Source organism: Rhineura floridana, chromosome 12 (genome assembly GCF_030035675.1).
Source record: "Rhineura floridana isolate rRhiFlo1 chromosome 12, rRhiFlo1.hap2, whole genome shotgun sequence".
Lineage (NCBI taxonomy): Eukaryota > Metazoa > Chordata > Lepidosauria > Squamata > Rhineuridae > Rhineura > Rhineura floridana.
This window is the reverse complement of record NC_084491.1, coordinates 3406794-3531111: the sequence shown is the minus strand read 5'-3', so window position 1 is coordinate 3531111 and position 124318 is coordinate 3406794. Positions and strand designations below refer to the sequence as shown.

Here is a 124318-nt window from a genome sequence, read left to right as displayed (position 1 = left end):
ACCATGCAGGTGATTCCTTATGCAGATAGCCAACTTGGCTCACTTATTTCTTTAGATATTTATAGGCTGCCATTCTGGCATTAACCTTCCCACTCTGGGCATGCAAGATGGTAGACTTTGTTGGTGTTTGATCTCCCATTCATTGTGATGGGCATGCTGTTTCCACAATACTAGAGGGCTGGCAAATCTTCAGGTCTGGGATCCAAGAGAAAGCAAAGTAATACCGGCTAATTGTGTTTTTTGTCCCCCCCTTGCCCACACTCACTTAGGGCTTGTCCACATGTGAGCACTATGTCACTGCAAATACACTTGTTTACCTTCAGATTTGATCCACACAGCAGGCTCAAGTTGAGCTGCAAAGCTGGTATTTTCTGGCCATTCCCACTCTGTTTGCAAACTGAGCAAGTGCGAGGTTGTTTCACTTGTGTGCAAGCGTCCTTTAAAAAAAAAGTGTATCCTCTCAGGAAGGAAGCATGCAGGTGTGCACTTCTGGAGCACACACTCTCCAGTGTTCATTTTCTGGATATCTGGCAATCTGCACATCCTTAAAACGGATGTGTCAAATGTATGCATTTTTAATGTGGCTTGTTTGTGCAGTTGTATTTTCTGTGCAAATCTGAGTGATCAAAATAAATATATATGTAAGGCCACGCTCCTCCATGCAGGAGTGCACTGGAAATAGTTATGAACACAGCCAGATAAGAAATGGAAGCATGGAGGAAGCAGTGGGCCTGGAGTTTGTAGTAGAAAGTGACGATTGATTTGCCCTCCCCAAAACACCAACACAAATTGTCTGCAACTCTCAGTGGAGCGGTTTGGAGTCCGAATGTCCCCAACTTACCAGATTATCTCCTTTTTGGGTAAACCCCAATTTACAGGGGGAAAGCACTGAGACTGGTGTTGTTTGAGGATAACATTATGTGGATGACGCAAATTAAACAGGAACGCAAATAGCTGCAAGCACAGAGCTGATGAGCCGGAGCTAAATCCTGCTCAGGTGCACACAGCCAAGGCAAGCAGAAAAGTGCCTTTTGTAAGCATCAGCAGAGCCCAGGAGAAATCCTGCTTGCTGCCTTTGCTTGCAAAATGCACCTTTCTTCCCCCCCCCGTCACTTTTGTGATCCTAGCGTAAGGGATATAGACAGGTGGGCAGGACAGCCCTGTCCACCATATGACATGATGTCATGCGATTGACACATGGGTTGTCCCATCCACCTGTCCAAGTTGGCTTGCAGAGATCGTTATCTGGCCCCAGGAGCCAGTAAGGTTCCCCACCCCTGGTGGAGAGGACAATGTCCTAGGACAGCTTTTGCCAACCTGGTACCCGCTAGATGTTTTGGACTGCAACTCCCAAAAGCTTCAACCGGCACAGCTGGTCCCATAGTGAGGATGGAATGTGGGAAGAGTAGAAAGTCCTGGAGTTCTGCATCATGACTCCTGGACAAGTCCTGTAAGGATGGTGCCCTCATAGAGCCTGTGAGTCACCTGACTGATTCAGCAGGTGATCAGATGTCACTTCTGCTGGAAAGCTGTGCTGCCGCCAAAAGTATGTATTACTAGACCTTAACATTTTATATCCATATTACAATCGTCAAAGATCAAAAGTAAAGCTATTTGAGGTAGGATCTTCACTTCATAATGAGTAATTTTTAAAATTTCACTAAAAACTTCCAACCAAAAAGATCTTACAGATGTTCATTTTATTCTTTTTATTTCAAAAATATATAACCTCTTTCTACAACAAAGTGCTGCTTATTATTCCCCAGCAAATGTGTTAAGCGTCCAAGTAACAGAAGCAAACTCCGTTTGATTCCCCTTAATTACTTAATGGTGCTGTGATTTCAGAACATCAGTCCTGCCTTGGCATCAGGCCACTGGCCCATCTAGTCCAGCATCCAGTTCTCAGGGTGGCCTACCAGAGGCCCCAACAGGAAGCCTGCAAGCAGGGTCTGGGTGCAACAGCAGCACTCCCCACTTGCATTTCTCAACAACCGGTATTCAGAGGCCTACTGCTTCCTAGAGTGGAGGCAGAGGATAGCTGTTGTGGCTAGTAGCCATTGCTAGCCTTATCCTCCAAGAATCTTTCTAATCTTTTAAAGCTGTCCAAGCTGATAGCTGTCACAGCACAGTTTGACTATGTGCTCTGTGAAGTACTTTCGTTGGTCTGTCCTGAATTTGTTCAGCTTTATTGGATGGCACAGAGTTATAATATTTTTTAAGTGAGCTTAAAATGTGAAACTGCACATGCTCAGTTGTTTTATTTTATTAAATCAGTGTTGGCAAACTTTTTTTGATCAGGAATATAGAAGCAGTTATAAAGCATGGGATGACTGGGGGCCAGGATGGAGAAATGTTAATTGTGTTACCAACTAAAGAAACACACAGGCTGGCTAAGGCTCCCCTCTCCCCAAGACAATTAAGTCCAGGGCTTAAAGAGCCTACCCCAACCTGGTGGCCAGGGGCTTTGGGGTTTTTTAGTCCAAAGCATCCCTTTAACAAGAACCTCCAAAGGAATGTAAACACAGTGCCTGGGCCCATGTTTGGCCTGCAACCCCCCCCCATTGCTTTTCTATTTAAAAGACAAAAAGTTGGGAAATGTCAATAAAAACGCTATAGTCACATCCGCACCATAGAGTTAAAAGCACTTGTATTCCCTGGGAACCCCTCCCCCCTCCCTCCGAATCGCTTCCCCATTCCTAAGCCCCGTGACGCGTTCTTCCTTCGGAGTCGCCCTCTTCAGAGAGGCAAGAGGTGGGTGGGCTCTAGCTGTCAAGACTCGCCCCACCGACTCGGGTCGGCGCCTCAACCGGAGTCAGCGGCTGTAGCGCCTTCCCACGACCCGAGTCCCTGCGTCTCGGAGCTCTCCCGGATTGGCTCCCGCCCCGGGGCCATGGGCCAATGAGAAGCGCGCGGGGCGGGGCGTCGCCATCCTTCCGGGTTCCGGCTGCGGCTGGTGTCGGGAAGAGGCGAGTCACGTCTGGAGGCGGAGCAGGGGCCGCTGCGGCTCGTCCTTGGCGTCATGGCTTCCTACTTCGAGGAGCACGACTGCGAGCCGGGCTCGGGGCCTCGGGAACAGCTGCACCGCCAGGCCCTCCTGGAGCTGGCCAGGTAGGTAGGTAGGTAGGTAGGTGTCCCTGAAAGCGGGGCAGAGCAGAGCGCCCCCCTCCGTCCCTCCTGCGTCTTTTGGTGGGCGGGCTGGCTGGGGGGATTCTGGGTGCCCCACTAAGGGGCAGAGCAGAAGGACATCCCTAGGTGGGTGGCTCCGCCCCCCGTGGGTTGCATCCCGTGCTAGGCCTCCTCAGAGTGGACCCACTGGAATGAAGAGTCATGGCTTAACGTATTATTATTATTATATTATTATTATTATTATACTAGTTGATTTCTATCCCGTCCTTCCTCCCAGTTGGAGCCCAGAGAGGCTAACAAAAGCACCAAAACACTTTGTTATCTGTCTTCAAGTCGATTATGACTTATGGCGACCCTATGAATCAGCGACCTCCAAGAGCAACTGTCGTGAGCCACCCTGTTCACTTTAACACTTTAAAACATTGTAAAAACAGACTTTAAAATCTATTAAAACAAAACATCTTTAAAAACATTTTTAAAAGCTTAAAAATATATATTTACTTTTACTTTAAAAACATCTTAACTTAGGCCCATTAATTGCAGTGTGTCTACTCTGAGTAGAAATTAGTTGGGGGCGACCCAGGCTACATCCACCCTGGACATTTATTCCACCGTAGACAGCCATGGTTTACCCCGAAGAAGAGGGGGGGGGAGTGTAGTTTGTGAAGGAGACCCCTCTTTCCCTCCCAGAACTACAATTCCCAGAGCTCTCTAGGAAGAGGGACAGACAGTTAAACCCCTCTGGGAATTGTTGCTCCATGAGGGGAACAGGGGGTCTCCTAACATCTCTCAGCACCCTTCGCAAGCTACACTTCCCAGGATTCTTTGGGGGAAGCTGGGACTGCTTCAAGTGGTATCAAGGTCTGGTGTAGATGTGATCCCAGTATCATAGAATAGTGTTGGAAGGAAGGGGCCTGTAAGGCCATCGAGGCCAGTGCCTGGCAATTGCAGATAGACTGCCCGCTGAACCATCATGGCTAAACGCCCTTGGTAGCTGTGTGCCTGGTGCTTTGTGGCATAAAAGAGGACAGGTCCCCACCCGCAAGGAACTGACAGCCTTAAAATTCAACACAGGGACAGGGAAGGAACGGCTGCAGCTCAGTTGGCAGAACGTATGTTTTGAAGGCCCCAGATTCAACCCACGGCACAAGATAGGCGGGCCAACAGTCTGACGCAGTATAAGGCAACTTCCCATGCTCCCACGTTGGGAACAAAAGGCAGTGGGAGACAGGGAAGCAAGTCTGTGGTGGTTTCGGTTTCATGTGCTTTGGCTGGGTTACGTGGGGACCTGGGAGTTGTGGCAAAGGTTTTGCACATAAATGAGCCCAGGAGTGATGTTCAGGATAGAAAATGGAGAGGGTTGCATATTTTCCAGCATTTTGACTGGCCAGTTTTTAAAAAGGGATCCTGGAAATGACAGGCTTAACATTAGTTCCAGGAACAAGCATATGGAAGAATAAGCCTTGCTGAAGCAGAACCAGGACTTCTGCAAATATGCAATGTCAGCTGCTGTTATTGAGAGTTCTTTGAGAGTGTCAGCAAATCCAAATAGGCGATCCTGTTGACATTGTGTACTTAGATTGTTAAAAGCTTTTGGCAACTCCTGTGTAAGGTTAGCAGTTGTGGAATAAGAGAAGAGGTCCTCTTGTGGATCAGTAAGTGGTTAAGAAACAGTAAACGGAGAGTAGGAATAGGACACTTGGGAGTATGTAGACAGTGGAGACCTCCAAGGATCGGCATCTAGATGTGTGCTTTTTAACTTGTGTGTAAATGTTATAGGGTTGGAGATGAGGAATGACGTAGCCAGGCTTGCTGGTGGCACCAAATTGTTCAGGGTGATTAAAACAAAAAGGGATTGTGAAGAGCTCTAAAAGGATCTTTCCAAACTGGGAGAATGGGTGGTAAAATGGCAAATGCAATTCAGTGTAAGCAAGTGTAAAGCAATGCACATCAGCGCAAAAAATCTTAATTTTGCATATTCACATACGGGGTTTGAACTGGTGGTGACTGACCAGGAATGAGACCTTAGTGTTGTAGTGGATAGCTTGATGAAGATGTCCAGCCAGGGGTCATTAAGAAAGGGTCTGAAAATAAAACTGCTGATATTCTAATACAACTGTCCTTGGAATATTGCATACAGTTCTGGTTGCCTACCTCAAAAAGGATATTGTAGAGCTGGAAAAGGTTCAGAAAAGGTCAGTCAAAATGATCAAGGGGATGGAGTGACTCCCCTATGAGGAAAGGTTACCACATTTGGGGCTCTTTAGGAGACAAGGCAAGTAAGATGAGACATGATAGAGGTGTATAAAACTATACATGGTATGGAAGTGGATCTGGAGAAGTTTTTGTCACAAGAGGGCCAGGATCTCCCCTCGATCATCCCAGAGTGCAGAACACGAAATAACGGGCTCAAGTTGCAAGAAGACAGAGTTTGAGTAAACATCAGGAAAAACTTCCTAACTGTTAGAGCGGTATGACAATTGAACCAATAACCAAGGGTGGTGGTGGGTGACACTGGAGGCATTCAAGAGGCAGCTTGACAGCCACCTGTCAGGGATGCTTTAAGTTGGATTCCTGCATTGAGTAGGGGGTTGGACTCAATCGCCTTATTGGCCCAACTCTTTGATTCTATGATTCTCTTTTCTCTCTCCCTTCTAATATCAACAAATCAGGGCCATAAGATGAAGATGAATGTTGGGTGATTCAAAAGAAAATCCTTCTTCACACAGCAGATAGTTGAAACGATGGAATTTGATTCCTCAGGAGGTAGTGACAGCCACCAACTTGGATGACTTAAAAAAAGGATTAGACAGATTAATGGAGGATCAGTGAAGCAGAACATAGTCATGGTGGTAGCAGCCATTGAGTTTGCCTTGGAATACCAGTTGCTGGGAATCGCAAGAGGAGAGAGTGGTTGTTGCGCTTGGGTCCTGTTTGTAGGCTTCACTTAAGCCTCTGGCTGACCACAGTCTTTCCTTTCGGGAAAACGTGTGTCTTTTTTCCTTCAGGAAGAAAACAGCAACCCAGCCTCTTTTTTTTTTTGTCTGCTGCTCCCAGTGAGCAGAGGAGACCCCCAGTTGTTCAAACGGGCCCTTTCTTATCTTGTGGTTTCAGTTACAAGCTCTCTAATGGCTCAGAGAACCAAGGGAAAGGGAACCAAGGAAGTGCTGCTGACTCTTGTTTTTTCCAACACATGAAGGTCTCTCTTCAATGGCCTGGAGATAGATGTGGGCTTCCTGGAGAGTGAAGACTGGGACCACCGGCTCCCGCCACCGGCTGCCAAGCAAGCTGTAGAGAGCCTTCCTTCAGTACCCATTACCCCACAGCAGGCAGGTCAGAGAATGGGTTTTACACTGGATTGTGTTGTTGGTCTTGCATATCTCAGCGCTTCAAGAGTTCTGCCTAGAAAATAATCTGGACCAGCCTCCAGATGTTTTGAACTACAACTCCTGTCTGCTCCAGCCAGCATGGCCCTGTTAAGAAACCAGCGAGAATTTGGGTGTCTATGAAGTTAGTCCTAAGAGGGTTTTGAAGAGCACGCAACCTATTTCCATGGAAGAGATGGGCCAGATGTTGGGTGGGATGGGAGTTGCTGAGCTGCAGGCATGAAAGTGGCCTTCTGCTCTGGGGACGTCAGTTACAACATGCTGATGATCTCCACCCACAATGGTGCCAACTGTGCCGCTCTACCAAATCCAGCAGCAATAAGATGTATGTCCCTCATTGTCTGCCTGCCTCTTTTTCTGCTTCTGCTCAGTTAGCCAGCGGCAGCTTCTGCTCTTCCTGGCAGCCTGGGTCTTGTTTGTACACTCATGGCTCTTTTGTTGTTAAAATCATGACAAAATTCAACCCATCAACTTTTTATTTATTTACTTATTTTGTTATTCCATTTGTGTCCCGCCTTTCCTCCAGGGAGCTCAAGGTGGCATACATGGTTCTCTCCCCTCTCTGTATAATCCTCACAACCCTGTGAGGTAGGTTCACTCATGGCTGAGTGGGGATTTGAACCCTGGTCTTCCAAGTCCAGCACTGTAACCCCTACACCATGTCCCCAGTGTATTATTATTGTTGTTAATATTTATCATTATTATTATTAGGTTTGTTTCTGACTGGTGATACTTCAGGGCAGAATCTGGCACAAAATGTAATGACTCTCAGGTTAAAAACAATGAGGATTAAACTTTAGATGTTCTGCTGGTGTCTGTTGAACGCTTTGGTATCTGGAGGGTGGAGTATTTGTGCTGTGTGATCACCCATCATGTGTCCCCCACATTGTCAAAAAAATATTTTATTTTATTAGTATTATTATACCAAAATCTGCAGACATCATATTGTGAATAAAGCAAATCCATTGAGTAAAGTAAAATTGCTAGCGTGGGAGTTGAGTCTTCTTGGGGCCTAAATTGCAGGATTTTTGAGTTCAGGGTTTGAAAAGCATTGTTGTGGGAGGAGAGCCAGCCTGACGCAGTTGTTTGTTTTTTCTGTTCCCTTCTCCACCCCTTTGGTGGGTCAGATAAAGGCCTGAAGTGTCCGGTATGCCTGCTTGAATTCGAGGAGGAGGAGGTGGTGAGGAAGATGCCCTGTCAGCACCTCTTCCACAAAGGCTGCATTCTTCCCTGGCTTGGAAAGGTGGGCATTGGGAGATACCCTCCTTGGTCCTCTGACGATGGGGAGGTTTCACCATCTCTTTTTCAGGACATTGATGCTATCTCCTTTCTTCTTGCCCAGACCAACTCCTGCCCCCTCTGCCGTCACGAGCTGCCCACTGACAATGAGCAATATGAAGAGTACAAAAAGGACAAGGTGGGCGTCAAATGCGGTGGGCACCTGTAGGGACACGGTGTGTGCGGAGGAGCACATCTCATTGTTGGTGCACTCTGTGTAAGCCAGGGAGACCTTGTTATTATTATTATTATTTGGCTTGATTGGCCACATTATCCTGTGGACAACCTTCTGGAGGCCACATGTTGGGTGGGTGGGGCCAGAGGCATTAATACCATGTTGGCCTTTATTTTTAAGGTGCGGCGGGAGCAGCAAGCACACCGGCTGGAGTACCTCCATGGTGCAATGTACACGTGACAAAGGCAGGCCCTCTCCTCCTCCTCCACAAGGGCGTCAACGACAACCCCGTCCAAAGTTGTCAGGGACCAGAATGCCTCTGGGGCCAAGAAAGGCAGCAGCCACCCCCCACTTCCTAAAGTTTGTTACACTTCAGGAATAAATGTCCCCAGCCTTGATTAATGTTTCCTTTGCTATACAAGTAGGGTCATTGGGGTGCATTTTGGGATAGCCAAGTTTGTACATGGTGGCGTTTTCTCCTTTGGGGAATGGAGTAGCCCTGGAACCTGACTGACATGGCTTGGGTGGAGATGGCTGAGGGTTGGGGCCAGGATAGCTTAAAATGCTTCCTCAGAGTTTGTTTATATGCCCCTTTTACCCCTCTTTGTTTCTTGCCCTTTCCTTTCCTTTTACTAGGGGTGCGGAACCTCCAGCACGCCAACCACATTTGGCCTGCCCACCTGACTTCATATATGACATCAGGTGTGGGGCAGGTAAGGGCGGGGCTTGGCCAAAAGGCTCTTTGCAGGCACTGCCAATTACAGTACCTGCAAATCCCCTTGCCCAGCGCTTCCAAGTGTCCGGCAGCCAGGTGGTTGGCTGTTTGGGGAGCAGGAGGTCAGTCAGCTGCTGACAACATTCTCGTGGTTCTGGTTCGGTGGCCCCGAAAGGTTCCTCACCACGACATTCCACTGTGCAATTTCCTGCACAAGTCCCATATATAGTTTAGTGTAGCTGGAAATGGGAACATCATCAGCCATGCCTGAATATAACAGGGAGCTATTTATAGTAATGGCTCTCCTGTCAGCCAAAGTGGCCAGTGGTCAAGGATAATGGGAGTTGCAGCCCAGGAGTCTCTGGCCACTGGTCATGTGTGTCCCCCCCCCCTCCGAGGTCTCTGTGCTTAAGATGGAAGCAGAGATGTAGTTTGGATACTCCCATTTTGGATACCCTTGAATCCTGTTTGTGCAAATAATGATTGTGAAGCGCACAGGCCCTAGGATACAAGTCTGATATGGAGACAGGCTATTCCCAATCCACCCTATATATTTATCGCTGTGTGGGAAGAAAGGCAGCAGAATTGGACCGTCACTTTGGCAAGCAAATAACAGAATAAACCCAGGTGAAGAAAAGGTCATTTTAATACCTGCTTGAATCAAATCCCTTGGCATGGGTGATCATGGTCTAAGCTGGGAGAGGGCAACCTGTGGTTCTCCAGGTGTAGCTGGATCACATCTTCCATCATCCCCAGCCAGCAGCCTGACCACTGCTGTCCATGCGCTAGTAACCCCCAGGCTGGATTACTGTAATAGGCTGTATGTGGGGCTGCCCTTGAGGTTGGTCCAGAAGCTGCAGCTGGTGCAAAATGCGGCGGTGAGGCTGCTCACTGGGGCAGGGTATCATTAACATGCACCCCGCTGCTGAAAGAATTGCAATGGCTGCCCATTACCTACTGGGCTAAATTCAAGGTTCTGGTTTTGGTATACAAAGCCCTATACAGCTTAGGACCTGAAAGATTGTTTTACCCCTTATAATGTCCAGTTGATCATTGCACTCTGCAAGTGAGAGCTTCCTGCAGATAGCATCTTAGCAGGAGGTCTGTTCTACACAACATAGGAAGCGGACCTGTGGTGTCATGGCACCAACACTTTGGAATTCCCTCCCCTTAAATATTACACAGGTGCCACCTGTTATCTTTTTGGTGCTTGCTGAAGACCTTTTTCAGCTTTAGAGTGGGAACCTTATCCTAGTCTGTTGGAACCGCTTTTAAAGATGTGTTTAAATATTTTTTTCCTGTGATTTTTGATGTTTTTAGTGTTTTGTCTCTTGTTCTGTGCTTTTTTTCCTGGGAGGAAAGGCAGGATAGAAATTTAATAAATAGCAGCAGCAGCATAGGCAGATGGATCTGCCACTGGTGTGCGGGATTGTGCCACATCCCAATCCTCTGATTTCTCGAAGTATTTAATTGCTGTGACCAAAGTGGAGGAAATGTAAGCAGCTGCCTTCATCAGGATTTGTCTGTCTGGCTCAGTGCATCATCTACCAGGGCTGGAAGTAGCTCTATGGGGTATTGGCACAGAAAAAGCCTTCTGTCTTCTCCATCAGATAACCAAGTTAGTCTTAACCAGAGGTGACAGGGCATGAACCTGGGACCTTCTGCATGGAAACGTGGTAGTCCGTTCTTGAGCTATGACACCTCCCTGTATCTTCACCTCTAGGGAAACACTGGTGTTTAGGGTTGCCAGGTTCCTGGCCTGAGACTGATCCTGTATCTTTAGGAGAAGAGGAAGTCAGCCAAGTGCAGGTGTTCTTGCAATGCTGTAATGGGAAAAACCACAAGGTGGAATTCTCCCTTTCCACTGCACAACTTTTAAAGATACAGAAGACCTCTTTGTTGCCAGGCCCGGCCTCCCAGAGGTCTTCTGTATCTTTACAAGTTGTGCAGGGGGAAGGGAGAATTCCACCTTGTGGTTTTTCCATTTACGGGGTTGCAAGAACACCTGCACTTGGCTGACTTTCTCTTCTCCTAAAGATACAGGATCAGTCTCAGGCCAGGAACCTGGCAACCCTACTGGTGTTACTAGGAAATCGGGAGCCGCCTGAAGGCCCTACTTTTGATCATGACTGCCTCACCCCTGGGCAAGTGCTGACTGCACGCAACTGGTTTACAAAGGTGTCTAGGAATTAGCAAGTTGGGCAGAGGGGCCTGCATTGGTTCCTACAGGCTGCCTCATGGATCCTTATGATCTGCACCTCCTGTCCATCTTTAAGATTCTTTCAACAGTTGAGAAACATTTTTATTACATGCTGCAAATGTGGGTAACGTAGATGATGAAGCTGTGTATGTGGAGGAATGCAAAACTGCGCATTTCCTCTTAAAAAGTTCAGGTTCCAAGCAGCTGCTGGCTGCAGAAAAGTAGGCCCATTTTTCTTCCCCTGGTACACTTAAGATTACCTAGAGCAGCATTGCCCAAATGAGCGTCCTCCAGTTGGACTGCAGCTCCCCTTAGCCAATGGTCAAGAATTGATGGTGGTGTAGTCTAGCTGCTCTGGAAGCATACATGCCCATTCTCTGGCTGGTTGAGGCTGCTCTCTTACCCCCCCCCCAAAAAAACATGGGGTCTGGCAATCGTAATCTTTGTACTAGTACCCTGTGAACATACCTTCATCCAGGAAAGAGTGAGGCGGGGCACAATGGCACATGAGTTTAAGCTACGGAAAGGAGCAGAGGCAAGGTTGTTTCAGAGCAGGAACCTGCTTTAGCTATATTGCAGCTGAGGGACAGACTTCTGCCCGCAGGTGCTCCTAACCCTGCTGTTACTCCTGCCCTTGATCTCATAGAGCCAAGTGCCTGAAAGCACCTGGTGGTGCAAAGGGCTTAAAACAGGAGTGGGTAACCTTTGCCCCAAGGATTGCAAATTTGCAAGGGGGAAAGCAGCAAAATTAGACCACCAAACTAGGAGGCCTAGCCCTGGCTTAAAAGGGTTCACAAGCAGCATTCAGAGCGGAGATGACCGGTGTCAGGGGTCAGCCCACTAATAGTGAAAGGAACTGAAAACTGCTACAATTGTAACCAAATACAAACCTATGCCAATCTTTTTTCCTTTTGTCTTGGTGCCATTTCAAAGCAGTAACAGCATCTGCCCCCTGCTGCTGCCATCACCATGAAGCCTCTCTCCTTTCTCGAGGGCCTGCTTCCTCACTAAGTGACAAAAGTGGCCTGGGGTGGTGGACTGGCCACTTGCCTGCTCCTGGCAGCCCACTCCAGGCTGAGCTCGGGGTGCCCGAGATCATAGAAGCAGCCACTAAGGGAGGAAGCGGCAGCATATTGCTTGTGACTCGTTTGACACGGCTGCTGTACACAGACACCCACACATAGAATGTATATATCAGACAAGGCAGTCCTGGTCCAATACAACTCTCTTTATACACATTTCATATATAGAGATATATAAAAAAAGTCTAAAAAATACCAAAACCGTTTACCCAAAGAAAGCAGCTCAGACTTTGGGGGCTGCGCAACAGAAGCGGCTCCTTTTCCCTCCCAATGCAGCCCAGGTAACAAGAAGAGACCACGTCTTGGGGGATGTGCCAAGATGCCGGGATGGGGGCATTAGTCTTTTCTCCTACGACAGTCCCACTTTGTTGCTTCTCTCTTCCCCCCCCCCCTTTTCCATTGTTTTTGCGGACCACATTATTTCTTAGAGGTTAGGATATGGGGGGGGGGGTCTCCCGAAGGGTAGGGGCCATCCTTCATTAACTAAAGCCACTTGTTCCCTGCCCTCTTGCTAAAAAGCAGCTCTTGTAGGTCTATCACTCTAAAAGGAAAAGTAGGTGAGGAACGGCAGTGAGACGCAATCGTCTGCAGGCACCCAAACAGTCTCCCATGCATGTGTGGGACACTACAGTCAGTCTCCTTATGAATGAGTCTGGACACAGAGGTTTCCTTTGGCACTGAGTCGCTGGCCCCGAGGGGCGGCAAGAGTTCAGGCTCTATAGCAACCTTCCCCAAGTTGCTGCCTTGCAGGTGTTTTGGACTACAACCCATCTGCCTCAGCATCATACGGCCATACTGGTTAAGAGCAGTAGTGTAGTGGCAAATTCAGAAGTGCAGGGACCCTTCGTTCTAGTCACAGCAACACACCCTCCCCCCTTTTTCCTTTTTTGCTGCTGGGTTAAGAATGAGATCCTTGTTAACGCCTTCTCCCACAACAACAGACAGCCCCAGGAACCAAAAAGCATGAAAGGGGAGTATTGGCTACTGAAAAGAGTCTTACCAGTGGCTTACTCACCTCCTTTCCCTCTGACTGGCACTAATCAGCAAGGAAGCATGTTGGAAGCCTCCTCAGTGGCGAACACCCACCCACCCATCATGCTGATAGGCTCATAGGATGCTGGAGACACAGGGACCCTGCTCCCAAAAAAGTAAGGAGTCTTAGAAACACACACCCCGCCCCTACATCCCTGGCTGGAACTGGGAGCTGTTGTCCAAAACACCTGCAAGGCAGCAGCTTGGGGAAGGCTACTTTACAGCAAGCCTAGCTGTCAGCCGAGAGGCAGGGAAGGTCACCATGATGCAAGGTACAGGTGGGGGCTGTTTTGAGAGTTCTGCCCCCTCCCAGAACAATTTCTGTGCAGGGCTTTTAGAGAAGCAGGCACTGTCTCTTCCTCCTTAAATGGTGGCACTGAGCAAGGACGGTGTGGAGTGGTGATTATAGCCATAATACTTCCTTTTAAAAAAAAATCTTTTGGTACAAAATTAAAACCATCAGGAGGAAAAAAAGGCGCCCCTCTTCCCCCATTGGGGGAAAAAAAGGTAGCCTATTGAAGCTGCAGCATAGGATGGAAAAGCAAACCACCCCTTTCTGCCTCATATCATGGCAATGCTTTCAGGGTTACAGTTAAGATGAGTGGAGGTGCTGCTGCTGCCAGGAGACTTGCACCCCCTGCTGTTCGAATGCTGCAGCGCAGCCACCATGGTGTCATTGGAGACGGCACCAAACTCATAGGTGAAAGTGCCATAGAAGATAAGGATGTCGATGACAAAGACCCACTCGCAGATGGCGGCCAGGTGTTGCAGGAGGAAGCTCTCATGGATGAAGAAGATGCCACCTGCAGGAGCGTCAAGGAAAGACAGGAGACCTGTGCCGTTGCAGGCAGGAATGGATTGGTTTGGTTCTGCGGCTGGAAAGGGTGGCCTCTCTTAGGACTAGGACCTACTGGTAGATCTCTGGCTGATTGGCTCTCAGGTTGTCTAGCAACAAAGTGAGAGTTGTCATCTCAGGCTCCTGAAATGAAAAAAGCTCACCAGGAGTTTTTTTTGTTTTGTTTGAAAAGGACAATAAGCTCAGTGAGCTCAGTTCTGGTACTGAAACACTCCAAGGCTCAGCACCTGTATGCAAGTCTTTTGTACCTGGCACTTGGTTGGTAGAGTGGGGGGGGGGGGGTCTGGTAAAGAAAACTAGACCTGATGTCTGCCCTCCCAAGTCTCCTAGGTGCGACAGAAACTGATGACATAACCCATTTGGGCCCAAGTGGCTCTTAGGACTCTGCTCCCCAAGCCCAGGGTATGGTCTGAAGGCAGATACGCCTCCATTTTCCTGAAGCCACTAAGCAGGTATGGCTCCAGCTAGTCTCTGGCTGGGAGATCACCTGAGAACAACATGCAGACCATCTTGGCTTCCATGACAGAAGGTAGGGTGGAAATGTACATATTTATTTATACCCTGCCTTTCTTTTCATGCTAGAAACCCAAGGCGGCTTACATATGGTTCCCAGGCGGTCTTCCCATCCAGGCACTGACCAGACCTGAGCCTGCTTAGCTTCAGCAGGGTGCTGGCCTCAGGTGCCTTCAGACCACAGCCTGGGACGGGTAGGAAATGTAGCGAAATAAACAATTAAAATACTTGTGATATGAGAAACCAAGATCTGCTTACAGATGTATTCACTTTCCACCCAGGGTTTGGTCAAATGCTACAGGGAACTAAGATACCTGTGTAAAAGGGAATGGCTGCAATGTAAAACTACAGACCCCAAGTAGAACAAGATTAGGCCCACGAAGTATGTGGTAGGTTAGAGAATGTGCCCGCAACTATGCCTAGGCAGTTCTTTAAGCATGTAAACTATAAATGCCCCAAACCACAGACAGCAAACCTGTGGCCCTCCAGGTGATGTTAGATTCCAACTACCAACCTCTAGCCAGCATGGCCAACAGTCAGGGCAATGGCAGCTAGAGTCCAACAACATCTGGTGAGCCACAGGTTCCCCATCCCTGGCCAGAAGAGTAGCACAGGGGCAAGGTGGGGCACCCAGATAAGACAAGGGCAAGCTGAAGAGACATAAGACAACCCAGCCATGGCGAGGCCCTTCAAGTGATCCTCAGGAGAGGAAGTCCCTGCGAGAGGGAAGGGAATTCTCTGCACCGTGGGTCTCTCTCCCTGCCCTCCACCACCAAGAGGCCCAGCCTCCGCAGCCAGAAAAGGATACTCAGGACAAGGGAAATTAAGGCCACAGTAGTAAGGAAGACACGCAGATGCGCCATCCAGAAGTCCAGGGTGGAGATGGCAACGTGGTAGGAGAGGACACACTGGAGGCAGACAAAAAGCAGCCCTGCTGGGAAGGCAACACCGGCTCCGATGTAGTGAAGGGATTTGGCGTGGTCCACCTAAAGCACAGAGACAGCCCAAGCACAGGCACTGAAGCAATCGTGGTCCCCTGTGGAAGCCCTGCCTTTCCCAATAATTAAAAAGAGGGAACAGAGCAGGACTCCCTATTACATTTCTAGGCCATTAGGAAAGCCCGTCCCAAAATTCCTTGGGCCAATCGAGTCAAATGGCACCCTCACCTGCCTCTGCTGACAAACACAGGCCACAATCTACGAAGGAAATTCTTCTGCACAAAGTCTCGCTACAATAAGAATGGCTGTGCAAAGAGACTCTCGCCGTGCTTTGCAGGAAGGCCCCCTTGCCAGCAGCTCCAAGTCACCCCTTCCCCCTCTCCACAGCACACCTCGTGAATATGTTAGGTTGCCCTAACGCATCATTCATGGGGGGCTGCCTTGTAAAATGGTTCAGAAAATGAAGTTGGGGCAAAATTATTAACTGGGAGTGGATGTACGGAACAGATTCTGCCAGTTTTTGAATAGTTACACTAGCTTCCACTCCATCTTCAAGTACAATTCAAAGGGCTGGTCTTGACCTCCAAAGCTCAAAATGGCTTGGAACAAGTGCCTGTACCCACATAAATCTAGCTGGAGGCTGAGGTTAGTTTAGCAGTCTTTGTCACCTTCAGAAGGGAGGCGCGGTCTCTCTGTTGCAATACCATTCCTAATTCCACCTCTGGAATTCCCTTTCTTGTCAGGTTTGCCCGGCACTCTATTATTGGCCCAGGCTTTTTACATATTGGGGTGGCATTATAGTGGCACTTTATTCTACCACTCTGCTGTTACTTGCTGCAAAGAGGGCTAGAAATGCTCTGAATAAGTAACATCTCTATCCTGTGCTTCTCCCTTCTCTTGCCCTCAGGGTCTTCCACTCCTCCCCCAGGATGGCACTTCCAAATGGGACACAGCCCCTCCCCCATCTCAGCCAACCTGGAAATTGCCAACCATGACCAGGCCAGCAGCGTTGGTACAGCCTGTGATTAGCGCCGTTGTGTTCACCCAGGAACTGTGGCTGTGTTCTATCAGCAGTCCATAGCGCAGGAAACAGATCACCACCACTGTTGGGGGAAGCAAGAGATGGTTCAGGAGACGGCTCCATGGATTCTGCTCCAAGTTATGGTACAAACTCTGCTTGAAAGTGCAATGCAGCACAGCACACCAGCCCTTCAGATACGGCTATTTCCCCACAAGTTACAAGATACACTGTGTAGGCACTGAGACTCCGTAGAATTGCAAAAGACGTGCAGGATATGGCAATGGGTGCAGAATCCAGCTTCCTCATCATGTCAGCTTTTTTCCCAACAAAAAAAGCACACCTCACATTCTTGTTGCTGCAAAGATGTGGGAAATGCCAAATGGAATCTCAGGAGTCAGGGCTGAGAGTGAATATAGGTTTCAATGGAGATAAGTTTCAGTGCCCATGAACACCTTTCATGAATTGAAAAGCCAAAAATAAATTAAGCAAATTTACTATATTCGTATAATTTACACAGGCCAAAGAATTCAGTTTATTTGGCGCACACTAGATTGTCTGGGCACCATAAATGACATGGAGCCCTGCGTATAAGCTAAGGGCAGACCTAGAGCTCCCCGCATCTTAAAAGAAAAGTCTGCTAAGCAGGATTCATTTTATTTCAGAAATTTATATTGCACTTTGCTGGCCTGCTTCCACCTCCACATTTTTGATAGCACTATGCATGAAGAAAAAGGAAAGGAAAAAAAGCCACTGAGCTTTTTTGTCAGCATGAAAATGTGCAGAAAGGCTTTTAGCAGACATGGCTGTTTCCAGGAAGACATCTGTCAACCTCCAGGATGCCCCTCCCAGAGCAGCACTGTGCCTTGAGCAGCTAGGTGGGGTTTCCCCTCAGTCCCACAGGCTCTTCACAATACAACTTTTAGTGACATTTGGCAGGCACATGCCATTTCCTCTACAAATAGAACGACATTCTGTACACCTCCTGAAGGCCAGACACCCACTCTGGAAATCCCTGCTCTCTTTTGGGGCTTGTGTCCTGGGAAGATGATCCTTCAGGGAGGAATAGAGACACTGCCAACTGACACTAGGTGGCCCACCTTTGGGGGAAAAGGGCAAGCAGGACTTACCCATGAAAGCCCCAACATTCCCGATAAGACTGAAGAGACAACTTTCCGGAGGATATGTGCCACATTTACTGCAGGAAAGAAGACGAGAGTTAGCAAGGCTGAGAGAAACCAGCGAGGACGCACCCGACAGATTTGCTTCAGTGTTGCCCAACTTATGAACTGCTCGAGTCCTAGGAAGATACCACACCTGGAAAAGCAGCCATTTCTGCATAGCCTGTACCCACGCTGAACTCCAGCCAGAACTGGCTCTCCCGCCCCCATCCCAAGAAGGGATGCAGTGACAGCTGCTGCCCACAGAGCAGCTCCATTAGGTCTTCACAATCCCAAGCTTCTTTCTACTGCACCTGATCAAAGGGACATCCTCCAAGGTGCAACAGCTTTTGGGGTATCCATGCTTGGCAGGATCAGTAGAGCAGGACTCATTGTATGACCTGTAACAGTTTAGACAGGTTAGCTGGTATTGCAAGGGGCTCTGGGAAGGAATAAATACAGCAAACAAGACCAGTCTTACAGGGCTCAGAACTGTAGGAAGATCGCAAGATTAGGAACATACAAAGCTGCCTTATACAAAGTCAGATCACTGGGACATCTGATACAGTATTGTCTACACTGACTGGCAGCAGCTCTCTGGGGCCATTCCCAGCCCTACCTGGAGATGCCAAGGATTGAACCTGGGGCCTTCAGCTGTTTCGCCACTGAGCAGTATTCAATGCTACTCCAAGTAGACCCACTGAAGTTAACAGGTGTTTATTTCAATGGGTCTACTCTGAGTGGGATTTAACTGAATACAACCCCACAATTCTGTCCTCTTGTTTTTTGGAAGGACTTACCAGTTCTCAACGGGACACACGTGGTGGTTCATCACTGCCATGGCATACCTGCAAGAAGCAGAAGCGGGCTTTGCTGAGAGCGGTGTGTGGCACACCAGACTGGAAAAAGAGAGTTAAGGCTGGACTGGGCTGAACCAAAGATGTGTGAACAGAGCAGTAAAATGGGGTTCATCAACAAGAATATTACAATACAATCACAACCATATACTATCCTCCCCATCTGCACCTTCTCAAGTTGACATCCCCAAACAAGTTTTAAAAGCCTCGCATATGGCAGGATGCACCGGAAACACCTCCTGCACAGTTCCACTGAAATGAATGGGAACAGGGTTCTGTAAGATGTTCAAGGGCAGCCTTTTTGTGCAGAGAATTCAGGTCTACTGGCAGCAGGCATCTTTAAGCTGTTCCAAAGGCCAACACAGCTCATCCAGATGCCCCAAGTGGGACAAAGGTGAAGACAAACATTTCCCCTTCCCCAGGCTCCTTAGAGGGCTTGTGCAGTATTTTAAAAACCCCAGAAGGATTCCAAGGGTTTCATCTCTCCCTTCCCTTTTTCTCCCTCTCTCACAACACTAGAATATTGGAGGAATCAGGACGGACAAAAGGAAGGACTTCTTCATGCAGAGTATAGTTAAAACTATGGAATTCAAGAGGCAGCGATGGCCGTCAGCTTGGATGGCTTTCAAATGGAAGCAGGCAAATTCATGGAGGATAAGGCTTGCAATGGCTACTAGCCATGATGGCTCTGCTCTGCTTCCATGGTCAGAGGCAGCAAGCTTCTGAATTCCAGTTGCTGGGAACAGCAGGAGGGGAGAGTGCTATTGTGTGCAGGTCCTGCTTGCAGGCTTCCCATGAGCAACTGGTTACACACCCTGAGAACAGGATGCTGGACTACAGGGGCCATTGGCCTGATCCAGCAGGCTCTTCTTAAGATTCCCTAAACGCCAAGGGTGCTAGAGAGGCGCTGATGTTAAGCTGGGCCCATCGAGCTGTGTCTCAGAAATCCCCTTCAGTCCAGTCCGAGAATGATTGCCCCAGCTCTCTCCTCTGGATGAAAAGGACCTGGATCAAGATGTCCCTTGTGCCAAGCCCTGCTCACACACTCCCTGGCTGCGCTTCAGCTTCCCAGATGATGAAGAGTGAATCAGAGGATGGCACTGAAACTGCCTAGGCAAGATGAGGAATTCCTGGCCCATCACTTACCTCCCAGGGTAAGCAATCAAGCTGCAGTAAAATTCATCATCATCAAGACTGGAAGTTTCCACCACCATGACAAGGACTATGGAAAAATTCCAGCAATTCAAAAGAGCTTTGGGAACTGACATCTTAAACCTTTTCTCTGCTGTTGTGTTGTTTACCCAGAGAATAGCCCCTGCCGAGAAGAGATCCAGGCTAGGAGGGCTGTTCCGAAGAAGCCTCCAGGAGGCAAGATAAAAATGTGACCTTTGCCCTCTGCCGTGCCCACATGTTCAGCTTCAACAGCATCTCCAATTTTAGGCTGACAAATCGCTCTTGAGCTCTAGCCAGTTGGAGCTTGTGTCCCAACGAGCCTCTCGCCAAGAGCAGATTCCCATGTCTGCACCTAAATGTCTGAGGTGGCAATCCATTTCCCCTGGGAGAGCTCCCTTGGTGACAGAGTCACAACTAGACTAACCCAGAACATCACTGAGGATGGGGGTGGGGGTCATAGCAGCAGGGACCTGTGGGCAGTCTTTCCTCCCCCAAACAGCCACCTGTCTGAAATGCTGAGAACTCACCTTCCCCTCTCATGCCTGTAGGCTTCTGCCAATGCTGCTGTTGTATGTCAGTGCCAATTAGCCAATGCTAATTAGTCAGCCGATCACAGACTGCAGCGCTCGGCTCATTTGCCAAGGCTCTTCTATGTCAATGTTTCTTGAAGGACACCCCCAAAGCCAATGCCCTCCCTTCCCCAGTTGTTTATACAGAGCTGCAGTTGCCATAGAATATCATTTGTATTTGGGTTAGGACCCCATATCCTTCCTGACCCTCTTTCCTTGAATTCTGTTGGGTATTGGTGCTTGTGCTGCACCAGCACTTTGCACATGAGCTGGTGGACCCACATGGGAAAGGTGACTCTCATGTTCCCTCAGCTGCATGTAGTCCTGATCACAAGCAGCAATCATTAGTGGCAGTCGCATCCCTGTACAAAAGTGTACGCTATACAGCTGGGCCAAAGAGCCAGAGCAACTTTCCAAAGTGCTGTTACTGAGCTGGCAGTCCATGGCTGGGGGCGCAGACCGTTGGGAAAAATGAACACTGCATGGCATCACCCACGCTGATCCCCTGGAATGCAGGCAGGCTAAAGGTCTATTCCAACCTTCCCTGACTTGGCAACCCTCCAGATGTTTTGGGCTGATGGGAATTGTAGTCTAACAACCTACCACCTACTTCAGGGCCCCTGTCAGAGTTCTCAGCCGACGGGCTCCTGCAAAGTTTTGTTACAGCCCTCCTCCTTCCCCACGTTGATGAGGCTGGAGGGAAGTTCCTCAGTGGCTGCAGATGGGAACTGCAGGGTAAGCCAAGGACACAGACTATTTCTGGGTCTTTGCAGAGATGAAGACAAGATGTTATTGTGAAGTACCCTCTTCCACTGAGCAACATATGCCTGTCCCTCTGACACTGTGGCTGTACCACCACAGCTGTTGTCATTTCTCCAATGGAAAGCTTTCCCACCTTTCCGCTGTGAGGAAGAGCAGCTAAAAGCACTCGGTTACTCTTAATAATGCTGAAGATGGGAGGATTCAGCAGTTTGCCGACATGTCGCCCTGACAGCAATCAATATGCCTCTTGAGCAATATGCCTTTTGCTTGAGTACAAATCCTGCATTCTAAACAAGTGGTAGTTCTAATGCCTCACAGATATAAGGATCCTGAGCCAGAGAGATCAGACAGCTGATAAGGTTTAAACAACTGTGTTTCTGTGCTCTCTAAATATAAATCCTATCAGAGGTATGACCAAAACATCTGTAACTGTATTCAAACAGGTAAACCACACACATCAGGACACAAAACATTTGTTCCAATATGGAACCAAGAGATTAAATCCCACAAAGTAAAGTTTCTAGCCCTCACTGTTGCAGGTTTACAAGAAAAAAGGGCATGGGCCCCACCAATCTGGCTTTATGCTCTTGTGTGCCTTGGGCAAATTAAATTCAAAGTCCTTTGGTCACAAGGGCTTCTGTTCAAACAAGAAAGCAAAGCTCCTTCATGAATCTGTGGAGATATCACAGACGCCACCCTGCAAAACAACTCTAGCTGTAACCAGAGGGGCTGAGTAAATGGAGAAAGGGTGGTGCTCTAGTTTAAGCAATATAAACAGCAAAGCACACCCCCACACCCCAAAAACCCAATGAACTAGTTTTGACAGGCAACCTTGTCTTATGTGACGAAGACAGGGTCCACCTTGGCCAGAACACCCTGATCAATTGTGAAGAATAATCCGTAGATTCACCCAAGTACAGCTACCATCTTACTGGGGCAAAACCTTGTGGCAGCAAGACTGTGTAGCCCAGGGAAGCAAAATCAGCCTTCAGACCAGAGGTTGGGGACAGGTTTGCCAAGTAGCCTTTGGCAAGAAATTGTCCCAGCACAATCCCCTAAATACAGTTCAGAGTCCAGGGAGAGATAAAGAACCTGCCACTTATTTGCTGGAAGCCACAAAAAAGCCACACACTTTGAGCTAAACTTTCAAGTAGAACCCAGTCAAAAACGGAAGCCAGCTCTTACACAATCCATATTCCAGTGATTGAGAAGGCAGAGAGGCTGATGGGAAGGATGATCCACGCTGTCATTAGTGAGTGCAGGTACACAACGTGTGGTGGGGAGGGGGGGAGATTCAGATGAGGAGGGAGGGGAGGGGGGAAGGAGAGGAAAAGGGAGGGGACAAGTGGGCACTCGCTATAGCCGCAGGCCTCCAACCGGAACTATCAGAAAGCAACTCCTAGGAGAGAAGCAGAAAAAGGTGGATTAGTCTCAGCTGTACCATGATTGACAACAAAAGACAGGGTCAGTTTAGTAGCAGACTTTCTAGTATCGTGCCTCTCAAGTTTTGATCATCCCAAGCCACTGGCAATGGGTCCAAATAATACTTTCCTGCCCCAGCTCCACTCAGCAGCATTAATGCATACCAGCCGTCCCAGTTCACTCATCTGTTCATCCTTGATCTTAGTGCCATAGAAGAGAAGTAGCCAACATGGTGCCAACAGCATGTTACTGGATTTTAGTTCCCTTCAGTCCTGGCCCACATGGCCCGACAGGATGGGAGTTTTAGTCAAACAGCATCTGGAGGACACCATGCTGGCTTCCTTGCTATCTATGCAAGATTAGCATTTCAGGTAAGAGCACAAGTAACAGGGCATGTGCCACAAAGCAGAACACAGTCACTCTCAGCTTCCATGCAATATCAAGACGCCTGGCAAGGTAAGGAGCTCTAAAATCACCCTCATAATTCAACCTTTTCTCCCCTCCAGAAAGATCTGCACATATGAAGTTAATGATACTCTAATTACTTCATCAAATTTACTTCCTTGCCTGTTGCTGCCCTGCCCTCTTCCTATTTATACCACCGTGTCTGGATGGGTGCCTGCCTGCAGTAAACCATATATATGCTGCTTTGGGCTCCACGGAAGAAAAGTGGGAAATAATATGTAAGAAAATAAATTTGCATTTTTAGTGGATCCCGTCTCAAACCATGCAGTCCTGAGGCTCTAGAGCAGCCTTCCCCAACCTGACACCCCAAACATCTGGAGGGCCTCACTCTGGGAAAGGCTGCTCCAGCAAAGAGCAGGAAACACCTGTTGCAATTCCCAGCCCAGCATCAGTCTTGATAGTTTTGTGCCTGCACTTGAGGGGTGTTTGTGAACTGGAGGCTCCTCTTTCAGAGGATGCGACATCCAGGAGTGCTAAAGATGCCAGCAAATCAGGAGTGTATAGAGAACAAACTCAGCCCACAGCAATACAAGCTCCTCTGCTGCACGCACCAGCTTTCTTTGGAAGAATCTCCTTTACTGACACTTGGTCAGTCTCCCAACCAATGCAGGCCGTTTTGCCTCTGCTGACCAATCCTGGTTCACAGAAGCTCTCTCTCCATACACACAAAACAAGTATCATTTAAGACGTAATGCAACACTTTATTATGAACTGAAAAGGGGATTAGGCACACTCAGATAAATAAAATAAGCTTCCAGGATCAAAATAATCACACTCCATGTCCCATTAAATCACACCTAGTGGATTAGGTCCAAGGAGACTGGCTGAAGGAAGACCAAAACATGTTGCTGTGCATAGCTCTAAGGGACCAAGTCCTCAAGAACAGAATTCCTGTATTTTTCCAAGAATATCGCAACACACTCTTTTTTAATACTAGAATCCACTTTAGCTGGAACACACACATTATAAAGCTTGCAGTAGCAAACATCACAAATGTTACCAAAGGAGAGTTAAGTGTCAAATGCATTTTACACTATGGAACTCTCAGAGCTTTCTAAACGGCTGGTGTCCAAGGTTTCAATTCTCTGCTCATGTTTCCTAGAATTACTTCCCTCCATGTACCCACTTGCAGAACAGTTTGGTTCCTACTACTGTTACATCTCCCCATTATTTAGAAACTAAACTATGTATCCAGTACATTCTCTGTATCTTAATACTATGCTTTTCAGTCTAAGGCAGGCAAAATCCTATTCTTCTGCAAACATTCTGCACCTGGGGAGGGCACTGGCATTCACGCTCTCTTCTGATACCATGCCTTGCATATATCGATTTTTAGTGTCTGATTTACTAAAATTCACTTCCGAGATCCTCAAGTAGACTACTTCCAGATACTGTGAACAGAAATCAATCAACATGTGTCTCTTTTCTTTAAAAAACCAGTAAATCTATTCCCTGGCATCTGCCAAGGCCTTCTGGAGCTCCTTTTTGTTTTATTTTCTATTGACGGTTTCACATCTGGGACATGAATCCACCAAATCTTCACATCTTGCCCAGCCAACAAACAGCTTCTCAAGCTTACAGCTTAGTTCCCTGATGACTTTGGTGCAGTCATGTGGGTTTTCCAGAATATTTTCCTAGGCAATATTTTCCTAGGGCAACCTGCACAGAGTATTTTGTCTAGAGAGTGTTCCAATTTAGCGTTATTTTACTTGTATTTAGTAAACAAAGCTAAAAATGCTAGGTTGTATCCAGTGCAAGACCTACTCAGAGTAGACCCATTGAAATTAATGGATACAGCAAATTTAGGTTTATTAATTTCAGTGGGTCAACTCTGAGCAGGACTTGGTTGGAGACAACCCTTTGGAACTGCCAGCCTTGCCTGATATTTGTAACTGATCCATTCATTGTTACTAATAATTTTTTGACATGGAAAATTTTCCATGAAAATACCCCAAACACTGGAAATCTCTCCGCTCCCACACCCCCATTGCTCTGGTGTATGGTGCTCGGTTGTAATCATACGATTCTAAAATAAGTCCATCACGTGCAGTGGCTATTAGATATTCCTTTAGCTCTAGTTCAGAGACTGCCAAATATAGACATCATGAGGTCATAGCAGGTTCCTCAGAATTACAAGCTTTGCACAACATGGTGAGATCAGCAAGACGGCATTGACAAGCAGGTTTACAGAAATCAGCTTGCAGCCCCTTTGCTCCTGCCCGATCCCTCATTACTGCTGCATCAAGTTAAGCCAAGGTTTGGCTTAAGAGTGTTATCCACACTAGGACGAGCTACAAAGTTTGTTCGTGGTGGCAGCTCATGGTTAGTGAGAGTTAATCATGAGTCCTGGTTCAGACCACAAGCTAAGCCAAACCCTGGCTTCTCACCACTTATGGCACTACGAAGGGAGCAAGGGTTGGGGTTGGAGCAGAGCACCTGCACATTCATATAGTCCCAGTAAGCCAGCGTTTGGCTTACTGTATTGTGTGAAACCTGCCCAATATCTTTGTCCCATATATGTCCTGGATAGAATTACAGATGTGAAGGTCTGGAAAAAAAACTGGAAAAATTGGGAGGGAGGTTCCCCAGTCCGCCCTTTTTTTCAAGGGGAAAAAAGGAAAAATTAAGAAGTTTGTTTTTCCTGAATGTTTCTGGTTTTTTCCCCTGGGCCTTCACATCTCTAGAGAGAATAAATTGCATTTTTTTTGCCAGGTCAATGTTCCATGTGCAGTTGGTATTTCCATAGTTTTAGGAGCCACCTTCAGGGTTTGGCAGGTGTGGTATACAAAAGATTAATAGTATCACAATTTCCTTTGCTAGTGCTTTGATGTGAAGGAACCAGTAATTGTCAGATGCCAGTTCTACAGTATTAGATGCTGTAAGGATGCCGAAAAGCTCACTTGCAGCATATGCATCTACTGGAAGATACTGGTTCCTTCACATCACAGGTGATTTTGTCAATAGCAACTTTTAACTGCTTGAATGCTGTTTCATGGATTGATCTTCAGTAAAATTTAGCACCTTGAGTCAATAGTTGTCATGATGTTGACATGGTTATCATGTTCAGAATAAGCTTAGCTAGATAAGAGACCATTCTTAGCCCTCTTTATCCCCAGCCTTCTTTAGACTAGGCACTTCAGCTATAACATCAATTCATCTATAGTTAAGATACGTCCCAGATACTTTTTTCTGACATATCAAATTTGAATTTTCCTTTACTCAGTTTCGAGGTTCCTCTTTTGCCTACACACACTTCACCCTCTCATTATAATCTTCCTTGGTCTTACACCAGGATATCATAACATTTTCATTTCATTGTGTTTGAAATACATTGGCATCTTTTCCAAAGGGAAGCTCAAGGCAGCCAATAACATATTAAAACATATACAACAGTATCAAAAAGTAAACAGTATGAAAAATGACATAACCATAACAAATTCTGCAATAATCTCAACAACCAATGTAAGATACCACTGAGAACGTACAGAACCTAGAACTTCTGGTCATCCAACTGAATTTGCCACAACCTGCTACTAACGATAAGGGCTGTAAACAGGCCCATGCCTGCTAATCAGGGTGGATAAAAATCAATTATTTAAAAAATAATTTAAAACCAAGTCAGCTCGTAGAATTGTTCAGTTCATATCTCTTGGGCCCAAACATGTTCTTACCTAATGTCCACAGCAACTATTAGGCTAGGCTACCCCACTCTGCCTCCACTTCTGCCTGATTTTTATGCTGCACACCCTAATTAAAGTCTTTAATAAGCAATACAAAGAACTCCCCAAATGCAGGTTTGTGCCAGCAGCTTTCAGTCACATAGGGATTTATGTTATCTCCTTCACCTGGGAGTTTTAGCAAAGAATTGATGCTTCCACAAGCAACATTTCTTCTGGGAGCTTAGCATGTTTCCAATAGATCAATCAAAGCCTGGCTTCTCACCTTTCCAGTGGGGACAATACAGATATCTTGCTTGTTCACCTGCCATATGGACAGAGCCGCCTGAAGCCTCTCATATTTTTTTACCTGCTCCGGAGGGAATGCAGTACAATTCCCCATCTCCAGGCCTTCCCCATTTCTTGATGGTGCTTTCTTCGACCACCAATTTCGTGATGGGGGGGGAATACGCTAGCTAGTCCCTTGCTTTGCTTCACTGTTTTTCTCTTGTGTTGCGGTGCAACCAGCAGACGGTATGAATTGACAGCAAAGGAGACAGAGCAGCAAGCGCGCGCGCACTTTTGCTAACACCGCCCAGCCGACGGCTCCTGCACGGGGTCCAAAGCTCGGCTGCGATAACCCAGAACTCCCCGCCCCGCGGTTCCTCCCATCATTGACACCCGCAGCCCAGGATTCAACCCTGGAGAGAAAAAGGCGGCGTGGCCCTCGCCGACGCCTCTGGCCCTGCGCTCTACGGCCGGCTAGCCCGAGGGGGTTGCCGCTTGCCCAGCCAGTCCCGTGCGGGCGGGCCAGCTGCAGCCAAGAGGAGGCAAGCACCTTCCCGCACCTAACACATTTCGCCCACCTACAAAATATACTTTGCACCCCTTTTTTTCCCTGGCGCCGCTCCCGCCTCCTCCTGCTGCAGCCACCCCCCCCCCGGCTAAGGCGCAGGCAGAGAAAAAACCAGCCGGGCTCAGAGGGAGCCGCAGGTGGCCTGAGCCCCCCCACCCACTAGGAAAAACGTCCCCCGGGCCTGGGAAGCTAGTCCCCGCCCCCTTTTCGTGGGGGCCCCCGAGGAGGTCATGCAGCCGACACGTGGCTGAGGGGGGCGGGGAGCGAGTCCGAGTCTGGCTCGACAGTCGAGGCAGGGGCGGCGGCTCCTCTCTTCCAGGCTCTCCGGCAAGGGCTGACCGCCGACAGCGCCCAGAGATCCCGCGGCGAGCAGGTAAGGAAGGGGGCAGGCGGCGTGGGGGAGAGAAGCCGTGCCAGGCCTCAGCCGGGCCGCCACGCTTGCCAAATGGCAGGCAGCCGTCCGCCAGGGGAAGCTCTGCGCTGCGGCAAATAAGCGGGACTCGGTGTGTGTGGGGAATGGAGAGGCAGTTAGCATGGGGGGGACACGGGCCCCCGCCGCCTTACCGGGCCCCCGCCGCAGCCTGACGAGGAGCTTCGCCTTCGCCCCCCTCGCGGACCTTTAAAAGGGCCAAGCCGACCCCGCCTCGGCTCGCGCCCCCTCCTCGCCCCAACCGCGCGCAAGGGGAGGTGGGAAATGTAGTTTCCCGACGGCGCCACTGCCCCTCCCTTTCCACCCCAGGCCTGTCCCGCTCCTCCTCCTCCTCCGCGTCGTCATAATCTTCGCCCGCAAAGATCTTTCCTTTTCAGCACAGAGCTAGGAAAAGGGTAGAGTGGCGCGCCTAGTTATCTCGATAGGGAGCGTGCGAGTTCACGGCGAGGCAGCTGTTCTTCCCCCACTTCACCGCACCGCTTTCTTTTTTAAACATCTCTGCAGGGCGGAAGGGACATCTCTGCCAAAAAAAAAATGCTGAAATGTAATTGGGTGGCGGCAACAGCAGCAGCGGCGTGTTCATCCACCCCCAAACTAAAGGTGAGCAGTGGGGGGGGGGGCGGCCTTGCTCTATTTCCAATCTTATTTTGTGCGGGGATTTTTAAAATTTTTTTGCCTTCTATATCTTTTTTAAATAGCCCTGTCTCTGCAAATTCCAATAAAAAAGTCACTTTACAAACTTTCGTTTGTTTTGTGCAATTTGAGAGTTGCATCCGATAGCCCGATAGTAAGAGGTTCAAGCTCCACGCTGCCCATGCAAAACACACCCCTCAGGTTGTAGCGGACGCTGATCGCCTTGAATTGCCCCCTCAGACCCTCTCCCAGGCCACAACAGGCGCACAGTTGCATGCAAAGTTCGCGTGGCTTCCATTAAAACGCGTTTCACAAACTCGCTGATCAGAACGCACTTTTTCGCTTGCATTATTAACCCCTTTTGGAAGAGCATGGGCTCGTCCTTTCAGCTGCCCTTTATTTTTCTGGGTGGAGCCCGAAAAGCGACCGTAAAACCTGGGGTGGGTGTGTTTTCTCTTCACCTAGGGCCAATTCTCATTTCTGTCCCGGGAAAGGGAGAAGGGCGTACAGAACCCGGAAGCTGGCCACGTGCGTCGATCTACTCAACCATTCAATCTGTGCGCCACAGCCGGTCCCACCATGCCTTTCCTGGCAGCTGCGACGGAAACGCTGGTGGGCCAAATTTAATCAAATACCTCAGCTTGTTATGTACCTTCAAGTTGATTACGACTTAAGGCGACCCTATGAATCAGTGACCTCCAACAGCATATGTGGTGAACTGCCCTGTTCAGTAGGTGAGGTATTTTGGATACTTTTATACCTCACCTACTAACGCCTAAAAACCGTTTACCGTGAACAGGGGCTTAGTCGTCCAGGGTCTCAGTGTGTGTGTATGCCTTACAGACCCTTTACTTTTTGGGTGCAGAGTCCCAATGTCTCCAGGATCTTATGAGCCAATCAACATGAAAGGGTAATGTCTTAGCCACAGAACATAAGAGGAGCCTGCTGGATTAGGCCAGTGGCCCATCTAGTCCAGCATCCTGTTCTCACAGTGGCCAACCAGGTGCCTGGGGAAACCCGCAAGCAGGACCCGAGTGCAAGAACACTCTCCCCTCCTGAGGCTTCCGGCAACTGGTTTTCAGAAGCATGCTGCCTCTGACTAGGGTGGCAGAGCACAGTCATCACGGCTAGTAGCCATTGATAGCCCTGTCCTCCATGAATTTGTCTAATCTTCTTTTAAAGCCATCCAAGCTGGTGGCCATTACTGCATCTTGTGGGAGCAAATTCCATAGTTTAACTATGCGCTGAGTAAAGAAGTACTTCCTTTTGTCTGTCCTGAATCTTCCAACATTCAGCTTCTTTGAATGTCCACGAGTTCTAGTATTATGAGAGAGGGAGAAGAACTTTTCTCTATCCACGTTCTCAATGCCATGCATAATTTTATACACTTCTATCATGTCTCCTCTGACCCGCCTTTTCTCTAAACTAAAAAGCCCCAAATGCTGCAACCTTTCCTCGTAAGGGAGACGCTCCATCCCCTTGATCATTCTGGTTGCCCTCTTCTGAACCTTTTCCAACTCTATAATATCCTTTTTGAGATGAGGCGACCAGAACTGTACACAGTATTCCGAATGTGGCCGCACCATAGATTTATACAACGGCATTATGATATCAGCTGTTTTATTTTCAATACCTTTCCTAATTATCCCTGGCATGGAATTTGCCTTTTTCACAGCTGCCGCACACTGGGTCGACATTTTCATCGTGCTGTCCACTACAACCCCGAGGTCTCTCTCCTGGTCGGCCACCGCCAGTTCAGACCCCATGAGCGTATATGTGAAATTCAGATTTTTTGCTCCAATATGCATAATTTTAAGCTTGTTTATATTGAATTGCATTTGCCATCTTTCCACCCATTCACTCAGTTTGGAGAGGTCTTTTTGGAGCTCTTCGCAATCCCTTTTTGTTTTAACAACCCTGAACAATTTAGTGTCATCAGCAAACTTGGCCACTTCACTGCTCACTCCTAATTCTAGGTCATTAATGAACAAGTTGAAAAGTACAGGTCCCAATACTGATCCTTGAGGGACTCCACTTTCTACACCCCTCCATTGGGAGAACTGTCCGTTTATTCCTACTCTGCTTTCTGCTTCTTAACCAATTCCTTATCCACAAGAGGACCTCTCCTCTTATTCCATGACTGCTAAGCTTCCTCAGAAGCCTTTGGTGAGGTACCTTGTCAAATGCTTTTTGAAAGTCTACTATGTCCACTGGATCACCTCTATCTATATGCTTGTTGACATTCTCAAAGAATTCTAATAGGTTACTGAGACAGAATTTTCCCTTGCAAAAGCCATGCTGGCTCTGCTTCAGCAAGGCTTGTTCTTCTATGTGCTTAGTTAATCTAGCTTTAATAATACTTTCTACCAGTTTTCCAGGGACAGAAGTTAAGCTAACTGGCCTGTAATTTCCAGGATCCCCTCTGGATCCCTTTTTGAATATTGGCGTTACATTTGCCACTTTCCAGTCGTCAGGCACGGAGGAGGACCCGAGGGACAAGTTACATATTTTAGTTAGCAGATCAGCAATTTCACATTTGAGTTCTTTGAGAACTCTCGGGTGGATGCCATCCGGGCCACAGAGAAGAGTCCTTGCTCTTTCCTGCTGACTGGAGCTAGTCAGAGGGAAAAGACATGAGTCAGCCGCTGAGAAGACTCTTCTTAGCAGCTAACACACTCACCTTTCATGCTTATTGGCTCTTAGGACATCTGTTGTGAGAGAAGGCATAAACAAGGATCATATTCACAACCCAGCAGCAAAAAAGTAGGTGTGGCTGTGATTGTCATGAAGGAGCCCTGCACGTCTGAACTTGCCTCTACACTGCTGCTCTCCTATAAACAGGTGGAAGGCCAATGCTGTACATGCTGCAGCCTCCCTCAGCGTGGTGCCCTCAAGATCTTTTGGATAACTCCCACCAGCCCCACCTAGTAGAGGGATGATGACAGCTGCCTTATTGTTCATTACTTGCCTTCCACGTGTCTCACAGCAATGTGCACAATATAAATAACAAAAAAACCCTGCAGCACAGCAAATTAAATGAAAAGCAGTAAGAGGAGATACCCTGTAGTCCACAGCAGCTAGAGGACACCAGGTGGAGGCAGGCTGAGGCGCTGTCTTTGTAGGGAGAAAAAGCAAACTCACCCAACCACATGTGAGAGGAGTCTCACCATGCACCTTAAAACTAGTTATTTGGGGGAAGCCATGATAGCAGAAGCAGGTTTCATACCAGGTGAGTCAGACAGTGTCCGTCACCCCAGTATGTTGCATGCTGGATACTGCATTATATTTGGAATATAAAAGAAGGCAAAGTAGCGCTTCAAGAAACAAGCAGCTAGAAAAGGGGCATCAAAATATTTGGAACAAACTCCAGGATTCTGCTTTTAGGGGCAGCAAAGGACTAATGGGAAACAGCATGTTTCACATGTTTATTTACAGTCATGTGTCACATTTTTAAGAAAGCTTGTTGATGAAAAGAGCACAGCACAAAAGCATCCCTAGCGCAAAAGAAATTCCAGCCAAAGGCCAGATTAAACCCAAACAATTGCTTCAGATCCACACCATGAAATGCTACAAATCAACTTAGGCAACCCTGGGGGGGGGAGGGGAGGGGGGGAGGGAAAGGACCTATAGGTGGATTTGGAAGTAAGATATGCAAGTCTGGACCAGGTGCCTGTCATCTGGGGCTGTGGACTCCAACAGCCCCTGGGAAGCCAAAACTTTCTGCAGAGTCCAGCAGCCAGCCCTCCGCTGCTGTTTGCAAGATGGCTCCCGCCCCCACTCCGCAACATGATCCAAGCTAGTATCACGATCATCCTATGAAATTCCAGTTGTAAAACTGTTTATAATGGCTCCTACCAAGGCCAACGGGGAAACTAGCTGAGCGCTCACCCAAATGCTATTGGGTGGCACCTTTCATCTGCAGGAAAATTGCTGAGCAACAATATGAATTGTCCGCCTTGGTCTGAATTCACCTAATATCTAGAGATACAAGAGCCAGCGGTTTGGCTACTCACAAGAGAAGGTAGAGGGTACCAGGAAACGGGTTGGCAATGAACCAATTGCCCAGGGCTATAAGGAGACATCTGACCAGGTTTCAGCTAGACATCTTCTTTCTGTGTAGGTCAAGAGATCCTGAGCTATTCCCAATGGAGATTCTCCTATTGTAGCTACTATTCCTCCAAATCACTCATTTAGGGCACAACGCCTCAGCCACGACTCAGAAGGAGGAAATCACAATGGACAGTCCTACCTTGTGCCAGTTACAGGGTTCAGCTAACTGCCTGACCCTCATGCCAAACCAACAGCTATGGGACAAGTTCCACTGCCCCCTTCCCAGAAAATATTTCCCAGCTAGGCATCAGCAAACAGCACAGATATCCTAGCAAGGCTCTCAGCGTTTCACCCGGCGCTTCTCCAACTCCTTCTGCACCCGCTGCCTCAAGGCCTCTCGCATAGCTGGCTCCAGCTGGTTCTGAGCACTGACCTTCTCGGCCACCTCATCAGGGTCATTGTCCTGCATGAAAGAAGTAAAGAGCCCATTAAAAAGGGGTAGGTGCAAAACAGGGGATGATAAACCACTGGGGAGATTTCTAAAAGCAAAATCAGGGAACTCCTCACCCCATCCCCTTTGCACACAGCACCAGTGGCTGAGAGGCGTGTAGCCAGCCAACTTCCTAAATGCACTGTGGTGGGAAACTTAAAAGTATCCTATCTCAAATTGCTCACCTTTTGTTTGAGGTACCCCTCAGACAGAAAACAAAACCCTTTATGTCAGGGGCAGCTAACCTGTGACCTTCCAGATGTTGTGTTGTTATTAGATTTATATCCCACAATGTCTCCCAGCAGGAGCCCAGGGTGGCATGTACTACAACTGCCATCATGCCTGGCCACACTGGTTGGGGCTGATGGGAGCTGTAGTCCAACAGCATATTAGCCACCCCTGCCTAAAGGCTTTGTCCTCAAGAGACCATGTTGTTGTTCAGTTTATACTGGGATAAACTGTACAAGCTTAACCAGCTTGCCTTCCCTGTATCCTCTGCTGTGTTTATTTTCTCCAACGTCAGGCTAAAATCCTGACCCCACTTACCTGGGAGTAAGCCCACGTCTAAGTAGATACGGTTAAAATTGCACTATTGGGGATCTAATGGGAACATGAAGCTTCGAGCTCCTCTATTAAGCCACTTTTCTATTTTTCCACTGAATTAGAAGGGTTCAAGAAGAATCCAGCTTGCTTGCTTGAAGAACTGCTCTCTGCAGGGCTAAACACATCCTACAAAGGCCTGCCTACCTTTAGTTCCCCATCATAGCCTTTTCTCTTGTGGTTTATTGACAAGAGGCATTGTATTGTCCTAAGTCAGAGAGTGTCTGACCCCAAGAATTTGCCCCAAATTATTCCAGCAATACTTGGGTGTTCAATCCTAAACTTCCAGGTCACCACAAGCACCCAAAAGGAAACTTCTACTCCTTCAGCTCAGGGTAGTTATTAGTGCTTCAACCTCTCTGTTTCTTCCATTTTCTTTTGTTTTCCTGATCACATTCTCTTAGCTCTCCACTCTACCCTCACATGGCTCAAACCTATAATCATTTACATTGTGTGTTTTCCCCACTGGATTTCAGCTTCTGAGACAGCCTACTTGATTCTGTGCACCCTCCCCTCTCCTGAGTTGAAGTAACAATAATTCCACCTCCATCCCTTTCTCTCCCCACAAAATTTGGACTGAGCCATCAGTGCAAGCAGCCAGGTACCTTTTCAATTTATGTGTGTGCCTATTAACTGACTTTCTATTCTGTAATAAAATGCAAACTTTGATTTTTCACCCAAAGTGAAGTCTTTGTTCTCTTGCTGTTTCCTCCTGTTATACCTTTGCAAGGCAATGTCCCCCATGGTGCTCTTGACTCTAGGCCCTGTACATCTGTGTGTGAATGTATATGCGTAATGGAGGATGTGTGTTAACAATGGAGCATAAGAGGCGGCACATCTAGGAGAAAGTGGTCCTTAAGATACCAAGGTCCCCAATTGTTTAGAACTTTAAAAGGTCAAAGTCAGCACATTACTGAGCCCAGAAACATACAGGCAACCAGAGGAGATTGAACAACGCTAGAGTAACCTGCTTTGATGGACCAATGCCAGCAGCCACCTGGAGGCAGCATTTTCTACCAGCTGAAATTTCTCTGAACATTTTTCAACCTGTTACAGTAGTTTAGCATGCAACTTTTTTTTTTGTTTCCATTTGAGTATATCTCAGAATCCAAGCTCTAGAATACAATCATTTCACTCTTGTGTATTAACCTGCAGGCTACAACTCCTCATGTAGACAAACAACTCCCAGAGAATTGACCCACAGTTAATTCAAGGGTGCCTCCAGACAGTCACTATTTTGCAGGAGGAATTCAAGCACGCACCAGAAATACAAATTTAGGTTTATGTTCTATCACTTATGAATAAGAAATCCACATGTTTATATTTTTGTAAAGTTTTTTCATTTAGGAAAGTAATGGGCAAATACGCTGAAAAGTGTGGGATGAGTGAATTATTAACAGGAAGACACAAACACCCCACAAACAAATCAGAATGGATGCTCAGTAAAAACTTGACATAGACTAACCTCTGCATAAGCATTTGTGCAAGCAAATAAAGCTGAAAGCTCAATAACCTAGGTTGTCTGAAGGAATTCAAGGAGCACTGTTATCCAGATTTGGTTTTTAAACTGCTTGCACCTCTCACTTTTACTTGAGACATCAACAGAACTCATGTGAAGGATCAAATTCTTGCATTCATCCCAAGTCTTTATGAAGACAAAGTTGATCACAGGGCTGTGCGATATTTTAAGGGCATGCCCACAATGCTTTATCTAATACCTGTGGACATAACACCATCAAGAACAGATCTGCCTAGCCAGCATAGCAGTGTGTTTCGAATCATATATTTACTGAACGTCCCAAATTTGATTGTCTTATAGTAAATTTACTCATGAGTACTGCGGACTTTGTTGAGTCTTTCAAGCGTTCCCAGCTAGATGAATAGGTCGCTGCCACAGCTGTATTGTTTGTAAACTAATCTTCTGATATTTTAAACTGTTTTTTCTGTCTTTATTATATTATGTGCATTGCTTTGGGACTTATGTGGAAGGAGATGAATCAATAACAGCAGCTGCTATCTAGGAGGCATGAATGCATTTCCGGGTGATTGCAAATGTCTTTCTAAAGTGCACTGTTCTGGTCTAACCTCGTACTACGTTTCTGCATGATATATTTTTATCAACTTATAATTGTTGTTTACTTAATGGAATTAATGTTATGTAAAGCAGGGGGTTGGACTCAATGGCCTTATAGGTCGCTTCCAAATTCTACTTTATGATTCTATTTCTTTGATCATGTGTTACTTAGTTACAATTTTTATTGTCGTATAAGAAAAATAAAAGGATGGTTCTACACAGCTGTTAATACAGAACTACTGTATTCCCCATAAAAATCCAACAACACACATTCCCCTCCAATCAAGATACATAATTAAGCTCAGAAGGAAGTTCTATTCTGTTCTAGAAAGTGTGCTTAGTCAGCAAACATTTCCCCACGTGGTATTATTTAAAATACTGCTTCTTCTCTCAGTGTTACTGGAATCAACCCTTGACTTAGTAACTTCCTATTTCCTACATTACTGAGGCCTTGTCATTTAATTTTTGCAGGCAGGGCAATCCCTCCATTTGCTCTTTCATTTATTTTATTTTAACTTTTTACTAGAACAATTTTGTATTAGCAGCAATAATGCAATGAGAATATTAAAACAAAAGGCAGAACTATGGATTTGCAGGAAGGTGGTCACATAGCACACGTGATGGCAGCGTAACAGGAAATGCCAGTTTGCCCCAGCATGCCACACAGTCACATACCTGGTGTACAACAATTGAGGTGATCTTGCCACTGTCGGCCTCATATTCCAGGCAGAAGAGAGCTGGTCCATTGGGGTCTGGCTCTGTGCTGGAGCTGCTCTCGCTAGACCCCTCATACTCCAGGCCAGACGTGGTTTCGGCTCTACCTAGAAAGCACAGAGTAAATGCCAGGGGAGGTGGCTTTTTCTCGCTCGCTGTCTGGTATCCCTGTACGAAGGTGGTCCCAGGGAACGGTATTCAAATCTTGTCCCCACCCCATCCTGCTGTGTCATTAAAATCTTCAACAGAGCCTGCAAAGATCCCTGTCCTTTGAAGCACTTAGCATGATGGATTCATCCAGCCCTGGGAAGAGACATCCCCCTTCGCCAGCATAATGGTCACAATAACAGAAACAGAGGACTAGCTGTATAGTTGATGGAACTCACTTCTCCGGCAGAGGTGATAGACCTGCTGATCCGGTTTCCTGGGCCGGGCTGGCGCTGGCGTGTGTCTCTTCTTCACTTTTTCCTTAGCTTGCTTCACCTCCCTGTCATAGTCATCCCTGGAGAGGAAATGGGAGGACAATGCAGTCTTTTCACGGGACACTTTTAAGGGGCTAAAGCAATGCAGGATTCCTGGGGGGGAGGGAACCCCATGTGGTACTTTGGGGCCCTTAAATAGTTCCCTCCCACCCCCATAAATCTAACTGTTCTGATAAATGGAAGATCTTTGGCTGCTTAATCCATTTAATTTAAAACTCTCATTTCTTTTAAAATGTCAGTTTAATTTATACCCAACACAAATTTGGCCGCAATGTTCCCTTCAATTGTGATCCTGCAAAAAGCTTTAAAAGGAATTCATTTATAAGTTGACACCTTTTATTCATTATTATAATCAATTATTTAGGGTTTGCAAGATAAGCAGCATGTTGCCCTCCACAACCCTACAGCATAAATGTTCAGCAGTAAGTCTATTTGCTTTCAATGAGACTTACTCCCAGTTAAGCATGTACAGGATTGCAACCTAACACTGCAATCCAATACATGTCTTCTCAGAAGTAAGCACCAATGGGTTCAGTGGGACTTACTCCCACGTAAGTATGTACTGGATTGCAACCTAAGTCTACGTTTTTGTTTTTACTGTTTTATAGCTGTGTAATTCTATGCAACAAAGCAATCATAATGCCAAAATACAATTTAAATAACATCCCAGAAGCATATAAAGATCAAATAAGGAACAGGTTTGAGGCTTTAAACTTAGTTGACACAGAACCAGAAGAACTATGGAATGAAGTCAGAGGCGTTATCAGAGAAGAATGCAAAAAGACAATACCTCTAGCTAAAAAGAGAGAAAGACCTCAATGGATGACTGAAGAAACTCTTAGAATGGTTAAAGAGAGAAGGAAAGCAAAAGGAGATAGAAACATGGTCAGACCCATAAATGCAACAATACAGCGACTAGTACGTAGGGACAAAGAGAACTATTACAATAGTTACTGTATAGAAATAGAAAAGGACAACAAAAAGGGTAGAACAAGAGCCCTGTTCCAAAAGATTAGAGAAATGAAAGGGAAATTTAAACCAAGAGTAGGGATGATGAATAATCAACAGGGGAGCACACTGACTGACCGAGATGAAATAAAAGGAAGATGGAAGCAATACACTGAAGAACTCTGTAAAAGAGATGACAGGATGACAAATTCATTCATGGAGGAACCATATAATGAAGAACCAGACATTTTAGAATGTGAGGTGAAAGCTGCTCTTAAAATTCTTGGAAGAAACAAATCACCAGGAATAGACAGCATACCAATAGAGTTGCTACAAGCTACTGAGACTGAATCAGTCCAAATTTTGACAAAAATTTGACAAGAAATATGGAAAACTAAACAATGGCCCACAGACTGGAAGCGTTCAATATATATCCCACTTCCAAAGAAAGGGGATCCCAGAGAATGCAGTAATTACTGAACTATTGCCTTAATATCCCATGCAAGTAAAGTAATGCTTAAGATTCTACAACAAAGGCTCTTGCCATATATGGAGCGAGAAATGCCAGACGTCCAAGCTGGATTTAGAAAGGGAAGAGGTACCAGAGATCATATCACAAACATACGTTGAATAATGGAACGGACCAAGGAATTTCAGAAGAAAATCACCCTGCGCTTTATAGAGTACAGCAAACCCTTTGACTGTGTAGATCATGAGAAACTATGGAATGCTTTAAAAGAAATGGGGGTGCCACAGCATCTGATTGTTCTGATCCGCAACCTATACTCTGGGCAAGAGGCTACTGTCAGGACAGAATATGGAGAAACCAATTGGTTCCCCATCAGAAAGGGTGTGAGACAGGGGTGTATTTTATCACCCTATTTGTTTAATCTGTATGCAGAACATATCATACGGAAAGCAGGATTGGACCAAGATGAAGGAGGTGTGAAAACTGGAGGGAGAAACATCAATAATTTAAGATATGCAGACACCATACTCTTAGCAGAAACCAGTAATGATTTGAAACGAATGCTGATGAAAGTTCAAGAGGAAAGCACAAAAGCAGAACTACAGCTGAACGTCAAAAAGACTAAAGTAATGACAACAGAAGATTTATGTAACTTTACAGTTGATAATGAGGACATTGAACTTGTCAAGGATTATCAATACCTCGGCACAGTCATTAACCAAAATGGAGACAATAGTCAAGAAATCAGAAGAAGGCTAGGATGGGGGAGGGCAGCTGTGAGAGAACTAGAAAAGGTCCTCAAATGCAAAGATGTATCACTGAACACTAAAGTCAGGATCATTCAGACCATGGTATTCCCGATCTCTATGTATGGATGTGAAAGTTGGACAGTGAAAAAGCTGGATAAGAAAAAAATCAACTCATTTGAAATGTGGTGCTGGAGGAGAGCTTTGCTCATACCATGGACTGCGAAAAAGACAAATAATTGGGTGTTAGAACAAATTAAACCAGAACTGTCACTAGAAGCTAAAATGATGAAACTGAGGTTATCATACTTTGGACACATCATGAGAAGTCATGATTCACTAGAAAAGACAATAATGCTGGGAAAAACAGAAGGGAGTAGAAAAAGAGGAAGGCCAAACAAGAGATGGATTGTTTCCATAAAGGAAGCCACAGACCTGAATTTACAAGATCTGAACACGGTGGTTCATGACAGATACTGTTGGAAGTCACTGATTCATAGGGTCGCCATAAGTCGTAATCGATTTGAAGGCACATAACAACAATTCTATGCATGCTTACTTGGTAGTAAATGCCACTGCATCCAACAGGGCTTACCAATCCTAACCATGTCTATTCAAAAGCAAGTAGCAATGAATTCAAATGGGGCTTACTCACAGGTAAGTGAGTTTAGAATTGCAGTCTTACTTCCTCCGATTTCTTAGTAAGCGTGCAAAAGATTGCAGCCTTAAGTATGGGCAGGATTTCAATCATGGGTTTTTTTATGTCTTTCCTACAAAAGAATTCCATTGACTTCGATAAGTAGGTGTATTAATTCTCCTGTGTATGAGTGTGGAATATAAGTAAATAACGAAGATTATTATGGGCTCCTACTGGGAGAAAGGGTGGAATATAAATCTAATAAATGAATAAATAAGAACTCATTCTCACATGAGATAATACTGACCTGCCTTATAGGACTGATATAAGTTACCAAGATAGCACACAGACAGTGCAATTAGCATCCAAAAAGCAATATGAAAATAGTATAACTAATGCTGCAACAAACTAATTAGCAACAAACAAAAAACTGATGTGATTAACAGCATAAGCCAACGCGGAAGCCCCACGGCTGCTAAGGGTGCAGTCCTCATACCCACACACTTGCGAGTAACTTCTCAGTAGACAGTATAACGTCCAGCTGTAAGAGACTGAGCTGGAAGCCCCTGGTGCGAATCTCCTTTGTGCAATGCACTTTTCCCGGTGGCCTCAAGCAAGCCACCCCCTCACCCCCCCCGTCTCAGCAACAGTGGCCTACTTCACGAGGTTGTGAGCATTAGGGCGAAACAACGCGTGTGTACGCATGAAGCGGTTCGAACGCTCCAAGCCGAGGTCGCTTAGAGCTGGTGCCGTCTCCTTCCCAGAAAGGGGGAGCAGCAGCAGCAGGATCCAAAGACGGGTGGGCATTCCTCAGAAACGAGTGCTCGTGTGTACGGGGCTGGGAAGGCGCTGCCGAGGCAGAGGAGCCCGTACCTAGCGATCTGGTTGCGCCGGATGTGCCGCACAAAGCCGTGGCTCATGTCCAGGCGTCCTCCAGGCCGACAGCCGCCCCAGGCCGGCGTCTCCCGGTCCGTTTTCGCCGCCGCATCCATCGAAGCCAGCCAGCCCCCCTCTCTCTCCCTTCCTCGGCCTCCGGAACTGGCACCCACGCCAGGCCCGTCGCAAGAGCTGCGCCAGCCGACTCTGCACGCTTCCTTGGCGAGGCGTGTCTTGCGGTTTGCGCTGGGCGGTGGATGCTTGAGCACAAGGAGAGGGGAGGAGCAGGGGCCCGGCCCGGCCCCCACAGACCAGCCCCTTCAGCCTTCCTTGCCACCGGCCCGCAGGACCACCGCAGCCCCCAGGCGCGGCGGCAGAACAGAGCCCTTTGCAGGAAATGGCCGGGGAGGCAGAGTTGGCGATAGGGCTCGGGCTGGCCTCCGCCGCTACCGCGCAGCAGCGAGCGAAAGTCACGACGAGGGCCTCGGCGCAGGGACCTGGGCTTTTGTCACTAGGTTGAGCGGCAGGCCCCGCGACGGCGAGGCCGCTGCAGCGACAGTTTGTCATGCATTACAAGTGGAAGCGGCAACAAAATGTTGTGGTATGGAGTGTACCTGATCCTTATCTAGCCATAGAATCATAGTGTTGGAAGGGTCCTGTAAGGCCATCGAGTCCAACCCCCTGCTCAACGCAGGGCTCCAACTTAAAGCATCCCCGGCAGGTGGCTGTCCAGCTGCCTCTTGCATGTTTCCAGTGTCGGAGAGCCCACCACCACCCTTGCCAGTCGTGTTACCCCCGCCCTTTCAGCGAAAGCATCAAATTTAACAAGCTTTCTCTGGCATTGGGTTTTCTAGATTACAGCCCTCTGAAATACTACAGATGGATAGACACACGATTGGCGGGATCCTCTACTCAGGATAGCAACTGATGAAGTGGACTGTAGTCTGGGAAAGCTTAGGCTGTGGTAGCCAAGCAAGATGGTGCCTTCCAAATGTTGCTGGGTGCCAACTCCCATCAACCCTAGTCAGGATGGCAAATGGTCAAGGATGATGGGAGCTGTCGCCCACTATTTGGAGGGCGCCACATTGGCTACCCCAGCTATAGGCCATGATAAAGTTGTTAAGTCTTTCAAGGGCCACAAGACTTGCGTTCCCTCTGGTTCACAGCCTTCCAGATGTTTTGGACTACAACCTCCACCAGCCCCAGCTAGCACAGCTGTAGGATGCTGGGGCTGAGATGAGCATGGCCAAGCTGATGGCAGTTGCAGTCTGAAACATCTGGGGGCATCTGGCTGGGGAACGTTTTTCCGCGCCCCCCCCCCGAAACCCAGGCAGGCAGCATTCCATGGCCCCTGGGCATGCTCAATCCTATTCGGGCTCTTTGTTGTTTTTTTCCTCCCCCGGGCATTTCTCTCTCCCCCCCCTCCCTTTCCCACTTCTACAAACTTTGCGGTTCCCTGAGCCTCAACATGGGAAATTGAGGAGGGGGGGGTAGACTGGTCTGATGGTTAAGTACAGTGAATAGTGCGGTCCAAGTATGAACGACACATTGCGGGTTTCCTACCACACAGCAGATGCTGACGAGCGTCTCATGCGAGGCTTACTCGCGAGCAAGCCTGGCTGAAAACACTCAGGATCGGGCCCCGCTGAGGCTGCAGCGTGGGAAAGAGCAGTTGATATGCTGCGCGCGCATGCGCGAGAGGATGCCGGGGCCCCCGTTCCGGATACTCGCTGCGTTGCCTGCCGCGCATGTGTCTCTTACGTTAAGAAGAAGAAGTCGGCTTCCGTGTGACGACATTAATGGTGCGCCGGGAGTTCTCTGCGCGTGCGTGGGTGAACGTTGAGCCCCTTTCCCCTGCCGCGAAGATGTCTGCGCGGGTGAAGCGGGAGCGGGATTCCCGCCTGGTGCCTTTGCGGAGCTCGCTTTCCAGCCGCGCTCAGCAAGACACCGGCGGGGAGGGCGGCGTGTCTCGAGGCGTGTCTCGAGGCCTGGGAGCGGACCCCGTGCAAGTGAAGCGGGAGCCCGTCGACGAGGAGCCCAGAATCAAGCAGGAGCCCGTCGACGAGGACGACGAGGAGCCCACCGGTGGGTGCGGGAAGACGGGCGGCTGCAGGGGAGACCAACTGCCTGCCTGCTCACAATACATACAAATCAAGCGCGCGTTAACCTGTGGAACTCGCCGCCACATGATGTGCAGGCAGAGCCGTAGATCAGCCGCTTTGCCTGCACGAGGCCTCAGGCTCGACTCACACCACCTCCTGTTTTAAAAGGGTTTGAGGGAGAAGGTGATAGAAAGGACCCTTCTCTGCTGAACATCTTGGAAAAGTCGCTGCTCGGTAGAGCAGACAATATTTGCCTAGGTAGACAAATAGTCTTATAGGGTATAAGGCAGCCTCCTATTTGTTTATTTATTGCACTCATATACCAGCTTCCTCCCAGGAGCACAAGGTGGTGTACATGGTTCTCCCCTCCCCGTTTTATCCTCACAACAACCCTGTGAGGTAGGTTAGGCTGAAACACAGTGACTGGCCCAAAGGCACCCAGTGAGCTTCATGGCTCTGACATTACTTGCTGGTATCATACATGTGCAATATACTGAGAGCCAGTGTGGCGTAGTGGTTAGTGTTGGTTCGAATCCCCACACAGCCACGAAGCTCGCTGGGTGATCTTGGGCCAGTCACTGCCTCTCGGAGGAAGGCTATGGTAAACCTTCTCTGAATACTGCTTACCATGAAAGCCCTATTCATAGGGTCGCCATAAATCGGGATTGACTTGAATGCAGTCCATTTCCATTTTCCCCCCAATACAGATTAGAGATAGGAAGTATTCATGCTTCCCGTTGGGGTATCTGGCTACCTACATTTGAAAATATTGTTCTAGACTAGAAGGAATTTGATTCCTGGTTCCAGATAATTAGGACTAGATGGGATCTGGAGCCTCATCCAATAAGGCAGTCCTTCCATTCTTAAAGGCGTAAGAGCCTTGTCTGGTTTTGGCAACTTATTCCAGACTTCTTTGAGTCAAATTTGTTGTGTGGACTTGGCAAGTCACCTATTCTGAATGCAAGAACGTAGAACGCTTCCTTATACTGAGGCAGATCACTGGTTGATCTAGGTAAGTATTTGTGGGGAACCTCTGGCTTGTGGTCCAGCAGGCCTTCCCCTTGTGGCCTGTGAGGCTGTTCTAGCCAAACCACGCCCACCTGTCCTACACCTGTGAGGCAGGTAAAAATGCAGCTAGGCCAAAGAGGGTTTGGAAGTACCACTAATCAGCTGACAATCCCAGTTGCCCTATGATTTTGATCAGTGGTACCTACAAAGCACTGTACACAAGCACCGACAGTTGCTGATTGACAGGGTTTCTATCCACGGTGCTTTGCAAAAATAGGTCACATTACATTGTGACATCCGGTGATCAAAGGTGGATGCCCAGCCAACCTGTCAAACTTGGCCCATGGGGTCGGGGTGAGGAGAGATAAGGATTTGCCCTCTGGCCAGATCCAGTTCCTCATCCCTGGCCTATGATGACTGGGCACTGGCTCTCTATGGTTGCAGACAGGTCTTTCTCAGACTTCTTTGGAGTTGTTGGGGGATTGAACCATGGACCTTCTCTGTGCAAAGCATGTGCTGTGCCGCTGCATTATGACCCTTCCCTGTAATTCGCCCACTGTGTTGGGAAAATAGAAGCAGTAATACAGTAGTTGCACATTGTTCTGGGTGGTTGTGTGGCAAAATACAATAGAGATTGTAAACAGTTTGTAAATTAAAAACGGCAGCCAGTGCTGGTGGTTTAGCTGTGAATCTCAGCTCTTGGGGTGCTGTGTAACTTGTGACTTAGGCTGCAGTCCAATACATACTCCCTTATGTGGGAGTAAGTCCCATTGAACGTAATGGAGCTCACTTCTGAGTAGACATGTATTGGATTGCAGCCCTAGTCAAGAAGAGTTGTTTTGCAGTTATTACTTATTTTTTACGTGGCTCCTGTGTGGTGCCACAGGCTTTCTTTTGTTTTCAAATTATTTACCTTGTTGACAATCTCGGGTGCCCTATGATTCCAATAACTCATAAGAAGCTTTGATATTTTCTTGTTGGTGAAGAATGATGCATGTTTTTGAATCACACACAACTCTTTTTTGGGCAGTGTGGATAGGTTGAATACCTGAACTTTTTTCAGACTCTTCATCTGATTAAAACCCAACTAGTAATCCATATCTGGCACCAGGGTTAATGACAACAGTTTAATTGGCTAATGCTTTCATTTCATGTCCAGAACACACACTGCCATGATCATGGGGTCCTAATTTACAGTTATTGAAAATGCATCCTCATCCCTATAGAAAGGAGTGAATAAATGCATACATGAATAAAGGCCTTTAAGGTCATTTTGTGCTATTTTAGTAATATTTGCACAGAGGATTCAAATACATTGGTTTTCTCTTGTTTATGTTGCAGTGTGTTTTGAGTTTGAATTTTATTCTACTGCTCTAAGCTTCTTGCATGTCATTTTGCTGCTGGAAAGAGCAACTAAGAAATCTTACAAATAACACAAATAAAACAATTCCTTTTCATTTGCTTCCCTCTTTCAGTGAAGTATGGTCGATTTGACCCAGAAGACCGACGAAGCAGGCACTGCCCTTACTTGGACACCATAAACAAGTCAGTATCAAGATTAAGTAAAGGGGGAGTAAGCAATAAATATATTTTAGCAATGTTGCAGAGCCAGATATTGGAAAAAAAAGTTGCTTGTAGCAGAAAGCAATTTCAAATAAGCTGTCTGCAACTAGAAAGTGTGTCATGCTGAGCAGAAATGTAGAATTTCTAGAAATGTTGAAGCTATTAGGAACTAATAAACTAAATGAGAATATCTAAAATATGTGGAATACTTATTTCTTTTTTGGATCTTAACTTTATTATGGATTGTGTACCACTTGGCACAGAAACATCTAAGTGTGTGGTATAGTTATAAAAAGCAGCCACCAGGGCTGTGGAAGTCAGTACATCAAACCTTCGACTCCAACTCCTCTATTTTTCTACTGTCCGACTCCGACTCCTCCATAAATGGCAAATGTATATATATATATATTTATTTATATCCTGCCTTTCCTCCCAACAGGAGCCCAGGGCGGCAAACAAACACTAAAAACACTTTAAGACATCATAAAAAGACCTTAAAATACATTAAAACAAAAAAATTTAAATTATTAATTTTATTTTGAAGTCGGAGTCGGTGCATTTCTACCAACTCCACCCAAAATTGCTTACAACTCCAACTCCACAGCCCTGGTAGCCACAAGAAAAACCTCTAATATTCATAGGCAATACCTTTATTGGGACCAACCAAAATATCACAGAAGTGGGGCGGCCTTTCAAGTTCTCCAGAACTCTTCATCATCAAAATAAGTGTGTGAGAACACTTCTCATCCCTCTCACCCACTGCTTTGTGTAACATACAATACCAAAAGCTGTGATACCCAAACCAGAGGCAACAGGGGGACGCACTGCAGCCAACAGTCTCTCTTTCAAACTGTGTCCTGCTTTCTGGGGTTGGGGGTGGAAACAACAATTCCCTAGTCTCAACTTCCAGCCTAGCAGATCACCGTATTGCCAATAATCAGTAAATCTGGATATTGAATTAAACTCTATAATTATTCTTTTTTGTAATATTAGGGTTAGAGGGGGTATCGCCTACTGTGTTTCTGCAAAGTGGCCCCTCTCCTGTGAGGCCTGGATTTAGGTGCAGTAATACACTGTTCAAAAGTGGTGGAACCAAATATCTGTGAGGCTGCCACTAGGGAGCCCTTCCATTCCTCGGGGGGGGGAGCACCCTCATTTTGAAACGGCGCTTGTGGCAATAAGTGGGATTTGCTTCCTGGACAATATGTTTCAGGGACAGGGTTTCCTGTCAATACCCTTGTGTTGTGTAATGTGGACCATGCTGGCTTTCCGTCGGATTCAACTGAAGGTGTTTGACCGGAGTCTCTGGCTGTTCGACGAGATTAATTTGTCAATGTTCTCCCACTGCAGGAGCGTTCTGGACTTTGACTTTGAGAAGCTGTGTTCAATCTCACTCTCGCATATCAACGTCTATGCTTGCTTGGTGTGTGGAAAATATTTCCAGGGTGAGTTTGCTTTAACATTTTATACTTCCTGACAAAAATAGTTCAATGTGGCAATGCTGCCTCTGAGGCAAATGATCCTGGGGCAGCTTAGTAAGAGTAGTTTTCATGTGAAATAAAGAGATAGTGGCCTCTACCTAGTTAGTGTTTAGTGGGCCTCTCATCACACCAATCTTCTAATGATGCTGGGCTGACTGTGAGGTTTATCCATTGCAGTCTTTTACTATATAGGGGAAAGGGGTCATAGCTCAGTGGTGGAGCTTCTGCTTTGCATGCAGAAGGTTCAGGCCCCGGCGGCATCTCCAGGTAGGGCTGGGAGGGACTCCTGCCTGAAATCCTAGAGCTCTGCTGCCAGGCAGTACTGATGGACCAGTGGTCTGACACAGTTTGAAGCAGCTTTCTATATTGCTATACTGCTAAAAGCCTGCATCCATAGAATTGCTTGGTCTGTTCAAATCAGCATTTGAAATGCAGGCTGACTCCCCACTTGCATGGTCCTCCTCGCCCCTTAGGATTGCCTAGTCACAGTGCTGCAGCAGTGGAAGTCACAGCTGGCAGTATTTCCCTGTCGAGATCTAGACTCCAGTCCTTGGCACTCTCTGGTTCTCAGTCCCTAGCCTTCCCAACCTCCTTTGGCTGCCCCTTTACCTCCTTTTCTTTTCCCTTGTTCAGCGCTCTCTCGACTGTTAATCAGGCCACTGAATGCCTTGTCCCTTCAGCTGCCCTATCCCTTGGCAAGTCTCCCTGGTGCTTGTCAGTTCCTCCCTCACTTGCAGAAATATGATGAGTCTTGCCTCAGTTCCCCATCCCCTCTGCCATTTTTCTCAAGCTTCATTCCTCAGTCAGCTTGGTTCCCCTTTTAAGGTCATTGCTGACTCTGCCTCCACTCTCCTTGCCTTTGGGCTCCCTTGCTCTTAATTTCCCTACATCCTGACTTCTAGGTGCGCAGTCTGCCTCTGAGGTTTTAAACCCAAACAAACAAACAGCTTTCCCTTCCATCTTATAACCTGCAGTTTAAATTGTTTTGTTCCTAACAACTGACCGTTCCTTACCACCACATCGGCTCAGCTAATCATGTCACTGTGTCTTCTCTACTGCAAGCACATTATAGTACAGATAACAATTTCTATGCTGGTTCTTAAGACTGTTTAGAGAAGTTCAGCTACTAGAAGTCAACCCTGCAATGCTGTCTTACAGTAGTTTGTTGCTTGCCTCCTGTCTTCTCTGCAGGTCGGGGCTTGAAATCCCATGCTTATATTCACAGTGTACAATTCAGCCATCACGTCTTCCTCAATCTTCACACCCTGAAGTTCTATTGTTTGCCAGACAACTATGAAATCATTGACTCTTCTCTTGAAGATATCACTGTATGTGGCCTTCCTGATGAAGGGGTGGGGGCTGGGCACAATAGGCATGTTTCCAAGGTTCGTGGCTCTGATCCAGAATGTTCACCCACAATGTTGACCACGCAGTGGGGTGTTTAACTTCCTTTTTGTTTAAAGCAGCTTCTATGGGTTATTACTGATTTCTCTCCCCCGACCCCCATTCAGGAGCAGTTTTTGTTGTGACCCAAGAAGTTTATTTTACTTGCTGTGCTGCTTGTACATATGACTGAATTGGAACCTTAGAGATGCATGTTCTTGTACACTTGAACTAGGTTCTAATAGTCTTGCATTTAATTCTTTTTAAAAAACTTTTTTAAAATGTAAGCTTTACCTTATCATTAAGGTGGTGGGTCCAGCTTGAGCCTTTAGCAGCAGTTCGTCTCTTCAGCTTAATCTATATTTGCTGTCCTCCCCCACAGTATGTTCTGAAGCCCACCTTCACCAAGCAACACATAGCCAACTTGGATAAGCAGGCCAAGCTCTCTCGAGCCTATGATGGCACCACATACCTGCCGGGCATCGTGGGACTGAACAACATCAAAGCGAATGACTATGCTAATGCAGTTCTCCAGGTACAGTGAAACCTGTGAAATGGAAAAGAAGGAGATGTTTAAGCTGAGGTTTGATGGCCACCTGCTAGGGATCCCATTGGAGCTCATTTTCTGCATTGGCAGTGGGCTCAAACACCAAGTACCCTTCCAAGTCTATAATTCTAAGTGTGGAACTGGCTGCAACAGTAGCCTTGGCCAGATACCAGGAATCTGTTCTGTTATCCAAAGGCTGCTTTAGTCCCAACAGAGTTTTATTTTGAGATTTGAGTCACTTTTCACATCCTTCCTGTCTTTAATCATGTCTGAGTGCTGAAATATCTGCAAACATTCTCTACTTTTTCAATAGAAACATTCGGGTTAGGAAATTCATCACTATAATTTCAATATAGACTGTGCTCCGGAGAGCAAACTGCTCCATTGCTGGAATTTGCTGGTTGATATTTTTTCTCAGTATGTGTGACTGCTGCCCTCCTGTGTAGTGTTCTGGGGGGAGGTGCAGTTAACGTGTATTCTGGAGCCCCGGCCCTGGGTCAGGGACAAAATACTGACGTCAAGGAGTCAGCATGGCTACTCTCTTATACTATACGGCAGGAATTATATTGCCCTTACCTCAGCATTATTGGTGTTGTTTACTTGTTATACAGCCTGATGAATCCATCTTATCTCTATTTTTGCTTGTATTGTTGGTGCTGGCAGTCAAAATATAGACTGGGAGTTCATGGTATTGGGGCCCTTGGGCTTGTCCAGTCCAGGCCTGGTGATCATAATTCATGCCTTCATAGGCTAGGCAGCAATGACATGGCTACTTGGCATTGCCCTTTCTGATTGGTACCTGGCAGGATTACTCTCTTAACCAAGTTTAATGCTGGAGCCTCTCTTTGTGCACAGATGAAAGGATTGGAGTGGGGGAAAAGCCTTCTCCAACCTGGTGCCCTTTAGATGTTTTGGACCTCAATGCCCATCAGCTCCAGTCAGCGTGGCTGTGCTTTCATCAGGCCCACTGTCATACAGCCGTGCTGTCTGGGGCTGATGGGAATTGTAGTCCAAACCATCTGGAGGGCACTACGTCAGGGAAGACTGGAGTACACAATGATTCAAATTAAATCAAAGCAAGGTTACAGGGTTGGGGAGGGCTGGCATTCATATGTTTTTTATTGTATCTTAAATGAACTGAGTGGGCTACATGGTATTCGATTTTTAACCTGATAATATATTTGAGGCAGGAGAGGTTTTACATTGAAATAACTTTGGCTGTTTTTCCACTGATCTTCAACATTTGTGTGCCTAGGCACTATCTAATGTCCCACCACTGCGGAATTATTTTCTGGAGGAGGAGAACTACAAAAACATCAAGCGCCCTCCAGGAGACATCATGTTTCTGCTCGTTCAGAGGTTTGGAGAGCTCATGAGAAAGCTGTGGAATCCGCGGAATTTCAAAGCTCACGTCTCTCCCCATGAAATGCTGCAGGCCGTGGTTCTCTGCAGCAAGAAGAACTTCCAGATCACTAAGCAAGGTGGGACATGGCAGAGCTTCTTCTAGAAGACAGGTGAAGCTAAAAGCAGCAGTCTGAAACTGCTGCTGGTGGCTCAGAGGTAGAGGAATGCTATGCTGGGCGTCTTTATCAGTCACAGTTCCTCTTCTTATAACAAGGCCTGGAGGATTTTTTTGTTTTGTTTTAGTTTTGTTTTGTGCGTCCTACGAGGAATTCTGAGTGCTGTACACAGTTCCCTGTAAACACAGCTCATAGTTTAACCTCCCAGTGTTCTGAATTCTCCTTCCATGAGCTCCAACCCATTGATCTGGTGGGTTTTTCCAAAGTGATATTGCCACCTTCAGATCACGCCTGAATGCAGCTCTTGACATGTTTGCCTCCCTTTGCCAACGTGCTGCTCACCCCTGTGTTCCCCAGCCTGATCTCAATCCCACGCAGTAGTTCCTTCATGTTACTGCACAGCTGGATGCCTCTGGAGAAGAGAGAAAATAAAGAATGAGAAGGAAGACCTATAAATGGCAACTGCATTTGCAAAGGCTGAAATCCATGATTGCCCACCTCAGGAGGGAGGCTTGCATAAACTGTAGAGCAAACATCTCCAACCTGGTGCCCCAGACATTTTGGACTACATCTCCCATCATCCCCAGGCAGCTTGGCTGTGCTGGTTGGGGCTGATGGGAGTAATAGTCCAAAACATCTGGAGGGCACCAGGTTGCTGAAGGTTGCTGTAGAGGCTGGAGTATTCGTGCCAACAGCATGCCAGACTTGCAGCCTCACTCCACCTCAAGCTGTCTTCGGAAGGCTTTCTTCCAGTCCCTTTCTTTAATTCTCTCCACTGTCTGCCTTTTTGCAGGTGACGCAGTTGAATTTCTTTCCTGGTTCTTGAATGCCTTGCACTCTGCTCTTGGTGGGACAAAGAAGAAGAAAAAGAGTAAGGAAGAGATGTTAATGCCTCTGCGGTACCTTGTATGCTGCGTTTCTGGTACGCAGCATTGGTTTACAAAATGCTTACCATCCGAAGCTGGTGAAAGGCACTCCTAGCCACTGAGGGTCACCTGGGGCTCTAGCGACAAAGATGGATCCAGGAGCACCCCCAGACTATGGACCTGCTCTTTCAGAGGGAGTAAGACCCCATCCAAAGCAGGCATCTGATCAATTATCTGAACTCTGGAACCACCAACCCACATCGTTTCTGTCTTGCTAGGATTCATACTCAGTTTATTTTATTTATTTATTATTTGATTTATATTCTGCCCTTCCTCCCAGCAGGAGCCCAGGGCGATGATATTGGCCCTCAACCAGCCCACCACCGAGTCCAGGCAGCAGTCCAGGGCTTGCACTGTATCCCCTGATTCAGATGTTACAGACAAATAGAGCTGGGTATCGTCAGCATGCTGCTGACACTTCTCCCCAAATTTCCTGATGACCGCTCCCAAGGGCTTCATATAGATGTTAAACAGCATGGGGGACAAGATGGTACCCTGCGGCACCCCACAGCACAGCTGCCAGGGGGTCAAAAGACAGTCACCCTATGCTATTCTCTGAGAATGACTCTGGAGATAGGATCGGAACCACTATCAAACAGTGCCTCCAATACCCATCTCACCAAGTCAGCCCAGAAGGATACCATGGTTAATGGTATCAAAACCCATCAAAATATGAAGGACTCCTTGCACTCAAAAGACACTCGAGCAAGGCTGGTGCCAAAGGGAGGCCAGGTCAGGCCCGGGCTGAGGGCCCCTGTGCCCCTCAGGGTGGGAGAGTAGCATTCCCATGACCCATGGCAGGGTTCCTGCCGCGGATCGCAGAGAGGGAGCTTCCAGGCTGCCCGCCCGTTCACTCACTCCACCTATCCCTATCCTGTCTTTGCTGCTGCATGCGCTGCACGCACCAGGCTCCCATCAGCCAAGATGGTGGAGGTAGCTTCTTTAAGGGGCTAATGCCCCACCACCATTTTGGTTGATGGCAGGCATGTGTGCGCATGTAGTATACTGCGTATGCGTGCCATGAACCAAGATGGAGGCGGGGGCATCAGCCCCTTAGAGAAGTCTCTGCCGCCATCTTTGTTGATGGCAACCCTGCACACGCAGCACGCACACCCACAAAGACAGGAGAGGGGTAGGTGGAACAGGCAGGAGCTGCGCGCCGAGGGCAGGCTGGAGCCAGCCTTGCGCTTGAGCCTTAATACCAGCACCAGCCCATCATGAGTAAATATCAGATTTGCTATACCACAGATAGGGCTGCCTCGGTGGTACAGCTGCATTTGGGGAACTTGCTCCCTGGAGAAATCTGCCAAGATGCTCCCCTCCCCAGGCCAGCATTTCCCATTTTTAGTCTGGCTCTGAAATGTTTTTTATTCCATAAGGCTTTTTATGACTGGTTTCATTGTGTTTTAGGCTGGCTGGTGTACATTATTATGCTGATGTGAGCTGTCTTAGAAAAGCTTGGTTTTTAAACGTGGGATGTGTTGGAGGCTTTCCACAGTCAAGCAGTATAGTTAAATGAATTAAAATAAAAGCATGAATTTTGGGGAGGTTGTGCTATGAATGAACAGCAACCTGTTTTGTTTTGCTCTGTATGTCTGCAGCCATTGTGACGGACGTCTTCCAGGGGTCCATGCGGATATTCACCAAGAAATTGCCACACCCTGATCTGGTACATATGACTATGATGATTTTGTACGGGCCAGATTCTTCCTTACAAAGGGGAAACGTACATCGGGGGAAACCTTGTTGGTGAGCGGGTGTTAATGCTTGCTGTGCCTATCACTGCAGGAAAGTGCAGTATACAGTTTGACTGGTGATGCCGGACTCTGTCAAGCAGTTAAGATAGGAAACCCTAAGTCTGTGTTTGGCTGGGTGGACTGTCAGTAGATGTTCCTCTTTTATCTGTCAAAGGCCGGTGGCATGGAGGTTCCTCACTTCTCTCTTACTGGAGCCTTGCACGTAGCAGCACTGGATGATCAGTTTAGCCCCCCACTTACCCCACGGCAAAGCCAGCTGTGTCTGCCTCAGGCCTTTTTCTCCCACGCTGACTGCTTTGCTTTGCGTTGGCTTCTTTCAGCCAGCGGAGGAGAAGGAGCAGTTGCTCCAGAATGACGAATACCAGGAGAAAATGGTGGAGTCTACCTTCATGTACCTAACCCTGGACCTCCCCACAGCCCCCCTGTACAAGGATGAGAAGGAGCAACTCATCATTCCACAAGTGCCACTTTTCAACATCCTGGCCAAGTTCAACGGAATTACAGAGAAGGTAACCGCCCCTTCTGTCCCCTCTGCTTCTTTCCCTCCTCCCCCGCACCTCCTCAATCAGGATTGGAGCTGAAAGCCATAATCGGGAGTGAGCGCATTGCACCTTCTCAACGTTTGTTTATTTAGTTAGCTAATGAACTTGTTACTTGCTTTTATACTCACATATGCGCAATCAAAGCAACTTACAATTCATAAAAATTAAAATAAAAAATCAAGTAAAAGATTAAAAATTTATAAAAAGTTAAAAACAAGGCAGTGGAGCAACCCTTCTTAGGAAGGCTACCCAACAGAAGCCCTCCAAAAGCCTTCCACAGTTAAGAAACAAATGTCTGGGAGAAGAGAAATGTTTTTGCCTGGCACCTAAAGGTGGATAATAGTGCCAGGCATACTTCCGTGTTGGTAATCCCATCCTGAGAAATCCCCCACCCCACTTCGCTATTAATCAGTGGAGAAGAAGTGGCTTGAAAGGGGGAACTGTGACAGGTGTTTAGAGTCCGTAGACGTACAAGGAGGATTTGAGTGTCTTGTGCTAAGGAGGGTCAAGGTTGGGTCTCTTGGTAACCCCAGTGTTATTGCTGTGCCTAAACATGGTTGATTTTTCTCCCATTGAAAGAGGTTGATGACAAAGAGCCCAAAGTTGCACATCCAGCACAGTGCAAGCTTCCCTGTGAAAGTCTGTCTCCAAACATTGTTGTCTCTTCTTTAGGAATATAAAACCTACAAGGAGAACTTCCTAAAGCGCTTCCAGCTTACCAAGCTGCCTCCTTACCTCATCTTCTGCATCAAGAGGTTCACCAAGAACAATTTCTTTGTGGAGAAAAACCCCACTATTGTCAACTTCCCCATCACGTAGGTACCACCTTTCTCTGTGGCAGCCTTTGCCAGCCTGGTGCCTTCCAGATGTTGTAGCAGTACAGCTCCCATCACCCCCAGCTGGCACATGCTGTGTGATGTGCTGAAAATGTGTTGGGAGGGAGGAGGACAAAATCTCAGGCACTATTTCTTAGTTGCAGAGTTCTTGTAACACCAGCTGCAGCTAGAATGCCTTCCCCAACCTGGTGCCCTCCAGGTGTGTTGGTCTGCAACTCCTATTAGCTCCAACCAGCCTGGCCATACAATGCTGGGGCTGATGGGGGCACAACCGTGCTGGCTGGCGCTGATGGGAATTGTAGTGCAGAACACCAGAGGGCACCAAATTGGGGAAGGCCGCCTTACACCGAGTGAGATTGTTGGTTGGTCTAGTTTGTTATTGTCCACACTGGCTGGCTCTGACTCTCCGCGGCTTGAGCTAGCACTCTTCCCGCCCCAGGGATTATTAATTTCATTTTATGTTATTCAAGTATTTGTATACAACTTTTCATCAAGCTGCTGCTAAGAATGTTTGGCAGGGGCATGGAAATTGTCCGTGCAGTGGACGTGGAACACTTTACTGTAGGGTATCTGACTGCCACCTCACCAACCCCCACAGCACCAGGAGAGTAGTTTGTTTCTCCCCTTTCTGGAGCGACCTATCGGTTCACTGGCAGGAGAGCCGTGCGGCAAGAGGTGGTGGCTCCGGAAACGATTTGCTGGTAGCTCACTTGAGGGATGGGGTGGGAAGGAGAACAGCCAGTCCACACGTGCGCACAGCCAGCTCTTCTCTCCAACCTCTTTATGACAGGGCTTCTCCCTCTCCCTCCCCAGCGAGCCTGTACGTTTGATGCTGGAAAATGGCAGTTGTGCAAACCTTGAGCCAGGCTTTCAGACGTGAGGCAGAGGGGCTTCATCTTGGCAGGGGGATTTGCTTACAAATTAGTCAAAGGTGTATAGGCAACTAAGTCCAACTCAGCGTAGAGTAGATCCATTGACATTTATGAGCCTAAGTTGGTCACGTCCATTAACTTCGCTGGATCTACTCTGGGTAGGACTACCATTGAACACGACCCAAAATGTGTAGTTGTCAACACCCTTCCAGGTGGCTTCTGTTTCACTCATGCGTGACTTTTGCAGGAGTTGCTAGCAGTAGCTCAAGGTGCTGCTGTGCTGCCACTCCCACCCTACGAGCGCACAGCAAGAAGGGCATTTCTGTGCTGAACATGCTAGGAAGGGTACTCAAGGCTAGGAAGCAATTTTATGAAATGTATGCAGCCCTGCCTTTTGGAAGGGAGACTTCAGGCACTCCTATGCCTTACAGCAAGTGTGGGGAATGTTTCGCCCTGCAGATGTTGATGGACTACAACTCTCACCAGTCCCAGCAAGTATGGTCAATGGCCAGGGATGATGGAAGGTGAAGTTCATCAACATCTGGAGGCCCAAAGGTTCCCCACATCTGTCTGACAGCCTCTGACTTCCTCCTTTTCTGCTGTAGGAATGTGGATCTCCGGGAATACCTGTCTGAGGAAGTGCAGGCTGTACATAAGAACACAACCTATGACCTCATCGCAAACATAGTGCATGATGGGAAGCCAGCTGAAGGGGCCTACAGGATACATGTATTGCACCATGTGAGTCTTGGGTGCTCTAGCTCAGACCTGCTGTTGCCTGGTTTGATCCAGAGTGACATTCGAATTGCAGTTTTACCTGGATCCAAGTTCCAGCTGCACTCTAGCCCAAGTGACCTCTTGCGCCACATTGTTCTTTTAACCTGTCTCCTGATGTTGCTTTCCCTCATGATGTTGCAGGGCACAGGCAAGTGGTATGAGCTGCAAGATTTGCAGGTAACAGATATTCTGCCCCAGATGATCACACTCTCCGAAGCTTACATTCAGGTCAGTGCTGGGGGGTGTCAGCAGTGAAGGGGGGGTAGCTTTAGAACCTTACTTTGTTGGTGAAATCCCCTGGAAACCTCCTCCTCTGCAGAAGGAGGGTCATCTTGCCATGGAAAGGCCCACAAGAAAGCCCTGGGCTCCAACGGGTGCCAATGCAAGCATTAAATGTAAATGTACTGCCTTCAAGTCAATTCCGACTTATGACGACCCTATGAATAGGGTTTTCATGAGGCTGAGAGGCAGTGACTGGCCCAAGGTCACCCAGTGAGCTTCATGCCTATGTTGGGATTCAAACCGTGGTCTCCCAGGTCGTAGTCCAGCACCTTAACCACTACACCACACTGGCTCTCTAACATGCAGGATGAAAAATGGAAATGGACTGTCTTTAAGTCGATCCTGACTTACGGGGACCCTATGAATAGGGTTCTCATGGTAAGTGGTATTCAGAGGGGGTTTCCCATTGCCTCCCTCTGAGGCTGAGAGGCAGTGACTGGCCCAGCTATGTGGGGATTCGAACCCTGGTCTCCCAGGTCGTAGTCCGAGCATTAGTAATGAGATAACTGCAGGTGATGCTTCCTTGTGTGTGCAAGCCTTGCAAATTTTGCTGTTGGGATAAAGAATAAGAACTGAGCAAATGGGCTGAAATCAGCCTGGCTGTAACTTTGATAATTTCATTTTGGTGGTGCAATGTGAGGCCTTAGTGCAGTTGCACATAATATAGCCAAAAAGGGCAACCAAATTTGGTTGCATGAAATCTGCTTATGGGTTTGTTTTGTTTCTGTAGATATGGAAAAGAAGAGACAGCAAAGAAGAGACCAACCGGCAAGGGGCTTAAAAAAAGAAAGTGGGAGCCAGAGGAGGACACAGAGGGCAGGATGCTGCGAGTTGAGAATGCCAAACATGGGCTATTGGGGGTTGCTTGTCAGGAGGGCACCCCTTTAGATGCTGCCAGCTTCATGTTGTTGGTTCTGTCCGTTAAGGAACCCAGACGAGCAAATGGATTCCTTGCTGCCACTTTAGTCTTGGCAGTATTCTTGTGGGAGAACTGCTTGGAAGATGGCAGTGCAAGAGTATCTTCTCTGGGCATAGCTGAATCCGACCCCATTTCACTGTTCTACAAGCCTACCTGGCGAAGACTTCTTGCAAGAACTTCTAGAAACTTTTTGCAGGGAGAGAGACAAGAGGCTTTTCCCTTGTATTTTGCTTGACACTTCGCCTTCCGTGTCTGTGTGCATTAAATGTGTGTACTTGGTTTTCTAATATGGTCTGTCTTTTTTTCCAGAACAAATCCTTTTGCTGGAAACAGTCCTAGCATTCAGTAGAAACGGTCACGTGATGAGCAAGAGCAGCCAACATTTTTCAGGCCAAGAGTTGCACTGACCCCTGGCCAGCTCTCCTGGAGTTGCAAATCAAAGTGGGTGTGGCTGAAGGGTCCCTTGCTTGTTCCTTATTTTCATTTTCATCCATAAAAACACCCCAATGGAAATGGGAATGTGCTGCCTTCAAGTCTATCCCGACTTATGGCAGCCCTAGGAATAGGGTTTTCATGGTAAGAGGTATTCAGAGGGGGTTTCCTATGGCCTCCCTCTGATTCCACTTTCTATAGTCATAATTAATTTCCATCCTTCCCACCCTTATTCCTTATTTATTCCATTTGCCTCAATAGTTTCCCCTCAGTGCAGCTAAAGCAGGGTTCTGATTGCAGAATGGGACTGGCACGCTCCATCATCCCTTCCCTGTTGTCCAAATCAAATTCCACAGCCAGAAATCCCTTTGGGGTCTGCGTATGATTTGTAGGCCACAGTTCAGACATTCATGAGCTAGAAAGTTCAACTTAATTTGTACGTTGTTTTTACAAATAGTTATAACTCTCACAAAAGGTGCTAACCACTGAATCCCATCTCAGAAGCTGAATGTCAGTCTGGAGCAGTGACATGAGTGGCACTGTGAACAACTGTTTGAACTGAATCATAGACTAATAGAGGTGGAAGGGGCCTATGAGGCCACTGTGTCCAACCCCCAATAGATGGAGCTTTAAAACTCAGTTTTGGTCTTCTGGTTATCCCTGCTGCTGTAGCAGCTCGGTAGTCAGCCACATATGAACTGGCCGGGAGTTTGGTTCCTCGTTCCTCCCCTCCCAACTCCAAAGTGATATTGGTGTAGGAGTGGTTCAGCCCCCTCCCCATGCACATCTTGGTGTGCCAGGTGTGTTTCCGTTCCTTTGACTGGTGTTCAAGCCCAGGCTGGCCTATTGGCCAATCAGAACTAACTCTGCCTTTGAATTTTTTTTTATTCCTCTAAGGCTAGCTATGCCATTCATTTTGGGTTTGGGACTACCTCCTGTGCTTTTAATTGTTGTAAACCGCCCAGAGAGCTTTGGCTATGGGGCAGTATATAAATGAAATAAATAAATAAATAAGAATGCCCCTGTTCTAAACATATCATTTATTTATTTAAGTGTATATACTTCTTGACTGTAGAAAAAACATGCACAAACAAAAACTCTTAAGTGGTTTACAGATGAGAATTGCCAATAAAAGTTAAAAATGTAATTAAAAATATTTTTAAGCAAGACAGTAACAACTAAAAATATTAAAACACATCCACATCTATGTGTCCAAATAGGCTCACCAAAGGAAAAGAAAAAGGTTTAAGCAGGTGCTGAAAAGAATACAGCAAAGGCACCTGCCTGATATCAAGAGGCAGAGAGTTCCAAAAGTAGGTGCTGCCACACGAAAAGAATGATTTCTTACAAGTGTGTAATGAGTATTATGTGGCACCTGTAACTGTGCCTCTTTTGCAGATGGAAGCAGTCAAGTGGGCACATACGCGGTAAGGCAGTCCCGCAGGTAAACTGGTCCAAAACTGTTAAGGGCTTAATATACCAATAACAGCACCTTGAACTTGGCCCGGTAACAATTTGGCAGCCAGTGCAGATCCGTGAACAGGGGTGTTACATGCTGAGAGGGTCTCACTCCTGGACCAATGAATCAGACACAGCGTAGGGAAGATGCATGAAGCGCACAGTCTGTGCCAGCAGCGCTTGCCATTGTAGTCTATGCAAAACGGTAAGTGCATGAACGCAAATGGACCTGCCAGTCAAATCCCAGCAGGTCATCCACGTAACTGGCTGCGACAATGGATTGGATGAGGGTGAATAAACAGGCTCAATCCAGACAAGACTGAGGCTGCTTTCACACATGGGGCTAACAGCGGTAGTTTAACGGATTAAAAAGGTAGTGCTTCTGTCCTAATTTCTAAAATCCCTTTCATACTGCAGGACCTCTTGTGATAAGGAACAGAAGCTTTTTCAGCCGATATAGCGGCATTTCGCGCAACTGTCTTTCACACACTGCAATGAACAGAGCCTCGTTTTCATCCCTTTCCTGTTATACATATGCTCACAGCTCAAGCAGCAGCACATATGAAGTGTGGTCACTTCATTTTTTTTAAATTACCTGAGTATAGCAATATACCGGGAGTTCACTGTGGTTGTGCTTAGAAATGGAGTTTATGGTTCTCATTCAAATGATTCAACTGTATCTTAGGCTATGATTGTTGTGTTTAAAAAAAAGTCCAAAATGTATTACTCTATCGGAGGAGGCAGCGGCAGAGGCAGAAATGGAGACATCAGATTCTCATTTATGTGAGGAAACGTTTCTTGAGACGTGCCATCATGAGGCAGATACAAAAGTGCCCAAGGAATACTGTCCCCTCAGAGCTTGTTGCCTTGAAATCACTGAAGCTTGGCTCTGTGGAAAGACGCTGGTGGGTGTACCCAGCAGACTCTGGATGGTGGGAAAACTTTGTAATGGCTATGTGGGATGATGAACATTGGATAAGGAATTTCCGTATGAGTAGAGCCACCCTGTTTGAAATTGCGGACTTTCTCAAGCCTGACCTTCAGCTCCATAATACGTCAATGAGGACATCCATTCCTCTAGAAAAAAAGGTGAAATAGGAATTTGGTGGCTCGCTAATTTGTGCTGCTACAGGGAAGTGGCTGCCGAATTTGGAGTTGGTCTGTCAACTGTGGCAAATATGGTCCTCAAATTATGCTACGCAATTGAATATATCCTCAAGAGATTCGTGAATCTGGGCGACCACTACAAGGTACAAAACTTTACAGAAATGCAATATATTATTATTTGGCTCAACACCAGTATAACAGTAAAAAGTGAAGAATAATGTTTCCTTTCAATCTTTTCATAGATCATGGATTCGGTAAAATGGGGTTCCCCCATTGTATTGGAGCGGTAGATGGGTGCCACATCAAAATAATGGCTCCCCCAGGTCAATCAGACCAATATATAAATAGGAAAAACTTCCACTCCATGCTACTGCAAGGAACAACGGACCATACAGGACGCTTCATCGATATAGAAGTGGGCTGGAGTGGGAGGAACCACGATGCATTCGTTTTTATAAATTCAACCATCTGCCAGGCTATGGATGAGGGGGCATTCGTGCCTGGAAACCCCAGCATCACAATCCAAGGCACTCAGATCCCACCAACTATTATTGCTGATGGCGCTTACCCTTTGAGAAAATGGCTAATGAAGCCATTTGGAGGAGCTAATCTTGACGTCAGAAAATTGATGTATAACAGGAATTTTAACCGATGTCGGAATGTGGTGGAAAGAGCATTTGGATGTTTAAAGGCTCGTTGGTGGTGGGTGTCTGAATGGGACGCTGCCAGTAGCAGAAGAAAATGTGGCAGCTGTCATTACGGCTTGTGTGGTGTTGCGTCTGACTGATAGTCAGCAATTTGTCGGCTCCTGGAGGTGCTTTATTCTTTTTGTCAACTATTCGCCAGCTAATAAGGTACTATTCGCAATACTGTACATTGTACAGCTTGCTGCTTCGTTTTTACTCCTCTCATTAACTCTCTGGGATAATTCCAACTACAGATAATTTGTACAGACGCTGTAGACGCTGACTCATGCTGAGAGAGTAGCTTGCAGAGGAGCTTGCAGAGGAGACAAAGCAGTAAAGCAGTAAATTATGTTAGACAGAATTAGTTGCTCATTTCTTTAATTAGCTGCTACCTAAGGACCAGGGGCAGAAGTAGAGGAATTCTTTATTCCTTGAAGGAAGGAAGCCGAAGATAGAAGAAAAGAATTCCCTTAATCCCCTTCACTGAACTGCCTCTCTGTCTCTATCCCAGTTTAAAGGAGAAGCGTTATATCATGGTATTTACTAGACTGGATTACAAAAAACGAGGACTGACCCCTCTGGAATCGGTACTTCGGACTAAAAAGTCTAAACCAAAACAAGTAAAGATTACTAATTTTTTCTCCCCTAAAGAACGGACAAGATTAGCTGAGACGGTAGCGGATCTGAGTGTTGAGCCAAATGTTATCAACAGTCTTTCAAATACTGCTTCAAAGCAAGATGCAGCAGAGTGTCTCCAAGCAAATACGCCCTTGGACTGGACGTTAGATCTTCATGGAGCCCTACAACTAGATGCTCTTATACGCTCTTCCCCTGATTTGGCAAGTGAATTAGCAACAGCGGGCAAAATGGCTCAGACTGGATTACTCTCCTTATTGGAAGACGAATTGTTAAATTTGTCAGCAAGCTTTCCTACAACACAAACAAAAAGGATTCAGGAGCCATCAGGTCCCTTAGACTCTACTCTTCAATCTATTCTGGACCCATCCGATCCTTTGCCTCCTCAAGATAAGAAGTTTCTGACTGATTTGGCAGATAACTTCCCTACTGAGTGGTGGCTTTATATGTTAGCCAAGGATATTGACCATATTAAAAACTTTTTGGCATTAACCAATAAATGTCTAACTACACTGGTGGAAATTAGTAGAAAAAATTCCTTTTCGTCCTGCCCTGTATCACAGGGCACCCAAGCATGTAAAAAACCAGTGATAGCTAGCTATCCAGGAAAGCTAAAAAATATAAAACCCAGATTATCGAGGATTTCTACACGGAGGAATAAAGTTAATAATATTAAATTGAGCAAGAACGTTAAACATCCGAAATTCCAGCGATATAGGAAAATAAATTTTACTAAACTGTTTAAAGCGCTAGAAGCCTCCTCTCTTCCAAAGAAGATTGAGAGAATATATCCTGTTTCACAACCCCTCTCTAGAGAGGATGTCACAGTTGTTGCCTCTAGAGAGAATGACAAAGTTGCTTCGACCTGTCCATCATCCTTTAGGTCCTCTTTCTCTTTACCAACTACCACCCCACTACAACATCACACCCCTGAGCGGCAAATACCTTGGCCTCCTGTTTCCAATGATATTGTACTTGAGCAGATGCGAACTACTGCTCCTACATGGCGATTAATTCTTAATCGCCGGAAGCTGGTGCTATTAAATTACCCTAAACCTTGGGGATGTATTACTCAAAAAGATCGTAAAACTCACCTCTTGGGAATTTTCGGAAGTGTTTGGCCGGGATTTTTTCTTCTTGAGGACATAGATCATGTGGAATATCTTTATTATAATTTGACCACAGCTCGTACTGTTGTGTCTTTTAATTCACATGAAAAAGCTGGGTGGCTACTCCAACATAAACGGTCTTTGGAATTACTTGATATAGAAATTATGAGATTTTTTGAAAATATAGCCCCTGCGCAGTCCCTTGTTAGTGGCATTTGTAAGACAACTCAGCGGCTACCAATAATATCAGAACCAGCTGTTGTTTGGGATTTAATCGACCTGGATTCCGTACATGATGCTTTTTATCCTCTAGGCTTTCAATCTCAGTCATCGAACCCTAGGAATGATAAATGTGGGGAGGATTTTTGTTCATTGAATCTGGCACTCCCTGTAATTAATGATCATACTACTGTTTTGTCCACAGCAGATATTAACTTTAAATTTTCCAATATAATTCAGGTGTCCGGAGGGAATGATTGTCCAGCTACGTTTTCTACTATGACAGCACCGCCTAGTTTACCATCTTATTGGACTGATAGGGGGAACTTGGGGAATGATGAAGCAGATCCTCCTCAAAAGGCTTGTTCCTTTGGAGGTTTTTCTTTAAACCCTAAACAAATACACCTTTCGAATGTATGCTGTTTGGACTCTAGTTTAGAACAAATTGAAGTCTTGCCAGACGAATCTCCTGTGATTATTAATACCAGATTAATGCCAGATCTAGCGCCCCTAAATTTTGCCTCAGTGGCTCGATTGACAAAACCTTGACTACAAGTAACCCCTGAGAATAATGGAAAACAACCATCTATATGGGTGAATGAGAAATTAATAGAGGGGTTTCAGGGGGCGGCAATTGGTGTTTTGGAGGGGCGAGGGAGATACGGTCCTGGGAGACAATTATTTAATCGAACTAAGGGGAAATCCAGCAGAATATTGATAACCCCTAAGCTGTCTCCCAACTCAGATAACCTGGATAGCCTTGGTGACACTTCCCCCGGGCTGAAAATGCTGCTTGTGAACGCCAGGTCAGTGAATGGTAAATCTAATGCTATTCAGGAATTGATTCTGGATGAGCATGCTGACCTGGCGTGTATTACAGAGACCTGGTTGGATGAAGCTGGGGGGGGTTAATCTCTCTCAGCTTTGTCCTCCTGGTTTCTCTGTTCATCAGCAGCCCAGACCTGGGGGACGGGGAGGTGGAGTCGCAGTGGTTTTTCGAAATACCATCCACCTAGCCAGGCATCCCCTCCCACAGTCCTCAGGGTTCGAATGAGTTTATTTGAAAGTGGGTGCCCGGGACAGAATAGGGATTCTGTTGGTGTACCGCCCACCCCGCTGCCCAACTCTCTCCCTTCCTAAGCTTACTACGGTAGTTTCGGGTTTGATATTAGAATCCCCAAGGCTTGTAGTCTTGGGTGACTTCAATGTCCATGCCGATGTTGCCCTTACTGGAGTGGCTCAGGATTTCATGGCCGCCATGACAACCATGGGTCTGTCCCAAATAATTGCTGGCCCCACTCACGCTGCTGGTCATACTTTGGACCTTGTTTTCTGTATTGGATGGGATGTTGGTGATCTTGGTGTGGAGGAACTTTTATTAGTTCCATTGTCATGGACAGATCACTACCTGGTTAGGTTCAAACTCACTGCGACTCAGAATCTCTGCAGGGGTGGGGGACCGATTAGAATGGTCCACCCCAGGAGACTGATGGATCCAGATGGTTTTCTGATGGCTCTTGGGGATTTTCCTGTCACTTCGGCAGGTGATTCTGTCGAAGCCTTGGTTGACCTTTGGAATGAGGAAATGACCAGGGCTGTGGACACAATCGCTGCTAAGCGTCCCCTTTCGCTGATTGGAACCAAGCCTTCTCCTTGGTTTACTGAAGAGTTGGTGGCGATGAAACGCGAAAGACGGAGACTAGAGTGACGCTGGTGGAAAACTCGGAGCGAATCTGATCGAACACGGGCTAGAGTCTATTTAAAGACTTACTCCGTGGCAGTGCGGGCTCAGAAGAAATCTTTCTTCTCTGCCTCCATTGCATCTGCTGGATCTCGTCCGGCGGAATTGTTTTGAGTGGTCAGGGGGCTCTTAAGTTCTGACCCCCATGAACTCAATGCTGACCACTCAGCAACCCGCTGTCACGAATTTGCACGATACTTTGCAGATAAAATTGCTCGGATTCGTTCTGACTTGGATGCCAAACTTGATACAGTCTCGGTGGATGTAACTTTGGCCTCTGCTAGTTTAATTAAAATGGATTCCTTTCAGCTTGTTCAACCTGAGGATGTGGACAAAATCCTTGGAGCGGCGCGCCCGACCACCTGTATGTTGGATCCCTGCCCTTCCTGGCTTATAACAAATGCCAGAAGGGGACTGGTTGAGTGGGCCAGGGAAATGATTAAAGCCTCTTTACAACAAGGCAGAATGCCTCCTTGTTTAAAGGAGGCAGTGATTAGACCATTGTTGAAAAAATCCTCCCTGGATCCCTCATTATTAAGTAATTATCGCCCAGTCTCCAACATTCCTTTCTTGGGCAAGATAATAGAACGAGTGGTAGCCGCCCAGCTCCAGTGCTTTTTGGATGAGATGGACTATCTTGATCCATTTCAATCTGGCTTCAGGCCCAGCCATGGAACTGAGACAGCTTTGGTCGCCTTGGTAGATGACCTCCACAGGGAACTGGACAGGGGGAGTGTGTCCCTGTTAGTTTTACTGGATCTCTCAGCTGCTTTCGATACCATCGACCATGGTATCCTGCTTGGTCGCCTATCTGGGATGGGACTTGGAGGCATGGTGTTACAATGGCTTCGATCCTTCCTAGAGGGACGGACCCAGAGGGTGGTTATGGGGGATGCCTGCTTGACCTCTTGGCCTTTGACCTATGGGGCCCCCCAGGGTTCAGTTCTGTCCCCCATGTTATTTAATATCTATATGAAACCGCTGGGAAAGGTTATCCGGAGTTTTGGGGTTCGGTGCCACCAATATGCAGATAACACCCAGCTCTATTTCTCCTTTCCACCTAATGATACCAAGGAAGCTGTCCAGGTTCTAAACCGATGCCTGGTATCAGTGATGGACTGGATGGGGAAGAACAAACTGAAACTAAATCCCGACAAGACAGAGGTGCTCCTTATCAGCCGTAAGCTGGATCAGGGAATAGGGATTCAACTTGTGCTGGATGGGGTAACACTCCCCCTGAAATCACAGGTTCGCAGTCTGGGAGTACTCCTGGACTCGGCTTTGAGCCTGGAGGCCCAGGTCTCTGCTGTGGCCGGGAGTGCTTTTGCTCAACTGAGATTAGTTCGTCAGTTGCGCCCGTTCCTTGACGTGCCAGACTTGACTACGGTGACACATGCCTTAGTTACATCCTGATTAGATTACTGTAACGCGCTCTACTTGGGGCTGCCCTTGAAGACTGCTCGGAAACTTAAATTGGTACAAAGAGCTGCTGCCAGAATGTTAGCTGGAGCTGGGCCCTGAGAACATACAACTCCTCTGTTATACCAGCTCCACTGGCTGCCAATTTGTTTCCGGGCACAATTCAAAGTGCTGGTTTTGACCTATAAAGCCTTATACGGCTTAGGTCCAGGTTATCTGTTAGATCGTGTTTCTTCTTGCAAAAACACAGAATAGGGCCTTTTCTCTGGCTGCCCCCAGATTGTGGAACTCCCTCCCCAGTGAGGTTCGATTGGCCCCTTCGCTTTTGTCTTTTCGTGTCCAGGTGAAGATTGTTTTATTTAGACGAGCTTTTAACTGAAATTGACAAATATTTTTATTTTCTCTTGATTTTTAATCATTTTAAACGTCTTAATCTGTATGATTACTGTTTTAATTGTCTATGGTTCTTAATTGTAAGCCGCCCTTAGTTCTCCGGAAGTAGGGCGGGGTATAAATATTAAAAAAAAACAAAAAAAACATATGCGAGTGCAAGGGACATTCAGTGACTGCAGATCAGCCTGATGGAAGTACAAACTGCATCATCGGAGCTGATCCTGCCACCATATTCTGAGGGGTTCAGGCCATGCCAAAACAGACATTTGATGGAGGGAGAAGCAGTAAGAACTGCAATCTCTGTCTTTATCCTGGAAAATGAGTGTAACACTAATGATGTGTAGGTACTTACCTGCTATGGTGTTATTCTGACCTTTCCTGTAAAATAAGTTCTTTAAGAAAAGCTGTTTAAAAATGTTTTATGTATGAATAAATTAAACTGTGTTTTGGATATGAGCACTTGTTACTTATTAAAAATTGAAGCTGGTTACCATTACCTCTGCTAATAACCACTAGGCAAGTAATCCAGTATCAAGATAAGGAGATGAACTTGTATACCAGCATATGCTGCACTAATTTGAAATAAAGAAAATAATGCCCATCTAGGAATAAAAACAATCAAATGAGATTTGTGTGTGAGTCATAGGGGTGGGGAGAAGCAGGGACATTTGTTTATCATTGTACGGCATGTGCAGTGTGCAGTTTGCAAAACTTCCTGTGCTGGACACGTGGTATGCAGGCTTTCGTGGGTGGAGTGCTAACAAAAATGGTGATGAGGAGACGTGGTACATACTGGCGGATTGACAAAACAGCGTTGTACTTAAAGCTTATTCTACAAACGGAGGGGATCGAGAACATTATGGTGAGCACTCCTATCCCCAACTCAAAAATCATTGCAAAAGTGTCTCGCTCATTGAGACTCGAGGGCTACTTAAGGGATGAGGTTCAGGTGGTCTCCAAATTTAAAAGAATTAAAAGTGCATTCTACGATGCAATGGAAAAATGGGAGGGGAAAATTCCCAGAGAACACAGACCACCATTTTACAAGCAAATGTGATGGCTATGGAAGACCTGTGGGAAACCTTCCTGGGAGGACAGGCGTCCTCCAAGTAAGTACTGTCTCTTAAAGAGGGTTTTTTTTATTTAAAAATATTCTTTATTGAAATTTGAAATACACTCAAAAAAATTTATGCTGAAAATATTGTAGTAAAGGTTTGTTAATTCCTTCAAATTACCAAATTCTGCTGTGTCATAACACTTGCATGTTTACACATGAGAAGTTGGATAGTAAGTTTGTTTGCACTGTTCCATTTGTAATAGAACATTTGTAATTTGTGATTACCCTTGCACTAAAAGAAAGGCCCTATGTGGAATTAATGTTCAAAGCCTTACCTGTGTATTTACATGTGTTTTTTAGCAACAAGAAGAAGAGTACTCCCCACAAAAAAATTAACTGAAGAAATAACAAATGAAACAAATGAGGAAGATGAGGATGTAGCCAGACCTGTGGAGGAAAGTAGAAATGACTCAGGTATGCATCCTGGTAGCATTTACCCATTTTTCAATGCGCTCTACAATTGTATTTACTATATCCATGACTATTTATTTGCAGTTCATACATTCACAGACATTGCCATTCAAACTGACCCCATAGTGGATGAAGCAACACAGACCACAAGCCTAGATGGCATCATGAAGAATATTACTGGCCTGGATTGCAAGGTCTATGCTACATGTAAGTAGGTATTTTTGTTGCCTACCACATGTTTATTTTGCATTTCACATTTTGCTTTGAATTTATAATTTGAACCTCAACTCTCAGTTGAATTTGTTGTGTTCTGTTCTGTTTTTCTCTCCCCCCTTAGTTAAGATCTTGTTTGACAAAGTTGAACAAATAAGGATTGAGTTAACACAACTAAGTGAGCTGATACATGCTTCTGATAACAAAAGTGAATAAAAGGACTATAGCCTTTCATTTGAGTTCTCTCACCACACCACATTATCTAATGTTGAGTTTTTATGTATAATTTATTTTGTTTCTAACAATGGGAGAGTTTGTTATCTACCGCACTCTGGTGTTAAGAGTTCTTTATGTTTCCCATTTTTAGAAGCAAACTAAATTAAACAAAGAACTGTTAACATCACAGTGAAATACAAAACAAACTCTCCCATTTTTAGAAACAAAATAAATTAGTTTGTTATCTACCTCACTCTGAAGTCAAGAGTTATTTATGTTTAATATATTTTTGCTTCTAAAATGGGAGAGTTTGTTATCTACCTCACTCTGAAGTCAAGAGTTATTATACAGCCACGAGAGTGGCTGTATACTATAGTCAGTAGGGATTTTTCGCGTTCTACCATGTTAAATGAAAATACCCCACACACCCCTTTCTGGTGCTTTGTATAGTCCCAATTCAAAAGAAAAACTTACAAATCTTATACTGTTGGATTCGGAATCGCTTGCTGTACAACTGTGGAAGTTTTCTTGGTGATATACAGCCCCCCCACAGACAATCCACAGGTTAAAGTGAAAAATGGGAGAGAGAAAAACTAGAAGCCGTTTGGACTTTTTTCTTGAGAAATTGTCATAATCTGTTGTTGTTGATTACAACTCAGAGATGACTGTAAGGTATCCCTAATCAAATCTCTGAGCTTGCCCCAAACACAGTACTTCATCTGTAGTAGGTTTAAATTAAAAAAATGGCATGATTTATTTTTAATTAATTTATTAAAAATGTATTGCTGTGGATGATAACATACCGCATGCGCAGAAGAGTTCTTTCATTTTACTCTCCCTCCCCTTCCACTTACTTGGAGGAAGCAGGGGAAGTCTGCTCCTGTGATTGGTGGGCAACAAACATGTGACTCACACCGGCCTTCTGTTGAGCTTGCTCTGTGTGAGGAAGCAAGCGAGAGAGAGAGAAAACAGCCGATGGAGGGAGAAAGCAGCAGCAGACTGGAGGTGAGTGGGAAAGAGTCAAAAAATGGGGGGGAGCTTTAAAGGACTGCAATTTTTTAAAAGTCTACTCAGAAGTAAATCCCATTGAGTGCAGTGGGGCTTACTCCCAGGTAAGTGGAGTGGTGCTTCTGTGTGCTAGCAGTGAGCTTGAGGGAAGGAAGGCGGTAAAATGTCTACTCAGAAGTAAATCTCTCTGAGTTCAGTGGGGCTTACTCCCAGGTAAGTGGAGGTTCTGTGCGCTAGCAATGAGCTTGAAGGGAAGGAAGGTGGTAAAATGTCTACTCAAAAGTAAATCTCACTGAGTTCAGTGGGGCTTACTCCCAGGTAAGTGGAGCAGAGCTTCTGTATGCTTGCAATGATTTTGAAGGGAAGGAGGAAAAAGTCTACTCAGAAGTAAATCATGCTGAATTCAGCGGGGCTTACTCCCAGGTAAGTGGAGTGCTATTTTGAGAGAAGGGCAGAAGAGAGAGAAGGGGGAAAGATTCTGAGGGCTCGCACTGTAATTCTAAAAGTGTCTACTCAGAAGTAAATATCACTTATTCAATGGGGCTTGTTGTTGTTGTTATGTGCCTTCAAGTCAACGACCTCCAGCAGTATCTGTCATGAACCACCCTGTTCATATCTTGTAAGTTCAGGTCTGTGGCTTCCTTTATGGAATCAATCCATCTCCTGTTTGGCCTTCCTCTTTTTCTACTCCCTTCTGTTTTTCCCAGCATTATTGTCTTTTTTAGTGAAACACGTCTTCTCATGATGTGTCCAAAGTATGATAACCTCAGTTTCATCATTTTAGCTTCTAGTGACAGTTCTGGTTTAATTTGTCCTAACACCCAATTAATTTTTACAAAATTAAATTTGATTACATTCATAGTACAATCCTAACCCCAAACCTAGTCTAAAGTAAATCCGATTCAGTTCGGTGGGTCTTAGTCCCAGGTAAGAAGGATTAGGATTCCAGCCCCTTAGAAGAAACAGTTGGGGGGGCAGAGAAAAGGAGGGGAGTTTGCATATGTGTCTGCTCATGTTGTTGTGTTGGACTGCCTTCAAGTTGATCCCGACTTATGGCGACCCGATGAATAGGGCTTTCATGGTAAGCAGTATTCAGAGGGCGTTTATCATTGCTTTCCTCTGAGGCTGAGAGGCAGTGACTGGCCCAAGGTCACCCACTGAGTTTCATGTCTGTGTGGGGATTCGAACCCTGGTCTCCCAGGGTCAGAAGAGAGTCCCACTGAGCTCAGTGGAACTTACTCCCAGGTAAGTGGGGTTGGGATAGGATTGCAGCATCATTTTGAAGGGAATGTAGGAAGAGGTGAAAGAACAACAGAGAGGTAATGAAGAGAGAAAAGGCTTGTGGGGGGGGGACCCTAAGACTGAAGCAGAACTTGTGTGGCCCCTGTGGGCTGAGACAAGTGAAAATTGCTATCTTGAGAAAAGGTGGGAGAATGTACCAGTAATCTAGTAAAGGGCATGGGGAGAAAGACTTAGGAATCTGAAGTTACAGTGCAGTCCTAACCATGTTTAATCAGAAGTAAGTTCCACTGAGTTTATTGCGGCTTACTCCTGAAGTGAAAGTGGACATAGAGTTACAGCTTTTAACTTCTAAATTCAGTCCTTTCCTTTAAATACTAGGTGATTTATCAATAAATATAAAATTTATGTCTGTTAAATGTTCAGTGTGTTATCATGTGACGCTTATTGTTGCTTGTTAAACACCTGCTCTTCAGGTTAGTGCCACAAATAGATTCCAAAAAGTCTGTTTTAAACTTGCTCCAAACCCCCTGTGTCATGTAATGAACGTAATGAACGTTCCAGTTTGTCTGTATCCTTCTTGAAGTGTGGAGACCAGAACTGGATGCAGTATTCAAGATGAGGCCTAACCAGTGCTGAATAGTGGGGAACTAATACTTTATGCGATTTGGAAACTATACTTCTGTTAATGCAGCCTAATATAGCATTTGCCTTTTTTGCAGCCACATTGGCCTGTTCGCTCATATTCAGCTTGTGATCAACGACAATTCCAAGATCCTTCTTGCAACTATCCCCCATCTTATAACTGTGTATTTGATTTCATTTTCCCAAGTGTTGAACTTTGCATTTATCCTGGTTGAATTTCATTCTGTTGTTTTCAGCCCAATGCTCCAGCCTATTAAGGTCCCTTTGAATTTTGTTGTCTTCCATGGTATTCCCAAGGTTTTCCCAAGGTTTTCCATTTGGAAAGGAAAAGGGCCTCCCCTCCCCCTCCTCTTCCCCTCCCTGCCCCTCCCCTGGGTCAGTGTTGGACTATGACCTGGGAGACCGGGGTTCAAATCCCCACACAGCCATGAAGCTGACTGGGTGACCTTGGGCCAGTCACTGCCTCTCAGCGTCAGAGGAAGGCAATGGTAAAACCACCTCTGAATACCATTTACCATGAAAACCCTATTCAAAGGGTCACCATAAGTCTGGTCAACTTGAAGGCAGCCCATTTCCATTTTCAAATATGATTGCATAGAAATAAATCCCACTGAACTCAAGAAGTATGCAAATGATCAAACCCAACCTCCTCCCTCCTATCCTCCCTCTTGCCCCTTTGCCCATCCCTCCCCATTCCCATCCCCTTCCAATCCCCTCCCCTTCCAATCCCCTCCTCTCCCTCCTCTTCCTCCTCCCCATGGTCAGTTTTACCTATCTTAAGCATGATTGCATGGAAGTAAATACCATTGAACTCTATAAGCATGCAAATGATCAAACCTGCCCTCCTTTCCCCCTTCCTTTGCCCCCCTCCAATATACTCCTTCCCCCTCTTTTTCCCCATGGTCAGTTTTTCCTATCCTAACCATGATTGCATAGGAGTAAACCCCATTGAACTCAATAAGCATGCAAATGATCAGACCTGCTTTTCCTCTCCTTCCCCTCTCCTCTCCCTTCCTCCTCCCCTGCCCACTCCAGCCCTCCCTCCCTCCGCCCCGGTCAGTTTTACCTATCCTAAGCATGATTGCACGGGAGTAAATCGCACTGAATTCAATAAACATGCAAATGATCAAACATGCCCTTTTCCACCCCTCCCCCTCCTTCCTGCTCTCATCCCCCTCCTCCCCTCTGTGTTTCCTCCCCTCCCTCCTCCTTCCGTCCCCATCCTCTGTGGTCAGTTTCACCTATCCTAAGTATGATTGCAGGGGAGCAAATCCCATTGAACTCAATAAGCATGCAAATGATCAATCCATTCTCAGCAAACTTGCACAGGACAGGATCCCATTTCTTATCTCCTGGATTAAAAAGCAGGGAAATTCACTAATAGGCAAAAAACCTTGCAGTTTAAGAACGTACCTATAGGCCACAGATATTTCTATCAAACTTTAAAAAGCAGGGAAATTGGGCAGCTATAGTGAATGCACCAGGGGAGCAGGAGACCTGACCTCCTCTCTGAGATATTGGACTGCCCTACAAATTGGTCAAAATGCAAACATCACAGTCCAATCCACTTCTTGTGTAGCTTGGAAGAATTTGGTAACATGTGCCTCTGAGTATTTAATTGAATTTAATTGTGTAAATAAAGAAAACTTGTTTTATCAAAAACGTTTTTTTAAAAGAAAAAAATTATAGGGGTTGTTTAATACATGTGTATTGCCCCAGCCTGGGCACTCAGGAAACTTTTATAGGATACATGTTTAGAGCACAGTAATGAGCAACTAATTACTTCAAAAGGATTAAGTCATGGCTCTCCCAGCATAGCCCTTCAGTGATGGAGGCTCTTTCCAAGGGTCATACATAACAATAGCTGATAAGCACAGCCTCTAGCTTCCTGGCAGGGAGTTAACTGATTCAAGGTCTACACTATCTGGTTAACAAGGCACCTTCTTCTGCATCACACAGCACTCTTGGCAGAGCATCAGACTGCAATGCCTGTTAGGAACCTCAGATTAGGCCCCGGGTGGCTCTCAGCTCACATTGACCGTCCTTGACCCATCTCCCTGCTTGCTTAGACATTGAATGCTAAACTCTAAAGAGAACTAAGGGGGGGGGAAATACAAGCCCCCTTCCCTATAGGCAGCTATTCTGCTGGTGAAGATGCTGAGCCTTTGCCCACAGACCACTACAACATGCCAACTTGTGTGGTGAAGTGCTTAGATAACAAGTAACGTTATTAAAATGCAGCAATTACAACTACCAGAGAAAATTCAATATACAATAAGTAAGTCTGGAAACTAAAGAAACTTTAAAGAAAGAGTTTATTTTACAGAAAAGTTTCAATTTTTTTATTTAACAGTTACATTTATGGTTGATGTTACAAAAATATATGTGTGTTAATCAGATCCGCACCATACATTTATTCTGCTATTATTTCACTTTAAACATTCTTGGAATCTGTTTCATAACATACCAACACACTGGGTATTAGTATATAGGCCTCAGTTTCCCCCTCACCTATTCTCTGCTCTTATTTCTCACACTGCCCCCCTTATCAACTCCCTTTCTCAACAGCAGATATGCATAATAAGCTTCTGGATAACATAAGCGCTAAAGCCTAACTCTAACCTACCTTCCTGTTCATCTGCTCCCCCAAGTGATACATGCCCTGGTCTCCTCTCGCTTAGACTACTGCAATGCGCTCTACGTGGGGTTACCCTTGAAAACAGTCCGGAAATTACAACTGGTGCAGAATGCGGCGGCTCGCTTGATTACGCATAGCAGTCGCTGGGATCATATCACCCCAGTGTTATTAGATCTTCACTGGCTACCAGTTGTCTACCGGGCCCAATTCAAGGTGTTGGTGTTGACCTTTAAAACCCTATATGGTTTCGGCCCAGTGTATCTGAAGGAACGCCTCCAGAATCACCGATTGTGCCGCCTGACGAGATCAGCCTCGCAAGACCTTCTCTCGGTCCCACCGGTGAGAACAGCCAGGCTGGTGCGGACCAGAGAGAGGGCTTTTTCTGTTGTGGCCCCCACCCTCTGGAATTCCCTCCCTCTGGAACTCCCTCCCTCTTGATCTCAGACATGCTCCCTCCTTGTCAAGCTTTCGCCGAGCCTTAAAGACCTGGCTCTTCAGGCAGGCCTACAAGATTGGAACAGATTAACTCTATGTTATAATGAATTGAAGGATGGTTTTTAGCTTAAATTTGCTTGTGTGATATATATATATATATGTATTGTTTTTTAATCTTCTTCTAAGTCGCCTAGAGTGTCCCTAACCCGGACAGATAGGCGACTGAAAAATAAAACTTATTATTATTTATTATAACCTTCCCATATTTACAGCAAGTAGATGCCCTTATTAAGATATGAATACTAGGCAATTGAATATAGTTTGCATTTACATTTCCTGGGAAATGTCTTCACTTTTTCCCCTGAGGGATATCTCAGTCATCTGGCTATGAGCTCAGATTGGCCATGGGTTTTAAAGACTTTGAAAGTTAAGCTCACCGGGGTTTCTTATTTGATCTGCAAGGTCATATTTGTCAAGCCACATCCACCTGCCCTGCACCTGGCATCATATATGATATCAAGTGTGAGGCAGGTGAAGATGGGGCTGGGTAAAAAAGCCTGGCAATGAAGAGTTCATCGGGCTTGCACAGAGGTGAGCACAGTGCTTTGAAGCCACAATAATCATCTTCAAAGCATTATGTATGGCATGCTTCTGCATGCAGTTTAATTTCAAACCACATGGATGAAAATAACTCCCCTGATGTCACTGTGATGTGAGGCGATTGACAGGTGAGTCACCCTGCCCACCTTTCACCATGGGGGTTGCTGTTGAAAAGGATCTGGCCCACCAGCAAAATCCAGCTCCAATTAAAGAGCAGTCACAGAAATATAGATATTTTCAAGGACATTTCATGAGAAATGAAGAAAAGGGGCCATAACAGGTCTGCTGTTCAGATAAATGGATCAGTGGTCTGATTTCACATAAGGCAGTTTCTTATGTAATTCTGAAATGTTACCAAATTTCAAAAGATGCGCCTCAAGTAATAGAGTGAACATTTTACAGGACCTGTGTACTTCGCAATCTGTGATGATTTCTCTTGCCACTATATACCATCTGAGAGCACTGTTTAGCATTATGGTAAATGCATAATGGATTGGCATCCATCCTTTCAAATTTTTAAACTGGGCTCCGGGTGAGTGAACATCAGTTAGATCAATCCTGAAAGCCATTATCATTTAATATTCAGTCACATATCTAAATGCTTGAAGGGGCTGGTTACTATTTAAAATCCTTCATTTTTAAATAGGTCAGGTAGCATTTAAAAACAACTTTTGGAACTTTCTTGAAATGATTAAACCAAATATAAAATATAAGTCCTTTTTACATAACGCTTGCAGAAGTTTCTTGTATCAGATTGTCCCATACCAGGACATGATTACCTTATTGAAATGAAAACCTTTCCAATCTACAATTAGAAATAGAGTGTGAAATATTTTTAAGTACTGTAGCTCAGGTCCTTAGCCTAGGTGGCAATTGAGAGGGACTACTGGAATCCTGAGTTTGTGCATAATCACAGGATTACTGTGGAGAAGCCATGAATGTTTAAAGTGTTTGTTTGCATCAGTTACTTTAGGGACTGTAAGGTTTGCGTTTTTTGGAAATACGCACTGATCTTTCAGTAGTAATAGATATTGCTTGGCCACTTTGAGATCCAGCGCTTTGTGATGCAGTGTCTTGTGTGCCCAGTTCTTTACTGTTTGTTGGGAATTGTTTCACTATTGCCTCTGACAGGCCTTTTATTCCAGAGGCTATGGTTGCCATGATTTCATTGCTTGACTGCATAGACTGCATCATTGTTAGGTAATATTTTATTCTAGGCCCCATGAGTTGTTCAAGGATGCTAAAGTAGAGTCAGAACCAGCATCGCACTGAATGATGGAACACGAGAAGGGAGGGGAACAGAATTCCTCTAAGTTTCATTTCTTCCCTCTCATGAGAAAAGAAACCCAGAGGCGCCTCTCAGACTGTAAAGGGAGATAAAAAGTATCCCTTCTAGATTGTTATTTTCTCTGTCTTGCTTCATTTTACATCCTGTGCAAATGTAGCAAACTCAGCATAAACCTAGACATGTTCCCAAAATATCTTGTTAGAATTGTATCCATAGTTTTACGTCATATTGCTGAGTGGATAACTTTCACAGCCCCATCTTTATCTCCTTTCTGGTGTCAATCCAACTCTCTTTCTCGTTCTTATCTGAAATTAAGCTTCTTAGATTGACAAGTATATAAACTCTTTATCAATTCCTCGCTTTTTAAGAAATGTAACAAGGATAAGAAGATACACTTGCTTTATCTATGTAATACTACATTCCTTTCTTATGATTTTAATAACATTGTATCTTGTTTTGCTTATAAACTCTATATAATAGTGCTTTAATGAATAAACGATGCTCTCTTTCCTGTCAGACTGCTGTCTGCACAGCTTAGAGACCCCTTCTTGATCAAGCAGTATTGTGTGTCTATTTTATGTATGGTATCTGGCTGAGCCACTGAAACAGGTAAATTAAATAGCACAGCTTGCACTCCTATCCAGGGCTGAGGGGTGCGTTTGCTCGCCCCTTCTGGGAGAGGGGAGGGCTTAGATTTGAACCCAACAATTGGTGGCCCGTACGGGGATCCCACTACACTCCATGCCAGGTTTTGCAAAACACCCACAGGTGCCCAGAGAGACTTGCTCTCGAAGTGGTGTTTTGAGAGACTGGGTAATGGAAAAGCTGGGATAAAATTGAAATAAAAGTGGTGCCTGCCAGATATCATGGGGCAAGGAAATAGTAAAGCATGTGTTTTGTGTCCTATTGATGCTATAACCCCTTTAAGTTTGATGTGTAGGTACTGGGATGAAGGACGTCTTCCTGTTAAGGTAGGTATGCATAAGAAAACCATGGTAAAGTTATGTGTTAAGGAATGGACAAAAATAACTGCAGCTGTGGCACCGGAAAAGAGGTGGCCACGGGTTGGATCCTTTGATGCCACTTGTTTACTTGAGGTGAAAAAGCGGCTAGAAAAGGATAGCCCAGTGCAGCTGGTTTTCTGGTCCTTATGGGAAATAGGGGTGCAGAACTGGGCTGCTGCTAGAATGATGATGATGGGTAGGAACTTGACTGACAACCATCCTCCTCCTGGCTATTTTGCTGATGACCCACCCAGACGGCAGCCTATTGGCCACACCACAATCACATTCGCCCCACCACCTTCTAGCCCTCTGGATGGTGGGACCTCATCAGGGAGATTGTCCAACAGTGGTGAGCCATCTGGGAGGAAACCCAAGGTAGACACTAGTTCTACCAGCCCTAGCAGGGGCCAAAACCCGATGCAAGGACTGGATTGGGATATGGATGTAGAGGGTCAGTCACAGCACACACACACGAGTACACCACACAGCTGTATCTCAGATTGGACTCCCAAATCAGATGCACAACCACAAGGTCCAATATTACACCAACTCCTCACTCAACAATCACAGAACCGACAAAATACCACCAAGGCTGTAAGCTCGACATCCCAACATCGATTTCTACCAGCATCCATTTGTTTTACACCACATTCAGCACCTGTGCCTGTTGCATGTCCCCTAAGCCTCAACCCATGTCCCCACTGCCCCCAATCCTCTCTCACCCCTTCCACTCTATCCTCCCCTGATACCCTTTTCCCCTCCCCGCGCTTTTCTCTCTCTCATACACCCCAAACGCCTCCACAAGTTTTTACCTGCCAAATAGGCTCGTCTCTCCAACCCGCTGCAAACCAGGATGCGCAATGGACAACGCCAACATCTCCGCAGCTGCCAGTCAAAAAAGTGCTTCCTTTAATGATTAATCAACAGCCATATATAGATGCCAATGGAGCCATGAAGCACGTGGTGCTTCCAGAATATAAAGCATGGCTGGAGTGGGATCTTAAGGAATGGAGTAAAATGGAAGGATCCTTCGAAGAATCCCCTACCAAGATCCAGAATCTGCTGAGGAGACTGTTTAATAGCCATAATCCCACTTATGGAGATGTCAATTACCTCTTAGACCGAATGTTAACTGGAGAAGAGCGAAGTCGACTTTGGGCTCTTGAATCTGCCTGGGCTGCCGAAGATTCCATCGCCAGGCGATCATGGGAGAGGAGAGCAGAAGCAGCCGCTTCTTGGACAGGTAATGAATGGACTCCCGACAGACGCACACAGCTCAGAGCTGACCGGGACCGGCTTCTCACCCACCTAAAACAAATGGCCCAAAAACCACCCAATCAGACCAAATTCCTGGCCATTAGGCAGGAATCCACCGAGGCTCCACGTAAATTCTGGACTCAGTTGCTAGAAGGTGCACGCAATTATACCAATTTGAACCCAGGACTTCCGGGAAGGGTGACTTAGCCTGTGCCTGCTTTTGAGACGGGCTCCTGCCTCAAAAGAAGCTTATTCAGATATATCAGTCAGATTTTTTTTTTTTTGACTGATTAAACTTCTCCCGGGTAGGGAGAAACGAAGAGATTAACCTCAAAGCCTATTTTTGTTGGGACGACCAGATCTCATTAATTTATGGGACGAGGTCCAGCCGACGAAGGTGGGACGGATTTTCAACAACAAGCTCTATCTGATAAAGCGAACGTTCATCTTATCTTCTAAGAGAGAACGCACTAACAGGCAAGCACCCTTCTTTCTATATTTTTCTTTTACTTGACTTAAATTGTTGCTGTTTAAAAGAGATTTGCCAGATTGATCGGTTTTTGACATCTCACTGGGGAGCCATAACTTCTCTCTGCTACTCACTAATTAATAGCTTATCTCTGTTTTTGTTGCAAAAAGCTGTCCTGGATTTGCATTCTAAAGATATACACAGAAGAGGGATTTCTATTCCAGATTTTTATTTTGAAGAATATTATATTGTCTGAGACTACTCTCTTTTTGGTCTATTTTATTTTGACGAATCTGTTTTCTGACGACCGCCATTAATTGTTTCGATCCTGGGAACTGCATTTTGTTTACTTAAGCATGGAGAGATAAGGCTGTCTGCTCTGTTTATACTGTGATGTCACCAAGTTTGGAGTATTAACCCAATTGTTGCTGAAATAAGAAGTGGTTTTCCTATATTTTTCTTTTAAAATGGCAATTAAGAAAGTGGCTGAGAAGCTGGAAATAACTATGTTTCAGAAAATAATGGATGAGATTGAGATAACGAAACAAAACCTGCGACAGGGTTGTAAGGAGCTGAAAATTGAATTGAGTAAAATGAAGCAGGAGATTAAAGATATAGGGGTCCCTGTGAGAGAGGTGACCCTGGAAGGGGTCCCTGTGAGAGAGGAGACCCCGGAGATTGGAACAAACGTGGAACAGGAAAAAGATTTGGAGTCTATGGACTTTAGAAACAAAATCTATTGTTTGGAGATACAGGAGATTAAAGACATAGGGGTCCTTGTGAGAGAGGAGACCCTGGAGACTGGAATAGGGGTCCCTGTGAGAGAGGAGACCCTGGAGACTGGAACAGGGGTCCCTGTGAGAGAGGAGATCCCGGAGATTGGAACAAACGTGGAACAGGAACAAGATTTGGAGTCTATGGACTTTAGAAATAAAATCTATTGTTTGGAACTCAATGTTATCTCTGAAGAAATTAATGAAGATTCTAGAGATAAAGTTATTAATGGCATGGATAATCTTCTGGACTGGAATGATGTGATGGAGCCCAATATAGAGAAAATCTATGGAATTAACTGCAGCCATGTGACAATGGAAAAACTTTCAAGAGATGACCCAGTGTATTTTGAAAAAAAGAACAGAGATATGATTTTACAGCAGTATTTCAGCAACCTATTCAGAATGGATGGCAAGAAAATATTTGGGATAGAGGTAATTCCCATCAGACTCTTATTATATGACTATGGCTTTGACAGCAAGATTATTATGGAATACTGATAATGGAAGATTGGATACTGAAATTACTGGACTTAACAAGACTACTGAAGATGGAAGATGGAAAATGGAACTAATAGGGATAATAGAACAATGGCTACTGAAATTACTGAACCTAACAGATTCTGATGTGATGGATTAATTGAAATGTTTATTTTGACTATGGTTATGACAATAAGATTATCATAATTAGTAATGAGATGGATTAATCGATATGCTTATCTGGAAAAAAAAATTGATAGATATATTTCTTAAAGAATTGAAACCTCTCTTTGACTTTTTGTGGAAAGAATAAAGTAATGTTTATGAGATTTGATGATTAAGTAAGATAACTACTGGAGGAAAGTGATTTTATAATATGACTTAAGAGACAGGATTGTTATATATTATAGACTTATAACTGATTTGATCTTTGACAAATGGGAAGTCAATATTTTACTCTTTATTTTTTATTTTTGTTTTTTTTTTCTTTTTTCTTTTTTTCTTTTTGTTTAACTATTTTTGATTTTGTTTTTTGTCTTTGAATGTTTTATGATTTTGTCTTGTATGTTTTATGAAAATCTGAATAAAAATTATTGAAAAAAAAAAAATACCAATTTGAACCCAGAAAAGGAGGATCAACCCACGTTGGTTGCCTCATTTGTGCATCAAGCAATTCCGTCCATACGGGATTACTTCCAGCACTTTAGGCCAGGGTGGGGTGCTGAGTCGGTCGCTGCAATCCTGGAAGTAGCAGATGTTGTTTGGGAAAATGAGAAAGAGAAAAGTCGAAAACGCGAGAAGAAGGAACAATATCAAATGCTTGCCTCTGCAGGAATCAGGTACCCCCTGGGAGGGAGAGGCCGAGGTTCCCGAGGACGAGGGCAGCCTTGGAGGGGCACCAGGAGCAATCTGGGGTGCTACAGATGTGGGGATCCATCTCACTTCTGAAGAGACTGCCCACTGGCAGAAGGGGCTAGTGTTCCAGATGGGTATGGTAATCCTTTTACTTTTGCAGATACCAGTGCACTGCCTCCCCCGATGTCTTCAAGCGCACCACCGCTTCAGCAACAGCAAATCCCAACTGCATGGAACCAGATAGGAGCAATGCCCCAGTGACAGACACAACAATGACTAACCGGACCGGCTAACCAGACAGCCCATTCCTGGAAGGAGCTAGGAATGCTTGCAATCCTGTCCTTGGCCGGTGCTTTCCTCCTCCTTCCCCCTGCGACGGCTGAGCCCGTTATTTCCATGCGTGTGCAAGGATCTGAGTTTCCTTTTTTAATTGACACAGGTGCAACTTACTCTCTTTTGAATAAAGCGCCAAATGCATGGCTTACAGAAGATTCAAAACTTGCAATGGGAATGGGGTGGGGTTCCGCAGGCGCTAACCAGTACAAAAACTCTGCAGGTTGAGCATGAAGGACGAATGTTTAACCATGTGTTCTTGTTTTCTAGAGATTGTCCCATGTCTCTGATGGGGCGAGATATGCTTTGTAAACTTGAGGCCACTTTAACCTGCACTCCTGGAGGGGTGGGATTGTTGCTCAGCATATTCGGGGTAAGGGATGATGGACACACGTTAGGAGACATTATATTACATGAAGACCTGAAGGAACTACCTGCTTCGTTGTGGGGAACGAAGGACACTGATGTGGGACTTTTGAAATCAGTACAGCCAATCAAAATACAGGTAAAGCAAGCCCTCCCCCCTCCATGCATCCCGCAGTATCCCTTGTCTCTGGAAGCACGGGAAGGGATCCGTCCCATCATTGAAGGGTTCATCAGAGAAGGAATTATACTCCCCCAACGCACTCCATGTAATTCTCCCATTTTGCCCATCAAGAAACCTCCAAAGAAACCAAGGGATCCTGTTAAATGGAAATTTTGCATTGACCTTCGAGCTGTCAATAAATATATTGTGCCCCTCCACACTGTAGTACCAGATCCGGCCACTATCATCAGCCAAATTCCTTGGGATGCTCAATGGTTCACAGTAATAGACTTAAAAATGCCTTTTTTAGCATGCCTTTGCACCCAGAATCTAAATATTTGTTCAGATTTGAATGGGACCACTGCAGTATGGTCTGGGATAGAATCCCACAAGGGTTCAAAAATTCTCCACAAATATTTAGCCAATGTTTAAGAGAGGATCTGGTAGACTTCACCTCCCCTGGAGGCTCTACTATCATTCTTTATGTAGATGATGTCCTGCTGACCAGTGTGCATGATGGCGGACTGCGGGAGGATGGTAAGGCACTTCTAAGCTATCTCCATTCCAGAGGAATGTATTTGATTCACAACGACCAGATATTGCGCCAGTTTGACGCCTTCAAGAATGTGATGGAGGACATGTTCCGAGACCCCCAGAGGAAGAAGACAGTTGCCCACCAGTTAGGGACCCTGAGACAGGGAAGGGGGTCTGTAGGGCAATACACGAATGCTTTTTGTGTTTTGTCTCAGGAGACGGAGTACAATGACCCAGCCTTGATGTACTTCTACAGAAATGGACTGAGTCCAGAACTGTTGGATGAACTGGCGCGCTCCACACACCCCGACTCACTGAGGGGTTTGATTCAACTGAGTTTGCAGATAGACAGCCGCTTAGAAGGAAGAAAGTTGGAGCGAAGAATGGAGCCTTCACGGAGTCAGGTTGCTGCTCCGCTGCCCCGTGTGTGCCCCGTGCCCAATCCTGGCATCCCTACTGTCTCGGGAGAGGAGCCCATGCAGATTGGGGGGGCTAGACCGTGATTGACAGAGGAGGAGAGGGAAAGACGCCGGAGGGAAGGACTGTGTCTCTATTGCGGAAAGTCTGGACACCTCGCCAGAAATTGTGCAGCCAAAACCAGAAGATCCCAGCCGCCGGAAAACTTCACATCCCAGCTCTTGTAGAGGCTAGAGAGTTGGGGGGTGCTACAGACAGAGCCTCCGTTACGACCCCTTCCCTCCCAAGGGGCCCTTCTGTTGCCCATTCGCATCACCCTATCCTCAGGCAAGAGCTTCTCAGCCAAGGCTATGATCGACAGCGGAGCATCCTCTTGTTTCATAGACCGAGAGTTGGCGCTACACCACGCTATTCCCACAAGAGAACTGAGCCAGCCGTTGGCAGTGGAAACTATAGATGGCCAGCCTCTGAAGTCTGGCGGGGGGGTGACTCGGGTGACTGAGTCCGTGGAAATGAAGGTCCCTGGGCATTGGGAAGACCTGTCGTTCTATGTGGTGCCCTTGCCGCGTTTCCCGGTGGTGTTGGATATGCCTTGGCTGGTTAGGCACAACCCCACAATCTTTTGGGATGAAGCTGTGGTGGTTTTTACCTCCAAGTACTGCCATCAACATTGCCAGCCTGAAGAGGAGCCACAGGTGTTGGCAGGGGCGTCTCCCCCAAGGGAGATAACTTTGCCCGCCAAGTATGGGAGTTTTTGGGATGTCTTCGATAAAAAGGAAGCGAAGCAACTCCCTCCTCACCGGCCCTATGATTGTGCCATTGATTTGGTGCCTGGAGCACGCATCCCCGCCAGGCAGATCTACTCTCTATCTGAACCAGAGTTGGCAGCGTTAAGGGAGTTTCTGGATGCCAATTTGAAGAAAGGCTTCATTCACCCTTCACAGTCCCCAGCTGGTGCACCCCTGCTGTTTGTGAAGAAAAAAGGGGGGGAGCTCCGTCCCTGTAATGATTATCGGGCCCTAAACCAGCTCACTATCCCCAATAGTTACCCGCTGCCGCTCATTAGGGAAATGTTGGAGAGGTTGCGTTCTGCCAAAATTTTCATGAAACTGGACTTGAGAAGAGTTTACAACTTGGTGAGGATTAAGGCAGGTCATGAATGGAAGACTGCGTTTAAGAACCATTATGGTCAGTTTGAGTATTTGGTGATGCCATACGGGTTGTCGGGAGTACCTGGAGTCTTCCAAAATTTTATGAATGACATCTTTCGGGACTTTGTCGACCGCTTTATGATAGTGTATTTGGATGATATCCTGATTTATTTGAATACTCCCGAGGAACACGACTTGCATGTGCGTGCAGTGCTGCAGAAGTTACGGGAACACTGTCTTTACGCGAAGCTGGAAAAGTGTGGGTTTGACCTAACCACGTTGGACTTTCTGGGGTATCGGATCTCTCCAGCAGGAGTAGAAATGGATCCAGAAAGTTTGTTGTGTACTCACGTGGCAACCCCCCAAGATCAAGAAGGATTTGCAATGCTTCTTGGGCTTTGCGAATTACTACCATCATTTCATAGCCAACTACTCCCATCAGACCACACCGCTCACGGATTGCCTGAAGGGCTCAGGACCTTTCCAATGGACAGAAGCTGCACAAGAGGCTTTCGAGAGCCTGAAGCGAAGGTTTGCGAACCCATACTACAGCATGCCGACCTGGCGCTCCCTTTTGTGGTAGAGATGGATGCGTCGGACGTCGCGACCAGAGGGTTCTTTTGCAACTGGCCCAGAAAGGGGGAGAACTGATGCCTTGTGCCTACTTTTCCAGAAAGTTAACCAACTCTGAACAAAACTACACTGTGTGGGAAAAGGAGCTATTAGCCATTAGAGATGCCTTTGAAGCCTGGACACACCATCTGGAAGGGGCGCAGCATGAAATTCAGGTGCGCACGGACCATTGTAATCTAGAGTGTCTTCATACCGCCCGTAAACTCAATCAGAGGCAAGTGTGCTGGGCTCAGTTCTTCGCACGGTTCCATTTCAAAATTCATTGTATCTCCCAAGCACAGAATAAGCGGGCTGATGCCCTCTCAAGGAAGCCAGAATTTCTGAGGGATCCCACCCCAAGACCGTTACAGTACATAATCCCTCCCGAGCAGGGAGTAGTAGGGGCCTGCCAAGATTCTTGGGAAGCTGAAGTGCATGAAGTGCAACAACAAGACCCTTTCGTGTAGGAGCAGTGGGTCGAAGAGGGCGCGTCACCCCAGGCAGAACAGAAGGACCTTATATGGAAGGATGGCATACTGCACCATCAGGAAGCTGTTTATGTGCCCGCCGGAGAACTGCGAGTGAGGGTACTGTGTCAGTGCCATGACGCCCCCACGGCAGGCCACTTTGGGTTTTTTAAGACCATTCAAGCTGTCACTTGGGAGTTCTGGTGGCCCAAGGTGAAGAAGGACATAGAGCATTACGTTTGCTCTTGCCCCACTTGCATGAGGGCTAAACATGCCACTGGGAAGCCACCGGGGCTGCTGGAACCCCTCCCTACTCCAGGAGGACCTTGGCGAATGATTACTATGGATTTTATAACAGACCTTCCACCTTTGCAGGGGAAAACCACAGTTTTGGTAGTCATTGATGCCTTCTCGAAAATTGATCACTTCATTCCGTGCGCAGGGCTCCCAAGTGCTCAAGACACTTCCAAGTTGTATGTGTAAAATGTGTATCGGCTGCACGGTCTGCCAGACAGCCTGGTTTCCGATCGGGGCACACAATTCACCTCGCATTTTTGGCAAGCGTTGTGGAAGTTGCTGCAAAGTGAGCTGAGACTGTCATCTGCCCATCATCCCCAAACTGATGGGCAGTCCGAGAGGGTCAATGCAGTGTTGCAACAATATTTACGTTGTTTTGTGGGGTATCAGCAGGAAAACTGGATGTCCTACCTGCATTTAGCAGAATTTGCCTATAATAATGCTGTGCATTCGCACACGCAACAGGCTCCTTTCTTCGCCAATTTTGGCTACCACCCCCGAGCCTTCCCTGCCCCAAAGGACAGTCTCTCAGTCCCAGCCGCTGAGGATTACTTGCAGCAACTTCACGCTATGCAACAGCTACTCCAAGAGCAACTAGAACAGGCCAAAGCGGATTACAAATGCGCAGCTGACCAGCATCGGAGAGAGGGAGACCTCATATGAGTGGGAGTCCAGGTCTGGATTTCTACACGTTTCCTAGCTATGCCTGGCCGGTGTTGTAAACTGCAGGATCGGTGTGTAGGGCCCTTTGAGGTGGAGGCTCAGATTAACTACGTGGCTTACAGACTAAAATTGCCACCCACCTTCAAGATGCACCCAGTCTTGCACAGGGCATTGTTATTTATTTATTTTTATTTATTTATTTATTGGATTTTTATACCGCCCCACTAGCATAGCTCTCTGGGCGGTGTACAACAAATATAAAGAATACAATAAAATCACATGGAACAATACAAAAAATATAAATACAAATCCATAATCTAAAACAGTTAAAACATTTTTAAAAAAGCTAAAATGCCTGATGAAATAGGAAGGTTTTAACTTGGTGCCGAAAGAACAGCAGCGTCGGCGCCAAGCGCACCTCTTCGGGAAGACTATTCCATAGTTTGGGGGCCAACACTGAGAAGGCCCTAGTTCTTGTTACCATCCTCCAAGCTTCTCTTTGAGTCGGAACTCGGAGGACGGCCTTCGATGTTGAGCAGGTTCATATTGGGAGAGGCGTTCCAAAAGGTATTGTGGTCCCGCGCCGTATAAGGCTTTATAGGTTAATACCAACACTTTGAATCTGGCCCGGAAGCATATAGGTAGCCAGTGCAAGCGGGCCAGAACAGGTGTTATATGTTCAGACCGCTTGGTCCTCGTTATTAGTCTGGCCGCCGCATTTTGCACCAGCTGTAGCTTCCGAACCGTCTTCAAAGGCAGCCCTACGTAGAGCACATTGCAGTAGTCCAATCGAGAGGTTACCAGAGCATGAACAACTGAGGTGAGGTTCTCTTTGTCCAGATAGGGACGTAGCTGGGCCACCAACTGAAGTTGGTAGAATGCATTCTGTGCCACCGAGGCTACTTGAGCCTCGAGTGACAGAGAAGGATCTAAAAATATTCCCAGACTACGAACCCGCTCTTTCAGGGGGAGTGTAACCCCATCAAGAACAGGGTAAACATCCACCATCTGATCAGAGAAACCACCCACCAACAGCATCTCAGTCTTGTCTGGATTGAGCTTCAGTTTATTAGCTCTCATCCAGTCCATTATCTCAGCCAGGCAACGGTTCAGCACATTGACAGCCTCACCTGAAGAAGATGAAAAGGAGAAGTAGAGCTGCATGTCATCCGCATACTGATGACTACGCACTCCAAAACTCCTGAAGACCGCACCAAGCGGCTTCATGTAGATGTTAAAAAGCATGGGGGACAGAACTGACCCCTGCGGGACTCCATATTGGAGAACCCATGGCGTCGAGCAATGTTCCCCAAGCACTACCTTCTGGAGATGACCCGTCAAGTAGGAGTGGAACCACTGCAAAACAGTACCTCCAACACCCAACTCCACAAGCCTCTCCAGAAGGATACCATGGTTGATGGTATCAAAAGCCGCAGAGAGATCAAGGAGAATCAACAGAGTTACACTCCCTCCGTCTCTCTCCCAACATAGGTCATCATACAGGGCGACCAAAGCTGTCTCAGTGCCGAAACCTGGCCTAAAACCCGATTGAAATGGATCTAGATAATCGGTTTCATCCAATAGCACCTGGAGCTGGACAGCAACCACTCATTCCAAGATCTTGCCCAGGAATGGAACATTCGCTACTGGTCTGTAGCTATCAAGATTTTCTGGGTCCAAGGAAGGTTTTTTCAGAAGTGGTCTCACTACTGCCTTTTTCAGGCAGCCAGAGACCACCCCCTCTCTTAAAGAGGCATTTATCACTTCCCTGGCCCAGGTCGCTGTTCCATCCCTGCTTGTTTTTAAAAGCCAAGAGGGGCAAGGATCTAGTGCAGAAGTGGTTGCATGTACCTGTCCAAGCACCTTGTCCACGTCCTCGAGCTGAACCAACTGAAACTCATCCAGCAAAACATGACAAGACTGTGCTCCGGACACCTCATTAGGATCAACTGCTATAAACTGGGAGTCTAAGTCCCAGCGAATGCATAAGATCTTATTCTGGAAGTGCCCAGCAAACTCATTACAGCGGGCTACCGATGGTACTATCATGTCCTTAGGGCCAGAGTGAAGTAGCCCTCGGACAACTCTAAAAAGCTCCGCTGGGTGGGAAAGAGATGACTTAATGGTGGCAGCAAAATATCTTTTCACCACCCTCACCGCTTCTAAGTACAGTTTTGTAGAGGCACTTACCAGTACATAGTTGCATTCATCGGGAGTTCGCCTCCACCTCCGCTCAAGCCGCCTCCTATCTTGTTTCATCACTCTCAGCTCTGGAGTATACCAAGGAGCTGTATGAGCTCTACACAGGAGGGGGCGCACAGGAGCAATCGTGTCAACAGTCCGAGCCATCTCCGTATTCCACAGTTCAACCAGGGCTTCGACAGGAGCACCAGTCTTTTCAGCCGGAAAATCCCCCAGAGCCCTTTGAAAACCCTCAGGATTCATTAGTCTCCGGGGGCGGACCAATTTAATAGGTCCCCCACCCTTGCAGAGGGGAAAAGCCGCTGTGAGTCTAAACTTCAACAAGCGGTGATCTGTCCATGACAAAGGAAAAGATGTAAAATTCCCCACATCCAGATAACCATCTCCGTGTCCCGTAGCAAAAATAAGGTCTAGGGTATGCCCCGATACATGTGTTGGGCCATTAACATATTGGGACAGCCCCATGGTTGTCATGGAGGCCATGAAGTCCTGAGCTGCCCCAGACAAAGTAGTCTCAGCATGGATGTTGACATCCCCCAGTACTAAAAGTCTGGGGGATCTCAGCAATACCTCCAAGACCACTTCCGTCAGCTCAGCTAGGGAAGCTGTTGGGCAGCAGGGTGGGCGGTACACCAACAAAATTCCCAGTCTGTCCCTCTGACCCAGCACAAGGTACAAACACTCCAGACCAGTTGTTACATGGACATGGTGCTTGATGAGAGAGATGGAACTCTTATAGACCACAGCAACCCCCCCTCCCCGACCCTCAGATCTACCATGATGCTGAACCGAGTACCCCGGTGGGCAGAGCTGGGAAAGGCTAGCCCCTCCCTGCTCACCCACCCAGGTCTCGGTTATGCATGCCAGATCGGCCGCTTCATCCACAATCAGATCATGGACAAGGGAGATTTTATTATGTACCGATCTGGCATTTAAAAGCAGCAACTGGAGATCCGAGAGTTGGCTGAGAGGACAACCAACAACCCTATGGGTGTGAGGAGGACCGGAACAAGGCACAGCCACTACTTGTCTGGGCCGCGTTCCCCTTACCTGGCATGTCCTTCTCACTACGCCATACCTCCCTCTGCCCGTCACTACACTAATTGTTGACCAAGGACGCTGCCCCCGACCCTCACCGTCCATGAGTGGAGCCTGCGCCGCCATTGTTGGTGGAGGGGGAGGAGGAATACGCAGTAGAACAGATTTTGGACTTGCGAAAATGCCGAGGGCGTCTTCCGTACCTGATTCATTGGAAGGGGTACAATCCAACTGAACGTTCCTGGGAAACAGAGGAGAATGTGCACGCTCCGACTTTGGTGAGAGAATTCCATGAGGCTTATCCAGAGAAACCTAGACCTCAGGGGTGGGAAGGGTTAAAGCATGGAGGGGGGGATGATGTTGCGCTGCAGCCAACTCAGAAGGGACAGGAAGGGTGGAGGCATGAGTTTCAGGCACCTCCGCAGCCAGAAGAAGCAGAGTTGGGGACTGTTGTGTCTGAGCAGGATCATGCGGGAGGGGGGCAGCCTGCTTTCCAGCCAGTTCCCACGAGTAACGCCCTTTCCGAGGAGCCGAACGCACCACCCCCAGTTGATGCAGAGGACTTGTGGGGGGAAGCTTCAGAGTCAGTGCCAGCTCCTCCTTTTCCAAGCAGTTCCCAGGAGGATTCCAGTGTGGCACCGCCCCCTGACCTCGAGCCTGTTGCTCGGGAGCAGGTGTCTTCAGATGAGCTGTTGGATGCACATCCCCTGTCTTCTCGTTCCCATCGCCGCGAGAAACGGACAGGGCAAAGACAGGAATTATGAAGGAGTCAGAGATTACGTTCGAAAACATTTCCTATATAAGCCTGCCGCTCCCAGTGGGGGGTCGTTGAGTCAACTTCCTTCACACGCTGCAGAGCATGTCTAGAGTATAGTTAGGGACTCTAGTGAGTTAGCGTAGGGTTTCCTATGAAGTGCAATGCCTTTGATGTATCCATTACTCTAATAAAACGAGATTTACTTGCACACACACTCCAGCCTCATTATTTCGGCTCTGGACGGGACAGTGAGAGAATAATGAGGGAGGGATCAGGAGGATTTAAATGCCTGAAGGGGCTCCTCCCCTGCCATACACACACTCCAGCAACTGAGGTGATTGCCTCACTATACCTAATGGTAGGGCCGAACCTGAACAAAATGGCCGATCACTTTCACACAAGATGTGAACTTCTGCAGTTGTGATGAGTGCATTGTACAGAATGTGATGAGGTCAATAAGCTGTCTGAATCTACCATGAGCATTAGGGTCTTGCTAATCTGAAGGGTTGTTTGTTTTTTTAAAAGATGAGTGTTAATAAGCTGTCTGAATATACCATTATTTATTAATTTTATTAATTTAATTTAATTTAATTTATATACCGCCTGAAGCCCGAAGGCTCTCTGGGCAGTGTACATAAAAGGTAAAAGCAAGGACAATATATAAATACAATAAATACCGTAACTCAAAAAACAAAAACACACAAACAATACGAGAACCAAACAACATCCAGAATATAACATAGTAATAAAATACTGTAAAAATACACTTTAAAATGCCTGGGAGTATAAAAAAGTTTTCACCTGGTGCCGAAAAGATAGCAGTGTCAGCGCCAGGCGCACCTCATCGGGGAGACCATTCCACAGTTCGGGAGCCACAACCGAAAAGGCCCTATTTCTAGTCACCATCCTCCGAGCTTCTTGATGGGATGGTACTCGGAGGAGGGCCTTAGATGTTGAGCGCAGTGTATGGGTAGTTTCATATTGGGAGAGGCACTGCACCAGGTATTGCGGTCCCATGCCGTGTAAGGCTTTATAGGTCAAAACCAGCACTTTGAATTTAGCCCGGAAACAAATAGGAAGCCAGTGCAGATGGGCCAAAACAGGTGTTATATGAGCGGACCTTCTGGTCCGCGTCAACAATCTGGCCGCTGCATTCTGGACTAACTGTAGTTTCCGAACTATCTTCAAGGGCAGCCCAACGTAGAGCGCATTGCAGTAGTCCAATCTAGAAGTTACCAGAGCATGAACGACTGAGGCGAGGTCATCATTGTCCAGATAGGGACGTAGCTGGGCTTCCAATCGGAGATGGTAGAAAGCATTCCGTGCCACTGAGGCTACCTGAGCCTCAAGAGACAGGGAAGGGTCGAAAAGAACTCCCAAGCTATGAACCTGTTCTTTCAAGGGGAGTGTAACCCCATCCAGAACAGGGTAAACATCCACCATCTGGGCAGAGAAGGCACTCACTAACAGCGTCTCGGTCTTGTCTGGATTAAGCTTCAGTCTGTTAGCTCCCATCCAATCCATTATCACGGCCAGGCAACGGTTTAGTACGTTAACAGCCTCACCTGAGGAAGATGCAAAGGAGAAGTAGAGTTGCGTGTCATCAGCGTACTGGTGACAACGCACTCCAAAACTCCTGATGACCGCACCCAGCGGCTTCATATAGACGTTGAAAAGCATGGGGGACAGTACCGATCCCTGTGGGACTCCACAATGGAGAGTCCAGGGTATCAAGCAATGTTCCCCAAGCACTACCTTCTGGTGACGACCCACCAAGTAGGAGCGGAGCCACTGCCAAGCAATACCCCCAACTCCCAACTCCGTGAGCCTTCCCAGAAGGATACCATGGTCGATGGTATCAAAAGCAGCTGAGAGATCAAGGAGAATCGACAGGGTCACACTCCCCCTGTCCCTCTTCCGACAAAGGTCATCATACAGGGCGACCAAGGCTGTTTCGGTACCAAACCCAGGCCTAAAACCGGATTGAAACGGATCAAGATAATCAGTGTCATCCAAGAGTCCCTGGAGCTGGCCGGCCACCACCCATTCCAGAACCTTGCCCAGGAACGGAACATTCGCCACAGGTCTATAGTTGTTCAAGTTATCTGGGTCCAAGGAGGGTTTCTTCAGGAGCGGTCTCACTACCGCCGCTTTTAGGCAGTCAGGGACCACACCCTCTCGCAAAGAGGCATTGATGACCTCCTTGACCCAGCCGGCGGTTCCGGTCCTGCCAGCTTTCACCAGCCAAGAGGGGCAAGGATCCAGCACAGACGTGGTCGCCCGCACCAGTCCAAGGATCTTGTCAACATCCTCAGGCTGCACCAACTGAAACTCATCCAATAAATGAGGACAAGACTGTGGTCTGGATGCTTCATTGAATCCAACTGCTATAATATTGGAGTCTAAGTCCCGACGAATGCAAGCGATCTTAGTTTGGAAGTGTCCGGCGAACTCATCACAACGGGCTACAGATGAATCTATAGTATCCCGAGGGCCAAGATGTAAAAGCCCTCATACAGTTTTAAAAAGCTCTACATAGAAGGGGGCGCATGGGAGCGATCGTGTCAACCGCCCGGGTCATCTCCGTATTCCACAGTTCAACCAGGGCTTCAACAGGAGCGCCAGTCTTCTCAGTCAACAATATCTCCGAGACTACCTCTGTCAGCTCAGTTAGGGAATTTGTTGAGCAGCAGGGCGGGCGGTACACCAACAAAATTCCCAACCTGTCTCTCTGGCCCAGCGCAAGGTGGAGACACTCCAAACCAGTCGTCACCTGTACAGGGTGATATTGTTGCAGTCCCCTAGACTGTTGGTACTGGGGGACTTCAACGTTCATGCCGAGACTGCTTTATCTGGGGCGGCTCAGGACTTCATGGCATCCATGACAACCATGGGGCTGTCTCAGTTTGTTACTGGCCCGACGCATGTGTCAGGACATACCCTTGATTTGATCTTCGCCACTGGGCAGGGAGATGGTGATCTGGAGGTTGGGGATTTTTCATCTACCCCATTGTCATGGACAGATCACCGCTTGCTGAGGTTTAAGCTTACGGTGACCCTTTCCCTCTGCAAGGGTGGGGGACCTATTAAATTGGTCCGCCCCCGGAGACTAATGGATCCTGAGGGTTTCCAAAGGGCTCTAGGGGATTTTCTGACTGAGAAGACTGGCGCTCCTGTTGAAGCCCTGGCTGAACTGTGGAATACGGAGATGACCCGGGCGGTTGACACGATCGCTCCCATGCGCCCCCTCCTATGTAGAGCTCATACAGCCCCATGGTATACCCCGGAGCTGAGAGCAATGAAGCAAGAGAGGAGGAGGCTTGAGTGCAGATGGAGACGGACTCCTGACGAATGCAATTATGCTTTGGTAAGTGCCTGCTCTAAGCGATATACAGCAGCGGTGAGGGCAGCAAAAAAGAGTTACTTTGCTGTCAGTATTAAGGCATCACTCTCCCGCCCAGCGGAGCTTTTTAAAACTGTACAAGGGCTTTTACATCTTGGCCCTCGGGATACTATAGATCCATCTGTAGCCCGTTGTGATGAGTTCGCCAGACACTTCCAAACTAAGATCGCTTGCATTCGTCGGGACTTAGACTCCAATATTATAGCAGTTGGATTCAATGAAGCATCCAGACCACGGTCTTGTCCTCATTTATTGGATGAGTTTCAGTTGGTGCAGCTTGAGGATGTTGACAAGATCCTTGGACTGGTGCGGGCGACCACGTCTGTGCTGGATCCTTGCCCCTCTTGGCTGGTGAAAGCTGGCAGGACCGGAACCGCCGGCTGGGCCAAGGAGGTCATCAATGCCTCTTTGTGAGAGGGTGTGGTCCCTGACTGCCTAAAAGCGGCGGTAGTGAGACCGCTCCTGAAGAAACCCTCCTTGGACCCAGATAACTTGAACAACTATAGACCTGTGGCGAATGTTCCGTTCCTGGGCAAGGTTCTGGAATGGGTGGTGGCCGGCCAGCTCCAGGGACTCTTGGATGACACTGATTATCTTGATCCATTTCAATCCGGTTTTAGGCCTGGGTTTGGTACCGAAACAGCCTTGGTCGCCCTGTATGATGACCTTTGTCGGGAGATGGACAGGGGGAGTGTGACCCTGTTGATTCTCCTTGATCTCTCAGCTGCTTTTGATACCATCGACCATGGTATCCTTCTGGGACGGCTCACGGAGTTGGGAGTTGGGGGTACTGCTTGGCGGTGGCTCCGCTCCTACTTGGTGGGTTGTCACCAGAAGGTAGTGCTTGGGGAACACTGCTCGACACCCTGGACTCTCCATTGTGGAGTCCCACAGGGATCGGTACTGTCCCCCATGCTTTTCAACATCTATATGAAGCCGCTGGGTGCGGTCATCAGGAGTTTTGGAGTGCGTTGTCACCAGTACGCTGATGACACACAACGCTACTTCTCCTTTGCATCTTCCTCAGGTGAGGCTGTTAACGTACTAAACCGTTGCCTGGCCGTGATAATGGATTGGATGGGAGCTAACAGACTGAAGCTTAATCCAGACAAGACCGAGACGCTGTTAGTGAGTGCCTTCTCTGCCCAGATGGTGGATGTTTACCCTGTTCTGGATGGGGTTACACTCCCCTTGAAAGAACAGGTTCGTAGCTTGGGAGTTCTTTTCGATCCTTCCCTGTCTCTTGAGGCTCAGGTAGCCTCAGTGGCTCAGAATGCTTTCTACAATCTCCGATTGGTAGCCCAGCTACGTCCCTATCTGGACAGTGATGACCTCGCCTCAGTCGTTCATGCTCTGGTAACTTCTAGATTGGACTACTGCAATGCGCTCTACGTTGGGCTGCCCTTGAAGATAGTTCGGAAACTACAGTTAGTCCAGAATGCAGCGGCCAGATTGTTGACGCGGACCAGAAGGTCCGCTCATATAACACCTGTTTTGGCCCATCTGCACTGGCTTCTTATTTGTTTCCGGGCTAAATTCAAAGTGCTGTTTTGACCTATAAAGCCTTACACGGCATGGGACCACAATACCTGGTGGAGCGCCTCTCCCAGTATGAAACTACCCATACACTGCGCTCAACATCTAAGGCCCTCCTCCGAGTACCATCCCATCAAGAAGCTCGGAGGATGGTGACTAGAAATAGGGCCTTTTCGGTTGTGGCTCCCGAACTGTGGAATGGTCTTCCTGATGAGGTGCGCCTGGCGCCGACGCTGCTATCTTTTCGGTGCCAGGTGAAACCCTTTTTATACTCCCAGGCATTTTAAAGTGTATTTTTATAGTATTTTATTACTATGTTGTATTCAGGATGTTGTTTGGTTCTTGTATTGTTTGTATGTTTTTGTTTTTTGAGTTATGGTATTTATTGTATTTATATATTGTCCTTGCTTTTACCTTTTATGTACACCGCCCAGAGAGCCTTCGGGCTTCAGGCGGTATATAAATTAAATTAAATAAATAAATAAAATAATCTCCGAGACTACCTCTGTCAGCTCAGTTAGGGAATTTGTTGAGCAGCAGGGCGGGCGGTACACCAACAAAATTCCCAACCTGTCTCTCTGGCCCAGCGCAAGGTGGAGACACTCCAAACCAGTCGTCACCTGTACAGGGTGCTTGGAGAGTGAGAAAGAACTCCTATAGACCACGGCGACCCCACCTCCCCGACCTTCGGCTCTACCATAATGCTGAACCATGTACCCAGGTGGGCAAAGCTGGGAAAGAGCAACTCCTTCCATATCACCCACCCAGGTCTCGGTTATACACGCCAGGTCAGCCGCCTCCTCCACAATTAAATCATAAACAAGGGAGATCTTATGTTGTACCGACCTGGCGTTTAACAACAGCATATGGAGATCCGAAGGTTGACTGATAAGACAACCAGCAGTCCTGGGGATGTGAGGAGAACCGGAACAGGTCACAGACACTACTTGTCTGGGATGAGTTCCCCTTACCTGGCATGTTCTCCTCACAACACCATACCTCCCATTACCCGACACTACGCTAATTGGGCCCCCCGAAGGTCTCCCTAATTGATGTATAATACGCTCTCCCAGGCACATATTAAAACAGATAAAAGCACCAATACACACACACCTGATCACATTCATACCAAATAATAACAAATAATACCAAAAATTTATATCAAAATACACAAAAATTCACACACATACACACACTTAATCAATAATACAATACAATAAACATACACTCAATACACTCAAACAATATTAAACTACAACACAATTCCAACTAAAGACTCACATATAGTAACAATTCAATCATTCACAAAACATAAACACATTCAAAGCTATTTATTACATCCAGGTGGGAGCAATGAGTTAAAAATGTTGCAATCTCAGAGCCGCAACTATATTAACAACACTGGCCATTCTTAAAAGGACGCAATAGCAGCAACAATCATACAGTCATACACACCACACTAATCCATACACACAAAAACAGCAGCCAGCAATGAAATTGTTCCTCTCCAGCCAGGGCAAGCAGCGTAGCAGAGTGCTGGAGTAGCAGCAACAGGCGTACTGGGCGCCCCAACAACGTCCAAACCAGGGCACAGACAGGCAAACAGCAGCACACCAACTTCCTCCTCTCATCGTGCACGATGACGATAGCAAGGCCACAACGACAGCACCAGGCAGTAACAACGGCCACACTCACACACAAGCGGGCAGGCAACAACGTCGACGATGCAAAGCCAGGGAATAGTCCTCAATCCACAACGGCAGCCGCGTCAGGCAATGCCCGCTTCCGAACGGGCAGGAGACAGCAAACAGCAACACAAGGCCACAGAATAACATCCGGGCTGAGCCGTAGCAACAACAGCTCCGGGAGGCGGCAGCAGTAATGATGTAAAAGCAATGGTCGTGTACAGGAATGGAGTCCCAAGCGGCAGCCGACTTGCACGCGAGTAGGCAGCGGCTGCAAGGATGGAAAGCCGCAACGGGTCTGCAACGACCCCCCCCAAGCAGCAACACAGCAGCCACAGCCAAAACCCAAGACACAGCAACAGAATGAAGCAGCGATGGAAAGCAACGAGCCTGCAGAGGAACGGCTCTCACCCGCCCTCAGTGCCGAGAGGAAACGTCTCTCACCCGACCTCAATGGCAGGAGACTCGGCGTCTGATGGTGAGTTCACACACTCGCTCTTGTCTGCGTCGTTCTTCTATTTACTCTTGGCGTTCTTGCTGCCTGTAGTACATAAATTTGTACTTTCGTGGCTTTGGAGATTATTGGTTCTGCACAAGAACACTTTCTTTCCTTGGAATATTTGTTCAGGAGACTTCATAGTTTTCCATCATTCTGAGGATCCCACTCCCTTTGACCTCACAGGAAGAAGAGCAGCCACTAATAACTGCATTAGCATTGGTGTCTAGCTAATCTGAGTTTTTTAAAGAAAAAAATACACATCTCAAGAGTCCCTGATTAAGAAAATGATCATGAAAGGCAGTCAAAGAAACGGTTAGAAAATGACAGGCAAAGCGCACATGAACATTGGCACTGAATATCAGTGATGACGAGGGCACATGGAACTCTGAGACTTTGTTTAGAATTGTGGATGCTCCCCAGCTCTGATACGTGATACCCACACTCTTAGCCATTAATCTGTAGCATGGTTTTTCCATCGGAGTTTTAGGATGGAGAGTTAGCGGAAAGATGAAGCTCCAGGATGTAGGGAGATGAACCCACACAGGATGAAGGAGGATGGGATGCTGCAGGGCTAGACAAGATATGGGCAGGGGTACTGTGCGTGGGATGAGGATGCCTAGAATTCTGTGATGAGTGACGGGCACAACAATGGGTAGTCTCAGGATCATGTCCCCTGGATCGAAGGAAGAGGAATGCCAGAAAGGGCTAAATGGAATGAAGGGTTCAGATAGGATGTACGCTGGCCCTGTACATGCTGGAAAGGGTGGAAGGTAGCCTGAAGCAAGACATGCAAAACAGGAATGAAGACCAGCTGCAGGCTCATGAAATAAATTCTTTTTAAAAAAAAAATCTGACTACATAACATCTTCAATACTAGGGTTTTGGCACCATTGCAGACCAGACTACTTCCATCCCACAGAAGTCAAATGCTGAGTTGGACATAGGGATGGAAGAGTAATTCAGTTTGGTTCACATTGCGGTCCAAACCCACCTGAAATATCTTCTCCTTTCCGACAGACCCTCTTGTGGGTTAAGATTCCTGCACTGAGCAGGTGGTTGGACTATATAGCCTTGTAGGCCCCTTCCAACTCTATGATTCTATGATACTATGATTCTATGATCAGCTGAGGGAGCCCTCTGGAGAGTTCCAGCATCCTCAGAGTTCAGGGTGGTAGTAGCCTGGAAGAGAGCATTCACCAGAGTTGTGGAATGCCCTCCTCACAGAGGGGCACCTGCCACCTTCACATTGTAAGTTCAAGGCAATGTTTAGCTTTGCACAAAATTTGTGTATCACAAAACTCCCTTTTTCCTGTGAAAATGTCTACCTCCCCTAGTTTTCCACAGAAACTCAAGGTGGTTAAGAAATCCAGTTGGCACAACAACATTGACATATATGCCAGCTCCCATTCCCACCCCCAAACATAACATATATTCCATTCAATACATATAAAATATCTAAAACGACCACAACAAATTTCATGACAGACATCCCCTCACAAGATATTTAGTTGCAAAGGAGACATACCCATGGCAGAGGAAAATGAAAAGCAGAAGTCCCAGGATGCCAAGAGATAGCTTTGGAAAAGATCTCTCTCCAGAGTCCTTTTATACTTTTCCCTTCGGAACATCATCATCCTGAGTCAGCAATGAAGAGCTTTGGAGGATTAGTAACAAGCTGACCTAGGTAACCGTTGCAAGGGAGCATCTGCCATTTGCCAAATCAGCGTTTCCCTGCCCCACCTTTCTGTAGTGTGCTGTTCCTACTTGGAAGAGGGCAAGCGGGAAAGAACGAGAGGCTACTGGAGCACTCATGCTTAGGAACAGGTGAGAAATTGGATTCAGTTTGTGCTGAAAGGAGAGCTTACCAAATTCACACGTTTGGAAACTAAGGGCTCATGCAAACTCACCTGGATAATCCACATTTTCCCTATTCACTATGTGATTGACCAGTCCCCACACAAGCCAAAACACAGCCATCCTTTGAAATTCGCACGTCTCCAAATTGTGCTATGCACTCCCCCAGGAAAGTCATGGGTACAAATACCCACATACTAGGGTAGAGTGTGCATTAGAATGCATGTGTCAAGAGTTTTTCTTTTTAAAAACAGCGTACAAAATGCATTATAATATGGAAAATTGGTTTGAAAATATGTGCATATGAGGATAAATTTGCTCTAAAGTGCTGATGAGTTTTCATGAGGACCTTTTTAAAAAAAATAAAATAAATTGCAAATGGATGAGAAAACATGGGGAACTGAACCTAAGATTCAGAAAATCAGAAACTAAGAGAAACTAGAATTGAGAGATACGCTCATCTCTACTTCAAATATTGCAGTTCGTTCTCCTTGGTAGGCTTTTTCCTGATATACCACCAAGAATGAGAAGTCAGTCATCGAGGGTTCAACCCACGTTTATTCTGCAGAATAGAGACACTTACATGCTCATGCTAAAAAGTAAGCTGCCTGCCATATTACTGAACAGGCCTTGTTTTATACTTTATCTCAATACTGCTATGCGGCGATAAAAGTTACAATCAAGCAATTTAATGAAACAAAACTTAAAGATGTGCCATCGCCTTTTGGGTATCTGCCAATTACATCTGCATAAACAAGATAAACCAGAACGTCCAGCTAGTTTCTTTATTCTTATCTTAGTACATTGCAATCTGTCCCCTTAGACCTTCAAAGTAGCTGTACTGTAGTTCCATTATGCACACAATCTGGATTTTCTCAACAGCAGGGTGTGATGCGTCCTTCCCTGGCTCTCCCTGTCAGGTTCCTACCTGCTCGTGGTTACTGCCTGTCTCTAGGCACCACCAGGGACTCCACCAGTCCGGACTGCTCTCTCTCATGATTTCTCTCCCCGCTCTAGCACAGATCTCAACAGATCCCCCTGCTAGGCAACCACCAGTCACGTCCTAATACTAGTATTCCCAGAGACTCTGAATACTGGTATTGTTATTCTCTTCACCGCTGCCACCATTTGTTACAGTTCCCCTTCAGCCTTGGTCATTACCTTACCCTCCCTTCTGGTCTGTGAAACTCCAGCCAAGGATCAGGCCTTTGGTAAACCAAATTAAGTATTTATTACAGATAACAAAGCTAACAAGATTAACAAGATTTCTTCTTAAGGCACATAAGCATATGGTTTTACTCAATACTAATCTGAACTCCACCCCCCTCCTTCTTCACTCTCTCCTGGCAAACAACTCTCTCAAACCCCACCAAGCAACCCACTCTTTCTCTTCTCCCCCCCAGATTCCACTCTCACTCTTCCTTTTATACATTCAGCCATTTTAAACACTCAGCCAATCATCTCGCATTCTACTGCCCATTCACTCCCCCTCTTTCACTCCACTTACCATGTATCTTCTAAAACAACAACACTTACCATATATACATTAATATAGGAACATCACATTTCCCCCCCCTTAAACAACAGCAGAGTATTATTCCTGTTCCAGGATTTATATGTCGCGTTAACAAATAAAAGTCTCTATGGGGAAAATGTCTTTCTTTGTTCCTCTGTCTGGTCACGTCACTGCAGTCCCAGCCACTTGCCTGGAAAGTCCATCGGCCAGTACATTGTCCTTGCCTTTGATGAACTGGAAGTCCACTTGATAGTTCTGTAGGGCCCAGGACCACCTCTGCAGCATAGTGTTATGGTTTTTCATAGTCTGCAACCATAACAAGTCCCGATGATCTGTAGTCACTGTGAATCTTCGTCCCCACACGTATGGGCGCAACTTGTTCAGTCCCCACACGACCGCTAGGCACTCCTTCTGGACCGACGAATAGTTTTTCTCCCTCGGCGTCAGCTTGCGACTCAGGTACGCCACTGGATGTCTGGTGCCTTCTCTCTCCTGCAGCAAGACGACTCCCAGCGCCAGGTCCGACGCATCTGTAGCCACGATGAATGGTTTCTCATAGTCTGGTGCTATTAATATGGGTCCTTGGCACAAGGCTTGCTTCAGTAGATCAAAAGCCTTCTGACATTCATCCGTCCATACCACACGCTCAGAACACTTCTTCTTTGTTAATTCATGCAAGGGGGTTGCTATTTCCCCAAAATTTCTCACAAACTTCCTATAAAATCCAGCCACACCCAGAAATGCCCTTACTTGTTTTTTGGTTAAGGGGATCGGCCACGCTTGTATTGCCTCCACCTTGCTCCATAAGGGGGTGATTTTCTCACTCCCCACCTTATGTCCTAACTAGATTACTTCCTTTAGTCCAAACTGGCATTTCTTAGCTTTTATTGTGAGGCCTGCTTTTCTTAAGGCCTCCAATACTGTTGTCAGGTGTTGGACATGCTCAGGCACCGACTTGCTAAAAATGGCCACGTCATCGATATAGGCCACTGCAAAATCTGACATGCCTCGCAACACAGTATTGATTAGCCTCTGAAATGAACTTGGTGAGTTCCTTAGTCCCATGGGTAAGGTCACAAACTCATATAACCCATCTGGTGTACTGAAGGCAGTTTTGGCTCTGGATTGCTCATCTATTTCCATTTGCCAAAATCCTTTACAGAGATCTAGTGTAGAGATAATGGTTGCTGCCCCCAATAACTCTAACATAGTGTCTACCCTAGGCATAGGATACGCATCTGGGACAGTAATTTTATTGATTAGCCGATAATCAATGCAAAACCTTGTCGTTCCATCTTTTTTCGGAACCAGGACAATACTTGAGGCCCAGGGACTGATGGATTCCCTGATCACTCCTAATTCCAGCATCTCTTCCACCTCCTTTTTGATCTCATTCAAAACTTTCCCATTCACACGGTACGGAACAGATCTGATTGGGGCATGATCTCCAGTATCAATGGAATGTATAACTATACTGGTTCGGCCAGGTTTGTTGCTAAAGGGATTCCTATAGGTTTTCAAAACTCTCAGAATCTCCTCTTTTACTTCCTCCTTCACCTCCTCCGACCATTCCACTTGATCTACCCCTCCTTTGTCTTTGCTTTCCTGTACCAAATCTGGAAGTTCAGGCCCACTTCCCTCAGGGAATAAGGTAACTTGCAACACCCTTGCATCCCTGGTATGGTAAGGCTTTAACATATTTACATGAACCACTTTGCTTTTGTTTAATTGGTCTGTGGTGATTACATATGTCACTGTGTCAAGCCTTTCTCTGATGGTATATGGTCCTTCCCAGTTAGCCTGTAATTTGTCATGTTTCCTGGGTATGAACGCCATAACCATATCTCCCACATCATACACACGTTCTCTGGCTGTTCTGTCATACCAGTAACTTTGCTTCTCCTGTGCATGACTCAAATTCTCTTTCACTACTTCCATCATTGATGTTAATTTATTGCGGAATTCCAATACAAAATCTACTACAGAAGTTTTGTACTCTCCCAGAGTTCCTTCCCATGAATTTTTTAACAGTTCCAAAGGTCCCCTCACTTTTCTAGTGAACATGAGTTCAAAGGGTGAGAAGCCTGTTGACTCCTGAGGGACTTCTCTGTATGCAAATAAGAAGCATCCCAACCGTTCATCCCAGTCTTGTGGGTGATCTTGAACATAGCTTCTTATCATGCCCTTCAAAACTCCATTGAATCTCTCAGTTAGTCCATTAGTGGCGGGATGGTAAGTAGTGGTCTTTAGACGTTTTAGACCACAACATTTCCACATACATTGCATCACTTCTCCCATGAATACACTGCCTTGATCTGTCAGCACTTCATGAGGGAAACCCAGCCTCATAAAGATTTTTAATAAAGCCTCTGCCACTACAGGGGTTTCTACAGATCTCAGTGCTTCTGCGTCTGGGTACCTGGTGGCAAAATCCACCACCACCACTAGATATTTCTTGCCATGCCTTGTGGGTTTGGAAAAAGGGCCCACCAAATCTATTCCCACTCTATAAAAGGGTTGTCCAATTATAGGAAGGGGCTTTAAGGGTGCCTTGGTCTTTACTCCACTCTTTCCCACCTTTTGGCATATTCCACAAGATAGACAATGTTGTTTTACATCCTTGGAGATATTTGGCCAATAATAATGTGCAGCCAATCTCCTCTTGGTCTTTTTTATTCCCAGATGTCCTGCACATGGGACATCGTGGGCTACCTCTAGCAATCTGGTTCTGTATTTGCTAGGTACTATCAATTGCTTCACTGGTTCACATTCATCCTTTCTCTCAGCAGGCATCCACAGTCTATATAAAATCCCATTCTCACACACAACTTGATTCCTCAGTTTGTCAGTGAAAGGAATCTGTTGGGTCAGCGCTTGTTCCTTTATCTGCTTCAGACTTATATCTTTATGCAGCTCTTCCCTGAATTGATCTGCTTCTTCCCCAGAGACCACTTGATACCGTTTGTCTTCTTCAGCAGGCCTGCTAGTGGTTGCTATGGTGACCTGAGGCTGGTTAACAGATTCCACCCTGTTTGTTTCAGCCCCCCTTAATATGGCTTCTTTTTCTCTGCCAATTTGCTGTCTGGTCACTACATATATTTTCCCCTGTGCCCCCATAACATCTCTTCCCAGTATTACTGGTTCTTGTTGCTGGGCATTAATACCAACTTTATATTGGCCCTTTCGGCCTCTCCATTCCATTTTCACTAGGGCCACAGGCAAACTCTCTGGTTGACCCCTCACTCCTTGGATAGTCACTGTTTCCTGAGGTAATATTTCTTCAGATTTTATTAAATCTGGCCTCAGTAACGTCTGAGCGGCACCAGTGTCAAGCAATGCCCAATAAGTTGCCCCTTGTACACTCACTTCCTCTCTCAGACTTGAATCAAGGTCTGTTACTTCTGTCCAGTTTATCTGGCAAAACTGAACCTTTTTCGCTGCTTCTAAAGCCTTGGGCTCTGTTTTCACTGCCCTTGTCTGAGCAGGATTACTAATGGGGTTGGCAACCTCACATTGAAAACGTAGGTGCCCCGGTCTACCACATTTGTAGCATAATTTCTCCTCACTTTTAGGGTACACAGATCCATTCTGGGGTATCCTGTGCCCTTCAGATTTTAATGGAGGACTCACTCTCTGTGGTACCACATCCCTTCTGCCAGCACTATATGGTCTGGGTTTAAACTCTCTTGATGTTTTCCCCACCCAGCCAGTTCTATTGGAGGTTAAGTGATCCGCCATCTCTGCGGCCTCCTGCACAGATGTAGGGGAACGGTCTTTGACCAGGAGCCTTATTTCTGGTGGTAACTGATGGTATAATTGATCCAGTATCATGAGGCTTTTCACCTCTTCCACTGACTGAGCTTTGGCACTACTCATCCACTTTCCAAATATATCCATCAACTTTGCTCCCAGTTCCACAAAAGACCTCCCTGTCTGTATCTGGCAGTTTCTGAAAAGCTTTCTAAAATAATCAGGCCCCAGTCTGAATCTTTTAAACACTGCTTCTTTGAATTCAGCATAGGTGACGGGCCTGTCTGAGGGGAAATATTGGTATACCTCAGCCAATTCCCCTTTAATCAGGTTTGATAAATACTGCATGTATTTATCTTCAGGTAGCCCCCACAACTGAGCTGCTTTTTCAAAGGTGCTGAGGTAAATTTGAGGATCTTGACCAGGCTCATAGACAGCAAAGTCCTTTGGAGTAATTTTTATTTTTGCTCCATCTCTGTCTTTCCTTGTCTCCTCAGAGTGAAATTTCTCTCTATCAAATTTTAACTTTTCTACTTGTAATTCAGCATCCAATGCTCGTTGCTCCTCCCTCTCCTCAAACCTCAATCTCATTCTCTCAATTTCCAACTCCCTCTGTTTTTCCTTCTCTGCACCTTCCATCCTCAATCTCTCAGCTTCCATCTTCAATCTCTCAGCTTCCAACTCCCTCTGCTTGTCTTTTTCCTCAGCCTCCCATGTTAACGTCTCTCTCAAGTACTCTATATAAGCGGGATTGCTTAAATATCCTTCTGGGGTCTCTTCCCTGACAGGTTGTTTTTGCTGGGCAGTAGCAAATCCTGTAAGTGCTACCCTCAATTCATCTACCCCTTTACCCTCGTGAGGTAAATTGAATGTTATGCACTTCTCCACCAGCTCCTCTCTTTTCATTTTTATGTATTCAGCCATGGTGTTTGAGTTCACTCACTCTTTGCCACACACTCTTTGCCAGTCACTCTCACAAGAAATCTTGTTTTGTTATTTCTGTTTGCCACACCACTGTTCTGGATTCTCTAGTATTCGTATCTGGATTCTCTGTTGTTCGTATCCCACCGCTACTGCCATCACATGTGATGCGTCCTTCCCTGACTCTCCCTGTCAGGTTCCTACCTGCTCGTGGTTACTGCCTGTCTCTAGGCACCACCAGGGACTCCACCAGTCCGGACCGCACTCTCTTATGGTTTACCTATCCGCTCTAGCACAGATCTCAACAGATCCCCCTGCTAGGCAACCTCCAGTAACGTCCCAATACTAGTATTCCCAGAGACTCTGAATACTGGTATTGTTATTCTCTTCACCGCTGCCACCATTTGTTACAGTTCCCCTTCAGCCTTGGTCATTACCTTAACCCTCCCTTCTGGTCTGTGAAACTCCAGCCAAGGATCAGGCCTTTGGTAAACCAAATTAAGTATTTATTACAGATAACAAAGCTAACAAGATTAACAAGATTTCTTCTTAAGGCACATAAGCATATGGTTTTACTCAATACTAATCTGAACTCCACCCCCCTCCTTCTTCACTCTCTCCTGGCAAACAACTCTCTCAAACCCCACCAAGCAATCCACTCTTTCTCTTCTCCCCTCTATTCCACTCTTACTCTTCCTTTTATACATTTAGCCATTTTAAACACTCAGCCAATCATCTCGCATTCTACTGCCCATTCACTCCCCCTCTTTCATTCCACTTACCATGTATCTTCTAAAACAACAACACTTACCATATATACATTAATATAGGAACATCACACAGGGCTCCTCTAATTTGCTAGCCAGTGTGAGGAGCCTGTTCTTTTAGAATGAGTGAAACCCCAACCAGAAGAGACAACTGCTTCCCCTGTCCGGGGCTGAAAGCCTTCTGAGCAAGATCACATTTGTGGCAGGAGAGGAAGACTGGCAAGATGCCACTTCCTGTGCCTGGATCCAAACATGCCAGCACCAGGGAGGATATATAAGTCCCTTCCACCCAGCCCTCTCCCTCCTTCTCTGTTAGAGTGCGGCACCCAGCAAGCCCTCCCAGTTTGCAGTGTTGGATTAGTTGGTCATCTTAAATAGGGCCAAGTAGGTGTTTTTTGTTCTCATCTGCGATTGACTTGCAGATGTAAATTGTTTGTCCTACACCATACTCTTCTAACTGGAGGGGCAGTTAGCGGCGGGTGCTGGATAATTAGGTTAACTGGTCACTTGGCAGGTGTGTGCAGGAAAAGGAAGAGGTGGATAGGAATGGCGGATACCCTGAGCCATTTTTTTAGGTGAATAGCGAGTCCAGAGACTTGCTTTCAGGACTGTGAGGTCTTGGGTGTGGGGTATGGATTACTATTGGAGTTAACTTATGTCACTCACTCAGAGTTTTGAGGCTTTGAGGGGGTGAATCAGGAAGACCCACTCCTCACCCCAGGGGGCGTGGCAGGGGGAGAAAAGTTGGACTTAAGCCCAGCTTGTCTCCCTGTGGGGTAGCTCTGCCCAGTATGGACAGGGTTAGGAACCTGACCCAGAGTTATAGTTTCCCCCCACGTTGTGTCACTTCCCTATGCAGTTTAGTTTACACTGAATTTCTCACATTTGAGTTGTTGTCAATAAAGCAGCCTTAGTTTATCCCATATCTGTGATTTGCCTCTTCATTTCTGGTTCCTGTCACAAAGCTTGCCAATCTCATGGACGCAGGGAACACCCACCCACACCATAGGGGAGAATGTGGTTCAGTTCACATTTTATGCCAAATTGATCAAATCTGCACTTTCCAAAACAATAGGAGACCCAAAATGCAGTTGTGACAATCCCACCTTTGGCTCCACCTGTCAGGTTCCCACCTGCTTGTGGCTACCACCTTTCACTAGGCACCACCTCAGGACACCACCAGTCAGGATCATCATTTTTATCTTTTCTCACTCCGCTCTAGCACAGATCTCTCAAGATCCCACTGCTAGGCAGCACCACCAGCCACTCCCTGTAAACAATACTGCTAGAGACTTCGCCTTAGTCTCCCTATGGCTTGTTACTTTGTGTCTGGGTGCCCTTGCTGTCCACAACCCCCCTGTATCTTTGTCTATAAAGCATACAATCCTGGGTTGCTCTGGATACTTGACGATGTTACAATTTCTTCCTTCACCGCTGCCACCATTAGATACAGGTTGCCTTCAGCCTTGGTAATTACCCTGCCCTCCCTTCTGGTCTGTATATCCCCAGCCAAGGATCAGGCTTTTGGTAAACCTAAAAAAGAATTTACTTGATAACACTAAGAAATAACAAGATTACTTTAGGAATGTTTAACAAGCGTATGGTTTCATATAGTGTCACTCTTATGTTTCCAGTTATATATATTCTGTCCAAATATCAGCCTAATAGAATGCAAACCTCCCTCAGAACTCTGTCAACTCAATCCCAGCTGCCTCCCACTCCAACTCCTTTCCAGTCACTCTCCTCTCAACTTCCCACAAAACAGAACCCTGAACCAACTGTCATCCTCTCATTTATACCTTCAGCCACTCAAATGCTCAGCCAATCATCATACAGCATTCTCCAGCATTCTAACCCATGTACTCCCCCTCTTACTCAATTCACTTACCATATATCCCTATTGTCGTGTCCAGGTTGGGACTCAGGAACCAAACCAATTGGTGTAAGCAATTCAGTTTTTATTAAAGTAATATCCAAACAAAGGGCTCATCCAGACGGAGCGGGATAATCCAGGTTTTCCATACCCGCTCTGTCAGCTGAGAGTCCTCACTTGCCCCTTTTCCCGCTCCTTTCCTGCTTTTTGCTGATATTCAAAACACGCATTTTTACCGGCCGCACACGCAGCCCGAACATGCGGCATCTTCTCGCTTTTTTCCTATCCATGCCCATGACACATCCGATTTGTTGGGAAAAGATGACGTCTGCTCCTCTCTCCCCTTCCACTGCTATCAGTTCTGCGCATGCATGCTTGAACGCGGAAGCGCGAAAGTTTGAATTTCCTGTGGGCGCAATGGAGTTAGCGGAAAAGCCGCAAGGAACCGCATGGCCACAACAAACGTAGGGGCTCCCGTTTGCATAAGCTGGCGGTCATGGTCCAAATTTGGAGGAGGGGGCCACAAGTCCTCCTGTAGCCTGTGGGGCCCTGGGCAAAATCATAGGTGGCTGATGAAAGGGCGGCGGGCAGCACAAAGAACCCACTCAGGCAGGGGATTCGAACCATGAATTCTGCTTTGTATCAGAGAATTCTACAGGAGAATGTCAGGCCATCCATCTGTCCGCTGAAGCTGAAGCGCGGCTGAGTCGTGCAGCAAGACAATGATCCGAAACACATAAGCAAGTCTACATCGGAATGGTTGAGGAACAAGAAATGTAAAGTTTTGGAATGGCCTAGTCAAAGTCCAGACCGAAACCCCATTGAGATGTTGTGGCAGGACCTGAAAGGTGCATGCTCGAAAACCCGCAAATGTCACTGAGTTAAAGCAGTTCTGCGTGGAAGAATGAGCCAAACTTCCACCACAGCACTGTGAGAGACTGATCAAGAACTACAGGAAGTGTTTGGTCGCAGTCATTGCTGCTAAAGGTGACATAACCAGGTTTTGAGTCGAGGGGGGCAATCACGGTTTCACATGGAGGCATTAGGTGTTTCTTAACTTTCTTTAATAAATAAATGAAATAAAATGCAAACTTTATAGGCAACCCTTGTCAGGATCAATTTTTGGCAAATTTTGAAGAGTCTCTGACCAGAACGATGATTCAGAAGAAGAGGAAAGGGCAAAATAAAAGCCAAAGGCCAAAATCAAGACAATAAACTACCAGAGGACTCCAAAATACCACCGCGGCTCTCAGGCGTTCCAAATGTGAGCATATTGCGTGGGTGGTTTATTTCCAGATTCATTTTGATTAATGTACGCAACAAATGGGTGCCATGTATTTAAGAAACAATCTGTTTGGGTATGTCTTGAGCCACTCGGGGTTCGGCCATTAATTTTTCCATAAAAACTAGGAACGAGGCCTTTCGACAGCAATAATCCATCGTAGCTCCAGCTAAATCTTTCCACTGAAATGGAGATATGAGAACAAAGAGAGATGGCGAAGGAAGCCAGCAGACGAAACCTCAGGTGCCTCCAGGCCCTGCAGGAACAATGCCCACTGTCAGGGCAGGGGGGTTGCCACAGTAACACTGAATGTGACATCATTTGCTGCTGGCATAACAGCTGCCAGCCAGAGGTGTCCAGCCTGGGTTCTAGAGGAGGAGTTAGAGGTGTGGAGGAGAGTTGGAGGTGTTGGGAGAGAGGAGAGAGGAGAGGCGGCGTTTGGTTTTCATTTGAATTTTGTTTCTTTTTATTTTGATCTTTCTTTTGTATTTCATTTTTTGTTTCTTTTCATTTTTGTTTCTTTTGATTTAATTCTTCTTGTTAGGGTTTAGGGTCAGGGTCAGGGTCAGGGTCAGGGTCAGGGTAGATTAAGGTTAGGAGGGGCGGTTGCGCTCCAAGAGCTTCAGTCATGCAGAAGATGTAAGGAGAGTTTCTCCTGCTTTTCTCAATATCCTGGGGGGAGCGCCCGGGGTCCCTCACGTGGCCTTCACCCCTGGAGGTTACAGGGTCGGTCGTCCTCCTGCTCTGTTGAGTCCAGACGTCCCTCCACCACCTCCTGAGCTGCAGAGACCAGGAGAACTCTCCTCCAAAGGCTTCTCTGAGAACATCCGCCCAAGAGGAACACAGGAGGGCCAGAAGAAAGAGCCCCCTCCCCCAACGCTTCTGCCTGCGGTCCTCATTCGGTCCTCTCCCTCCTCTCTTCTAGCTTGACGTCCCTGCGGGGTCTCCTGGCGCGCACTCCCAAGGTGACCCCTTTAGGGGAGAATGTGATGTTCCTGTACGTTAAGCATCTGTAAATATGGTCAGTGCGGGTCTATTAGGTGATGTATGGTAATTGACAGAGAGAGAAAGGGGGAGTACATGGGTGAGAAGCTGAAGTATGCTGGATGAGGATTGGCTGAGTGGCTGGCTGGCTGAAGGTATAAATGGAGGTTTGTGAGTGATGGGGGGAGAGAAGTTGTTGAGTTGCTTGGAGTGAGGTCGTTTGGTGAGGGTTGGTTGGCAGAGTTCTGAGGGAAGTTTGGATTGTATTTGGCTGATATTTAAAGAGTATATATATGAACAGAAACATAAAGAGTGACCAGATATGAAACCATACGCTTGTGAAACATTCCTAAAGTAATCTTGTTATTTCCTGTTGTTAGTAAATAAATACTTATTTGGTTTACCAAAGGCCTGATCCTTGGCTGGAGGAATATACAGACCAGAAGGGAGGGCAAGGTAATTACCAAGGTTCAACAGAAACTGTATCTAATGGTGGCAGCGGTGAAGGGAGATATTGTAACAAGTCAAGTATCCAGAGCAACCCAGAGTTGTATGCTTTATATATAAAGATACAAGGGGGTTGGGATAGGCACACACTCACAAAATAACAAGCTATAGAGAGACTGAGGCAAGGTCTCTGGGAGTATTGGTTACAGGATGTGACTGATGGTGCTGCCTAGCAGTGGGATCTAGTGAGATCTGTGCTAGAGTGGAGTGAGAAACCATATAAAGGACGGTCCTGACTGGTGGTGTCCCTGGTGGTGCCTAGTGAAAGGCAGTAGCCACAAGCAGGTGGCAACCTGACAGGGAGAACCAGGGAGGGACGTCACATGTGGTGGCTGTAGTGGTGGGATACGAACAAAAAGAGAGGTGGGATATGAACAAAAGAGGATACGAACAAAAAGAGAGTCCCTAAACAGTGGTGGGACTGTAAAGGAATAACAAATAAAGATTACTTGAGTGTGTGGCAAAGAGTGAATGAGCTCCGAGAAACATGGCTGAGTTCATAAAGATGAAAAAAGAGGAGCTGGTGGAAAAATGTATAGAGTACCATTTACCTCATGAGGGTAAAGGGGTGGATGAATTGAGAGTGGCATTAATAACATATATGACAATCCAAACCAAAGAACCTGCAAAAGAAGAAGCCACAGAGGGTGTTTAAGTAATCCTGTTTATGTGGAGTATTTAAGAGAGAAGTTAAGATGGGAACGTGAGGAAAAAGATAAGGATAGAGAGATTGAGATGGTGAAACTGAGGATGGAGATGAGAGAAAAGGAAAAGCAACATGTGATGGAGGCTGAAGAGAAGGAAAAGCAACGTGTGTTGGAAACTGAAAGGTTGAGAATGGATGCTGAAAGAGTGAGAATGGAGGCTGAAAGGTTGGAATTAGAAAGGGAGAAATTTCACTCTGAGGAGAGAAGGAAAGAGAGAGATGGAGCAAAAATAAAAATTACTCCAAAGGACTTTGCTGTCTATGAGCCTGGTCAATATCCTCACATTTACCTCACAACATTTGAAAAGGCAGCTCAGATGTGTGGGCTACCTGAAGATAAATACATGCAGTATTTATCAAATCTGATTAAAGGGAATTGGCTGAAGTGTATCAGTATTTCCCCTCAGAGACGCCAGTAACATATGCTGAATTCAAAGAAGCAGTGTTTAAAAGATTCAGACTGGGGCCTGATTATTTTAGAAAGCTTTTCAGAAACTGCCTGATACAGACAGGGAGGTCTTTCATGGAGCTGGGGGCAAAACTGATGGATATATTTGGGAAATGGCTGACAAGTGTGAAAGCTCAGTCTGTGGAAGAGGTGAAAAACCTCATGATATGGATCAGTTGTACCATCAATTGCTGCCCGAAATTAGGTTGTTAGTGAAAGATTGTTCCCCTAAATCTGTAACAGAAGCAGCAGAGCTGGCAGATCATTTTGCCTCAGACCGAACTGGGTGGATGGCAAAACCACAAAGAGATTTTAAACTGAGATCAAATAACAATGGCAGAAAAGATGTGGCACCACAGAGAGTAAACCCTCAAATAAAATCAGAAGGGCACAAGACACCTCAGTTTGGGTCTGTGTTCCCTAAAACAGAGGAGAAAATTGGTTACCGATGTGGTAAGCCAGGCCATCGCCATTTTCAATATGAGAGTGTAAACCCCCTCAGTAATCCGGTTCAAGGAAGGACAGTAAAGAGTGAACTGAGAGAGGGAGAACGGAAAAAGATACAATTCTGTCAAATAAGCTGGTCATAGGTCCTAGATTTGGACTCAAGTTTGAGAGAAGAAGTGTGTGTGCAAGGGGAAAAATATTGGGCTTTGCTAGATACTGGTGCTGCTCAGACCTTACTGAGGCCAGATTTAATAAGATCTGAAGACATTTTACCTCAGGCAAAGCTGGTAATCCAAGGAGTGAGAGGCGAACCAGAAAGCATTCCCATGGCCCAAATAAAACTAAAATGGAGGGGAAAGGAGGAGACTTGCAAAGTGGGTATCAATGCTCAGCAAGAAGAAACTGATTTTGGGCTGAGATATTATGGGGGCAGGAGGAAAAAATTATGTGGGGACCAGACAACAACTTGGCAAAACAGCAGAAGCCATTTTGTCAGAGGCGGAAAAAAACAGGGTGGAACCTGTGATCCAGCCTGAGGTTGCCATAACAACTGCTAGTATGCCTAGAGCGAAAGAAACATTGTTACAAATGGGGTCTGCCACAGAGACACAGCAGTTCAGAGAGGAGCTGAAAAATGATGGCAGTTTGAATGTAATGAAGGAAAAAGCCCTCCAAAACAGAATCCCCTTTACAGAAACTCTGAGGGATCAAACTGTGTGGGAGAATGATGTGCTGTACAGGCTGAGGTCGCCTAATGAATGGGAGAACCACTGTGAAAATGTGGGGAAAAGTGGGGGGAAATCAAAAGCTCTACTAAGATTTCCTATTCCATTGGTGTGCTATGTTGTGAAAGAAACCTCACCCATTTGGTACTTTTATGGGGGGAAGGACTTTGGAAGTGCACCACTTACATCTTTGGTTAAAAACTACATTAGTCTTCAGAGTTTTCCTTCTCATACATCCACGAGGCATGGGTATAATACATCCTGTGGGGAAAGAGGAAGGAACCCAGATTTCTTGATGGAAATACAATTAAGCAGGGTGAGATTCAAGCCTGAAGTATATCCATCTGGCGAATCAGAATGTGAGGTCATCTTGTTAAAGCAACCAGTTTCTTGTCAAGTGGTTGTGGTTCAAGATCTTGAGAACAGAGATCGTTTGGATATATCTCAGATGAATAAATTTCTATACCTTTACCTGTAGTAAAGAAATGTTTAGAAAGGCACATTCTAATATGTTGACAGTCAAAGCATTGCAGGTGTGTCCTGAGTCGGGCAGATCACAAGAGTATTGTTTACGAGCGTCATTAGTGCCACTTCGTCTCAATATTGATCAGGATACCCTGAGGTTCTTGAAGGATTTCTTCACTAGTCTGTATACAGAAGTAAAAATCCTAATGACTCTAGATCATGGGGTTAAAAAGCCTCATGGTGCAGACATAACATGTACCTTACCCAAGCACCTCAGCAGTTTCAAGGAGCCAAGCCCGATTATTTCTTTCTCATTACACAAACGAGTGAGTCAGAATGAAAGAGTGCTTGAGGAAATCAGGAAACAAGGGACAGCATTTTTAGGTATGGTTGGTTTTTACAGAAAGTTTATAAAGGGTTTGGTGAGATAGCAACCCCACTGCATGAGTTAATGCAGAAAATGTGTGCTGAGTGTGTGAGATGGGATGAACGGTGCCAAAAGGCTTTCAATCAATTGAAGCAAGCGCTGTGTCAGGGTCCGATATTGATAGCTCCGGACTTTGAACAACCGTTTATAGTGGCAACAGATGCATCTGATTTGGCTCTTGGAGTTGTGCTGATGCAAGAGCGAGAGGGCATCAAGCACCGTATTGCCTACTTAAGTCGCAAACTGTCATCAAGGGAAAGAAACTACTCTTCGGTCCAGAAGGAGTGCCTGGCAGTCGTGTGGGGCCTGGGAAAGCTGTGTCCCTACGTGTGGGAAAGGAAGTGCACAGTCATCACGGATCATCGCACGTTGTTGTGGCTGGACACTATGAAAAATAGCAACACCATGCTGCAAAGATGGTCCTGGGCACTGCAAGAGTACCAGATAGACTTTGTTTACATCAAGGGAAAGGACAACGTGTTGGCAGATGGACTTTCGAGGCAGATGGTGGATACTACAATCAAGTGAGCAAGATGTAATATATAAAGGACACTATACCCCAAAGTGATGGACACTTGTATATAAACACGACGTATTAGTCCTGGGTACAGGAGAAATATTCTGCTGTTATTTAAAGGGAGGGGAATATGATGTTATTATTATTATTAACTTTATTTATACCCCGCCATTTTTCCAAATTGGAACTCATGGCGGCTTCCAGATAAAAAACAGATACAATTAAAACCTACTAAAGTTAAAAGCATATAATACATAAGTAAATAAATATAGACAGATATAATTAAAAAATGAACTCTAATTTAAAATAGCATTAAACTGTTTCTGATATTAAAAACTATACTCATAAAATCAGAATAATTAAAAAATAAACAAGCAAGAGCAATACGACCTTCTTTTGGGCCTATCCTTAGCCGCCTTCGGAATCAAAGGCTTGCTGAAATAAGAAAGTTTTTACCTGTCGACGAAAGGACTGCAGGGAAGAGGCCATTCTTATCTCCTCAGGGAGGGAATTCCAAAGCCTAGGGGCAGCCACCGAGAAGGCCCTATCTCGTATCCTCACCAGTTGTACTTGTGCGGATGAAGGTATTGAAAAAAGGGCCTCTCCTGAAGATCTCAGGGCCCGGGCAGGCACATAGAGGGCGATGCGGTCTGACAAATAGCCTGGACCCAAGCCATGTAGGGCTTTATAGGTCAACACCAGCACTTCGAATTGTGTCCAGAAACAAACTGGCAGCCAGTGGAGCTTTTTCAGCAGGGGAGTTGTATGGTCCCTGTAATCAGCCCCAGTTAGCATTCTGGCTGCAGCACGTTGTACCAGCTGAAGTTTCCGAGCAGTCTTCAGAGGCAGCCCCACGTAGAGTGCGTTACAGTAATCTAAACGGGATGTAACTAAGGCATGTGTCACCGTGGCCAGATCGGACGGGTCAAGGAACGGGCGCAGTTGGCACACTAATCTCAAATGTGCAAAAGCCCTCCTGGCCACTGCAGAAACCTGGGAATCCAAATTTAAAGCTGAGTCCAGGAGGACACCTAAACTGTGAACCTGTGTCTTCAGGGGAAGTATAACCCCATCCAGCACAGGCTGTATCCGTATTCCCTGATCTGCCTTACGACTGACCAGGAGCACCTCTGTCTTGTCTGGATTAAGCCTCAATTTGTTCATCCTCATCCAATCCACAACTGATGTCAGACACCGGTTTAAAACTAAGATAGCTTCCTTGGAAGAAGGTGGAAAGGAGAAATAGAGCTGGGTGTCATCAGCATACTGGTGGCACCAAACACCAAACTCCCGAACAACCTCTCCCAGTGGTTTCATGTAGATGTTAGATAACATAGGGGACAAAACTGAACCCTGAGGGACTCCACAGGCCAATGGCCAAGGAGTCGAACAGGAGTCCACCAGTACCACCTTCTGGGTTCGCCCCTCCAGGAGTGACTGGAGCCACTGCAAACAGTGCCCCCAAGTCCCATCCCAGCTAGGCGGTCCAGGAGGATACCATGGTCGATGGTATCGAAAGCCACTGAGAGGTCCAGCAGAACCAACAGGGACACACTCCCCCTGTCCAGTTCTCTGCGTAGGTCATCCACCAAGGCGACCAAAGCCGTCTCCGTCCCATACCCAGGCCTGAAACCAGATTGAAATGGATCTAGATACTCTGTTTCATCCAGGAATCCCTGGAGCTGGGAGGCCACCAGACGGTCTGTTACCTTACCCTCCATCAGTTGCCTAAGTATGCCAGGGATGGAGTCTGGACCGTGCAAAGTCAAATAAAGCAGCCACAAGGAAGACCCACTTCTGTTCCTTTCTTCTCCACCCAGAAGAGCTGCAGATCGAAGATTTGGAATAAGAGGCAGGACAGCAAGGGAGGGAGCCCTGTTTCTCTCTCTCTCTCTGTGTGTATTTGTTGCTTGAGCGCTTTTGTTGTTGTTATAGATATATTGTATTTTCTAATCTTTAGATTCACAAATAAAGTCAATTTTGACTGACCTGCCATTTGTCTTTATAGTCTGTGTGGCACCAGATTACTTGTACCCCAAAGCTGTGATCTGCCACCTTCCCAGTGGGGCTGAAAACCCATATGTGGGGAGGGGGTTGGTGGCAGGTTTGAGAGGGCTTTGAGAGGAGGTGTGCTAGGCAACGCAGCCACCCTCTTACTTTGCCCACAGAATGCCTCTTGGCTTGGTCTGGGGGAGAAATTCGATTCAGATTGCCTTTCAAGATGAATTGATCAAACTTTCTGATACAACATTAGAACTGAAATGCAGCCATCCTTTGAAATTCACACTTATCCGAATTTTGCAATGCAGTTCTCCAACCGAGTAATGTTTACAGAAATGCATGTATTAGGGGGAAATGTGCACAAAATGAAAATATTGGTGAAGCTGACATACAAACATGCATCATATTAGGATACATTGCTTGCAGAAAATATGTACCTTAGTCAAGAGGACATACTGAAATGTATATATTAGGATACATTTGCACTACAATGGTGAATAATTTTCATGAGGATTTTTTAAAAAGAAAACCCCCGCAAATTGTGGCAGAAATATGTAGAACTGAATTTCCAAACAATGAGATATGGAGAGAAATGAAGAGAACCAAAATATACTGATGATTGCATCCCTACTCTGAGCTCAGCCCCTGACAAACATCCCTCAGCAAAGTTGCCCCAAACCCCAAAAGCTGTGCAGGTCCTGACAGCAACCGTCAGGGATGCTGGGAGTAGTAGTCCAATGCCATCTGGAGGGCATCGCCTTGGCTTCCCAGGTTACGGTCTAGGGGCACCTGAGGCTATCACATTGCTGAAGGGAGGCAGACGTGGATGTGGTCCTATGATCCCACAACCTGTGGCCTTTCGCTGAATTCTTTTAGTTCCTGATACCCCAACACACATATTTTTTGTATATATATATTGCCTCCAGCTCTTTTCTCCTGCCACTCCTGTCCATTTTTAAACAATTGTTTTCTCCACCCAGTCTCGCTCTCCACCTCCTCCCTCATTGCCTCCTAAGCACCCACAGAGCATGAAGGAAGAACAATGCTGCACAGAAGCCCAATCTGAAGCACATGATTTTTATTCACAAATCAGAGGAGCAGAAGACTTTCCCTGCTCCCCCCCCAAGTAATGCGCAAAAGTAATGCTGGAAACATTACCATTACTCCTCAAAAGTAATGAAGTTACTACTCGTTCTATTACCAGCAAAATGTAATGAAGTTACCCACTCGTTACTCAAGAAAGTAATATATTACAAGTATATTACAAGTCCCAGAGGGACGGCAACCCTGGACTTAATCCTCAGTGGGGACCGGGACCTGGTGCGAGATGTAAGTGTTGTTGAACCGATTGGGAGCAGTGACCACAGTGCTATTAAATTAAACATACATGTAACTGGCCAATTGCCAAGAAAATCCAACACGGTCACATTTGACTTCAAAAGAGGAAACTTCACAAAAATGAGGGGATTGGTAAAAAGAAAGCTGAAAAACAAAGTCCAGAGAGTCACATCACTCGAAAATGCTTGGAAGTTGTTTAAAAACACTATATTAGAAGCTCAACTGGAGTGCATACCGCAGATCAGAAAAGGTACCACCAGGGCCCAGAAGATGCCAGCATGGTTAATGAGCAAAGTCAAGGAAGCTCTTAGAGGCAAAAAGTCTTCCTTCAGAAAATGGAAGTCTTGCCCGAATGAAGAAAATAAAAAAGAACACAAACTCTGGCAAAATAAATGCAAGAAGACAATAAGGGATGCTAAAAAAGAATTTGAGGAGCACATTGCTAAGAACATAAAAACCAACAACAAAAAATTCTATAAATACATTCAAAGCAGGAGACCATCTAGGGAGACAATTGGACCCTTGGATGATAAGTGAGTCAAAGGTGTACTAAAGAACGATAAGGAGCTTGCAGAGAAGCTAAATGAATTCTTTGCATCTGTCTTCACAGTGGAAGATATAGGGCAGATCCCTGAACCTGAACTAACATTTGCAGGAAGGGATTCTGAGGAACTGAGACAAATAGCGGTAATGAGAGAGGAAGTTCTAGGCTTAATGGACAATATAAAAACTGACAAATCACCGGGCCCGGATGGCATCCACCCGAGAGTTCTCAAAGAACTCAGAGGTGAAATTGCTGATCTGCTAACTAAAATATGTAACTTGTCCCTCGGGTCCTCCTCCGTGCCTGACGACTGGAAAGTGGCAAATGTAACGCCAATATTCAAAAAGGGATCCAGAGGGGATCCTGGAAATTACAGGCCAGTTAGCTTAACTTCTGTCCCTGGAAAACTGGTAGAAAGTATTATTAAAGCTAGATTAACTAAGCACATAGAAGAACAAGCCTTGCTGAAGCAGAGCCAGCATGGCTTCTGCAAGGGAAAGTCCTGTCTCAGTAACCTATTAGAATTCTTTGAGAGTGTCAACAAGCATATAGATAGAGGTGATCCAGTGGACATAGTGTACTTAGACTTTCAAAAAGTGTTTGACAAGGTACCTCACCAAAGACTTCTGAGGAAGCTTAGCAGTCATGGAATAAGAGGAGAGGTCCTCTTGTGGATAAGGAATTGGTTAAGAAGCAGAAAGCAGAGAGTAGGAATAAACGGACAGTTCTCCCAATGGAGGGCTGTAGAAAGTGGAGTCCCTCAAGGATCGGTATTGGGACCTGTACTTTTCAACTTGTTCATTAATGACCTAGAATTAGGACTGAGCAGTGAAGTGGCCAAGTTTGCTGACGACACTAAATTGTTCAGGGTTGTTAAAACAAAAAGGGATTGCGAAGAGCTCCAAAAAGACCTCTCCAAACTGAGTGAATGGGCAGAAAAATGGCAAATGCAATTCAATATAAACAAGTGTAAAATTATGCATATTGGAGCAAAAAATCTGAATTTCACATATACGCTCATGGGGTCTGAACTGGCGGTGACCGACCAGGAGAGAGACCTCGGGGTTGTAGTGGACAGCACGATGAAAATGTCGACCCAGTGTGCGGCAGCTGTGAAAAAGGCAAATTCCATGCTAGGGATAATTAGGAAAGGTATTGAAAATAAAACAGCCGATATCATAATGCCGTTGTATAAATCTATGGTGCGGCCGCATTTGGAATACTGTGTACAGTTCTGGTCGCCTCATCTCAAAAAGGATATTATAGAGTTGGAAAAGGTTCAGAAGAGGGCAACCAGAATGATCAAGGGGATGGAGCGACTCCCTTACGAGGAAAGGTTGCAGCATTTGGGGCTTTTTAGTTTAGAGAAAAGGCGGGTCAGAGGAGACATGATAGAAGTGTATAAAATTATGCATGGCATTGAGAAAGTGGATAGAGAAAAGTTCTTCTCCCTCTCTCATAATACTAGAACTCGTGGACATTCAAAGAAGCTGAATGTTGGAAGATTCAGGACAGACAAAAGGAGGTACTTCTTTACTCAGCGCATAGTTAAACTATGGAATTTGCTCCCACAAGATGCAGTAATGGCCACCAGCTTGGATGGCTTTATAAGAAGATTAGACAAATTCATGGAGGACAGGACTATCAATGGCTACTAGCCATGATGGCTGTGCTCTGCCACCCTAGTCAGAGGCAGCATGCTTCTGAAAACCAGTTGCCGGAAGCCTCAGGAGGGGAGAGTGTTCTTGCACTCGGGTCCTGCTTGCGGGCTTCCCCCAGGCACCTGGTTGGCCACTGTGAGAACAGGATGCTGGACTAGATGGGCCACTGGCCTGATCCAGCAGACTCTTCTTATGTTCTTATGTTCTTAAGTAATTCGTTACTTGTAACTAGATGCTTCCAAGCTCTGAGCATGGATTGAATAGTTAGCTATCAGGAAGGGTGGGTCCGGCTGGGATGATATAGATTGAAAATTCTTGCAGGAAGTGTGGTCTCCTGGTCAGGGGTTTGAAGACGAAGGGAGGGCCCTCGAAATGGCCGGGTCGGAGGGTGTATATTCGCACTGAATAGATGGCCATGTTGGAATTAGTGGAAGGTAGTCTAGAAGAAGTCATGCAGAAGAGGAGTGAAGGCAGGCCACACTCATGATATTTTTTAAAAAAAACCTCACTATATAACATATTTATTTATTTTTTTATCTATTTATTCAATCTGTATCCCGCCCTTCCTCCCAGCAGGAGCCCAGGGCGGCAAACAAAGCACCAAAACACTCCAAAACATCATAAAAACAGGTCTTAAAATACATAAAAACAAAACAGAATTAAAAACATTTAAAAACAACCTTAAAAAAGGGTTGAAAACATTATTAAAAAACATATTAAACAATTCTGACACAGATGCAGACTGGGATAGGTTTCAACTTAAAAGGCCTATTAAAAGAGGAAACTCTACAAAAGGCGCCGAAAAGATAGCAGAGATGGCGCCTGCCTGATATTCAAAGGGAGGGAATTTCACAGGGTAGGTGCTGCCACACTAAAGGTCCGTTTCCTATATTGTGCAGAACGGACCTCCTGATAAGATGGTATCTGCAGGAGGCCTCACCTGCAGAGCGCAGTGATTGACTGGGCATATAAGGGGTAAGACGGTCTTTCAGGTATCCTGGTCCCGAGCTGTATAGGGCTTTGTACCCCAAAACTAGAACCTTGAACTTGGCCGGTAGCAAATGGGCAGCCAGCGCAATTCTTTCAGCAGCGGGGTGACATGTTGGTGATACCCTGCTCCAAGACCAGTCTCGCCACCGCATTTTGCACCAGCTGCAGCTTCCAGACCAACCTCAAGGGCAGCCCCACATAGAGCGCATTACAGTAATCCAGCCTGGAGGTTACCAGTGCGTGGACAACAGTGGCCAGGCTATCCCAGTCCAGAAACGGCCGCAGCTGTCTCAGCAGCCGAAGCTGGTAAAAGGCACTCCTAGCCACGGAGGTCACGTGGGCCTCTAGCGTCAAAGTTGGATTCACGAGCACCCCCAGGCTACGGACCTCTTCTTTCAGATGGAGTATGACCCCATCCAAAGCAGGCAACTGACCAATTATCCAAACTCGGGAACCACCAACCCACAGCGTCTCCGTCTTCCTAGGATTCAGACTCAGTTTATTGGCCCTCATCCAGCACACCACTGAATCCAGGCAGCAGTCCAGGGCTTGCACAGCCTCTCCCCATTCAGATGTTATGGAGAAATAGAGCTGGGTATCATCAGCATACTGCTGACACCTCACCCCAAAGCTCCTGATGACTGCTCCCAAGGGCTTCATATAGATGTTAAACAGCATGGGGGACAAGATGGTACGCTGTGGCACCCCACAGCACAGCTGCCAGGGGGTCAAAAGACAGTCACCCTATGCTATTCTCTGAGAATGACTCTGGAGATAGGATTGGAACCACTGTCAAACAGTGCCTCCAATACCCATCTCACCAAGTCGGCCGAGAAGGATACCATGGTCAATGGTACCAAAAGCCGCTGAGAGATCAAGTAAGAACAACAGGGTCGCACTCCCCCTGTCGTTTTCCCGATAAAGGTCATCCATCAGGGCGATTAAGGCCGATTCAGTCCCATAGCCAGGCCTGAACCCAGACTGGGATGGGTCAAGATAATCTGTTTCATCCAAGAGTATTTGCAGTTGCTGCGCCATATCCCTCTCAATCACCTTCCCTAAGAAGGGGGTATTTGCAACCAGTCGGTAGTTGTCGCATACCAATGGGTCCAGGGTGGGCTTTTTCAGGAGTGGTTGAATCACCGCCTCTTTCAAGGTGGCTGGAACCACTCCCTCTCGCAATGATGCATTGACCACACCCTGGATCCACTCAGTCAGACCCCCTCGGCAAGCTTTAATAAGCCAAGAAGGGCAAGGGTCGAGAGGACACATTGCTGGCCGCATCATTGCAAGCACCTTGTCCACGTCATCGGGCCGCATCAACTGAAACCGTTCCCAAGAAGTTGCAGCAGATGTTGCACTGGACACCTCATTGGGGACTACAGTAGATGTGGATGGGGCATCAAGACTGCTACGAAGGCGAGCAACGTTACCCTGAAAGTGCCTTGCAAACAATTCACAGTGGCCTCCGAAGGGTCTAAGACTCCATTTCTTGGAGTTAATGTCAACAGTCCCCTCACAATATGGAAAAGCTCCACCAGACAGCTGTCATGAACCTGTAATGTTCATGAGTTATTAAAAATCTTAAAAGCAACACTTTGGCTCAAGCAAGGGGCTCTGGGAGATTTTGCAGTTAGAAAAAGACAGGCCTCTACCAATGTACAATCTTGAGTTTCATTTCCCAGCTGAAGACAGTTAGAACAAGCCTTAACAAGCTGCACCTGGTTATCTTTGCTGATTAGCAAGTGCCTGGTACCCAAGGTCATCCTTGGCCTGTACAGTTGGAAACCCAGTTGGGAGGGGGGCCTGCAAGGCGCGAAAATGTGAGAAACATCGAGAAGGAAGTTACATCAGCCAATTCCTGATTGGTCAATTAATGTTGGACCGTTAGGATCTTTTCCCTTTAAGTATAGGGCTAGAGACCCATAGCCTTTGTTCTCTGTTTTATGCTGGCTGGGCATCAGAGTTCCAAATCCTTCTGCCTTTTGTGGTTCCCTGGGGGTTGCCTATGGGAGGTAACCTATGCCTAATTCCACTGCTTCATGTTTAACATCCATCTCTCTGAGGAGAGATGCTACTGCAACCAACTACCTCATGTGTAAGTAGTTAGGTAAGCTAGTTTGTTATTTTCTTGTTGTGTGTATGAATTCTCTTGTTTGTACCTAAACCCTTGTTTGGGTGTATGGTCTTAAAGGATTACTGGCTGCTATACATTTTATGTGCACTTATATATTTGAATAAAGCTACTTCTATTTAACCTGGTGTGTTCATTGAGAGAAAGGGTGGTTCTGGATTCAGTACCTTGACCATTCTCAGTCACTAACTACCAAAGAGGGTTAAGAGGTTAAAGCTTGAATTGGAGGTGATAAAACAGAGGTGCCAGGCAAGGAGTGTAACTGTGACTCTTGCCCCATAGGACCTTGGTTTTACCTATCTTCTGGGCTCAGAGATCCACTGGCTCTGTGTGGACCGGTAAGCAGGGGTGGTGGCAGCCTACCTTCTACCTTGCAGGGTTGTCGTGAGCGTACACAGCCTTGGCAAGGGTGAAGTAATAGTCTTTTCGGTTCCAGTCTCATTTCCCTAAGGGTGGGGGTCTGAGTCTGATGCATGATCCCTGTGCCTTGACGGAAGGGATTCATGACAATGGCTACTTGGGGATGCGATGGAGGAAGAGAAGTGGGCCTTCTTCACCGCCCTCACCACCACACAGTTGGCACGGTTATGATGTTTTACTCGTGCCCGATCAGCCTCACAGCATGTCTTTCGCCACTTGAGCTCTAGCCGTCGTCCAGCCTGTTTCATTGCACTTAGATCACTGGTGTACCAAGGTGCAAGCTGGGCTCCACAGTGCTGGAGAGCGCGCTCGGGGGCAACCGTGTCGAGAGCCCGACCCGCCTCGCTGTTCCACAGCGTGACAAGGGCTTCAACAGGGTCACCTGCTCTATCTACTGGGAACTCCCCAGGGCATTCAGGAATCCAGTGGATTCCATTAGGCTCCGGGGGCAGACCATCTTAATCTGTCCACCACCCCTGCAAGGAAGGATCGGAGCCATAAGTCTAAACTTCACCAGGAAGTGATCTAACCATGACAATGGGGTGACATCCATCCCCGCTATCTCCAGACCACCCCTTCCTCCATCTGGAGCAAAAACCAAGTCGAGGGTGTGCCCTGCCCTATGTGTTGGGCTAGTAACATGTTGAGACGCCCCATGGTCGTCATGGAGGCCATGAAGTCCGAGCCGGAACACTAGAGGCAGCCTCAGCATGGACATTGAAATCACCCAGGACTATCGTTCTGGGCTCCTCCAACTCCACAGCTGAGATGACCTCCACCAGCTCAGTCAGAGAAGCTGCCGGGCAGCAGGGTGGATGGTACACCAGCAGCAACCCTAGTTTACTGTCTCCTCGGCCCGACACCAGGTGCAGGGTCTCACAGCCAGCTCCAAGACAGAGTGGTTTCCTGGTGACAGAGATGGAAGTTCTGTAGACCACAGCAACTCCTCCCCCCCGTCCCTGCAGCATGTGCTGGTGCTGCAGCGAATATCCAGGTGGGCAGAGCTGAGTCAGATCAACCCCTCCAAGCTCACCCACTCAGGTCTCAGTAATACACACCAAATCGGCACCTTCATCCACAATCAAGTCATGGATAAGAGTGGTCTTATTATGTACAGATCTGGCATTAAACAACAACACACACAGGCCAGTGGGCACAGCAGATGAGCAA

General features: G+C 46.4%; 4 protein-coding genes and 2 long non-coding RNA genes across 13 annotated transcripts; 4 read left to right on the top strand and 2 right to left on the bottom strand.

The window, feature by feature from the left end:
- Positions 1 to 2780: 2780 nt before the first annotated feature.
- Positions 2781 to 8363, top strand: RNF181 (ring finger protein 181). Of its 2 annotated transcripts, none has more exons than XM_061593098.1 (5): positions 2781 to 3108; positions 6326 to 6459; positions 7640 to 7755; positions 7855 to 8007; positions 8146 to 8363. In XM_061593098.1, exons 1-4 carry the CDS (start codon positions 3020 to 3022, stop codon positions 7957 to 7959), a joined length of 444 nt encoding a protein of 147 aa, XP_061449082.1. In that variant the 5' UTR covers positions 2781 to 3019; the 3' UTR covers positions 7960 to 8007; positions 8146 to 8363. The 2 variants fall into 2 exon arrangements, with proteins under 2 accessions (XP_061449082.1, XP_061449081.1); XM_061593097.1 differs by having other exon boundaries at positions 2790 to 3108; positions 7855 to 7929.
- Positions 8364 to 12401: 4038 nt separating this feature from the next.
- On the bottom strand, positions 12402 to 27910 carry TMEM150A (transmembrane protein 150A). Of its 3 annotated transcripts, none has more exons than XM_061593045.1 (8): positions 27804 to 27910; positions 22026 to 22239; positions 18280 to 18327; positions 17794 to 17880; positions 17450 to 17517; positions 16277 to 16404; positions 15172 to 15349; positions 12402 to 13797 (listed from the first exon to the last, which is right to left on the bottom strand). In XM_061593045.1, exons 2-8 carry the CDS (start codon positions 22088 to 22090, stop codon positions 13556 to 13558), a joined length of 816 nt encoding a protein of 271 aa, XP_061449029.1. In that variant the 5' UTR covers positions 22091 to 22239; positions 27804 to 27910; the 3' UTR covers positions 12402 to 13555. The 3 variants fall into 3 exon arrangements, with proteins under 3 accessions (XP_061449029.1, XP_061449030.1, XP_061449031.1); XM_061593046.1 differs by lacking the exon at positions 27804 to 27910 and adding an exon at positions 26754 to 27332; XM_061593047.1 differs by lacking the exon at positions 27804 to 27910 and adding an exon at positions 26670 to 26758.
- Positions 27078 to 35583, top strand: LOC133368609 (uncharacterized). 2 transcript variants are annotated; one of them, XR_009758705.1, is made up of 3 exons: positions 27078 to 27612; positions 28174 to 28269; positions 33919 to 35583. It is a non-coding gene; the product is annotated as an uncharacterized LOC133368609 (long non-coding RNA). The 2 variants fall into 2 exon arrangements; XR_009758704.1 differs by lacking the exon at positions 33919 to 35583 and adding an exon at positions 28768 to 29469.
- Positions 32291 to 42080, bottom strand: C12H2orf68 (chromosome 12 C2orf68 homolog). 3 transcript variants are annotated; one of them, XM_061593050.1, is made up of 4 exons: positions 41952 to 42080; positions 36617 to 36732; positions 36192 to 36337; positions 32291 to 32815 (listed from the first exon to the last, which is right to left on the bottom strand). In XM_061593050.1, exons 1-4 carry the CDS (start codon positions 41978 to 41980, stop codon positions 32693 to 32695), a joined length of 414 nt encoding a protein of 137 aa, XP_061449034.1. In that variant the 5' UTR covers positions 41981 to 42080; the 3' UTR covers positions 32291 to 32692. The 3 variants fall into 3 exon arrangements, with proteins under 3 accessions (XP_061449034.1, XP_061449033.1, XP_061449032.1); XM_061593049.1 differs by lacking the exon at positions 41952 to 42080 and adding an exon at positions 40386 to 40975; XM_061593048.1 differs by lacking the exon at positions 41952 to 42080 and adding an exon at positions 40171 to 40334.
- Positions 42081 to 42109: 29 nt separating this feature from the next.
- USP39 (ubiquitin specific peptidase 39) lies at positions 42110 to 57190 on the top strand. Of its 2 annotated transcripts, none has more exons than XM_061593043.1 (13): positions 42110 to 42473; positions 44974 to 45043; positions 46412 to 46506; positions 47734 to 47870; positions 48308 to 48460; positions 49728 to 49953; positions 50786 to 50914; positions 52520 to 52587; positions 52996 to 53184; positions 53890 to 54032; positions 55531 to 55666; positions 55844 to 55930; positions 56715 to 57190. In XM_061593043.1, exons 1-13 carry the CDS (start codon positions 42188 to 42190, stop codon positions 56763 to 56765), a joined length of 1770 nt encoding a protein of 589 aa, XP_061449027.1. In that variant the 5' UTR covers positions 42110 to 42187; the 3' UTR covers positions 56766 to 57190. The 2 variants fall into 2 exon arrangements, with proteins under 2 accessions (XP_061449027.1, XP_061449028.1); XM_061593044.1 differs by having other exon boundaries at positions 42112 to 42473; positions 50786 to 50863.
- Positions 57191 to 67601: 10411 nt separating this feature from the next.
- On the top strand, positions 67602 to 71365 carry LOC133368611 (uncharacterized). The gene is made up of 3 exons (XR_009758706.1): positions 67602 to 67838; positions 68925 to 69065; positions 71030 to 71365. It is a non-coding gene; the product is annotated as an uncharacterized LOC133368611 (long non-coding RNA).
- The last annotated feature ends 52953 nt before the right edge of the window (positions 71366 to 124318 follow it).

Coding starts and splice junctions, on each gene's coding strand:
- USP39 (XM_061593043.1), top strand. CDS start 42,188: ATGGTGCGCCGGGAGTTCTCTGCGCGTGCGTGGGTGAACGTTGAGCCC. Junction 53,185..53,889: donor TCAACGGAATTACAGAGAAG/GTAACCGCCCCT, acceptor TCTCTTCTTTAG/GAATATAAAACCTACAAGGA. Junction 54,033..55,530: donor ATTGTCAACTTCCCCATCAC/GTAGGTACCACC, acceptor TTTCTGCTGTAG/GAATGTGGATCTCCGGGAAT.
- RNF181 (XM_061593097.1), top strand. CDS start 3,020: ATGGCTTCCTACTTCGAGGAGCACGACTGCGAGCCGGGCTCGGGGCCT. Junction 6,460..7,639: donor CATTACCCCACAGCAGGCAG/GTCAGAGAATGG, acceptor TTGGTGGGTCAG/ATAAAGGCCTGAAGTGTCCG. Junction 7,756..7,854: donor TTCTTCCCTGGCTTGGAAAG/GTGGGCATTGGG, acceptor CTTCTTGCCCAG/ACCAACTCCTGCCCCCTCTG.
- TMEM150A (XM_061593045.1), bottom strand. CDS start 22,090: ATGACAGCGTGGATCATCCTTCCCATCAGCCTCTCTGCCTTCTCAATC. Junction 18,328..22,025: donor ATCACTGGAATATGGATTGT/GTAAGAGCTGGC, acceptor TGCTTCTTGCAG/GTATGCCATGGCAGTGATGA. Junction 15,350..16,276: donor TCATGGTTGGCAATTTCCAG/GTTGGCTGAGAT, acceptor TCTGTGCTTTAG/GTGGACCACGCCAAATCCCT.
- C12H2orf68 (XM_061593048.1), bottom strand. CDS start 40,319: ATGCCCACCCGTCTTTGGATCCTGCTGCTGCTGCTCCCCCTTTCTGGG. Junction 36,338..36,616: donor CTATCACCTCTGCCGGAGAA/GTGAGTTCCATC, acceptor TGTGCTTTCTAG/GTAGAGCCGAAACCACGTCT. Junction 32,816..36,191: donor CCTCAATTGTTGTACACCAG/GTATGTGACTGT, acceptor TCTTTCATGCAG/GACAATGACCCTGATGAGGT.